Source organism: Pecten maximus, chromosome 11 (assembly GCF_902652985.1).
Source record: "Pecten maximus chromosome 11, xPecMax1.1, whole genome shotgun sequence".
NCBI classification, from domain to species: domain Eukaryota; kingdom Metazoa; phylum Mollusca; class Bivalvia; order Pectinida; family Pectinidae; genus Pecten; species Pecten maximus.
The window spans coordinates 43,796,806-43,940,984 of record NC_047025.1 but is presented as its reverse complement, the minus strand read 5'-3'; the positions used below and the strand labels follow the sequence as shown (position 1 = coordinate 43,940,984).

At 37.9% G+C, this 144,179-nt stretch overlaps 2 protein-coding genes and 1 long non-coding RNA gene across 5 annotated transcripts; all 3 read left to right on the top strand.

The window, feature by feature from the left end:
- Positions 1-23,172: 23,172 nt before the first annotated feature.
- LOC117338637 lies at positions 23,173-23,967 on the top strand. Its single transcript, XM_033899994.1, has one exon. The coding sequence runs from the start codon at positions 23,173-23,175 to the stop codon at positions 23,965-23,967; it is 795 nt and encodes a 264-aa protein (XP_033755885.1).
- A 27,915-nt stretch (positions 23,968-51,882) lies between these two features.
- LOC117337883 (septin-7-like) lies at positions 51,883-138,329 on the top strand. Of its 3 annotated transcripts, none has more exons than XM_033899028.1 (13): positions 51,883-51,968; positions 95,177-95,450; positions 117,252-117,358; positions 119,073-119,173; positions 121,257-121,391; positions 122,106-122,223; positions 122,394-122,486; positions 123,407-123,503; positions 123,716-123,767; positions 126,817-126,936; positions 132,017-132,152; positions 133,120-133,262; positions 134,605-138,329. In XM_033899028.1, exons 1-13 carry the CDS (start codon positions 51,966-51,968, stop codon positions 134,636-134,638), a joined length of 1,413 nt encoding a protein of 470 aa, XP_033754919.1. In that variant the 5' UTR covers positions 51,883-51,965; the 3' UTR covers positions 134,639-138,329. The 3 variants fall into 3 exon arrangements, with proteins under 3 accessions (XP_033754919.1, XP_033754918.1, XP_033754917.1); XM_033899027.1 differs by lacking the exon at positions 51,883-51,968 and adding an exon at positions 66,068-66,780; XM_033899026.1 differs by lacking the exon at positions 51,883-51,968 and adding an exon at positions 86,348-87,430.
- LOC117337884 lies at positions 57,071-59,694 on the top strand. The gene is made up of 3 exons (XR_004534909.1): positions 57,071-57,204; positions 57,321-57,870; positions 59,611-59,694. It is a non-coding gene; the product is annotated as an uncharacterized LOC117337884 (long non-coding RNA).
- Positions 138,330-144,179: the final 5,850 nt, after the last annotated feature.

Genomic DNA, 144,179 nt, shown 5'->3' with positions numbered 1-144,179 from the left:
ATATGTAACAGTAAACTGTGATAGTGTCAACACTGTGTTAATATGTAACAGTAAACTGTGATAGTGTCAACACTGTGTTAATATGTAACATTAAACTGTGATAGTGTCAACACTGTGTTAATCTGTAACAGTAAACTGTGATAGTGTCAACACTGTGTTAACATGTAACAGTAAACTGTGATAGTGTCAACACTGTGTTAATATGTTACAGTAAACTGTGACAGTGTCAACACTGGGTTAATATGTAACAGTAAACTGTGATAGTGTCAACACTGTTAATATGTAACAGTAAACTGTGATAGAGTCAACACTGTGCTTATATGTAACAGTAAACTGTGAAAGTGTCTACATTGTGTTAATATGTAACAGTAAACTGTGATAGAGTCAACACTGTGCTTATATGTAACAGTAAACTGTGAAAGTGTCTACATTGTGTTAATCTGTAACAGTAAACTGTGATAGTGTCAACACTGTGTTAATATGTAACAGTAAACTGTGATAGTGTCAACACTGTGTTAATATGTAACAGTTAACTGTGATAGTGTCAACACTGTGTTAATATGTAACATTAAACTGTGATAGTGTCAACACTGTGTTAATCTGTAACAGTAAACTGTGATAGTGTCAACACTGTGTTAATATGTAACAGTAAACTGTGATAGTGTCAACACTGTGCTAATATGTAACAGTAAACTGTGATAGTGTCAACACTGTGTTAATATGTAACAGTAAACTGTGATAGTGTCACGCTGTGTTAATCTATAACAGTAAACTGTGATAGTGTCAACACTGTGTTAATATGTAACAGTAAACTGTGATAGTGTCAACACTGTGTTAATCTGTAACAGTAAACTGTGATAGTGTCAACACTGTGTTAATCTGTAACAGTAAACTGTGATAGTGTCAACACTGTGTTAATCTGTAACAGTAAACTGTGATAGTGTCAACACTGTGTTAATATGTAACAGTAAACTGTGATAGTGTCAACACTGTGTTAATATCTAACAGTAAACTGTGATAGAGTCAACACTGTGTTAATCTGTAACAGTAAACTGTGATAGTGTCAACACTGTGTTAATCTGTAACAGTAAACTGTGATAGTGTCAACACTGTGTTAATCTGTAACAGTAAACTGTGATAGTGTCAACACTGTGTTAATATGTAACAGTAAACTGTGATAGTGTCAACACTGTGTTAATATGTAACAGTAAACTGTGAAAGTGTCAACACTGTGTTAACATGTAACAGTAAACTGTGATAGTGTCAACACTGTGTTAATATGTAACAGTAAACTGTGATAGTGTCAACACTGTGTTAATATGTAACAGTAAACTGTGATAGTGTCAACACTGTGTTAATCTGTAACAGTAAACTGTGATAGTGTCAACACTGTGTTAATATCTAACAGTAAACTGTGATAGAGTCAACACTGTGTTAATCTGTAACAGTAAACTGTGATAGTGTCAACACTGTGTTAATATGTAACAGTAAACTGTGATAGTGTCAACACTGTGTTAATCTGTAACAGTAAACTGTGATAGAGTCAACACTGTGTTAATCTGTAACAGTAAACTGTGATAGTGTCAACACTGTGTTAATCTGTAACAGTAAACTGTGATAGTGTCAACACTGTGTTAATCTGTAACAGTAAACTGTGATAGTGTCAACACTGTGTTAATCTGTACCAGTAAACTGTGATAGTGTCAACACTGTGTTAATATGTAACAGTAGACTGTGATAGTGTCAACACTGTGTTAATATGTAACAGTAAACTGTGATAGTGTCAACACTGTGTTAATATGTAACAGTAAACTGTGATAGTGTCAACACTGTGTTAATATGTAACAGTAAACTGTGATAGTGTCAACACTGTGTTAATATGTAACAGTAAACTGTGATAGTGTCAACACTGTGTTAATCTGTAACAGTAAACTGTGATAGTGTCAACACTGTGTTAATATGTAACAGTAAACTGTGATAGATGTCAACACTGTGTTAATATGTAACAGTAAACTGTGATAGTGTCAACACTGTGTTAATATGTAACAGTAAACTGTGATAGTGTCAACACTGTGTTAATATGTAACAGTAAACTGTGATAGTGTCAACACTGTGTTAATATGTAACAGTAAACTGTGATAGAGTCAACACTGTGTTAATCTGTAACAGTAAACTGTGATAGTGTCAACACTGTGTTAATCTGTAACAGTTAATTGTGATAATGTCAACACTGTGTTAATCTGTAACAGTAAACTGTGATAGTGTCAACACTGTGTTAATATGTAACAGTAAACTGTGATAGTGTCAACACTGTGTTAATATGTAACAGTAAACTGTGATAGTGTCAACACTGTGTTAATATGTAACAGTAAACTGTGACAGTGTCAACACTGTGTTAATCTGTAACAGTAAACTGTGATAGTGTCAACACTGTGTTAATATGTAACAGTAAACTGTGATAGTGTCAACACTGTGTTAATCTGTAACAGTAAACTGTGATAGTGTCAACACTGTGTTAATATGTAACAGTAAACTGTGATAGTGTCAACACTGTGTTAATATGTAACAGTAAACTGTGATAGTGTCAACACTGTGTGAATATGTAACAGTTAACTGTGATAGTTTTTATTTCATTAGACAATTACTCGAAACAATGCAATGTTAACAAAACACTGATTGATCGATCCGTTTAATGTCTACACATCATTTTACATCTGGATATATTGTAACCATATTTTATCCCAATTTGATTATTGTGACTAAATCTTGGCACTGCAAGTTATCTGACTGACAATACAGTTACTCGATAAAACATGTCGAAAATCAATCAAGACCATCGTATTCAATCAGTGTTTTAACAAGTTGTTATAAAGAAAATTCTAAAGTTTGATTAACGAAACTCTGACAATGTTCGCTCGCAAGTCATCCATCAGTCCAACCACATCACTACACAGAAGTCAACTATTGATGTATCGTGTCAAATTGATAAATCATGAGTTAATGTATCAGTTAGCATTATCCAACAAATTAACAAGGAAACGTTAATGAAATATAAAAATCATAGACTTCCATCTAAAATGTGTTAATCTCTCCCAATATGAAATCCTACTTATGTAAGATGAACGATGAGATATTTAAGGATTTTACATCATTTGTTTTTATATACGGTATTGTGAAGACGACTGGCTTACACACGTGTTCTATGCTTCATAGATAATTAGCGCGTCAAGACATACTACGATATGTAAAAATGGTGCCCAATTTTTCAGGGAAAAGACTCTCGGGTTGAACGAAGGAATATAGATATACCTAACAGTAAATTTACCTCGTGTCAGTGTCAGTATTCGATTTGACAGTTTTCTATCAACTGAAACTCGAGTATAATTAATTATACGAAGACAATATGACAGACGGCCAAGCGTAGATATGCATGAGATATCCACGTGTGTAATTTACATTAAAATGTGTTTTATACAAATAAGATCAGTGCTTGTCGTGAAAACGATGGATCAGCATTTATCATGACATGATTGTTCAGAAACATATGATTATCTGTTAAATTCTTCAACTGATAATTTTCCAATTAAAACTAAATCAATTGTCCTTTACTACCACACGAGAATTCACATTTTTTTGTAGTATTCAAGGTGAAATGAAGTTCCATATGTTTTTGCATTAAACATTATAGTAATATCAAACAAACGTGATAATGTTTGTGTATGAGGAATTTAAGCATTGAACTGTCTTAATATGGTATCAAGCAAACCCCTGACAAAGTTTGTGTATGAGGAATTTAAGCAATGAACTGACTTAATATGGTATCAAATGCAGACAAAACCATCGTGTTGTTCTGTTTGTCTACAGCACCCTCGTATTTAAACCGACCATATACCATGTCAAGATAGTTCTATAGTTTGATCTTTTTATAAATCAACAAATAAAATTCACGTTGTGGTTTAAAACCCCCGCCTTACTGAAAAAAACTGGAACTCCATGTATTCGATCGCGTCTTCACTAGATGTATTGATTTCCATGGGTAACGTGGCTCAGATTAATGAAAGCTATCGAAGCAAATTGGATTTGACAGGTTAGTATAGACAAGACAAATGTTAATGTAAATAGGCCTAGCGTCTTTTATTGTCTTATTAAAATGCAACTTCATAATAAATTAATTATACATGTATGTTTAAAGTATATTTAATATCCAGTTTTACAACCAAAAAGCTGTCACCGCAAAAGCTGATGCACGTGTGTTCTCAACGTGACAAATGTCGACCTTATCGAAACAGCGGGTGTTGTTCGAAGAAAGTTTGAAATTACAATCTTAGTTAACTTTTCACAGCAAATGACATTATTTTGTAATTAATCTAATTTCAATTATTGAACGTAAATGCCCCTTTGAGTCCTGATAAAGTTTGGTCAAAAGTGTCATGTTTGTGTTTTACCAGTGAATAACTAATGTCACCTAATGTTTACGTAATCGATGAAGACTCCTAGTGAATGTGATGTCGTCATTTTATATATCTCATAAAGGAAATTAAATAAGATATCTTATAGATTTTATATATCTCATAAAGAAAATCAAATAAGATATCTTATAGATTTTATATATCTCATAAAGAAATTAAATAAGATATCTTAAAGATTTTATATATGTCGTAAAGAAAATTAAATAAGATATCTTATAGATTTTATAAGATATCTTCTAAAGGAAATTATATATGATACATTATATAATTCGATTATAAGATATCTTATAAAGAACGAGATTTGAGATAATGTGTATGTTCCGCGTGCCTTTCAACAAAACGGAAGTTACCTTACGGAGGGAGCAGTCATTCTCTAACGTTCAGGTTTTGCCGGTCTCACGAGAATCTCGCTCTTTATTAAATTATATAAGATATCATATCTTTTATGAGATATCTTATATATTATATAAAATATCTTATAAACTTTATATTGATTATATTTATGTTAATATGTAACAGTAAACTGTGATAGTTTCAACACTGAGTTAATATGTAATAGTAAACTGTGATAGTGTCAACACTGTGTTAATATCTAACAGTAAACTGTGATAGAGTCAACACTGTGTTAATCTGTAACAGTAAACTGTGATAGTGTCAACACTGTGTTAATCTGTAACAGTAAACTGTGATAGTGTCAACACTGTGTTAATCTGTAACAGTAAACTGTGATAGTGTCAACACTGTGTTAATATGTAACAGTAAACTGTGATAGTGTCAACACTGTGTTAATATGTAACAGTAAACTGTGAAAGTGTCAACACTGTGTTAATATGTAACAGTAAACTGTGATAGTGTCAACACTGTGTTAATATGTAACAGTAAACTGTGAATAGTGTCAACATTGTTAATCTGTATCAGTAAACTGTGATAGTGTAACACTGTGTTAATATCTAACAGTAAACTGTGATAGTGTCAACACTGTGTTAACATGTAACAGTAAACTGTGATAGTGTAACACTGTGTTAATATCTAACAGTAAACTGTGGTAGTGTTAACACTGTGTTAACATGTAACAGTAAACTGTGATAGTGTCAACACTGTGTTAACATGTAACAGTAAACTGTGATAGTGTCAACACTTTGTTAATCTGTAACAGTAAACTGTGATAGTGTCAACACTGTGTTAATATGTAACAGTAAACTGTGATAGTGTCAACACTGTGTTAATATGTAACAGTAAACTGTGATAGTGTCAACACTGTGTTAACATGTAACAGTAAACTGTGATAGTGTCAACACTGTGTTAATATGTAACAGTAAACTGTGATAGTGTCAACACTGTGTTAATATGTAACAGTAAACTGTGATAGTGTCAACACTGTGTTAATATGTAACAGTAAACTGTGATAGTGTCAACACTGTGTTAATATGTAACAGTAAACTGTGATAGTGTCAACACTGTGTTAATATGTAACAGTAAACTGTGATAGTGTCAACACTGTGTTAATATGTAACAGTAAACTGTGATAGTGTCAACACTGTGTTAATATGTAACAGTAAACTGTGATAGTGTCAACACTGTGTTAACATGTAACAGTAAACTGTGATAGTGTCAACACTGTGTTAATATGTAAAAGTAAACTGTTATAGTGTCAACACTGTGTTAATATGTAACAATAAACTGTGATAGTGTCAACACTGTGTTAACATGTAACAGTTAACTGTGATAGTGTCAACACTGTGTTAATATGTAACAGTAAACTGTGATAGTGTCAACACTGTGTTAATATGTAACAGTAAACTGTGATAGTGTCAACACTGTGTTAACATGTAACAGTAAACTGTGACAGTGTCAACACTGTGTTAATATGTAACATTAAACTGTGATATTGTCAACACTGTGTTAATATGTAACAGTAAACTGTGACAGTGTCAACACTGTGTTAATATGTAACATTAAACTGTGATAGTGTCAACACTGTGTTAATATGTAACAGTAAACTGTGATAGTGTCAACACTGTATTAATCTGTAACAGTAAACTGTGATAGTGTCAACACTGTGTTAATATGTAACAGTAAACTGTGATAGTGTCAACACTGTGTTAACATGTAACAGTAAACTGTGATAGTGTCAACACTGTGTTAATATGTAACAGTAAACTGTGATAGTGTCAACACTGTGTTAATATGTAACAGTAAACTGTGATAGTGTCAACACTGTGTTAACATGTAACAGTAAACTGTGATAGAGTCAACACTGTTAATATGTACCAGTAAAATGTGATAGTGTCAACACTGTGTTAATATGTAACAGTAAACTGTGATAGTGTCAACACTGTGTTAATATGTAACAGTAAACTGTGATAGTGTCAACACTGTGTTAATATGTAACAGTAAACTGTGATAGTGTCAACACTGTGTTAACATGTAACAGTAAACTGTGATAGAGTCAACACTGTTAATATGTACCAGTAAAATGTGATAGTGTCAACACTGTGTTAATATGTAACAGTAAACTGTGATAGTGTCAACACTGTGTGAATATGTAACAGTAAAATGTGATAGTGTCAACACTGTATTAATATGTAACAGTAAACTGTGATAGTGTCAACACTGTGTTAATATGTAACAGTAAACTGTGATAGTGTCAACACTGTGTTAATATGTAACAGTTAACTGTGACAGTGTCAACACTGTGTTAATCTGTAACAGTAAACTCTGATAGTTTTTATTTCATTACACAATTACTCGAAACAATGCAATGTTAACAAAACACTGATTTATGGATGAGTTTAATGTCTACAGATCATTTTACATCCGGATATATTGTAACCATATTTTATCCCAATTTGATAGAGACATAGAGCCTTTATAGTGACGACATGATATATGATTTTGAAATCATTATAAAATAGTGATCATACATAAGTCAAATTCTGATTTCCCGAGGGGACTCAGACGAGACTGATGTAACCATAAGTAAGTTGATAAGTGTCGTGTTATCTGTTTGTGTTCCAACGTTATTGTGACTAAATCTTGGCACTGCAAGTTATCTGACTGACAATAGTTACTCGATAAAACATGTCGAAAATCAATCAAGACCTATCGTATTCAATCAGTGTTTTAACAAGTTGTTATAAAGAAAATTCTAAAGTTTGATTAATTAAACTCTGACAATGTTCGCCCGCAAGTCATCCATCAGTCCAACCACATCACTACACAGAAGTCAACTATTGATGTATCGTGTCAAATTGATAAATCATGAGTTAATGTATCAGTTAGCATTATCCAACAAATTAACAAGGAAACGTTAATGAAATATAAAAATCATAGACTTCTATCTAAAATGTGTTAATCTCTCCCAATATGCCTACCTACTTATGTAAGATGAACGATGAGATATTTAAGGATTTTACATCATTTTGTTTTTATATACGGTATTGTGAAGACGACTGGCTTAAACACGTGTTCTATGCTTCATAGATAATTAGCGCGTCAAGACATACTACGATATGTAAAAATGGTGCCCAATTTTTCAGGGAAAAGACTCTCGGGTTGAACGAAGGAATATAGATATACCTAACAGTAAATTTACCTCGTGTCAGTGTCAGTATTCGATTTGACAGTTTTCTATCAACTGAAACTCGAGTATAATTAATTATACGAAGACAATATGACAGACGGCCAAGCGTAGATATGCATGATATATCCACGTGTGTAATTTACATTAAAATGTGTTTTATACAAATAAGATCAGTGCTTGTCGTAAAACGATGGATCAGCATTTTAACATGACATGATTGTTCAGAAACATATGATTATCTGTTAAATTCTTCAACTGATAATTTTCCAATTAAAACTAAATGAATTCTCCTTTACTACCACACGAGAATTCACATTTTTTTGTAGTATTCAAGGTGAAATGAAGTTCCGTATGTTTTTGCATTAAACATTATAGTAATATCAAACAAACGTGATAATGTTTGTGTATGAGGAATTTAAGCATTGAACTGTCTTAATATGGTATCAAGCAAACCCCTGACAAAGTTTGTGTATGAGGAATTTAAGCATTGAACTGACTTAATATGGTATCAAACAAACCTGGCAATGCTTGTGTATGAGGAATTTAAGCATTGAACTGACTTAATATGGTATCAAATGCAGACAAAACCATCGTATTGTTCTGTTTGTCTGCAGCACCCTCGTATTTAAACCGACCATATACACCATGTCAAGATAGTTCTATAGTTTGATCTTTTTTTAAATCAATAAATAAAATTCACGTTGTGGTTTAAAACCCCCGCCTTACTGAAAAAAACTGGAACTCCATGTATTCGATCGCGTTTTCACTAGATGTATTGAGTCTTACTTGGAAACGATCTCATGATGCAAATTGGGCAAAGACGAGAATTTCCATGGGTAACGTGGCTCAGATTAATGAAAGCTATCGAAGCAAATTGGATTTGACAGGTTAGTATAGACAAGACAAATGTTAATGTAAATAGGCCTAGCGTTTTTTATTGTCTTATTAAAATGCAACTTCATAATAAGTAATGTGCGTATCTCACATGCCTGGAGATTAACTGGCGACCTACTGGCGACTCGAGTCTCCGCTAGTCGCGGCGTCGTCGCTGCGACGTCTCCTGGAGACTAACCGAGTCTCCGTGGAGTCGCGGGAGAATCGAACATGTTCGATTTTTTAGGAGACTTTTTTTAGTCTCCAGTAGGTCTCCAGCAAGTCTCGGCGACGTCTCCGAGACGTCCCTGCAACGTCGCCGCAACTGATGGAGATTAATTTTGTCCGCGACTAGAGAGACGTTTTTGCGACGTCTCCGAGACCTAATAAAGACTAATAAGACTGAGGAGACGTTGCGGCGACGTCTTCGCGACGTCTCCGCAACGTGTCCGCGACGCTGCTTGACGTATTTCAGAGACCACGTGACACACCCCAAGCTCACATCGCCGATTCTGCCGCGACTAAGGAGACGTCTCAGCGACGTTTCCGCGACATCCCGGCGACTTTTCGTGCAAATTGGTCGTCAACTTCTCGGAAGTCGCCTTGATGTCGTCTTGGTGAGAGTGCACGACATTTTTTTCTCCCGAGTCGCCGCACAGTCGCGGCGACTATCAGTCGCGGCAATCGCGGCGACGTCTCCGCCAGTGAGATACGCCCTTTAATTATACATGTATGTTTAAAGTATATTTAATATCCAGTTTTACAACCACAAAGCTGTGACCGCAAAAGCTGATGCACGTGTGTTCTCAACGTGACAAATGAGCGGCTTAAAACACAGGTGCCTGACTCGTTTTATAAAATAATAACATATAAGAGTACATATAAATGAGAAAGGTTCTGAACTCCCCCAGGCTTGAAATCTGTGGTATTTATTTCTAAGTACCGTAGCTTCGGTTGTATTGGGTGGATTTTTTCAAAGTAGGCCTTAAATTGAAGAGAAATGGCCAATCTTTAAAGTAAACTATAACATGTTGTCGATTTCTCGATATTAGTTTACGAAATCGGGCGTGAAACTTCAAAATCCCCTCGATTTTGTTTAGTCGGACAAGTTGACGTATCGGGGTCACCACACTTTGACTCTATTGGACATAGCTTTAAATACGAAGTCCACGGGTTAATCAAGAGGTACGCTTCATCAGATCACCGAATACAACTATTACATACACTTACTTTATGTATACGAGCACCCTATCGACGGCCCCGGGACTTTTTATGCATACTGATAGCAGATTTCCCCCTTGAGTAGCCATGTTGTGTTAGTCGCGGTAAATTTGAACAAGCATTCTGATTGGTTATAGAAATGTGTTTAACCAATCTGAATGCTTGTAAACTAATATCGAGAAATCGACAACATGTTATAGCTTATTTTAAAGATTGGCCATTTCTCTTCCATTTAAGGCCTACTTCGAAAAAATCCACCCAATACAACCGAAGCTACGGTACTTAGAAATAAATACATCAGATTTCAAGCCTGGGGGAGTTCAGAACCTTTCTCATTTATATGTACTCTTATATGTTATTATTTTATAAAACGAGTCAGGCACTCATTTATATGTACTCTTATATGTTATTATTTTATAAAACGAGTCAGGCACCTGTGCTTAAAACGAGGAATGGTTTCTCGACCTTATCGAAACAGCAGGTGTTGTTCGAAGAAAGTTTGAAATTACAATCTTAGTAAACTTTTCACAGCAAACGACATTATTTTGTAAATAATCTAATTTCAATTATTGAACGTAAATGCCCCTTTGAGTCCTGATAAAGTTTGGTCAAAAGTGTCATGTTTGTGTTTTACCAGTGAATAACTAATGTCACCTAATGCTTACGTAATCGATGAAGACTCCTAGTGAATGTGATGTCGTCATTTTATATATCTCATCAAGAAAATTAAATAAGATATCTTATAGATTTTATATATCTCATAAAGGAAAATTAAATAAGATATCTTATAGATTTTATAAGATATCTTCTAAAGGAAATTATATATGATAGATTATATAATTCGATTATAAGATATCTTATAAAGAACGAGATTTGAGATAATGTGTATGTTCCGCGTGCCTTTCAACAAAACGGAAGTTACCTTACGGAGGGAGCAGTCAATCTCTAACTTTCTGGTTTTGCCGGTCTCACGAGAATCTCGTTCTTTATAAGAGTATATAAGATATCATATCTTTTATGAGATATCTTATATATTATATAGGATATCTTATAAACTTTAAATAAGATATCTTAATAAGCATACAAGATATTTCATAAGCATATAAGATTTCTCATAAACATATAAGATATAAATATATAAGATATATTATAAACATATAAGATATCTTATATAATATATAAGATAATCATAAATCATTTGGTAAAATACGGGATCAGCATTGCTCCGCGAATAAATGACAACTTGGCTTGCCATACCTTCAATTAGTTAGAAAATATCTTAGGTAGTGTACCCAAATACATTAGATAAAAGGCAGTTAGTAAACCTTTGTTATTTGATGTTTTGGTTTGCGTGGTAAGGGAGGTAACTCTCAATCTTTCAATTGTCAGGCTTAAAACAATATGTTGATGCAGAATGTATAATTATTAGAGATAATTACATTTTTCTTACCGTTGTATTTCCACGTGTTATATACATTTAGACGGGAAATCAACCGACCTGACAGAGAGGGCGCTTTGTCAACAACGAAGTTTGGTCCTCTACCATGTAGTGTTTGTCCGGGGAATTAGCTCAATATTATCTTTTAAAAATCAAAAAAAAAAACACTAGTAACACGTGTTTCGTTTTCTCTCGACAATCGCCTTCTCTCTATTTATTTTCCTCTAAACACAAAAGAGTTCCACAAACCTCAAAACTGCAAGTTGGGAGTTATCGCCCTTACCACAGTTCCCAGACCAGTAATTACCATTATACATAACATCCCCGCCACTACAAAACTTGCACAGGGTGCAAACTGGTCTGGTAACTATGGAAGACGATAGCTTTACAAAACATTAGAAATGAATATATATACACTTAAATCACATCCCTTTTCCAAATCGTAATAACCACTTATATGCAACGAACAAGAAACCAAATATCATTACAATCAGCTACATGTATCATATGGTATGACACAGTGAATATATCAGCTGGTGACGTCATAAAAAGAGAAACATGCGGTAATGACTAAACACTGTAATATATAATGCTTCTGGTCAGAGGCTAAACGTGATCACAATGTCAATGTATCCGTATATAATCGGAGTACATTGTTCACATAAGCGTATATGCCATATCTAACGACTATAAAGCAAACCGAAATTTGAGCTCACAGCTATACATCATGTTAATTATGAAGGCACCGTAATTAACCCATCAAACAATAAACCGGATGAAATGCTATCTGCATTATTTCAAAACATCCCAATTAGTATTCTAAAATGTAAAAGTCATCAATATTGAATTACTTCGGTGATACAAAATAATGTATATTGACTGCATGAAAAACACGTTTGAAATGATACAAAATCATTACATGCATTATATTGTTCAGCATTAACTGAGAACCGATAAAACATAGAAAGTGTAGACTATATTAAATGTCATTCCTTTCATCATATGGATATGCTCTATGCAATGAATGATAAGCGCAATGATCAGCTGAAGATTGCAGACAACCATATAACTAGTCACAACTAAGACAATATGCACTACTACTACACACAGGAAATCCCGAACAAGGTAAGTATATATAGGAAATCATCACGATCATACATCATGTAATGTTACAACACTAAAGGTGGCGGATTAGCAATGAGCTTCCTTTTGGTTTTTGCATCCAAGTTTTGTAGAGGCATCCACCTGGCATTCTGGGCTGGTTCACCTTTAAAATGAAGCAAGCACTTGTCACCTGTACTAGTATGTTTCCTGGCAAGAACACGACGAACAAGACACGAATTAGATTCACTTGATGTAACGTCAGCTGGATCAACATGATCATTATCGCGATAACGCAAAGGTTTTTGTCGTGTACGACGGGGACGTGTCTCTTGTACTGTTGTCTTCATATGGGAGCTTGTTGGGTTGTCCGAACTTGAAGAGTTCTTTGAACTTTGGTCCGTAGGTATTATTGGTAACAGGCGTTTCCTACCTTTGGATGATTTCTGACGAGGAGGAGACGTTGGCGTAGACGGAAGAATTCTGCGTTGTCCATGGGATACCGGAGAAAAAGACGCCTTTAGTATAGCGGTGCTATTACTCTGTTCCGATGACACATTTTCTGAGGGCACGTCAAACGATACTTCAGCTGGAGTATCTATGTCTGTTGACACCATGTAGTAATGGTCCTTTGATGTAACCACTGTTGGTACAAGATACCCTGAAGGATCAGGAACACGCACATACGCTATCTTAAGTCTGTCGATATGAACAGGACGCATCGACTTTCCTGATGAAATATCCTGTAAGCGAACAAGATGAGGAGAACATAGCTCCTGTATTGCATATGGGCCTATATAACGAGGTTGGAACTTCTGTCCTTGACCAGTAGGATCTTTCAGCAGATAGACGTAGTCTCCAACATCGACCTTCAGTGGGTTGGTCTTCGAATTTGCTTTCCGAAGAAATGCCTCTTGTTTCGCGATTGCATGTTTCTTAACATCTTCCCGAATGGCAGTGAGACGTTCCGTGAGCATCTTTATATACGAGTGACAGTCTTTGGGAATAGAGGTTAAGTCTGTCGGAAGAATGTGATCCGAAAGAGGAAATCTGGGTCGACAACCGAAAACAATTTCGAATGGACTATAACCAAGAGTCGAATTTACAGTGTTGTTCATCGAGAATACAACTGACGGAAGAATTTCGTCCCATTGCTTTCCTTCTTGTATGAAGGGAGTTAACCGTTCCGCTAGAGTGCGATGACTGCGCTCAACTGCTCCAAGACAGTGATGGGAAAAACTGGGTGTAAACTCTTGCTTTATGTCCAGTAGGCGATGGATTTCTTTTGTACATCTGGAAATGAATTCCGTTCCCTGATCTGATACAATAGTTTTGCACACTCCAAAAGTGGTAAACATTGAGTACATAGCGTCTGACACTGTAATGGCATCTTTTGATGGAATTGGTATTGCATACACGTATTTGCTGAATAAGTCAATTGCAGTAAACACATAGGCATTTCCTTTCCTGGAAACTGGAACTGGTCCATACAAATCGACTTCCCACACATCAAATGGTTTGGCTGGAGTAGGGAAAGCTACAATACCACTCTTTGTATGTGTCTTAGTAGTTTTGCGAGCTTGGCATTGCGGGCACGATCTAACATAATCTGCGACTAAGGTTGCTAGTCGTGGAAAGAAATACGATGTTTTGAGTGAATCAATCGTATGCTGTATTCCTCCATGTCCACCCATGCTACTATCATGGTATTGAGCAATAACTGTTTTGACCATTGTATTTGGGACGACCAACTGATAGTTTTCCAGAGCTTTCGTTCTTGATGACTTGGCTACTCTTGTATGTAAAAGTAAACCGTCGACAAGCAAGTAGTCAGAGCATTCGAGCAAAATCCTCCTCGACTCTTTCTGAGATTCGGGCAATCGATTTTCCGAAAGGTAGTCAATGATTTTCCTTAAATCAATGTCCTGCATCTGCATAGTTCTTACAGTGTTTACATCAAATGCACCATTGGAAAACAAATCAAAAGTGTTGGTAACAAAGGAATCACCAGTGTCTGCAGGAATATCTACTGAGGATATTTGACTGTGGTCGTTGACACTAGAATGAGACACTGATTGGTCTGTCAGTACCTTAGAGTTCAACTCCTCAGCAGAAGTGGGAATTTGTATAGCGTCACTGGCTATTTGCTTATTATCGATATCGTAAGAGGTGGGTATTTGAGGAACATCGATACCACTAGAGGTGGGGCCGGTGGGCACGCCAACCTTTGTACGTTTAATCGAGCTACATTTCCCCCCCAGTAACTGGTTGTCGTATCCTAAACTTGGGAGAACCATGTCCTTTTGGTTTGTGGCTGACATCCGTAGAGCAGGACATGTTTTTCGCTTCAGTCTCTTTCGCAAACACGATAACTCTGCCTTATCATCAGTTTCCGCATCATAGGCAGATTCTTGATTACCGGTAACTGTCTTTAAAGGTAATTTGAAAGGTAGAGGTACATCAGGAATAAACAAATCAACGTTGTTCACTTCATTATGCGAGTCTGAGTCACGCGCAAGTAGACCTCTTAGGAAATGGTCTTCGGGAACCACAATGTCGGCTTTTGCTTCAGGTAAATATGGAAAATACGGATCGTCTTCTGAAGGACTGTGGAAATTTTCCACCTGTTGGGCATCCCTAGAAAGTGCATCGGCTACCTGCATCTGTGTTGCAGGCTTGTAGCGAATTTCTACATCAAACTGCTGCAGGATAGCTATCCAGCGTTCGTAGATCGCTCCTTTCATCTGCTTCTGAAATAGAGGTCGAAGGGCTTGGTGGTCACATTCCACAAAGAACTTCCGTCCTCTCAGATATGCAGCACAATCAAGAACAGCAGTAACCATTCCAAGAAGCTCAAGTTTGGTTGGACCATATGATCTTTGGTAGCGGTTCAGCGACTTTGATCCAAACCTGACAACATGGATATCACCTGTGGTAGAGTCAGAAGTAGATTGATATAACATATAACCTATTCCTTTTGAGCATGTATCTACACTAACATGGAAGGTTTTGTCAAAATTTGGAAATGCTAAGACTTCTGAATGTTCCAAGAGAGATTTTAGACGGTCTAAAGCATCTTGACATTCCTTTGTCCAATGAAATCGAATACCTTTCCGTGTAAGATTGATCAAAGGCTGTGCCTCAGCACTGTAATTGGGAATAAACTTTCGAAACCAGTTGAAAAGGCCGAGGATCCTTCGAAGAGATTTAACATCGGTTGGAGGACTGATTTTCTGCACAGCATCTATGCGATCAGGTGGAGGGGAAATTCCTTTGCTGGATATTTTGTGTCCTAAGAAAATGCACGAGTCTTGGGCAAAAGAACACTTTTTGGGTCCCAGTTTTAGTCCAGCAGACTCAAGTCTACAGAAAACCTCCTCTAAATCTATTAAATGTTGTGAAAATGTTGATGAGCTGATGAGGATGTCATCAAGATAACACAGACAAGACGTAAATGTCAGCCCTCTAAGTACTTTGTCCATTAACAGCTGGAATGTGCTAGGGGCGGAGCTTAATCCCATTGGTAACCTTTGGAACTGAAAGGTGCCATAACATGTATTAAATGCGGTCAGTCTTGCACTATTCGAATCAATAGGCATCTGAAAAAATCCAGACGAAAGATCAATTGATGTGAAATATTGAGGTGTGTTGTTGGAGAAAGATTCAGTTAATTCTTGAAGGTTGGGTATTTCATACTGAAAAGTTTGGGTCTGTGAGTTAAGGTATCTGAAGTCGACACAAAATCTAAACTGGGATAGACTGGAGTCTTTAGTAATTGGTTGAGATGGCTTGGTGTCCCTTCCTCGCTTAGAAACAAGGACCACTGGGCTAGTGATGATTATTTCCTCTAACTCGCTTATTGGGGCAATGATACCTTGGCTTAAAAGTTCATCCAGTTGATGCCGTAGTACCTCCTTTTTGTCTGGAGGAAGTCTATAGGGTCTCTGGTGTTTTGGTTTGGCATCTGGTTTTAAAAGTATCTTGTGGGTAACAACATCAGTATAGCCTAAGTCAGGTGAGTCTGGAGTCACAAACAATCCTTTATGCTTCAGCAAGAGTTCTTTTAGGCTATTCTGTTCTGATGGTGACATGTGATCAGGAATATTGAAATTGGCAAGATAGGCGTCCAATTCGCTGTTATTTCGAGTATCTCGTTCAACATTCTGAACAAAACAGTCAGATACATCGGTGCTTTCAAAATCTGCCGACGCGTAAGAAAAATGAGCGATAGTCTTACCTTCGAGAATTGTAATTGGACTTGTACCAGCGTTAAGGATTTTAATTGGCACTGAATGTTCATGAGAAACTGTTACTAAAGTTTTTGATATCAAAAGATGTTTGTGAACACTATATGAACTACTAGAGCAAACACCTTGTGAACCATATAATACATGGTTAGGAACAGATCCCCAGATAACCATTTCAGAATTTGCTTGTATGGTTGTACGGCGTGGACATTTTACACAGTTTTGGCCGAATGAATAAGTATTTTGTTTGAAATCTAAAATAACACCCTTGTCATGTAGAAAACTAGTCCCTAGAATCATTGGATGGGATGTGTGTGGCAGGATATGTACTGGTATGCTATGAACATTGCCTTGGATACGCATATTAACCATTGCTGTTCCTACAAGAGATATTGTCTGGTTGTTAGCAAGAATTATTTGATCACTTTGTGAATGTTCAAAACCAAACTTCCAGGTCGTAGGAATGCGCGAAAACAAATCATTGCTAACAATGTTGATCTTACTACCAGTATCCAACAGGGCTGCTATCTTGATAGAGTTAATGTCAACTGGAAGAAACAAAAACTGAGGTTTTGAGGTATGAACTGTTGGGTGTACCGATTCCTCCAATCTTGACCCCATAGCTGTATCAGTTAATGCTGAGACCCTGAGGAGTTGGGCCTGTCTCTCCTCAGGTTGTTGAAGTTTCCCTGGTGATGTGTAGATGGTCTGCTTTGTGATGATACACATAGTCTGCATTGGAAAGCTGGGTGGCCATACTGGGAACAGAGTTGGCATTGGATACCAATAGCAGATTCACCAACACCAGTCCAATTACACTGACGACTCATATGTCCCATACCATGACACGAGAAACATTCTATCTGTTGAGTGTCGCGACTCTGACCTTGACCTTGTCTGTATCCTTGGGTATAACCTTGACCTTGTCTTTGACCTTGGGTATAACTTTTACCTTGTCTGTGACCTTGTGTATAGGCTTGACCTTGAGTATGGCCTTGTCCATGGGTATAACCTTGACCCTGGGTATAATCTTGACCTTGGACATGACCCTGACTATGACGGAACGGTCTGTACTGTGGTTGCTGGTGGGAAGAGCCATGGCCGTGCACTGTTGTCAATGTGGCAACCATCTCTGTCAAGGACTTCACTTGAGTCTTAAGGTCGTCAAGTTCAGAAGAATTTGTTTTGTTCTGTGATACTGCACAAATAGTGTTGTCCAAGCGAATACCACAACTCTCTGCCATTTTTGCTTTTGAGAGTGCCTGGTCAAGGGTGGTAGGAGAACCTGCACCAACGTACAATGCTAAATCCTTTGGTAGACCTGTAATAAATTTTGCCATTAATTCATGTTCAGGTTTTTTCATTAATTGGCCCTTTTCCAGTACCAAGCAATAGAAATCTTCGATTGGCTGACCAGGAAGCAAGTGGAGAGACTGGAAGTTAGTAGTTTCTGTGAGCATCTGGGGACTGTGCCAGTCCAAGGCTAGAAACCGTCCATGAAAAGCACTAATTACAGTGTCCCAGCTCTCTTTTGTAGAAAAAGGTAGATTATTGAACCATGTCAAAGCTGGTCCCTGCAGGTGGAGATGGAATGCAGCGATTTTTCTAGCATCAGAGTCAATAACATTTATTAATGTGGCATAGGAACTAAATTCATTCAAAAATTTATCTGCATTCTCATGAGGATATCCTGTAAATTTTGTGCAAGTAATTGCTTTAGCCATGATGTTGAAATTTAGTTCATCTGCTGTCTCATATGTATCTAAATTTGGAAATGTAACTTCTAATAAGTTGTCAGTAATGTTCAGTTTATCATCAGTAATACTTGTAATAGAACATGAAGAACTGTCATTTTCAAATTTGAATGAGTCCTCAAAAAGTTGATTTGTTTTTAAAAAATTGTCATCAAGAATGTCCGAATCACTATCATATTCATTTTCCACATTGTAAATTAATGGAGGTGTAAGGCTATTCATGACATGTGACCAGTTATTTTACAAATTTCACCTCTGTTTTTCATCCTTGGAAGAATAGTTCACAGATGTTGGCCGGTAGGCTTTCAAGATTTAAAATAGTGAACACATTTATATAAAAAAAAAATTGAAAGTTTTCACTCTGCAGGTTAATTTCGAGTCAATAAATGCAATTAATAATATGCAGCCAATGAAACACACACATGTATGTCGGCCGGTGGGCTTTCAACAAAACATGTGACTTTTATAATATCTGTCATATATACACACACAAACTGTAGGCCTATACTATACAAATTCATGTATATCACAATTTTGTGTCGGCCGGTGGGCTTTCAACAACAAAACCATGTGACTAAGGTCAGTAAATATGCAAATGAAAAGACAAGTAGAGTTTGTACGTTAATATAGTCGGCCGGTGGGCTTTCGACTCAAAATCAGCAGTTTTTATTGGACAAGTTCATGATATACAAACAAAACTTTGCGCTGCCACACAGAAAGTAAACTTTGTCGTGGATGTAGGCCATCATGCAATTTAAAGTATGAAAACCTAGATATGCGGCCACGTGATCTATGGATCCGAAGGTCAGTGTACATGTGAAGGCCTAAATGTACTCCAGTGTGTGCGGTATTGAAATTTGATATGAAGTCATTCAGCCCCATTAAAAAGTCCTCAAAGTGTTGCTGATATCTTGGACATACTTCAGCAAGAGTCAAGCGTGATTTAGAGGGATATTTAGCAACTGTACGTCTGATATCTTTTGGTGGAACGGTGCCGAAAAGTATTAAAGCCGATGGATTTTTATTTAGAATGTGTTGTTCGATGTTCAAAATTGTAGAAACAAGACTTTCATATAGATTAGTTTTACATTGGTCAGAATAGTTAGCTATATCATCAGGGATGTCATTGATACCAACACAAAATATGTAGAGCTTATAATCGGTGTGGTCGAAGTTCCTAAGTAAACCTATGTGGTCTCGAAGTGTTGACCCCCTTGATACTCGCAATGTTAACTCGTCCAAATGAGCATCAGCAAATCGGGAATCGCTAAATAAAACACACTTACTCATAACAATCCGTCACATATCGCGCTAAAACTCACAAACCTTCTTCTCAATTCGGATTCTCCACCATGTAGTGTTTGTCCGGGGAATTAGCTCAATATTATCTTTTAAAAATCAAAAAAAAAAAAACACTAGTAACACGTGTTTCGTTTTCTCTCGACAATCGCCTTCTCTCTATTTATTTTCCTCTAAACACAAAAGAGTTCCACAAACCTCAAAACTGCAAGTTGGGAGTTATCGCCCTTACCACAGTTCCCAGACCAGTAATTACCATTATACATAACAACCATCTGCTATGACCCCATGGTTTACTAGATACGCACGTGTAACTACTGGGTCATTCGTGTTCACGTGAATGCGGGTGGAGATTCAAATACCTTCTGTTTTTAACAGTCGAAATCCACATTCTTATGTAGTATTCAAGATGAAATGAAGATTCATATATTTTACATTAAACATTATGTAGCGTGGAAATGTATTTCACGTTTATGTTTATTAAATTAGAAATGTAGGTTAATTGTATTATTGTTTAGGGTAATATAGTAGTGGGCTATGTATATGTATTACATAGGGTGTGTATAGGGTCTATATATGTATGTGTATATACGGGGCAGCAGGGAGCTAGTTTTCCTTATAAGGAGTTGTTTACGTTCTGTAGCATCGTGGAGCTGTGTATTAGGGCCCAACCTGATTGACAGGTTGCATAAGGCCCGTGTAAATTTAGTAACAGGTTCCTATTGATAACTAGTGTTTAACCAATCAGAGAGAGTGAAGAGCGAGCTGTAAGTAGGTCGGAGGAGCGAGAGGAGCAGGTCTTAACCAATCAGCGTGAGTGAGGAGCGACAGAGGAGCCAAATCTAGGCCGGAGGAGCAGATGTTAGCCAATGAAAATACAGTATGAACGTGGTATATAAGGGGTGAACGTGACGAAAACAAGGAGATAAAGTTTTACTTTGGGAAATACCCCACGCAACTTGTGATAAGATATTGATACTTGGATTTAACTTACACTTTTATGGGATTTACTAAGTGTGTTATTCTCACTATGGAATACATAATACTACTGGAAGTTATCACCCGTGGATATTATGTGAAACAGTGTATATTCGATGCGAAGTGTGTACATGTGTACGTCTGAATGGGATTTATGTGAACCTAATGTATGATATGTCGAACTTCATAGATGTGTAAATAAAATTATGTGAACTTTAGTCTGGTGTCATAGTTGTCCCTGCCGTAGTCAGCTTCCATCTCGAACTTTTATTAATAGCGTCTCGTGTATACCCGAGTGGAACGCTACAATTGGTGGCAGCGGTGGGGATGGAATGTTTTATGACTACGGTAGCTGGACTTGCACATTATAAAACTATTTGGATTTTACATCTGTGATGATTTTCGACAATGGATATTCCGGACACACTAAGGAGACCATCTCAGCGTGGGCGTACTTCACCGCGTGTGCGTCGAAATTTAAGTTTTGATTTCAATGAGAGTGAAGTCGGGAATAGCGATGGGTCAAGTAGCCCGTCTTGGACTTTAAGAAGTCCAGATGTGGATACACCGGATGTGAACGATATTCCGCATGTGGGGCAAAGGACTCCGGGGAGTAGTTATGGATGTGAGACTACTTCACAGGCGAGAACCACTCATTCATGCATAACGGGGAATCAATACAAAGGATTTATTTTGAAATGGATTCTTGTGTTGGTGTGTTTGGGAAGTTGAGTTGGTAATCTGTACCACAGATACCCCAACCACGTCATCATCTGTTTCACTAAGGAGTTTATAGTTTTGGGAACTCTTGTGATACTCACATGTTCGCTCATAGTGAAGTTGTTACGGAATCCCATGATGATGGACATGGTGCAAAATATGTCTCAGGGATTAGATGTATTGGAGACGTCGTGAATATGGAGAGCAGTCCACCCGGAACGATATCAGTTAAAGGGGTCAAGAAGTTCCGTTGAAGCGGACATTCAGTGGTACCGGTAAAGATATATGGAGTGAATATATCCGGTATTTCGAAAATGTAGCTGACCTGAATGGCTGGACACCTTCCCGGACTTTGCGTATATTTTCACTGTACTGCGTGGTCAAGCCGAGGTGTATGCTTACGGTCTGAATAATACCGTTAAGCAGGACTGGGATACATTAAAAAATAAAATGGACGACCGGTTTGAACACAGATCCATGAAAGAAAGTTATGTAGCGGAGGCTAAATTAAGGAAACGGAAAACAGACGAATCGTACAGAGATTTCGCAAAGACTATGGAAGACTTGTACAGACGAACATACCCCAACAACAGAGAATATGTGGAGGAGAGCAGTTTAAAAACTTTCCTTAATAACTGTCATTCTTCCGATAATTTCCGTTTAGCGGTTAAACGCATGTGCCCCAAGACATTACAGGAGGCGGTGACATTTGCCATGCAGGAGGAATGTATTATGTTGGGAGAAAAACGGAACGCTAAGGACCAGAAGCGCTCAGTGTACAATGTGCAAAATATGTCGTCAGCCAAGCAACCCGGAAACGGAAGTACCGGGAAACGACTGAAGTGCTTTGAGTGTGGTAGTGAAGAACATCTAAGAAATAAGTGCCCGGATGTTAAGAGAAATTCGACCTCCAATCAAACAAATGAACTGTCGTTAAACGAGCCCCGGCTGGAGCAGTAGGCCATGCGCCCGCCGAGCAGGAACAGAGGCCTAATACAGGAATGAAACAAAATTCAATTGTACCCAGTGGAACCTTGAGACAAAAAGAAATTGTTCTAAGTGACGCCGAAAACAGGGATACAGAAACAGAGTTTTGTAGTGCTATTTCTTCCGCGGGAAACTGAAGACAGGGAGAGATTAATAACTTACTCGAAGTGAGAGTAAAGTGCGATGCTGCTATGAAAGTGCGTGGTATGGTGGAAGTACGCCTTTAATCTGGAAAGTCGACACCGGAGCGAGACGGACTTTTATCACCGAAGATACCTACTATAGAATTTATGGAAAGGATCGTCCTATATTGGAGCCTGCTCGTTCCAAGTTCGAGACAGCCGATGGAAACGAGTTGTCGGTGTTAGGGACTACTATTATGTGTTTGACTTTTGGAGATATTAGTGTAAACTTTAGAGTTTTTGTGGCCAATATTAAAACAAATTTATTGGGCCAAGACTTCATAACTCAATTTAAATGTCAAAGGGACTATGACAACTGGATGTTTACCATCACGGACAGAAAACCTAAAGATGAATATGTCAACGAAAACGGATTTAAAAGCAGCAGAGTGGTCAGTATGGACACTGTAACTATACCTGCTAAACACGAGATGGTGGTGAGATCAAGACTGACCAGAACAACTAACTCACATGTTGGAGTTCTCGTACCTGAGAAAGTGTTTATTCATTCTCACGGATTAGCATTAGCGAATGTTCTCGTTGATACTTCACACAAATCGCTATATACGAGATTATTCAACACTGGTGACGAGCCAGTCACAGTGAAGAAAGAGACCAACATGGCTGTTTTTGAACCGGTGAAAGATATCGGCAGGACTATTTCAGACGTTGATAACATTGCCGAGCACGATGACATGTTACCGGAATATTTGGTGGAAATGTACGAACGTGGATGTACTAACCTTAATTCTGAGGAACGTGCGCAGTTCAGGCAGTTCTTGATAAAACATCAGACCACATTTGCGGATCCTAAGGGAAAGATGAGAAGAATTACGTTGGGCGAGCATACTATAAAATTAAAGGATCCCGTACCATTTAAGGAGGCACCACGGAGAGTGCCTATATACAAACGTAAAATCTTGGATGAAGAAATAGCCAAGTTAGAACAACAAGGATTGATAGAGCGATCGGAGAGTCCATGGAGTTCACAACTTGTTTTGGCCAAAAGCGGGACAATTCCTGGAGAGTGTGTGTGGATTACCGGCGACTTAATGAGAAAACTATTAAGGATGCCTACCCCATTAGTCGTATTGACGACAATCTGGACGCGTTGAGTGGAGCTAAATGGTTTTCATCTCTGGATCTCAATATGGCTTATCATCAGGTGCCTATGTGCGAGGACGACAAAAAGCTGACCGCCTTCGCTACGCCACGAGGTGGATTGTACCAATATAAAGTGATGGCGTTTGGTTTGACTAACGCCCCGGCGACTTTCTCCAGAATAATTGAGAAAGCGCTGAGTGGATTACAATGGAACATTGCAGTGCTTTATCTGGATGATATTATTGTGTACGGGAAGGATTTCGGACAACATTTGGACAACTTGACGGCAGTCTTGGAAAGGCTTGACGGGGCCAATTTAAAGTTGAAGGCCAAAAAGTGTCATTTTTTCTGCAGAGAAGTGACGTTCCTGGGGCTTGTGGTGTCACAGGATGGCGTCTGGAAAGCGCCAGAGACCGTTTCAGAGTTAAGAACTTTCCTAGGATTAGCGTCCTATTACAGCAAGTTTGTTAAAAACTTCGCATTAATAGCGAAGTGTCTACACGACCTTACCAAGAAAGGTAAATCATGGATGTGGACGGAAGAACACTCTGCAGCTTTTAATGAGCTGAAGGAACGGTTAACATCAACTCCTATTTTGAGCTATCCAGACGTAAACGGGGGTAAATTCATACTTGACACGGATGCCAGCAATTACGCTATAGGAGCAGTGTTGTCACAAGTCCAGGAAGGCCAGGAAGTGGTTATTGCGTACGCCAGTAGGTCTCTAAGTAAAGCTGAGCGTAATTATTGTTTGACCCGGAAAGAGATGTTGGCCGTTGTTTTCTTTGTGGAATACTTCCGGCATTATCTGATTGGACGTGAATTCTTGTTACGGACGGATCATGGATCGTTGACTTGGCTGTACAAATTCAAGGAACCAGATGGGCAGATTTGCAGGTGGATACAGCGACTGAGTCCATTTGATTTTAAGATACAACATAGGCCTGGGAAACGTCACTGCAACGCCGACGCCATGTCTAGATTAATTAATGATAAAGCCGCAACGTGTAAACAATGCGAAATGCCGTTGGATATTGAACAATCCCAGGCTATCGATACGAATATGTCGAAATTACAGGACATTCCGGAAGTAATAATAGACAAACCTGAAGCGGACGTAATCGATCAACCGGAAGTGGATAGTATTGAAAGCATAAAGATACTTTTCAAATCGGATATGAACTGTGGAACTCATTTAGCGTGCCTACCTGTACCATGCCAACAGAACAATGTTTTTCTGGTGATGTTATGCCGGAATGTCCGGACCGTAGTTGGCCGGCTGATCAACTACATGCAGATCTAGGGTACAGTGACGTCAGCGAAGAAAAGGTGGAGCTAAAGCAGACGGCAGAGCGAGCCCCAGCATACAGTGACGTCAGCGAGGGCGAGGTGGAACATGAGCCTATGACCGGAACCAGTAATGTGTTTGTGTACAATGTCAGTACCAAACCATCATGATATCCATGACTCGGACCACCACCACATCTATTGGTTACTCGGAAGGTGTGGACCCTGAGTTCGTCGACTTTCCGGGATTGGTACGGGAGACATTGGAGGAAATACCACAACATTTTGCCAATATGGGGACGCGCCAATACACAGCATTCGATGTCTGAATGGATTTATTAATGAGACTTTTAGATGCTGAAAAGACATTCTGTGACTTTTGAATAATGTGACATTCAATGGATTTGATTGTGTGACCATTTTAACGACCCTGGTACATGAATATTGAACTTTATTTGGATAACGGTACGTTCTCCGATATTTGGTCCGGATGATAAACACTATGTTAACGATTGACTTTTACCATAAAAGCAAACATTACGTTATCATCATGTGGAACATTTTTCTACTAGTTGTGATATTTTCTCACTGGATTTATATCGTGTTTTGTGTTCATAATGTTATGTTGGACGTTGTATTTTATTTGAATCATTTGTGATTGAAATATTATTGAGTACGAAAGCCGGTTGGGACCATTTTCGTAGAATTTTTTTTTTTTTTTTTTTCGCGTAATAACGCGAAACTATCGCGTTATATCGCGAAACTAACGCGTTATATCGCGAAACTTTCGCGTAATTACGCGAAACTATCGCGTTATTACGCGAAACTATCGCGTAATATCGCGAAACTTTCGCGTTATTACGCGAAACTAACGCGTTATTTCGCGAAACTAACGCGTTATTACGCGAAACTAACGCGTAATATCGCGAAACTTACGCGTTATTACGCGAAACTTACGCGTTATTACGCGAAACTATCGCGTAATATCGCGAAACTTTCGCGTTATTACGCGAAACTAACGCGTTATTTCGCGAAACTAACGCGTTATTACGCGAAACTAACGCGTAATATCGCGAAACTTACGCGTTATTACGCGAAACTAACGCGTTATTACGCGAAACTAACGCGTAATTACGCGAAATATTATTATATGACTGTGATTTCCCCCCTTTCCAGATTGGGCAATTCTAAACATTATCCCTTTGATCAAATATTATTATCAATCCCGAATCCGTGCCTCAGTGTAGGACAAAACACCCCCGTCCCTTACCCCCATCCCCCGGACAAAAGCCCCTTCTATATAAATTTAGTTGGTATACGTTATATACTATTAGTAAATCTGTATTTTTTAATAGTATTTTATCAATAATCATCGATTACATGGTGCCATCAGGTTCCTAAAACATCTCCTTTTTCAGTATCTGTGTCTCAAGTTATAATATAATGACTGCCTTACCAAACATGTTGCTCTGTCTTGTAATCATTTTAATTTTAGGAATGATTAAAATCAAAGAAATCATATAAAAAAACAAATTGATACCTGTGCAAATAAAGACATTTCACTGTTGATACACATGAAGACATTAATGATATATTTCTTTTCATAAGAATACTACATCAATGAAAATGTACATATATTGAAATTAATTTTTTTTTTATATAAAGGAGCTTTTGTCCACTTTTTGATTAGTATGAAGGGGCTTTTGTCCTAGGGGCTAATGTCTAGGGGGGTGGGGGGGGGGGGGGACTTTTGTCCGTACCCTCTCTCGCTACAGAGTGATACAACCACCCAATAACTCGAATACGCACCCAAATATAATAACAGAGACTCTCCCGCAATCCGTGACGTCAAATCCAGGGTGACATAACAATCCAACAACTCGATTACACACCCAAATATAGTAACAAGGGAATGTCCAACTATCCGTGTCGTCACAAATGTATACTTACATGTACGTGTAGGTATGTACTCCCGGACAGAGTTTAATAGACTGAATTTTTAGATGTTTTAGCATTTACATTTTGTTGAATTTTAAGCAATAATAAATAATGAAGTTTAAATTCATTGTTGACTTTGACTTTTTAAATGTCATTTTGAACCTTTCTCCAGTCGATCACTATTATTTTTTCAATCCTATGACAGGTAATGATAATCATTCTGTAATATGAAAATGTTGCAGTTTTGTCATATAATAAAGCAGTTATCAACCTGTTTTCAGGTGAATACGATGACCTTCGGCCTCGGGAAATATCATTTTCTCGAGTTGTTTATAAATCATCATATTTACCTGAAAACAGGTCGATAATTGTATAATATCACGAAACTTTTGCGTTATAATGCGCAGCAGGTTATATCAGACGATGAAATGGTTTCAGAGTATTAGATACTGACTGTAAAGATGGAGGGCGAGAACCAAGATTTTTTTTCTGTCCAGAATTTTGTAATTCTTTGAGAATGAATAATGCAACATCGTATATATCCGAGAACTAATTTCCTTATTGTTAAACACTATCGTTTCAAAGTTCGTTTACGTGTTGAATTGCTTAAAACAGCACTATCCACTATTGTTAAAAAAACTCAAAATTTCAGCTTGGGATAGGAGGCTAAGCTCAGAATAAAAACTCACTAAACTGTCGTGCCTCATGTCAATACTCTTCAAAAGTAGCCGATACTTCTTATAACTATCAATATATATTCGTGATATAACGCGTAAGTTTCTAGAAATAACGCGAAAGTTTCGCGTAATAACGCGTTAGTTTCGCGTAATAACGCGAAAGTTTCGCGTAATTACGCGAAAGTTTCGCGATATAACGCGTTAGTTTCGCGTAATAACGCGTTAGTTTCGCGTAATAACGCGTAAGTTTCGCGAAATAACGCGAAAGTTTCGCGATATAACGCGTTAGTTTCGCGTAATAACGCGAAAGTTTCGCGTAATTACGCGAAAGTTTCGCGATATAACGCGTTAGTTTCGCGTAATAACGCGTTAGTTTCGCGTAATAACGCGAAAGTTTCGCGATATAACGCGTTAGTTTCGCGTAATTACGCGAAAGTTTCGCGATATAACGCGTTAGTTTCGCGTAATAACGCGAATTTTTTTTTATTTTCTTCTACAAAAATGGTCCCAACCGGCTTTCGTACTAACCGGCTTTCGTAGGAACGCTACAATTATAGTAATATCAAACTAACCTGACAATGTGTATGAGAAATTTAAGCATTGAATTGTCTTACTATGGCATCAAACAAACCTGACAATGCTTGTGTATGAGGAAATTTAAGTATTGAATTGTCTTACTATGGCATCAAACAAACCTGACAATGCTTGTGTATGAGGAATTTAAGCATTGAATTGTCTTACTATGGCATCAAACAAACCTGACAATGCTTGTGTATGAGGAATTTAAGCATTGAATTGTCTTATTATGGCATCAAACAAACCTGGCAATGCTTGTGTATGAGGAATTTAATCATTGAATTGTCTTACTATGGCATCAAACAAACCTGACAATGCTTGTGTATGAGGAATTTAAGCATTGAATTGTCTTACTATGGCATCAAATGCAGACAAAACCATCGTGTTGCTCTAAGCGCCCCGGTATTTAAACCGACCTTATACCATGTTCTATACTGTAGGATGGTTTTTAATTCTCTTTTTCAAAATGACTAAATACAATTCACGTTGTGGTTTAAAATTCCCACCTTACCGAAATCACCGACATTTGGTTTCAAAAATAGGAACACCATGATAAAGGCTATTGAATTCTTATTTCAGTGCAAACAAACTATTCATTCGGAAATAATGAAATTGTTATTAGAAGAAAATAATGGGATGAACAGTTTGAATTTGTAGAACCAACATGGGAATGTATTTTTTACTTCCAAAATAACATTTTGTTTTCAAACTTTTACACTATATTCTGACAACAAATCCAATGACTTTTAAGGCAGACATTGTCACTAGTCCACTATATACGTTTTGTATATCAGAAACTATCACTCGTACTCTGTGGGAATGTGAAAAAGTCCTAAATTGTTGACAGAGTTTAGAAACACTTTTAGAAGCCCTCCTCATTCATTTTACTATTAACAAAGAATCTTTTTTCGGGGTGGAGTGGGATATTCTGACTTCTCAAACATATTGATAGTAAAATTGATAATAAAGTTAATATCATCATTAAGAAATATATCTATAAAACAAGATGTTCTAATAGTGATCTCAATATAAATCACTTAGTCATCAAAGATCATAACAATGTAAAGAAAGATATAGCAACAGCAAATGGACATTCTTTTCTTGACAATTTGGTTTTTGAATGACAGAAATGGAAAAAAATGCTATCTCTGTAAACTTTTTATTATGTCACCTTGTTTTTTTCTGTCTCCTATCCTCTGGACCATAACAGTTCCTTTAAAACAAAAGTGAACATATAATATATATTCCTGTTTCAATAGCATTAACTTATGTGTATACATTATACGTATATGTATTCAATACTAAAACTTAATTCTGGACCAAAAAAACAACAGTTTATAATATAGTTCCAATCTCTAATCTAAACAAATTATGAGTGACGATGTAGAGGACGATCGCGATCATGATTGTCATGAAAAGAGAGTGTCTGAACATGTTAAAGAGGGTATCTCAATATGTTAAAGAGGGTATCTCAACATGTTAAAGAGGGTATCTCAATATGTTAAAGAGGGTATCTCAATATGTTAAAGAGGGTATCTCAATATGTTAAAGAGGGTATCTCAATATGTTAAAGAGGGTATCCCAATATGTTAAAGAGGGTATCCCAATATGTTAAAGAGGGTATCTCAATATGTTAAAGAGGGTATCCCAATATGTTAAAGAGGGTATCCCAATATGTTAAAGAGGGTATCTCAATATGTTAAAGAGGGTATCTCAATATGTTAAAGAGGGTATCTCAATATGTTAAAGAGGGTATCCCAATATGTTAAAGAGGGTGTCTCAACATGTTAAAGAGGGTATCCCAATATGTTAAAGAGGGTATCTCAACATGTTAAAGAGGGTATCTCAATATGTTAAAGAGGTTATCTCAATATGTTAAAGAGGGTATCTCAATATGTTAAAGAGGGTGTCTGAACATGTTAAAGAGGGTATCTCAACATCTAAAAGAGGGTGTCTCAACATGTTAAAGAGGTTATCTCAATATGTTAAAGAGGGTATCTCAATATGTTAAAGAGGGTATCTCAATATGTTAAAGAGGGTATCCCAATATGTTAAAGAGGGTATCTCAACATGTTAAAGAGGGTATCTCAATATGTTAAAGAGGGCATCTCAATATGTTAAAGAGGGTATCTCAATATGTTAAAGAGGGTATCTCAATATGTTAAAGAGGGTATCCCAATATGTTAAAGAGGGTACCTCAATATGTTAAAGAGGGTATCTCAATATGTTAAAGACGGTATCTCAATATGTTAAAGAGGGTACCTCAACATGTTAAAGAGGGCATCTCAATGTGTTAAAGAGGGTATCTCAATATGTTAAAGAGGGTATCCCAATATGTTAAAGAGGGCATCTCAACATGTTAAAGAGGGTGTCTCAACATCTTAAAGAGGGTATCTCAACATGTTAAAGAGGGTATCTCAATATGTTAAAGAGGGTATCTCAACATGTTAAAGAGGGTATCCCAATATATTAAAGAAGGTATCCCAATATGTTAAAGAGGGCATCTCAACATCTTAAAGAGGGTATCCCAACATGTTAAAGAGGGTATCTCAACATGTTAAAGAGGGTATCCCAATATGTTAAAGAGGGTATCCCAACATCTAAAAGAGGGTGTCTCAACATGTTAAAGAGGGTATCTATATATGTTAAAGAGGGTATCTCAACATGTTAAAGAGGGTATCTCAATATGTTAAAGAGGGCATCTCAATATGTTAAAGAGGGTATCTCAATATGTTAAAGAGGGTATCTCAATATGTTAAAGAGGGTATCTCAATATGTTAAAGAGGGTATCTCAATATGTTAAAGAGGGTATCTCAATATGTTAAAGAGGGTATCCCAATATGTTAAAGAGGGCATCTCAACATGTTAAAGAGGGTGTCTCAACATCTTAAAGAGGGTAACTCAACATCTTAAAGAGGGTATCTCAACATGTTAAAGAGGGTATCTCAACATGTTAAAGAGGGTATCCCAATATGTTAAAGAGGGTACCTCAATATGTTAAAGAGGGTATCCCAATATGTTAAAGAGGGTATCTCAACATGTTAAAGAGGGTATCCCAATATATTAAAGAAGGTATCCCAATATGTTAAAGAGGGCATCTCAACATCTTAAAGAGGGTATCCCAACATGTTAAAGAGGGTATCTCAACATGTTAAAGAGGGTATCCCAATATGTTAAAGAGGGTATCCCAACATCTAAAAGAGGGTGTCTCAACATCTTAAAGAGGGCATCTCAATATGTTAAAGAGGGTATCCCAACATCTAAAAGAGGGTATCTCAATATCTAAAAGAGGGTATCCCAACATCTAAAAGAGGGTGTCTCAACATGTTAAAGAGGGTATCCCAACATCTAAAAGAGGGTATCTCAATATCTAAAAGAGGGTATCCCAACATCTAAAAGAGGGTATCCCAACATCTAAAAGAGGGTATCCCAACATCTAAAAGAGGGTGTCTCAACATGTTAAAGAGGGTATCCCAACATCTAAAAGAGGGTATCTCAATATCTAAAAGAGGGTATCTCAATATGTTAAAGAGGGTATCCCAACATCTAAAAGAGGGTGTCTCAACATCTTAAAGAGGGTATCTCAATATGTTAAAGAGGGTTTCTCAATATGTTAAAGAGGGCATCTCAATATGTTAAAGAGGGTATCTCAATATGTTAAAGAGGGTATCCCAACATCTTAAAGAGGGTGTCTCAATATGTTAAAGAGGGTATCTCAATATGTTAAAGAGGGTATCTCAATATGTTAAAGAGGGCATCTCAATATGTTAAAGAGGGTATCTCAACATGGTAAACAGGGTATCCCAATATGTTAAAGAGGGCATCTCAATATGTTAAAGAGGGCATCTCAACATGGTAAACAGGGTATCTCAACATGGTAAACAGGGTATCCCAATATGTTAAAGAGGGCATCTCAATATGTTAAAGAGGGCATCTCAATATGTTAAAGAGGGTATCTCAATATGTTAAAGAGGGCATCTGAACACGTTAAAGAGGGTGTCTCAATATGTTAAATAGGGTATCTCAACATCTTAAAGAGGGTATCTCAATATGTTAAAGAGGGTATCCCAATTTGTTAAAGAGGGTATCTCAACATGTTAAAAAGGGCATCTCAACATGTTAAAGAGGGTGTCTCAACATCTTAAAGAGGGTATCTCAATATGTTAAAGAGGGTATCCCAATATGTTAAAGAGGGTATCTCAATATGTTAAAGAGGGTATCCCAACATGTTAAAGAGGGCATCTCAACATATTAAAGAGGGTATCTCAACATGTTAAAGAGGGTGTCTCAATATGTTAAAGAGGGTATCTCAGTATGTTAAAGAGGGTATCTCAATATGTTAAAGAGGGTATCTCAACATGTTAAAGAGGGTATCTCAACATGTTAAAGAGGGTATCTCAATATGTTAAAGAGGGTATCTCAACATCTTAAAGAGGGTATCTCAACATCTTAAAGAGGGTATCTCAATATGTTAAAGAGGGTATCTCAACATGTTAAAGAGGGTATCTCAACATGTTAAAGAGGGTATCTCAACATGTTAAAGAGGGTATCTCAATATGTTAAAGAGGGTATCTCAACATGTTAAAGAGGGTACCTCAATATCTTAAAGAGGGTATCTCAATATGTTAAAGAGGGTATCCCAACATCTAAAAGAGGGCATCTCAATATGTTAAAGAGGGTATCTCAATATGTTAAAGAGGGTGTCTCAACATGTTAAAGAGGGTATCTCAATATGTTAAAGAGGGCATCTCAACATATTAAAGAGGGTATCCCAATATGTTAAAGAGGGTATCCCAATATGTTCAAGTAGATGAAACATCCAATATAGTCCACATAACGTATTGGTTCAAATACTGAGATTGGAATATGCACTTTCTGCTAAAGATGAAATTTAAAAGTTGGCACAAACAATTTATGTAAAAAATCTGCCACCCAACACTGGTATGTGTATCTTTGGGTGTTAACAATGTGATGGAGCGTACAAGGTTTGTGTATCACGACTTCATAGAGGTCTGGAGTCTTACTTAGTCCCGATCTGATGATGCAAAATGGGCAAAGACGAATTTACTTGGGTAACGAGTTCAAATTAATGAACATAGTGGTATAAACAAGACAAATGACGATTTAATTTCCATAGTGTGAAAGTCCTATACCCAAACCACCCACTCCTCTCACCAAGTTGATGTCCTATCCCCTAACTACCCACTCCTCTCCCTAAAGTTAATGTCCTATCCCCTAACTACCCACTCCACTCCCCAAATGTTGATGCCCTATCCTCTAACTACCCACTCCTCTACCCAAAGTTGATGCCCTATCCTCTAACTACCCACTCCTCTCACCAAAGTTGATGTCCTATCCCCTAACTACCCCACTCCTCTCCCCAAAGTTGATGTCCTATCCCCTAACTACCCACTCCACTCCCCAAAGTTGATGTCCTATCCCCTAACTACCCACTCCTCTCCCCAATGTTGATGTCCTATCCTCTAACTACCCACTCCTCTCCACAAAGTTGATGCCCTATCCTCTAACTACCCACTCCACTCCCCAAAGTTGATGTCCTATCCCCTAACTACCCACTCCTCTCCCCAAAGTTGATGTCCTATCCCCTAACTACCCCACTCCTCTCCACAAAGTTGATGCCCTATCCTCTAACTACCCACTCCTCTCCCCAAAATTGATGTCCTATCCCCTAACTACCCACTCCTCTCACCAAAGTTGATGTCCTATCCTCTAACTACCCACTCCACTCCCTAAAGTTGATGTCCTATCCCCTAACTACCCACTCCACTCCCCAAAGTTGATCTCCTATCCCCTAACTACCCACTCCACTCCCCAAAGTTGATGCCCTATCCCCTAACTACCCACTCCACTCCCCAAAGTTGATGTCCTATCCCCTAACTACCCACTCCTCTCACCAAAGTTGATGCCCTATCCCCTAACTACCCACTTCACTCCCCAAAGTTGATGTCCTATCCCCTAACTACCCACTCCACTCCCCAAAGTTGATGTCCTATCCCCTAACTCCCAATTCCACTCCCCAAAGTTGATGTCCTATCCCCTAACTACCCACTCCTCTCCCCAAAGTTGATGTCCTATCCCCTAACTACCCACTCCTGTCACCAAAGTTAATATCCTATCCCCTAACTACCCACTCCACTCCCCAAATGTTGATGCCCTATCCCCTAACTACCCACTCCACTCCCCAAAGTTGATGTCCTATCCCCTAACTACCCACTCCACTCCCCAAAGTTGATGTCCTATCCCCTTACTACCCACTCCTCTCCCCAAAGTTGATGCCCTATCCTCTAACTACCCACTCCACTCCCAAAAGTTGATGTCCTATCCCCTAACTACCCACTCCTCTCACCAAAGTTGATGTCCTATCCCCTAACTACCCACTCCACTCCCCAAAGTTGATGTCCTATCCTCTAACTACCCACTCCACTCCCCAAAGTTGATGTCCTTTCCCCTAACTACCCACTCCACTCCCCAAAAGTTGATGTCCTATCCCCTAACTACCCACTCCACTCCCCAAAGTTGATGTCCTATCCCCTAACTACCCACTCCACTCCCCAAAGTTGATGTCCTATCCCCTAACTCCCAATTCCACTCCCCAAAGTTGATGTCCTATCCCCTAACTACCCACTCCACTCCCCAAATGTTGATGCCCTATCCTCTAACTACCTACTCCTCTAACCAAAGTTGATGTCCTATCCCCTAACTATCCCCTCCTCTCCACAAAGTTAATGTCCTATCCCCTAACTACCCACTCCTCTCCACAAAGTTGATGTCCTATCCCCTAACTACCCGCTCCTCTCCCCAAAGTTGATGTCCTATCCCCTAGCTACCCACTCCTCTCACCAAAGTTAATGTCCTATCCCCTAACTACCCACTCCTCTCCCCAAAGTTGATGTCCTATCCCCTAACTACCCACTCCTCTCCCCAAAGTTGATGTCCTATCCCCTAACTACCCGCTCCTCTCCCCAAAGTTGATGTCCTATCCCCTAACTACCCACTCCACTCCCCAAAGTTGATGTCCTATCCCCTAACTACCCACTCATCTCCCTAAAGTTGATGTCCTTTCCCCTAACTACCCACTCCACTCCCCAAAGTTGATGTCCTATCCCCTAACTACCCACTCATCTCCCTAAAGTTGATGTCCTTTCCCCTAACTACCCACTCCACTCCCCAAAGTTGATGTCCTATCCCCTAACTACCCACTCCACTCCCCAAAGTTGATGTCCTATCCCCTAACTCCCAATTCCACTCCCCAAAGTTGATGTCCTATCCCCTAACTACACACTCCACTCCCGAAATGTTGATGCCCTATCCTCTAACTACCTACTCCTCTAACCAAAGTTGATGTCCTATCCCTAACTATCCCCTCCTCTCCACAAAGTTGATGTCCTATCCCCTAACTACCCACTCCTCTCCACAAAGTTGATGTCCTATCCCCTAACTACTTGCTCCACTCCCCAAAGTTGATGTCCTATCCCCTAACTACCCCACTCCTCTCACCAAGTTGATGTCCTATCCTCTAACTACCCACTCCTCTCCACAAAGTTGATGCCCTATCCTCTAACTACCCACTCCACTCCCCAAAGTTGATGTCCTATCCTCTAACTACCCACTCCACTCCCCAAAGTTAATGTCCTATCCCCTAACTACCCACTCCACTCCCCAAATGATGATGCCCTATCCTCTAACTACCCACTCCTCTACCCAAAGTTGATGTCCTATCCCCTAACTACCCACTCCTCTCACCAAAGTTGATGTCCTATCCTCTAACTACCCACTCCACTCCCTAAAGTTGATGTCCTATCCCCTAACTACCCACTCCACTCCCCAAAGTTGATGCCCTATCCCCTAACTACCCACTCCACTCCCCAAAGTTGATGTCCTATCCCCTAACTACCCCACTCCTCTCACCAAGTTGATGTCCTATCCTCTAACTACCCACTCCTCTCCACAAAGTTGTTGCCCTATCCTCTAACTACCCACTCCACTCCCCAAAGTTGATGTCCTGTCCTCTAACTACCCACTCCACTCCCCAAAGTTAATGTCCTATCCCCTAACTACCCACTCCACTCCCCAAAGTTGATGTCCTATCCCCTAACTACCCCACTCCTCTCACCAAGTTGATGTCCTATCCTCTAACTACCCACTCCTCTCCACAAAGTTGTTGCCCTATCCTCTAACTACCCACTCCACTCCCCAAAGTTGATGTCCTGTCCTCTAACTACCCACTCCACTCCCCAAAGTTAATGTCCTATCCCCTAACTACCCACTCCACTCCCCAAATGATGATGCCCAATCCTCTAACTACCCACTCCTCTACCCAAAGTTGATGTCCTATCCCCTAACTACCCACTCCTCTCACCAAAGTTGATGTCCTATCCCCTAACTACCCACTCCTCTTCCCAAAGTTGATGCCCTATCCCCTAACTACCCACTCCTCTCACCAAAGTTGATGTCCTATCCCCTAACTACCCACTCCACTCCCCAAAAATTGATGTCCTATCCCCTAACTACCCACTCCACTCCCCAAAGTTGATGTCCTATCCCCTAACTACCCACTCCACTCCCCAAAGTTGATGCCCTATCCCCTAACTACCCACTCCACTCCCCAAAGTTGATGCCCTATCCCCTAACTACCCACTCCACTCCCTAAAGTTGATGTCCTATCCCCTAACTACCCACTCCTCTCACCAAAGTTGATGCCCTATCCCCTAACTACCCACTCCACTCCCCAAAGTTGATGTCCTATCCCCTAACTACCCACTCCACTCCCCAAAGTTGATGTCCTATCCCCTAACTCCCAATTCCACTCCCCAAAGTTGATGTCCTATCCCCTAACTACCCACTCCTCTCCCCAAAGTTGATGTCCTATCCCCTAACTACCCACTCCTCTCACCAAAGTTAATGTCCTATCCCCTAACTACCCACTCCACTCCCCAAATGTTGATGCCCTATCCCCTAACTACCCACTCCACTCCCCAAAGTTGATGTCCTATCCCCTAACTACCCACTCCACTCCCCAAAGTTGATGTCCTATCCCCTAACTACCCACTCCTCTCCCCAAAGTTGATGCCCTATCCTCTAACTACCCACTCCACTCCCCAAAGTTGATGTCCTATCCCCTAACTACCCACTCCTCTCACCAAAGTTGATGTCCTATCCCCTAACTACCCACTCCACTCCCCAAAGTTGATGTCCTATCCCCTAACTACCCACTCCACTCCCCAAAGTTGATGTCCTTTCCCCTAACTACCCACTCCACTCCCCAAAAGTTGATGTCCTATCCCCTAACTACCCACTCCACTCCCCAAAGTTGATGTCCTATCCCCTAACTACCCACTCCACTCCCCAAAGTTGATGTCCTATCCCCTAACTACCCACTCCACTCCCCAAAGTTGATGTCCTGTCCTCTAACTACCCACTCCACTCCCCAAAAGTTGATGTCCTATCCCCTAACTACCCACTCCACTCCCCAAAGTTGATGTCCTATCCCCTAACTACCCACTCCACTCCCCAAAGTTGATGTCCTGTCCTCTAACTCCCAATTCCACTCCCCAAAGTTGATGTCCTATCCCCTAACTACCCACTCATCTCCCTAAAGTTGATGTCCTTTCCTCTAACTACCCACTCCACTCCCCAAAAGTTGATGTCCTATCCCCTAACTACCCACTCCGCAACCCAAAGTTGATGTCCTATCCCCTAACTACCCCACTCCTCTCACCAAGTTGATGTCCTATCCTCTAACTACCCACTCCTCTCCACAAAGTTGATGCCCTATCCTCTAACTACCCACTCCACTCCCCAAAGTTGATGTCCTGTCCTCTAACTACCCACTCCACTCCCCAAAGTTAATGTCCTATCCCCTAACTACCCACTCCACTCCCCAAATGATGATGCCCTATCCTCTAACTACCCAATCCTCTACCCAAAGTTGATGTCCTATCCCCTAACTACCCACTCCTCTCACCAAAGTTGATGTCCTATCCCCTAACTCCCAATTCCACTCCCCAAAGTTGATGTCCTATCCCCTAACTACACACTCCACTCCCGAAATGTTGATGCCCTATCCTCTAACTACCCACTCCACTCCCCAAAGATGATGCCCTATCCTCTAACTACCCACTCCTCTAACCAAAGTTGATGTCCTATCCCCTAACTATCCCCTCCTCTCCACAAAGTTGATGTCCTATCCCCTAACTACCCACTCCTCTCCCCAAAGTTGATGTCCTATCCCCTAACTACTTGCTCCACTCCCCAAAGTTGATGTCCTATCCCCTAACTACCCACTCCTCTCCACAAAGTTGATGTCCTATCCCCTAACTACTTGCTCCACTCCCCAAAGTTGATGTCCTATCCCCTAACTACCCCACTCCTCTCACCAAGTTGATGTCCTATCCTCTAACTACCCACTCCTCTCCACAAAGTTGATGCCCTATCCTCTAACTACCCACTCAACTCCCCAAAGTTGATGTCCTATCCTCTAACTACCCACTCCACTCCCTAAAGTTAATGTCCTATCCCCTAACTACCCACTCCACTCCCCAAATGATGATGCCCTATCCTCTAACTACCCACTCCTCTACCCAAAGTTGATGTCCTATCCCCTAACTACCCACTCCACTCCCTAAAGTTGATGTCCTATCCCCTAACTACCCACTCCACTCCCCAAAGTTGATGCCCTATCCCCTAACTACCCACTCCACTCCCCAAAGTTGATGTCCTATCCCCTAACTACCCCACTCCTCTCACCAAGTTGATGTCCTATCCTCTAACTACCCACTCCTCTCCACAAAGTTGATGCCCTATCCTCTAACTACCCACTCCACTCCCCAAAGTTGATGTCCTGTCCTCTAACTACCCACTCCACTCCCCAAAGTTAATGTCCTATCCCCTAACTACCCACTCCACTCCCCAAATGATGATGCCCTATCCTCTAACTACCCACTCCTCTACCCAAAGTTGATGTCCTATCCCCTAACTACCCACTCCTCTCACCAAAGTTGATGTCCTATCCCCTAACTACCCACTCCTCTTCCCAAAGTTGATGCCCTATCCCCTAACTACCCACTCCTCTCACCAAAGTTGATGTCCTATCCCCTAACTACCCACTCCACTCCCCAAAGTTGATGTCCTATCCCCTAACTACCCACTCCACTCCCCAAAGTTGATGTCCTATCCCCTAACTACCCACTCCACTCCCCAAAGTTGATGCCCTATCCCCTAACTACCCACTCCTCTCCCCAAAGTTGATGCCCTATCCCCTAACTACCCACTCCACTCCCCAAAGTTGATGTCCTATCCCCTAACTACCCACTCCACTCCCCAAAGTTGATGTCCTATCCTCTAACTACCCACTCCACTCCCCAAAGTTGATGTCCTATCCCCTAACTACCCACTCCTCTCACCAAAGTTGATGTCCTATCCCCTAACTACCCACTCCACTCCCTAAAGTTGATGTCCTATCCCCTAACTACCCACTCCACTCCCCAAAGTTGATGCCCTATCCTCTAACTACCCACTCCACTCCCCAAATGTTGATGCCCTATCCTCTAACTACCCACTCCTCTACCCAAAGTTGATGTCCTATCCCCTAACTACCCACTCCACTCCCCAAATGTTGATGCCCTATCCCCTAACTACCCCACTCCACTCCCCAAAGTTGATGTCCTATCCCCTAACTACCCACTCCTCTCCCCAAAGTTGATGCCCTATCCCCAAACTACCCACTCCACTCCCCAAATGTTGATGCCCTATCCTCTAACTACCCACTCCACTCCCCAAAGTTGATGTCCTATCCCCTAACTACCCACTCCTCTCACCAAAGTTGATGTCCTATCCCCTAACTACCCACTCCTCTCCCCAAAGTTGATGCCCTATCCCCTAACTACCCACTCCTCTCCCCAAAGTTGATGTCCTATCCCCTAACTACCCACTCCTCTCACCAAAGTTGATGTCCTATCCCCTTACTACCCACTCCACTCCCCAAAGTTGATGTCCTATCCTCTAACTACCCACTCCACTCCCCAAAGTTGATGTCCTATCCCCTAACTACCCACTCCTCTCACCAAAGTTGATGTCCTATCCCCTAACTACCCACTCCACTCCCCAAAGTTGATGTCCTATCCCCTAACTACCCACTCCTCTCACCAAAGTTGATGTCCTATCCCCTAACTACCCACTCCACTCCCTAAAGTTGATGTCCTATCCCCTAACTACCCACTCCACTCCCCAAAGTTGATGTCCTATCCCCTAACTACCCACTCCTCTCCCCAAAGTTAATGTCCTATCCCCTAACTACCCCACTCCCTCTCCCCAAAGTTAATTTGAAATTAATTAATAAACATATTCTAGATGTAAAAACACAATATGTTGTGCGTATTTATAATCTGAATAGTTTAGATGATATTCCAAACCAATATATTCAGTTTACAATAAACGATCAACTCTTTTTAGAAACTATTTTATTTCAAATTAGAGGGAAAACCATTTCATATGCGTCTTTTAAGAAAAAACAAAGAAATAATCAAGAGCAAGATCTCAGGGAAAAAATTATAAAAATAGAAGCTCAGGAGGAGGTAAATTTAGAAGAATTAGAGGCCTACCAAAAAGAATTAGAATCAACTACAAAGTATAAACTTAAAGGGAACATTTTGAGGTCTAAAGTAAAATGGGTTGAAGGTGAAAAACCTACCAGGTATTTTTTTCAATTTAGAAAATAGGAATTTTGTTACAAAAATTATACCAGTCATAGAAAAAGATGGTGGAGAAATAATCAGGAATCAAGATGAAATCTTAAATGAAGTGCAGCAATATTATGAAAGATTGTATTCAGAAGACAATAATTTCCAATTATTGCAAAATATAAATTTGAATGAATATCTTAATGTAAATAATATACCAAAATTAAATTTTATAGAAACAAACAGTTTAGAGGGTAACATTACTTTAAGTGAAGTATCTCAAACTCTAAAACATATGAAAAATACTAAAAGTCCAGGATCTGATGGCTTTACAGTAGAATTCTTTAAATGATTTTGGAAACAATTAGGTCATTTTGTAGTAAGATCAATTCAATATGGATTTGATATTAAAAATGTATCTGTTACACAAAAACAGGGAATCATAACATGTTTACCAAAGGGAGATAAGCCAAGACAATACTTGAAGAATTGGAGACCCATTTCACTTCTGAATACAATTTATAAAACTGCTTCAGGTTCAATTGCAAATAGAATAAGAAAAGTGTTAGATAAACTTATCAATACTGATCAGTCTGGTTTTATTTCAGGTAGGTATGTAGGTGAAAACACTAGAGTTATATATGATATTATGCACTATGCAGAAGAGAATGATATTCCTGGAATGTTACTCACAATAGATTTTGAAAAAGCCTTTGTTTGACTCGGTAAGTGGGGATTTTATTGATAAAGTGCTTGATTTTTTTTTAACTTTGGGGATGATATAAAGAACTGGGTTCATATTTTTCAAAATGGTTCAAATTCATCTGTAAATCAGGGGGGGGGGGGGGGGCAATTTATCTTCATTTTTTAATATTAAACGTGGATGTCGACAAGGTGACCCTATATCTCCATATTTATTCATTTATAGAGCCCCAGAATGTGAAAATACAAATAGGGACAAACGGATACCCAAACTGAACTCTCCATAAAAGGATTGGATATATTTCTAAATGAAAATTCCTATGTACAATGTACATGTACAACAACTTTTTCGAACTGCTTCACACATGTATGGATATATATATTCCACAAACCAAACAACAGAAGAAGAGAAACATTAGATATATTCCTCTAACTAAGGAAGTCAGACAGAAAATCAGCAAAAAACACAGGGCTTGGCAAAGATATATGGAAACAAGATGCAAGCTAAAATGTAAGGAATACTGTAAGCTGAGAAATCAAGTCAAGGGCTTATTAAGGAAATCTAGACGGGAAATGAAAAAAAATCATTGCAGGGAATATAACAGAAAACCTTAAGAAATTCTTGAAATACATCAACTCAAAAAGAAATGTTAAAGCTGGCATATCAGAACTAAAAGGCTTGAATGGTGACACCGCAAAAATGGCTGTAGGTGACAAGGACAAAGTTGATGTACTTCGCTACATTCTTATGTAGTGTATTCACGGACGAACCGCGAGGAAGATAAATACCAACCATGGAAACAAGGCCAACAGATAGTGTGTTTAAGGATCCAATATGTAGTGAGGAACTCGTCAGGAAAATTCTAGGAAAGTTGGACGAAAGCAAATCTCAGGGGCCTGACCAAATGCACCCAAAAGTATTGAAAGAATTTCAACAAGTCTTATGCAAACCTCTAAGTATTATTTTTAACAAATCACTGAAATCTGGTAAAGTACCATTAGCGTGGAAAGAAGCTAACATCACGGCAATATTTGAAAAGGGATCGTACAGAAGCTGGAAACTACCGACCTGTAAGTCCTCACAAGCATCGTAGGTAAAACAATGGAAAGGATAATACGCGATGCAATTATTAAGCATATGGATACAAATAATATGTTTAGTTATAGGCAAATTGGGTTCATGTCAAAACGGTCATCAGCGCTACATTTAATTATTCTGGAGGATTGGACTAAAATTTTAGATCAAGGAGGAGAGATTGATGTGATATACATGGCCCTCATGAAGACCTTCGATAAGGTCTCACATCAGCTGCACATGGACGACTAGTAGGAAAAGTTAGAAGCTACGGTATTAGCGAACGAGTCATATCGTGGATAGAAAGCTTTTTAAGTAATAGAAAACAACGGGTAGTGGTTAATGGAGCAGTATCAGATGAACACCAAGTAACCAGCGGAATACCACAAGGAAGTGTTTTAGGCCCAATATTGTTTGTTATTTATATAAATGGTTTACCAGAACACGCAACATCCACAACATTCTTATTTGCGGACGATACTAAGATATACATGATGTAATATCAAATATGAAAATGATGAGGAATTACTTCAAAAAGATCTAAATATACTAAAATCTTGGTCTGATATATGGCTCTTAAAGTTCCATCCACAAAAACGCAAAGTACTTTCAGTCAATGGCAAAAACACGAGGAGTTACTACATGGAAGGATCTGGTGAGGAGAAGATCGATCTGGAAAATATAACCAGGAAAAGACATCGGTGTGCTAGTATACGGAGATCTTACTTTCGCCGCTTACATTCAACAAGCAGTAAATAAAGAAAAGAGTATACTTGGGCTTATTCGTAGATCATTCGTGTACTTAGATCAGACAACATTTTAGCAGTTATCGAATACGGTGCTATTGTATTCCAACGTTGGCCTATCGGCGATTAAAAGGGGTCGTCATAAATATTTTCTAAATAGTTTTAACGTATACAATATATATTTAATTGTTGATATCTTTGAAAATTTATTTTTCATTCGTTATGTATAGAAACCAAGATATTAAATCAACTGTGTGTCCCTCTGTCTCCATATAAATCAAATATAGTTTTAATCAAAGTACTGAAAGTACTGAGGGAGGCGTTAGTCAGATGAAAAGGTGATATTTGAAATAAAGCAAGAAGAGAAATTAAACTGATATCAACATGATTGTTGGTAGATACATTCAGGAGTGAGGTTTTGAGTAGTTAAACATTTCTTCTCAAGAGTTTAAAGCCAATTAGATGAAATGGTTTTCAATCCTGATGGACACACAGTTTAATGGTTTAACTGTCTTGATGTACACAATGGTTTTAACCATATTTAAATTTCAAACAAACTTCTACTAAAGTATTTAAACATATCCACTTAAGTGTTTAAAGTCAACACTTTTAGTTAGGTTGTTTAACATTTCTACTTATTGTTTAAGCAAGCTTCCACTTAAAAAGTTAAACATTTCTACGTAAGTGTTTCAAACAAATTTCTGTTTTAGTAGTTAACATTCATACTTAAGTGTTTAAACCGTCCTGATGAACATAATGCTTTTAACCATCCTGATGACGGTCTTAACTGTCCAATTAAGTTTCAAACTTCCACTTGTCCAGTTCACAGAGACTAGTACTATTGAATTGCATTATCAAAGACTAATTATTATACTGATCATCTACAAACAACTGTCAATTACACTGTTGTGTATTAGAATAGTATTGTTATTCACATGGTTCTATTAATATTGTTTAACATGACAGGTTAAATTTTTATTCAACATTTACAATGTATTTTTACATTTAAGACGTAATCTGTGCACTTAAGTATACATGTAATTCAATTTGAAACAGAAATAACAAGAACGCATATAATTGTTGATATGTTGAATACATGACAGCACCTAGTCATAGTTACAACTTTTGAGTATGAATTAAATGAACAATGGAAATACCAAACACAAACAATGTTCTTTCAACGGAAAAATAGAGCTATACAATTATAATTATGATGATTTATATTGTGTTTTTTGTATTATGAGCCGCCTGTCAAAGGATCATATTTTGTTAATCCTGTACATATTGTATTATAATAACATTGTAAGCATAAATCTGTGTGTGTGTATATATATATATATATATATATATATATATATGGGGCAAAGAAGTAATTCAAACAGTGTAAACAATAAGGTTTGTTAAATTTTCGAGGCAATCCGCCCCTTTATCAAAACACAAAAAATCACAAATACAATCACATAATATATATAAGAAGTACTGGAAATACAATATAATACAATAAGAATAATGTTTTAGTAACTGGAGAAACCACAATGAACCCTTCGGCAAACGTGGGCCGAAGGCGGATACTAGCGTGACTGCATCATGTTCAAACACTAGAACGCTATGCGACCAACGGCAGAGATATTTTGAATTCCCCCGCACCTGAAAGTATTCCGAAGAGTTCAAAGACGATTCGTCCCTAAACACTGCTAGTGGACGACATTGCATTTATATAAAAAAAATGTTGCATTATCGTCTCTACAGTGATTGATTAAATATCGTGAAAAAGTCTGAAAAACTTTAGAAAAATATGTGTTAGATCATAAGAATTATAGAGAGTGGTGTGAAAAAACTGCTACAAATATTTATCAAGACTGAAAATATAAGAAATACGAATGCCGAAGTGTCCCTACAGGACGCTACTGGAAACAGACGATTCGGACCAACTCGGACCTAGATGCTGCTGCATGATGGCGGGAGGCGACTAAATGTGAGTCTCAAAGAGCAACAATGAATAGATGCCCCAAAAAGTACAGCAATTATGAAAAATTTAACAAATTGAATAATTAACTACATGAATTGTCAGATATAATGGTCAGATGGAGAGTATATCCAGAAGACGTCTTTAACGTTCGTTCATACCCCGAGGGTAGCAGGTTTGGAGATTGGTGATCCAGTATCTTCCTCTGGAACGACGTTTAGTTTCATTCCAGGTAGGACAGTGATCAATGGCGACCACCTGCATATCCTTCCAACTGATAAAGAGAGAAAGATACTGGATCACCAATCTCCAAACCTGCTACCCTCGGGGTATGAACGAACGTAAGTAGTTGGCTACAACAAATTACTTCTTTGCCCCATATAATCATTACAAGTAATTCGTATCCTCCATACATTTATGTGAGGATCCAGTGTTATCTGGATTATACTGTTCATATTACTTCTTTGACACTTATATATATATATATATATATATGTTTCATCTCTACAATGTAAGAAGTTTTACAGTTTTGAACAATAACTTTGACAGACACATTGTACGCTGTATGTCTGCATACGTTACAGGAGTTAGCTACCGACATAAATTCAAATGTTCTAAAACGTTTTCGAGAGTTGGCTAAAACATTTTTGTCCATTTATTAGCCCACCATCATCAAAAGTTAAATCAACTTAAAAAAATATATCATGAGTACATGGTAGTGTGAGAGTGAGTGAGAATGTGTTTTCTTTGTTTATATATATCAATTATTGACTTTCCCTACTTCATGTTCACTAAACTGGAAATTTATAGGAAAGGATTAATATAGGCTGAGCCTGTTGTCCAATCCCTTTTGCCAACACCAATTCTGTACGATATTCAATGTAAATTTATACTTGTTGTGTTGACAATAAAATATTTTGAAATGAAATGTTTCTCAAACAGATTAACAACTTGTAAGCAACTTGCCTTTAATTCGTGTTGATAACTACTCTAGTGACAAACATCACACTACAGAGTTTCGGATGAAGCCCGTATCCAAAAGGCGCCATTTTGACTGATTGATCATGTGATCAGACGTGAACAGACGGATCACGTGGTCGTTGATTTAATTACATATTTTGATACAAAAATATGAAATATGACATCTAAAGAGACAATTAAATCTTTTGTAAGTTATTGATTTCTGATTTCGACTTTTCAACACGCACAACAAAAATGAGACATACGGATACGAAACTACAAGTAAAGCCAGGATAGATGTTTTCATAGTTACAGTGGGATACTGTTAATGCTGATGGTTAACAGGTCATTTTATAGTGATTTCTGAAAACTACTGAATACAAAAAGACCTGATTGACTGAAATTCCATTGTTTTTACATTAAAGTATGTTTATGCAGGTATGCTTACATCGGGCACGCTTCTGAAAACATGCTTCATGGTTTCGCAACCATACCAAGTTTTATTAAAATTAAAATCACAGCCGAAATCACATATACCAAGCTTGCCCTCTCCTTTAATCTAGCCGTATAATTACGCCCCTAGGCGATATCAATACCACACCTGGGACCAATTAACACCTGGCCGGTGGATGGCCATTTAATTACTCCTCACTTCTCCGTTATATACACAATAGCCTAATTAACAGCACACGACCGACAAATCAGGCGTGTCGAACAGTCGCTACACGACCGACAAATCAGGCGTGTCGAACAGTCGCTACACGACCGACAAATCAGGCGTGTCGAACAGTCGCTACACGACCGACAAATCAGGCGTGTCGAACAGTCGCTACACGACCGACAAATCAGGCGTGTCGAACAGTCGCTACACGACCAACTTTCCGGACACATACGTACAATTTTAACACAAAACACAAAATTAAATTTTATTTTCAAATATTATAAGCCAGGCTGTTCTCTATCATATCAATGATTTAGTATCATTACATTATAAAGAAATGATATCTTATAAATATATCAGATATCTTACCTAAATAATTAAGGATTAACATCAATTATTTTTTCTGTTATACAGTCATAACAGAAAAAACTGGAGTGTACTCTAAATAAACCGCGAAGCGGTTTATGAAGAGAGTACACTCCAGTTTTTTATGTTATGACTGTATAACAGAAAAAATAATTAATGTTAATTCTTATAATTTAATTTCGTCTTATACACACCAAGATATTTCACTTTCTTTGGCGAACTCTTTTCTGTGATAAATTATTACGCAACGTCATCAGCCAATCAAAAATGACGTTACATTTCGCAACGTCAAACATTTTGTTATGGAGGTATAACAAAATTATTTGAGCCAATGAAAATGAGTGTTTCATACAAAATTAAATTATTATATGTTATAAATAATAAATGTATAGTCAAGTAATTATCAAAACCAAAGATACATTTGAATAATATATCATTTTGCCCTCTACTTCTCTTCTCGATATCCACAAAACCACTTTTGAATAGCCTGATCATTTAGCTTTTGTTTAACAATATACATGTATTTCAGTTTTTGCCGATCTTAACTTGTATTTTTTCAAAATACCATACATAACCACTTTAAATGAAATACATCCATTTTGTCATATAATTTACTTGATAATTCATCATCTGTAGTTAATTAATGCCAAAATAAAAAGTATATCTACTAATGAGAAACGTCCTGATTCCCCGTATACCATATCATTTGGGATACCTCTTCATGTATTAGTATGTTTTTTTTTTTTTTATAAACATGGAATGACTGTCTCTAGGCAAGTAATACTTTCAAATCCCCAGAAAAGGGGGTACGTGAATAACCATTAACACAAAATCGGGCCATATTACCGGGCGAGAGACCGCACCGCTGATGAGTCGGCGTCTCGTCACGGTGTCTTGTCACATGTGAACAGAACATTACCTGAATATTAATAAGAAACTAGCTGCAAATTACAATATCTATTTTATTTTAGTATGCAAAAGTTTTCATAAAGTACAGATATAGATATTATAGATATAGATATAGATTCTAGATACAGATATAGAATATAGATAGAGATCTATAGATATAGATATAGATATAGATATAGAGATACAGATACAGATATAGAATATAGATATCAGTGGCGTAGGAAGCGGGGGGGGGGGGGGGGGGGGCAGGGGGGGGGGGGGGGGCGGGCAAACATATCTTTTTGCCCCCCCACTTTTTGACATCCAAAATCTAAAAAAGGGGAAAAAACACAAATTTATATATTCATTTCGATAAATATCTGTATATATTAAGGCAACGATAAAAACCTTATCTTGTACATCCGGAACATTCCGACTTTTATACTAGTATATCAATCCTCAGACCTGTGTGTCGGTCGTCTGCACTAGCCTGGTAAGTCAATATTTATATCTTAATACGAAATTTTGGTTAACTTCATCACATAGATTCAATAAGTTGATGATAATTTGTGAAGTTAATTGAGTTCATAATGAGAACAAGACAGAAACACAACATGAATAAGAATGCGCGGTTTTAACGTGAATCGAGTGATAATAATTACCAACAGGTACGAGGAAATACAAAAATAATTCGGCTCGCGCCTACGGCGCTCGCTTTATCCCTAAATTACTGCCCCCCCCCCCCCCCCCTTTCGATTGCAGATACACAGGGGGGCTTCGCCACCCTGGGACCCGCTGGGCGGCCCCCAGACCTCTCGCAAAAAGGGGAAAAAATCGTCTCGCGCCTACGGCGCTCGCATGATCACTTAATTACTGGACCCCCCCTTTCGAAAACTCCTGGATCTGCGCCTGATTCCGAATTATTGGAAATGTGCTATATTTCATTTTCCGCGGAGGGCTTAGACCCCCTTGAACCCCCTATCAGGGCGCTGCCCTGGACCCGCTGGGCGGCCCCTCAGACCCCTCGTAAAAAAAAAAAATTTAAAAAAACAGGCTCGCGCCTACGGCGCTCGCATTATTACTAAATTACTGGACCCCCAGCCCTTTCGAAAATCCTGGCCGGGCCTGGTGATTCATGTTTTGCCATAAATAATATATTCTGATTTGCGTAAATAACATATTTTGTACTACATAAATTATCAAAATTATCATGGGATGTTGAAATGATAATTATTGGCTAATTTTGCGGAGATGGCATACGATTTGTTTAGTGCGTAAAATTTAAGGTTAAAAAAAATTTGCCCCCCCACTTTTTGACGACTTCCTACGCCACTGGATATAGATATAGAAGGTAGCAAGATATGTACATGTATTTGATACCAACAAAGTCAGAGTGCAATAGCATATAGACACGTCACAATGTCAATCTTCATTTATTGTTTTGTGATTTCTCAGTATGTCTGCACAATCAACGGACATGTATATACATATATTTCATTTCAAAATATTTTATTCAATAAATCATTTGAATTAATTTAAATACAATATTTCATAATAGAGATATTATTAATAATTTTAGTGGTATAGTTGTAAATATAATAATGTAGAGAAAAAGTAAAATGGAATGTTTATTATCAATTTATGGAAAAGAAAGATCATACCTGAGAGGAGAATTTTGCTTTATAATAGAGAATAATTTATTGAAGAGAATGTCTAACAAGAAGAGAAAAGATTAACAAAAAAATAAATATATAGACAGAGACCTATATACTAGTATATAGGTCTCTGATATAGATAAGTAGAAAAATGAAAAATATATATAACAGTAGTTAATGGAGATGAGTAAACAAGAAGAAAAAGAAAAGAAAAAGAAAACCATCACCTATCTTCATACATACATACATACATACATACATACATACATACGTACATACGTACGTACGTACGTACGTACGTACGTATGTATGTATGTATATAAATTTAAATGTATGTGTGTGTGAACGAGTATAGGGATATCGAGGACGTACGTACGTACGTACGTCCTCGATATCCCTATACTCGTTCACGTACGTACGTACAGGGTACGTACGTACGCTGGGATACGATACGATAGGGATATCGAGGACGTACGTACGTACGTACGTCCTCGATATCCCTATACTCGTTCACACACACATACATTTAAATTTATATACATATATGCTTCATCGAACAGCATATCCATGAGAAAACACATCAAATTCAAGCAATAGTAATAATTCAATCGTTAATAAGGTAAATGAAAAAAAAATGTCTGGAAGATAAATGTGCGTGAATCGACAAACTACGCTAGATAATTGTCTTGCCGGTTTTATTGTATGACTGTTTGTAAGAGTTATCTCCCTCGCCGTCAAAACCCTACTCGCCGATAAGTCAACAAAAGAAGGTATCAATAGCTGTATTTGATATCTTAACATATACATATCAATTTCTAATGATGTTTTCATACAATGTGTTGATGTTGTGAGATGTTTTAAGGTGTTTTGGGGTAGTTTCTGGGTGTTTTTGGGTAGTTTTGGGGTGTTTTGGGGTGTTTTGGGGTGTTTTGGGGTAAATCGGTCTGCCGTTTCATAGAAAATAGCGGTAAAGTTGCGACATCATTTTAATAAGTGATTGAAACAACTGAACAAAATAACTGTTTCGTCGAGTTTTTTACGTCATATTTTAATGTTTTTCTACTTGCAAATACCGGTATTTTGTCAAACAAATGTTGGTACGGTTCTTGTACCGAGTCAAAATTCGATTTCTGCCTAGGCAATAATCGAAGCAAAATTATTTTTGCCTATTCTAGGCAGAAATAATTTTGCCTAGGTGAAAATCGAATATTGTCTAGGCAGAAATATTTTTGCCTAAGCAATATTCGATTTTTGCCTAGTCAGAAATAATTTTGCCTAGACTAGGCAATATTTTATTTTTGCCTTGGCAAAAATATTTAATTATGACATCCTTCCCGCGCCATACACGTGTGTACCAAAAAAGGCTGTTCCTTTTAAAATGAGTATTTGCCGTATAATCGTGGGATAGTTTAATATATTTCATTTGTGATCATTTCCCATTTTGTCCACAGGCACTTGCTGTGGAAATGCCTTCCATGGGCCATCTTTTTTAGAGGTTTTTGTTGTCTGATGTCCCACTGAAAAGTAAGAGTTATTTCCCTTTATACATATTATGTTTACTCGAGTCGAACAATATTACTCTAATTTGGCTTCTCTTCTCTTGTTCATATAAAGAAAGACCTATGCCAGGTGCATTTTGTTGCATGACCGATCGCTCTAAAGCGCGTGTGCATATCAACCATCAAGACCGCAAGGTCTAACGTTAGCTAAGGGTCGATCAGGTTCGTTTAGCGGAAGTTGCTTAAATATTGATGTAAGCATGCGCAGGAACCACATTGGCGGTGAATGAAATCGAAGCGGACGAAACTCTCATAATGGGTAAGCTAAATATTATCGCATTGAGATTTCCTTATGTATGAAATGTTTAAGATATAGTTGGAGTTCCCAGATAATGGATTTCAGCGTATTCTTGTGTCGTTGTTCGAACGCGAAATGCTTTATAAAAATCACCCTACATGATCTCTACATTTAAAAAACACTGGATGGCTCACTTCCGCAAAACGAGTTATATTTTGATCATATGGGATTCTCCATCTTATCATTCAGGTCGATTACTCATAAACTGTCAAACAGACTATACCATTCTCGGCGCTAAATTCAATTTACAGAATTCCGACTCCCGTTTGTGATACTGACACTTGTTTATAAAATGTTCGCATCTGTGTAAGTCGCTGTGTATTGGGCCTACATCTAAATAATTATGTGCTGCCGGTGTTTTGTAGGTAATGACACAATGTACATTTCTCTCAATTCGGGCAAATATATCACCCATAAGTAGTAATCACGTTTCCAATATGTTCTGTCAGATTTACTAGTAATGACTGGAACAAAAGTGGCAGTGTAACCTCTGTCAGTTGACACGAGATACAAACACCAGACTTTAAGATCTGCTATAAATAAAACGATAAAACTGGAGAGGTAGGGGTTTCAGATAACTAAAATTCCTATGTAAGATACATGTGTAAATGATATCATACCATGCCCCAATAACATTATTGTTGTAGTCATTGACCCATTAAAATTACTGACCCATTAAATCAGTTGGAGTGGCCTACACATGGGCCTACACGACAACTGGTACTGTGGTATACACGGTAGTTTAACTGCCTATGTTGAGAACTGAATTATACTGATAGGCTTACATGTAGGTATATGTGGTGTAATTAATGGTTTATAAAGAATCTGCATTCCATTGGTTAGCGAAAGTAACACACAATGTTAAAAGTCAGAAGGGATATAAATTTCTGTATTATTCATTTTTATATTGCATAAGGAGTTCAAGGTTAACAAAGCTAGAAGAGTCGGGAAATGTATTCTCTAAATTAAAACAGATCTGTGCTTTCCGTAGTACACCAGGTTCAGTCATTGAATCAAAACCCCAGACAGACAGACAATCTAACATGCATGGACTGTATGACTTGACCAACTGATTCCTCAGCAGCATTTTGTCCTGTTTTTCGATATTGGGGAATTTATTGTAAAGGACAGTGTGGTTTCTTTTATAGCCGATGTGAAATCAATAGTCTCTGCAGTTGAGTATTGTGCATATGCTTCATAGCACAATGATGTGGACCAGCTAAAAAATCAATAGCTACTCCAAGTGTGTAATCACATCCAACAGATTATGACTACAAGTTATTAGTATCATTTAAAACCAGGGTGTATGTCCAATAATATTTTAGAATAAACACATACTGCAGGATGTACCCTATTGTAAATGTAGTCACTCTTTTACCCTACAGAGAAATTTGCTTCCAGACTCGGAAAGTGCCAAATAGATATTGGTGGTGTTATAGTGAAACTACACTGGCCATTAGAGCTGAAACGAATAGCAGATTTTGGCATCCGAATATTCATTTGGTTTATTCAAATAGTATTCGAATATTCGGGAGTGTACAGTCGGCACTTAAGAAAATGTAATTATTTCTGATTTACTAAGCTTGATAGATGACTGAAAAGCTTTAAATAAGTAACAGTGATATATACAACTGAAGAATGGCCAGAACTAAGTCGGAAGCTCACTTTAATAATCGTAAACAAAAATCACCAAATTTGTCTATTGACGACAATACGGCTGGCCTACCTGATTGACGAGCTTGTGTCTTGTCATATTGTCAATGTCAAGAGAAGGAATATTTGCGTTATAAGATATTTGATAGATAATAAAAAAAATCAACGTTCACTACATTGGGTCCGTATGTAAAATAACATGAAATAAAACGACCGCAAACTGTCCACATGGTAAATTTTCCTGTCGGTTGAGCGCTTGTAACGGGGAATGTTGCTATTGTTTCAAAGCATTTTATTGACACTGATGTAATGCATATATATGGTGCACCGCATGGTTGACAGTACTGTACACAGTACGGATATGAAAGATAGCAGCACTGTACCTTATTTACGATGTCATGTCAGAAAAATGTTTACATCTTTTCATTCATGCATTTTGGAACCTATTCATGTCAAAATAGTTGTATATACATGTATTTTTATGTTGAACTGAATGCTGGATTGGAACGGAAATCTGACGTTTGAACACGTTTTCAATGAGTTTGGCCTGGGAATTATTTGCTATGTTGGATGTAGAGTACCTTTGTACGTTAAAACCCCTAAGCATAGCTTACATTCTCAGGGTTTTCCCGGATGCAAAAAAATCACGAAGGACTCGCAAAAAAATGTATTTGCGTCCATGGGAAAACGTCTTATTAAACTACATAACCACATCGCTAAAAAAAAACAACTTTTTGTCGGTATTGTGCCGTGTTCATTTCTCGCTGGTATCAATCAATGTTTTTACAAATCTAGGCCTGGTAATAGCTATATATAGGTCATTTATGATCAGGATAAATCCGAGTCTTCCGCGAGTTTGAAATGGTAAAAGTCTTACGTTCGACTAATCGAAGCGTCTAAACAACTATGATGTAGACAAAGTTTGTAACCATGCAGCGAACGATCGGACGTTTCTTTGGTGGCTGTAACGTTAACAGTAAACATGACGATTTCACAAAGTTAAAAAATGGGACTTCTGAATTTCTGCTGGGACTCCCAATTTTAAAGTTGAGGAGTCCCTGGGACTCCCTAAAACAAAATGACAGGGAAAACCCTGGTGACATCACACTAACAGGGAAAACCCTGCATTCTGCTTAAGATTTATTGGAATTTAGCTGGAAATGCTCCCAAACTCAAATGGAACGTTTGTACATGTTAACGTTTCAGATCAAAGGACTAAAGGGAAGTAAATATCGTACCGAATATTCAAATACGATTCCACTATTCGAATATTCAGGGAATTGGTATTCATTCGTGAACATTCGAACATTCGTTTCAGCTCTACTGTCTATGTATATATATACGTATGTGGAAATTATAGTTATAGGAATGGGTTGAAATTTCCTGATCGATCATCAGTTTTGTTGATTGATTGTTTATAATTTTTCTTTGGTATTGAAACATATTACATTCCTTCAAAGTGCTTACTGCATTCTATTCATCAAGAAATTAGTATTTAAATATGATATAAGCTAGAATCACAATCAAGCAATGGATTGCAACAAGTTTTTCTTACATGGTATACCAATCAGCTAATAAAATTGTTTTTTAGTTTATCATGTCGGATATTTCTGACGAAACTCTATTGCAGATTTCTTATTCATTTAATTAGTCAAACATCTCCAACAAATGATGCTCGATGAACTCAACTAATCAGAACACACTATAGCTAGTGGAAGCTGCTTGGTGTGGAAGAAGACAAAAAATACTGTACTGCTACTGAGTACTACAATACAGTATGTACGGTCTGTTGATATGAAGTGGTCAACCCATGGGCCTCTTGTTTATAATGATGGTATATATTTGTGTACAAAACTGGCAATGATGACTGGGTAATTTGTACAACACAATCAATATTACTTGATAATTTTTACAACACTAGCAATATGACTTGATAATTTGTACAACACTAGCAATATGACTGGATAATTTGTACAACACTAGCAATATGACTGGATAATTTGTACAACACTAGCAATATGACTGGATAATTTGTACAACACTAGCAATATGACTGGATAATTTGTACAACACTAGCAATATGACTGGATAATTTGTACAACACAAGCAATATGACTGGATAATTTGTACAACACAAGCAATATGACTGGATAATTTGTACAACACTAGCAATATTACTTGATAATTTGTACAACACTAGCAATATGACTGGATAATTTGTACAACACTAGCAATATGACTGGATAATTTGTACAACACTAGCAATGCATGGTGACTAGAGATTTTAAATGTTTAAGTTGACTTGTTGATACTGTTTATTTTTTCTTAGAAAAGTAAATGATAAGAAGGTACAGTGAATTTACTGACAAGTAGTGATTATGTTGGCTGGTGTTTCGTCATAGATAAACAAGTATAGCAACTTTCCTCTAGTTATAATTAGCTGTATAATTAATGTAAGAATCTAGGTCCTCTTGAAGTAGCCCTTTGTAGTTCAGATCTATGTATACTCTATCCTACTTGTGATGTTCCCAATGTCTGTAAGCTTCTCATTTTAACCAGCAGCAAAGAGAAAGTGTACTAATGGTTTTTTAGTCACTAATTTCTTATGCAGATACATGTTTTCTATGGGTTATCTGTTAGAGTTTGGCCTGAAGGTATACATGTGAACACATAACTACTTCTATATACATTCTTGAGATAATGTATTCATAGAAGTTAGTAACAATGTAGAGATTTATGTTGTCAGTGATATTCATGCATAAATTAACAAAGTATGATGCTTTAAAAAATATTTGAGTACATAACATACCGATATGTTTGAAGGGATATTCATTAGATAGTGAATTTTGTCTTCTATTTTCATTATGTGTTTTGGGATATTTTCATGTTTTAGGGAAAAAAAGCAATAATGTGCAATTAATCTCCATGGAAAAAAGTAGTTTTTCTTCCATCCATATAACAAATATTACAGAAAAAATATGTGATATAAAGGGTATTTTTAAGACTTTTACATATGTAGTTATTGAAAAAAGCAAGGTGTGGATATATAGACAGGAGACAAGGTGTGGATATATAGACAGGAGACAAGGTGTGGATATATAGACAGGAGAAGACAAGGTGTGGATATATAGACAGGGGAAGACAAGGTGTGGATATATAGACAGGAGACAAGGTGTGGATATATAGACAGGAGACAAGGTGTGGATATATAGACAGTAGAAGGCAAGGTGTGGATATATAGACAGGAGAAGACAAGGTGTGGATATATAGACAGGAGAAGACAAGGTGTGGATATATAGACAGGAGAAGACAAGGTGTGGATATATAGACAGTAGAAGGCAAGGTGTGGATATATAGACAGTAGAAGGCAAGGTGTGGATATATAGACAGTAGAAGGCAAGGTGTGGATATATAGACAGGAGAAGGCAAGGTGTGGATATATAGACAGTAGAAGGCAAGGTGTGGATATATAGACAGGAGAAGGCAAGGTGTGGATATATAGACAGGAGACAAGGTGTGGATATATAGACAGGAGAAGACAAGGTGTGGATATATAGACAGTAGAAGGCAAGGTGTGGATATATAGACAGGAGAAGGCAAGGTGTGGATATATAGACAGTAGAAGGCAAGGTGTGGATATATAGACAGGAGAAGGCAAGGTGTGGATATATAGACAGGAGACAAGGTGTGGATATATAGACAGGAGACAAGGTGTGGATATATAGACAGGAGAAGACAAGGTGTGGATATATAGACAGGAGACAAGGTGTGGCTATATAGACAGGAGAAGACAAGGTGTGGATATATAGACAGGAGACAAGATTTGGATATATAGACAGGAGACAAGGTGTGGATATATAGACAGGAGACAAGGTGTGGATATATAGACAGGAGAAGACAAGGTGTGGATATATAGACAGGAGAAGGCAAGGTGTGGATATATAGACAGGAGAAGACAAGGTGTGGATATATAGACAGGAGACGAGGTGTGGATATATAGACAGGAGAAGACAAGGTGTGGATATATAGACAGGAGAAGACAAGGTGTGGATATATAGACAGGAGACAAGGTGTGGATATATAGACAGGAGACAAGGTGTGGATATATAGACAGGAGAAGACAAGGTGTGGATATATAGACAGGAGAAGGCAAGGTGTGGATATATAGACAGGAGAAGGCAAGGTGTGGATATATAGACAGGAGACAAGGTGTGGATTATTATATATATGACAGTGTTCCAGCTAGGATTTGAAAAGGGCAGGGCGCTGCCTAAAAAAAGGGCATTTTTGTGCGCGACATTTTTTTCAGGCCTATCTTTCTTCTACCTTATTATACAGGACAATTCAAGTACATCCATGCATTACATATGACCTGATTCATAGAGACAAATAGAAATCTGTTGATTTTTTTTTATTATTTCGTTTGTGTGTAAAAATATCTTCTTTCTTCTCTTTATTCTTCAAATATTGTTTTAAATTCTGATGGTAAAAGTAATGACCTAGAATAATTCAAAAATAAAATGATATTAGCATTATTTCAATTTAAGGGTGTATTGAGAGAATCCATATACGATAATTACGTCCAATCAAAAAGTTACTATCAGATTACAGTCAACAGAGCGATATTTTCAACCAGAAGTTGGTCTGTCCATATACCTACTAATTAATATAGGTCTCTGGTCTGTCCGTTGTGATTGCAAGACGACTAATTGTAAGTGAAGATATTATGGAGCAAAGGAGAAAATGTGGTCAAGCATATACGAGAAAAAATGATTAAAAGAAATTCCATTATTTAATATCTGAATAAACTTCGTCCAAATAACTACGATGCATCTTGTAAGCGGCGGTAAATTTCTACTTTCACTTTAGACTCTTTAGAAATAACGGTAAACTAAAATCAGGAAATTATAGCAAGTTAACATTTTCTTGAATTAATTATAAGAAATGGTAAACGAATTAGGGCCGGTTATGATTCGCAAGTTTCTGATCAAACATATGTTCCGTTGCTCTCGTAAACAAACGGTCCCCGCGTGTTGTTAGAAATGTAATCACTTGGCTATCACATGACCCGCAGTTAATGCAGAGTCGGCATTTCAGATACGAAAATAACGCAATATAAACTAAACTTTTGCAACCATTATTCACATGAGAAGATATTTTCATATGTCCTTTATTTATTTATGAAAAATAAACATTTTGTATAGAAATACGTCAATCCAACAAGGAATTTGCGACATCTGCATTTACAACGAACCATTTCCGGCGTCCCGCCAAACTTCATCAAATAAAATCAACCGAAAGCTAATTTTGATCACTGGAAAATCACTGGAAAGTGATCTCATGATCATTTACCTAAAAGTTGCTTGGTTAAAACCAGAAGGATTTCGTGTTGTCATGTGAAGAAAATTTCAAAGATATATAGATCGATCGCCAATGAACACGTGCTCATGGGATAACTTTACGACAAACGTGCGGCTCTTTTCGGTCTTGTCAAAAGTTGTTTACATAAGTAAATCAACATTTCCATCCATTATCATTACTTTGTCCATCTTCAAAAAGCCGTCGTGATTATGATTTAATTAGATTACCAACTGATCCTATCGTCAGTATCGACTCGTCACGGTTAAATGAATCTATTAAAACACCATCTCGATCCCCAGCTGACCGATCACTGCCTCGGGCAGCGTCCATCAGTACCGTGGATAAGGGTCTACAGGTAAGGGGACTAGTGTTACAGGTGGCCAATTAGTGACTGACTGTATATTGCATGGCTTCAGCAAATCGGATCTAGAGTATACGAGGCAAAATGAGCATCAATGACACTTAGAAAAAGGGCAGTACTACAGGAAAAGGGGCGGGGCGCATTTCTAACTTTGAATTAGGGGCAGGGCGCCGCGCCCTGCTAACCCGACCTAGCTGGAACACTGGGATATATAGACAGGAGACAAGGTGTGGATATATAGACAGGAGAAGACAAGGTGTGGATATATAGACGGGAGAAGACAAGGTGTGGATATATAGACAGGAGAAGGCAAGGTATGAGCAGAGGTGTAAAGTTATATTTAGACAGAAGAAGCTGCAGTGTCAAGATACAAGACTGTCTGAAGAAGCCACAGTATGAAGATATATTACGACAGTCTGAATTTACTAAGCCACAGTGAGATGATATATTAAGACAGTCTGAATTTACTAAGCCACAGTGAGATGATATATTTAGACAGTCTGAATTTACTAAGCCACAGTGAGATGATGTATTAAGACAGTCTGAATTTACTAAGCCACGGTGAGATGATATATTTAGACAGTCTGAATTTACTAAGCCACAGTGTGAAGATGTATTAAGACAGTCTGAATTAACTATAAGCCACGGTGAGATGATATATTTAGACAGTCTGAATTTACTAAGCCACAGTGAGATGATGTATTAAGACAGTCTGAATTTACTAAGCCACTGTGAAATGATATATTACGACAGTCTGAATTTACTAAGCCACAGTGAGATGATGTATTAAGACAGTCTGAATTTACTAAGACACAGTGAGATGATATATTAAGACAGTCTGAATTTACTAAGCCACAGTGAGATGATATATTACGACAGTCTGAATTTACTAAGCCACAGTGAGATGATATATTAAGACAGTCTGAATTTACTAAGCCACAGTGAGATGATATATTTAGACAGTCTGAATTTACTAAGCCACAGTGAGATGATATATTTAGACAGTCTGAATTTACTAAGCCACAGTGAGATGATATATTACGACAGTCTGAATTTACTAAGCCACAGTGAGATGATATATTAAGACAGTCTGAATTTACTAAGACACAGTGAGATGATATATTTAGACAGTCTGAATTTACTAAGCCACGGTGTGAAGATGTATTAAGACAGTCTGAATTTACTAAGCCACGGTGAGATGATATATTAAGACAGTCTGAATTTACTAAGCCACAGTGAGATGATATATTTAGACAGTCTGAATTTACTAAGCCACTGTGAAATGATGTATTAAGACAGTCTGAATTTACTAAGCCACGGTGAGATGATATATTAAGCTGAATTTACTAAGCCACAGTGAGATGATATATTTAGACAGTCTGAATTTACTAAGCCACAGTGAGATGATATATTTAGACAGTCTGAATTGACTAAGCCACAGTGAGATGATATATTTAGACAGTCTGAATTTACTAAGCCACAGTGAGATGATATAAGACAAAAGAAGCCAATGTGCAAAGAAAGTGTTGAGGAAGTTAATGCCAATATATTTAGTCAGGTCCTATTTATCTCCCCTTCATCATCGTTTGTATTACTGGCACACTTGTATATGTGTTGTGTCAGATGTAATTATAATCAGGTGCTGCATTAGGTGAAGCAATGATATTACTTATATGTAATGTCTATACACGTGTGTATTTTGTTAGATCATTAACACAATGAAAACAATCTACAAACATGGATATTAACAACAATCGGGGTGTATGAGGTAGGTACAAGTATGCTACAACTCATTAATATTCACATACAACTAAACATGCCACTTTGGAGATGGTCATAGGGGCACAATATTAATGTAATCAATTAAAAATGTATGCCCTGTTTTGAAATTTTCTGATAATTGTGAAATTTGTCTTTATAAGAAAGAAACTCAATATTAACTTTTGTGTTCTGGGTGTTGACTGTTGAAACCTCTAGGCAACTGTGGAGAGTTTCAGGGCTGCATGGTCTTCCTGCACTAAAAGGCCTGGTTACAGCTCTTCACAAAATCAATAGGTATTTCTGTATTATTTTGTTAAACAGCCTTCCCCTTGGGTAGTGTCTAGTCAGAGCCAGGGTCATGCCCTGGCTACCTTGGTCGTTAGCCCCAGGCTCCCTTTGGGTCATTGTTAGCAACTTAAAGTTGTTGATTTTGTCCTGTCTCTGTAATATAAGAACACTTCACTAATAAGTCATCTGTCTATATATGACCAGAATAGACACTCTCCAGGTATGTCGAAAATGTGACCGTGTCACAGAGGAATCAGTTGTACAGAGCTAGATGTCTGAACCATTAGTTACTTTGTCGTTTATATTTTAATTCGCAGCTGTTTAACACGACACCAGACATATTTCTCCATTTTACCAATTATATATGTCTTATTCAAAGGTGCAGCAACTATAATCAACAAGAGTTATTTCCCTTTTGATTTGATCATCATAGTATTACCTGGTATAGGTTTCAGTAAAATAACATCTATGGTATTACTAAAAGGTTTGTGTTACAACATCAACCAGTTTTGTAATATCTGTATGATATGATGTTATAATAAATAACCCCACAAAAATCACCACCTTATACGGTATATAACATATAACTAACTATAATATGACATTTACTAATGATAAATTCAAATGACCCCACAAATATCTATATCTACAATATAATGTAAGTATTAACCCTGACATAAATGTCTCTTTTCACTAACATTAAATTTTCTTTCTTTTTTTTTCATGTTCATCTTTGACTTGGATTGCTGATGATTGGGACACATCCTCTGCTGGCTCGACCTTGTGGTATCTATGACGACCTTGTGGTATCTATGTATGACATGTTTTCAGCAAGTATCATGAGTAATTGGGTGATGTAACTTGGTGTGACAGTTCTACTGTACATGTACAGTGTCATCAGTTGACTGTCATCACCAGATAATTGTGTTATTTTACAGGACATTGGTTACCAAAGTAACCATTGTAAGATTTATTCCTGTTGTACAGTTCTAATTTATTTATCAATATTTTATAAGTGTAAGGATCGGTAAAAAGCCCATGTATATTGAAGATGACTATATTTTACACATTCTGTGTAAGGATATGGACATATTTGACCCATTGATACTTTTCACAGTGAAGACATTCAAAACATTGAATGATAATTGTATTATTGCTACCTAACTGACTTATTCTCGCTTCAAGAGGTTCAGCTTCTTTTTTATTAGATCATCTGACCCAAAGGGGACAGAGGGGCAGGGCCCAAAAAGGGGAACTTTGGTGAAATTTTGCTGTAAAATCCTACTCTTTCTTAACCCTTGTTTGGATTACATCCAAATTTTGTTTGAAACATCATTGGGGAAGGGCAATCATGATTTATATAAGTGAGGCTGGTCGGACCCCTAGGGACTTTAGAGGGGTGAGGTCCAAAAATTGGAACTTTAAGGAATTTTTTATTTAAAACTCCTTCTTTACCTTTGGGTGGATTACAACCAAATTTAATGTGAAAAGTCATTAGGGGAGGGAACTTTGTTGTAATTTTGCTTCACAACACTTAATCTTTGAGTGGATCATGTGAAACATCATTGAGAGAGGCCTAGGGCAATCATACTTTATATAAATGAGACAGATCTGACCTCTGCAGAGTGGGGACAAGGTCATATCACATTGATACTTGTATTAGATCCTCTACATATAATGTTAAATTGTCAGATGACCATTAATGCCCTCTTGTTAAACATGCATGTAACAAGCTAGGTTTTCCATTCAGTTTGTATAACCCAGGGCAAATCTGGAGCTGTCAAATGTGTTAATCTCGAAACATGTAGTATAACATAGTAATCTCTGGTCTTTAGTCATAAGACTGGGTGCTATTAGCATGGCTAATGTCACTGTTAACAGGTGGGACTTTGGTAAGACTGGGGGCTATTAGCATGGCTAATGTCACTGTTAACAGGTGGGACTTTGGTAAGACTGGGGGCTATTAGCATGGCTAATGTCACTGTTAACAGGTGGGACTTTGGTAAGACTGGGGGCTATATTAGCATGGCTAATGTCACTGTTAACAGGTGGGACTTTGGTAAGACTGGGGGCTATTAGCATGGCTAATGTCACTGTTAACAGGCGGGACTTTGGTAAGACTGGGGGTTATTAGCATGGCTAATGTCACTGTTAACAGGTGGGACTTTGGTAAGACTGGGGGTTATTAGCATGGCTAATGTCACTGTTAACAAGTGGGACTTTGGTAAGACTGGGGGCTATTAGCATGGCTAATGTCACTGTTAACAGGTGGGACTTTGATCACTGATGAATTGGTCAATCATACCTGAGTTAATGTCTCCTAGCTCTGATACAGGGTGACAAAGTATTGAGGTAATTACACCCAAAAACTTAGTGTAAAATTTGTCAGGCTTATTGGAGCAATATAAAAAGTTGATTAAAGAGTATCCCTTTTTGTTATTATCATAATCAAAATATTTAGAAACGTTCTATAAAAAAATGAAATATTTCGATCCTGAACTTGTAGATTTTGACATTAGTGTACCTGGTGTTTCTGGTCCACTACACCTATCTTGTATACCATTGTCAGTAATAGCCGGCTACATTAACTTTATGGATAGTGAAGGTAATCTAACCCTGGTGAAATTACCTACAATTCGGGTGTAATTGATTGTGTGACGTTGATTTATTATAGTTTAGGGGGGTATTGGGTATGACACTTTTCATTACACTTTGTCTTCTGAACCATTGTTACTTACAGATCTGTAAAATGTCAGAATTTTTTTATATATAACCTTGGTCTTTTTCCTTACATTTTAGAGCATAACAACATCTATTTTCTTTTCTTTGAATTGTGTCTTTAATTCTAACTCCCGTCTTTTTGAGATACTTGTGTATGTTGCTATTCCTGACTTGAGTTCTTGCCCTTGATTAAAATTTCTTGATTTTCTAAATCGGGAAAATAAACATTATGAGTCAAATACTGTTCAAATTGTTGAAAATAACTGCAGCAGAGATCATTTAAAAGTATCAAAGACCTGAGGAATTTGATGATAGTTTAGGTATTGATGCATCATCCAAGGGAAGTAACTCTTTGCTAATAGTATATGATTATTTGTTTGGCTTCTATATATTAAATGTAACTCAAGTAGGTTTATAAGTGATATCCAACAGGCAGTTAAAACACTTTCTAAAGATCATGAATTAAGTTGATTTTATATTACAATGTTAATACAAACGTTTATGTATACCCATGCAAACACAGCTCTCAAAAGAAGTGTTGTCCATTCAAGTCCTCTGGTAGATCAGTAATTCCTAAATAAACCTGCATACTTTGTAGAACATCAAGTGTTTAAAAGTCTTATTGATTTAAGAGATCACAAGAAATACAGGTTATTTTAAAAGCTATGCAGGTGTGTGACATATTGTTACTGTGTAATATAAAGGCTACAAAGTTTTTTATATGTCAGTGCATGTAATATATTATGTAGTTCTCTGCTGCTAAGAAAGAGTAGGATTTAAAGCAAAATTTCACCAAAGTTCCCCTTTTTGGGCCCAGGCCCCTCTGTCCCCTTTGGGTCACATTAACTTGTTTTGTGCCTGTTGGATATCACTTATAAACCTACTTGAGTTACATTTAATATATAGAAGCCAAACAAATAATCATATATTATTAGCAAGGAGTTACTTCCCTTGGATGATGCATCAATACCTAAACTATCATCAAATTCCTCAGGTCTTTGATACTTTTAAATGATCTGACCTCATGACCTAAGCATTGATAAGAAATTTAGTACAAAGATATTTTTTACAATATGAATAATAAAGTATTGAAGAGATATATCTTTGTTAACTTAGAGATGGGAGTATCCTTGTTTACAGAGATAGCAGATGAGAGCACACTGGTCTATTTGTAGTATTATCATAAGCGCTGTATTATTCTAGTAACACTTAGGTAGTGTTGCTGTTTCTATATTCAGACATTTGATTTACAACTTGTCTATGTTATAATATGATGCAGACTTTGTGTAGAAGGTGCAGTCCACCCAGGGCAATGTGTGAAGCACTAGTAATTATCATTGTTAAATATTGAGACCTTATATGGAGTTTAAGTATAGTACATGTCACATATTTACGTTGGCTTTAGGAAATAGCCCAAATCCTAGTGGTATTGAAAATTACAGTGTAGTGTGGCAGTAACAATGGAATTCTTCATGGATGAGTGATAACAATGAGCCGGTGTTAATTTTCCAACATTTGTTTTTTGTTTACTATGATTTGGAGTTGTACTTTAAGATAAGTTATTATATTTCTTTATAAAGGGGCCCTTGAGTTAGTGGTGACCATATAGGCGTACAGGGGGATATCTCTTACTGCAGTTACACTGATACTGCTCAGCAGTAGTTACAGTAAATAAAACCTGTCAGCCGATTTAAAACACAACTCCATAGACCCTACCTGCCTTGCTGGAGTATATTATATGTACATTAAGCCATCATAAACAGTGTGACGGCTAGAAACTGTGTGAGGAGACATTCCAGGGATCAGTCAGAGGATGAAGTCTTAGGATTACCTGTACTGTTTTTACCTGTCCATTGTTAGTAGTTTCCCCAGGTCATCAGACACCTCAGCCTGGCGCTGTCATGCAATAGGATCTCATAAATGTGTAATGTGTTGGGTAATATTGAGGTGGAATCATTGGACCTTCTGACCTCCAGCTAATTTGGTGTTGATGTGATGATTAAGTTGGACAGTGGTGGGACATATAGCTGTTTAATTGTGATGATCACCTTGGATTAGTACATATAGCTGTTTAATTGTGATGATCACCTTGGATTAGTACTCCTCCATATTCATTCTTGTGGCATTAGTGATTATAAGTGAGAACAACCCATTTACGAAGGGTGTGTGATCATTATAGATGTATCTGATCGTTTAGCCTTGTTGGACCTATTGATGTTTATACTCAGGGATTTCCTTTCAGTGAAGAGTTTCCTGTCCAGTGTTATGTTAGGGGGACAGTACACCACCATATATTCCAAGTGTATATATAAGAGAAATATAGTGTAGGTTTCATCTCACACATGGCTGTTGTAAATGTAAACCTTCTTAAATTTACACTGAGAGCCTGCAAATTGTGAGAATTGCTAGGGCAAGTTTTGCGGAAGTACTCAGGTTAAAAAGTGTATGGATGTGTGTCGGTTTTAAACTTTTGACATTAAACGGTTTGGATTTATAGTACGTGCGCTGTGTCACAGCAAAAGAGCAAAAATATAAGAAGAATTGTTTTAGAGTTCAGTTTCCCACGAAATAGTAAGAAAATGTCGACACAGGCAGTAACAATGAACAGTGAGGCTTTTACAGAGGAGGTAAGTATGAAGTACTCATTGTATCCCTTTATTTTAACATGGAGTAAAATTTGTATGAAGCTGTGTGAGATTATCCTGTAGTGTATATATACATTAGTAATAGTAATGGAGACTTCATCCTGGAAACATATTCCATCTGTGTTCTATCACAGCTGGGGTCTGGATTTATAAAACACATGCTTTCATATCAGATAGAGATGGATAACAGAACTGAAGTTATACATTTCTTAGTGATGACTTTACACTGGCCGGCAAGTTGCAAAAGTCAATCTGCAATTAGAGAATTTATTCTGTTGGCTATGATGATGTCCCATTTTGATTACGTATCACAGAAAAATACACAAAGCAAAGCAAAAAATACTCAGTCACTAGGTATAAGTTGGTTTTAAAAATACATGATTTATGAAGAGGTAGTTTGTTGCATTAAAACAAATCATAACTATATCTAATATAATGAAGATGGCCATATCTGGCTTGTTGAGTGGAATTTGTCATTGAAAGGTCACCTGTACCACCTCGCCATGTGTCGCGGTCAGTGAGTGTCCATCCACGGTCAGTGAGTGTCCATCCACGGTCAGTGAGTGTCCATCCCCTATATTTAATGTTGTATTTGTCACCTTTTTGACATATGACATCAAGGTGACCAGTAGTGAGGTCATCCTATAGAGATAATGAACTCGGTACATGCCCACAGACCTCAATACATGCAGACATTCCCACAAACCTCAATACATATAGACATTCCCTCAGACCTCAATACATATAGACATTCCCTCAGACCTCAATACATATAGACATTCCCTCAGACCTCAATACATATAGACATTCCAACAGACCTCAATACATATAGACATTCCCTCAGACCTCAATACATAAAGACATTCCCTCAGACCTCAATACATATAGACATTCCCACATGTACAGACCTCAATACATACAGGCATTCCCTCAGACCTCAATACATACAGACATTCCCTCAGACCTCAATACATATAGACATTCCCTCAGACCTCAATACATACAGACATTCCCTCAGACCTCAATACATATAGACATTCCCTCAGACCTCAATACATACAGACATTCCCTCAGACCTCAATACATATAGACATTCCCTCAGACCTCAATACATATAGACATTCCCTCAGACCTCAATACATAGACATTCCCTCAGACCTCAATACATAGACATTCCCTCAGACCTCAATACATATAGACATTCTCTCAGACCTCAATACATATAGACATTCCCTCAGACCTCAATACATAAAGACATTCCCTCAGACCTCAATACATACAGACATTCCCTCAGACCTCAATACATACAGACATTCCCTCAGACCTCAATACATAGACATTCCTACAGACCTCAATACATAAAGACATTCTTACAGACCTCAATACATACAGACATTCCCTCAGACCTCAATACATACAGACATTCCCTCAGACCTCAATACATATAGACATTCCCACAGACCTCAATACATATAGGCATTCCCAGAGACCTCAATACATATAGGCATTCCCTCAGAGCTCAATATATACTATATATAGACATTCCTAAACAAACCTCAATATAATCATTATTTTATATAAACGATCTTACACAGCTTGATTCGAGCTCTTTACTGATGATATAGATATCAATTATCCAGTTATTTATTAGAGCTTCATGCATATGTATCTATGCATTTCTTTTGAACATACATTTATAGCAACACATGTACATGGCTAGTTCCTTTGATGTTTGCTTGTTTTCCCTGCCCTTATACAAATGGATAATTAACCCTCATAAACGGAGGGATTTTATAGCTTTTACTGATTTACCATAATGAACACCAAGTTATGGTCAGAGGTTTTATTTAGATATATTAACAGTCTACTAATCTGATCATGACCATCGTTTATCATCTTTTACTTTTTTTTTTGAGTGACAGTAAGAAGATTAGTCAGGATATCATATCAGTGACTCTGACATTCCAGTGTTATTGCTTACAATATGGTACATTCTCTCAAAACACTATTTTTATGTTAATTTCCAAAGAAAAAACTAAGTTGCAGAACCATGTAACAATTATTTTGTTAATATGGCAGAGATGAAAATGTTCAGCCGATTGGCTGATTTCAGCCTTTTTGAGAATATCAGTGTAACGTAAACTTGTAATTTTTCCCATTGAAAAGATTGAGTAATCTAATTTTCAGCCTTTTTGCCCTTAGTCCATTTTCATCTCTGATATGGGCATGTCATTGTTACACTACACATTAGTCATAGTTAGACGGGGTTGTACAAGTTGTAACTACTGGTACTTTACTAAAGCCCCAAGTTATATGCCTGTAGCCCAAGCTTTTGGGCCTAAATAAGATCATAAAGATTAAATGATGATTTTATCTATTTTAACATTGAGAAAAATATCCAAGATCCAATATCAAACCTGAAAATGACAGCATCATAATTTCTAAATTATCAAGAAAATTTGATATACTAATATAAATGACATGTAAATATATAATATAAGCTTCTGAATTTTGAAGGGTATTCTGTAAAATAAGCTGCATGTTACACCGAGTAGAAGTGACGGATGTTAAGTACATTCTGTATTATAAAAATAATTGCGTTTATACTTAACCAGGATTTGAGATTAATGCAACACAGAAAATACTCATCATTACCATGAAACTCCTTTCCATACATATTGAAATTTAATTTCATTTTCTATATCATTAATGTGTATTGTTATTAAAAAGTTGTCATTTTTTGACATCTATACATGACATGCTTCGGAAGTCACAGGTTAAGATTTTTTAATCTAGTTCACGAGGCTTTGATCACACCTGAGTTGATTTTGAGGAATTACAAATATTTCCTGTTTCCAGTGGTTGAAGATTTACTATGACAAGGTTTTCCTATATAAATCACTTTGTTATATTAAGTGATTTTTGCTTCATCATCTGATTTTGAATGTTGTACAAGTACTGGGTATAGAGTGTATTAATAAAAGGTAGATTTGTACCCCAGTGTTTACATGTGTTATAACAGGTCGATTTGTACCTCAGTGTTTACAGGTGTTATAACAGGTAGATTTGTACCTCAGTGTATACAGGTGTTATAACAGGTAGATTTGTACCTCAGTGTATACAGGTGTTATAACAGGTAGATTTGTACCTCAGTGTTTACAGGTGTTATATCAGGTAGATTTGTACCCCAGTGTTTACAGGTGTTATAACAGGTAGATTTGTACCTCAGTGTATACAGGTGTTATAACAGGTAGATTTGTACCTCAGTGTTTACAGGTGTTATATCAGGTAGATTTGTACCTCAGTGTATACAGGTGTTATAACAGGTAGATTTGTACCCCAGTGTATACAGGTGTTATGACAGGTAGATTTGTACCTCAGTGTTTACAGGTGTTATATCAGGTAGATTTGTACCTCAGTGTATACAGGTGTTATAACAGGTAGATTTGTACCCCAGTGTATACAGGTGTTATAACAGGTAGATTTGTACCCCAGTGTATACAGGTGTTATAACAGGTAGATTTGTACCCCAGTGTATACAGGTGTTATAAAAGGTAGATTTGTACCTCAGTGTTTACAGGTGTTATATCAGGTAGATTTGTACCCCAGTGTATACAGGTGATATGACAGGTAGATTTGTACCCCAGTGTTTACATGTGTTATAACAGGTAGATTTGTACCCCAGTGTTTACAGGTGTTATAACAGGTAGATTTGTACCTCAGTGTATACAGGTGTTATGACAGGTAGATTTGTACCCCAGTGTATACAGGTGTTATATCAGGTAGATTTGTACCCCAGTGTTTACAGGTGTTACAACAGGTAGATTTGTACCTCAGTGTTTACATGTGTTATAACAGGTAGATTTGTACCTCAGTGTTTACATGTGTTATAACAGGTAGATTTGTACCTCAGTGTATACAGGTGTTATAACAGGTAGATTTGTACCTCAGTGTATACAGGTGTTATAACAGGTAGATTTGTACCCCAGTGTTTACAGGTGTTATAACAGGTAGATTTGTACCCCAGTGTTTACAGGTGTTATAACAGGTAGATTTGTACCCCAGTGTATACAGGTGTTATATCAGGTAGATTTGTACCCCAGTGTTTACAGGTGTTATATCAGGTAGATTTGTACCTCAGTGTTTACAGGTGTTATAACAGGTAGATTTGTACCTCAGTGTTTACATGTGTTATAACAGGTAGATTTGTACCCCAGTGTTTACAGGTGTTATAACAGGTAGATTTGTACCTCAGTGTATACAGGTGTTATGACAGGTAGATTTGTACCCCAGTGTATACAGGTGTTATATCAGGTAGATTTGTACCCCAGTGTTTACAGGTGTTACAACAGGTAGATTTGTACCTCAGTGTTTACATGTGTTATAACAGGTAGATTTGTACCTCAGTGTTTACATGTGTTATAACAGGTAGATTTGTACCTCAGTGTATACAGGTGTTATAACAGGTAGATTTGTACCTCAGTGTATACAGGTGTTATAACAGGTAGATTTGTACCCCAGTGTTTACAGGTGTTATAACAGGTAGATTTGTACCCCAGTGTTTACAGGTGTTATAACAGGTAGATTTGTACCCCAGTGTATACAGGTGTTATATCAGGTAGATTTGTACCCCAGTGTTTACAGGTGTTATATCAGGTAGATTTGTACCTCAGTGTTTACAGGTGTTATAACAGGTAGATTTGTACCTCAGTGTTTACAGGTGTTATAACAGGTAGATTTGTACCCCAGTGTATACAGGTGTTATAACAGGTAGATTTGTACCCCAGTGTATACAGGTGTTATATCAGGTAGATTTGTACCCCAGTGTTTACAGGTGTTATATCAGGTAGATTTGTACCTCAGTGTTTACAGGTGTTATAACAGGTAGATTTGTACCTCAGTGTTTACATGTGTTATAACAGGTAGATTTGTACCCCAGTGTTTACATGTGTTATATCAGGTAGATTTGTACCTCAGTGTATACAGGTGTTATAACAGGTAGATTTGTACCTCAGTGTATACAGGTGTTATATCAGGTAGATTTGTACCTCAGTGTTTACAGGTGTTATATCAGGTAGATTAGTACCTCAGTGTTTACAGGTGTTATAACAGGTAGATTTGTACCTCAGTGTATACATGTGTTATAACAGGTAGATTTGTACCTCAGTGTATACAGGTGTTATGACAGGTAGATTTGTACCTCAGTGTTTATACATGTGTTATAACAGGTAGATTTGTACCCCAGTGTTTACATGTGTTATATCAGGTAGATTTGTACCCCAGTGTATACAGGTGTTATAACAGGTAGATTTGTACCCCAGTGTATACAGGTGTTATAACAGGTAGATTTGTACCCCAGTGTTTACATGTGTTATAACAGGTAGATTTGTACCCCAGTGTATACAGGTGTTATAACAGGTAGATTTGTACCTCAGTGTTTACAGGTGTTATATCAGGTAGATTTGTACCCCAGTGTTTACATGTGTTATAACAGGTAGATTTGTACCCCAGTGTTTACAGGTGTTATATCAGGTAGATTTGTACCCAAGTGTATACAGGTGTTATATCAGGTAGATTTGTACCTCAGTGTTTACAGGTGTTATAACAGGTAGATTTGTACCTCAGTGTATACAGGTGTTATGACAGGTAGATTTGTACCTCAGTGTATTACAGGTGTTATAACAGGTAGATTTGTACCTCAGTGTATACAGGTGTTATGACAGGTAGATTTGTACCTCAGTGTTTACATGTGTTATAACAGGTAGATTTGTACCCCAGTGTTTACATGTGTTATATCAGGTAGATTTGTACCCCAGTGTATACAGGTGTTATATCAGGTAGATTTGTACCTCAGTGTATACATGTGTTATATCAGGTAGATTTGTACCTCAGTGTATACAGGTGTTATATCAGGTAGATTTGTACCCCAGTGTTTACATGTGTTATATCAGGTAGATTTGTACCTCAGTGTATACAGGTGTTATATCAGGTAGATTTGTACCCCAGTGTTTACAGGTGTTATATCAGGTAGATTTGTACCTCAGTGTATACATGTGTTATAACAGGTAGATTTGAACCTCAGTGTTTACAGGTGTTATATCAGGTAGATTTGTACCCCAGTGTATACAGGTGTTATAACAGGTAGATTTGTACCTCAGTGTATACATGTGTTATAACAGGTAGATTTGTACCCCAGTGTTTACAGGTGTTATATCAGGTACATTTTTGTACCCCAGTGTATACAGGTGTTATATCAGGTAGATTTGTACCCCAGTGTTAACAGGTGTTATAACAGGTAGATTTGTACCTCAGTGTTTACATGTGTTATATCAGGTAGATTTGTACCCCAGTGTTTACATGTGTTATATCAGGTAGATTTGTTCCTCAGTGTATACAGGTGTTATATCAGGTAGATTTGTACCTCAGTGTTTACAGATGTTATAACAGGTAGATTTCTACCTCAGTATTTACAGGTGTTATATCAGGTACATTTTTGTACCCCAGTGTATACAGGTGTTATAACAGGTACATTTGTACCTCAGTGTTTACAGGTGTTATAACAGGTAGATTTGTACCTCAGTGTATACATATGTTATAACAGGTAGATTTGTACCTCAGTGTTTACATGTGTTATAACAGGTAGATTTGTACCTCAGTGTATACATATGTTATAACAGGTAGATTTGTACCCCAGTGTTTACAGGTGTTATAACAGGTAGATTTGTACCTCAGTGTATACATATGTTATAACAGGTAGATTTGTACCTCAGTGTATACATATGTTATAACAGGTAGATTTGTACCCCAGTGTATACAGGTGTTATATCAGGTAGATTTGTACCTCAGTGTTTACAGGTGTTATATCAGGTAGATTTGTACCTCAGTGTTTACAGGTGTTATATCAGGTAGATTTGTACCTCAGTGTTTACAGGTGTTATAACAGGTAGATTTGTACCCCAGTGTTTACATGTGTTATAACAGGTAGATTTGTACCTCAGTGTTTACAGGTGTTATATCAGGTAGATTTGTACCTCAGTATTTACAGGTGTTATAACAGGTAGATTTGTACCTCAGTGTTTACAGGTGTTATATCAGGTAGATTTGTACCCCAGTGTTTACAGGTGTTATAACAGGTAGATTTGTACCCAAGTGTATACAGGTGTTATGACAGGTAGATTTGTACCCCAGTGTACACAGGTGTTATGACAGGTAGATTTGTACACCACTGTAATCATGTGTTATATGAATAATTTACTTTCCTTAATAGTGCAGATTTGTGTTCAAAGTTTCTATTAAGTTTCTGATATATATTGGTAAATTCGATATATATGTTGTGTATATATACTTTCTGATTTGTATTTGTATTTTTTTCTTACATTTTATCCTACAAAATCTGCCATTGTCAGTTCTTTGACGATAACATCAGTACACTCCTCACTCAAACTCACTAAAGCAATAAATGAATAGATATTTCAAGTGTAGAACACCTAAGTGGGGTTTAAAGTTCATGCCATGACAATGCAAAGGGGATTGCAGGTCAAGTGATAGATAAAGCCTCAGCTACACCTGAGTACAGGTGTCTGGATTGACAGGTTTACATTGGGGGTGCGAACAGGTGTTGGTTGAAGTGAAAGTTACCGGCCTGGGTGTAACCTGATCAGTATATAGTGCTGTGAGGGGGAAGGAAGTGGCCATGGTATAACATGTACCAGGGAACTGTGGAGGAAATTGGGTAATCACTCTGTCATTGCCAGGTGTGGTATTCATTATACATCCGGCTAAATACCACAGTATACATACTGGGGACCTACTCAAGCATGTCATGGCACTTCTGTGCTGAGATGCTGGCAATGTCTGATACCACACTATGAGATATGGTACACTGCTGTAATCAGACAGTGTGTATGATATCACACTATGAGATATGGTACACTGCTGTAATCAGACAGTGTGTATGATATCACACTATGAGATATGGTACACTGCTGTAATCAGACAGTGTGTCTGATATCACACTATGAGATATGGTACACTGCTGTAATCAGACAGTGTGTATGATACCACACTATGAGATATGGTACACTGCTGTAATCAGACAGTGTGTATGATATCACACTATGAGATATGGTACACGCTGTAATCAGACAGTGTGTATGATATCACACTATGAGATATGGTACACTGCTGTAATCAGACAGTGTGTATGATATCACACTATGAGATATGGTACACGCTGTAATCAGACAGTGTGTATGATATCACACTATGAGATATGGTACACTGCTGTAATCAGACAGTGTGTATGATATCACACTATGAGATATGGTACACTGCTGTAATCAGACAGTGTGTATGATACCACACTATGAGATATGGTACACTGCTGTAATCAGACAGTGTGTATGATATCACACTATGAGATATGGTACACTGCTGTAATCAGACAGTGTATGATATCACACTATGAGATATGGTACACTGCTGTAATCAGACAGTATGTATGATATCACACTATGAGATATGGTACACTGCTGTAATCAGACAGTATATATATACCACACTATGAGATATGGTACACTGCTGTAATCAGACAGTATATATATACCACACTATGAGATATGGTACACTGCTGTAATCAGACAGTATATATATACCACACTATGAGATATGGTACACTGCTGTAATCAGACAGTATATATATACCACACTATGAGATATGGTACACTGCTGTAATCAGACAGTGTATGATATCACACTATGAGATATGGTACACTGCTGTAATCAGACAGTGTATGATATCACACTATGAGATATGGTACACTGCTGTAATCAGACAGTGTGTATGATATCACACTATGAGATATGGTACACTGCTGTAATCAGACAGTGTGTATGATATCACACTATGAGATATGGTACACTGCTGTAATCAGACAGTGTGTATGATATCACACTATGAGATATGGTACACTGCTGTAATCAGACAGTGTGTATGATATCACACTATGAGATATGGTACACTGCTGTAATCAGACAGTGTGTATGATATCACACTATGAGATATGGTACACTGCTGTAATCAGACAGTGTGTATGATATCACACTATGAGATATGGTACACTGCTGTAATCAGACAGTGTGTATGATATCACACTATGAGATATGGTACACTGCTGTAATCAGACAGTGTGTATGATATCACACTATGAGATATGGTACACTGCTGTAATCAGACAGTGTGTATGATATCACACTATGAGATATAGTACACTGCTGTAATCAGACAGTGTATGATATCACACTATGAGATATGGTACACTGCTGTAATCAGACAGTATGTATGATATCACACTATGAGATATGGTACACTGCTGTAATCAGACAGTGTGTATGATATCACACTATGAGATATGGTACACTGCTGTAATCAGACAGTGTGTATGATATCACACTATGAGATATGGTACACTGCTGTAATCAGACAGTGTGTATGATATCACACTATGAGATATGGTACACTGCTGTAATCAGACAGTGTGTATGATATCACACTATGAGATATGGTACACTGCTGTAATCAGACAGTGTGTATGATATCACACTATGAGATATGGTACACTGCTGTAATCAGACAGTGTATGATATCACACTATGAGATATGGTACACTGCTGTAATCAGACAGTGTGTATGATATCACACTATGAGATATGGTACACTGCTGTAATCAGACAGTGTGTATGATATCACACTATGAGATATGGTACACTGCTGTAATCAGACAGTGTGTATGATACCACACTATGAGATATGGTACACTGCTGTAATCAGACAGTGTGTATGATATCACACTATGAGATATGGTACACTGCTGTAATCAGACAGTGTGTATGATATCACACTATGAGATATGGTACACTGCTGTAATCAGACAGTGTGTATGATATCACACTATGAGATATGGTACACTGCTGTAATCAGACAGTGTATGATATCACACTATGAGATATGGTACACTGCTGTAATCAGACAGTATGTATGATATCACACTATGAGATATGGTACACTGCTGTAATCAGACAGTATATATATACCACACTATGAGATATGGTACACTGCTGTAATCAGACAGTGTGTATGATACCACACTATGAGATATGGTACACTGCTGTAATCAGACAATGTGTATGATATCACACTATGAGATATGGTACACTGCTGTAATCAGACAGTGTGTATGATATCACACTATGAGATATGGTACACTGCTGTAATCAGACAGTGTGTATGATATCACACTATGAGATATGGTACACTGCTGTAATCAGACAGTGTGTATGATAGCACACTATGAGATATGGTACACTGCTGTAATCAGACAATGTGTATGATATCACACTATGAGATATGGTACACTGCTGTAATCAGACAGTGTGTATGATATCACACTATGAGATATGGTACACTGCTGTAATCAGACAGTGTGTATGATATCACACTATGAGATATGGTACACTGCTGTAATCAGACAGTGTGTATGATAGCACACTATGAGATATGGTACACTGCTGTAATCAGACAGTGTGTATGATACCACACTATGAGATATGGTACACTGCTGTAATCAGACAGTGTATGATATCACACTATGAGATATGGTACACTGCTGTAATCAGACAGTGTGTATGATACCACACTATGAGATATGGTACACTGCTGTAATCAGACAGTGTGTATGATATCACACTATGAGATATGGTACACTGCTGTAATCAGACAGTGTGTATGATATCACACTATGAGATATGGTACACTGCTGTAATCAGACAGTGTGTATGATATCACACTATGATATATGGTACACTGCTGTAATCAGACAGTGTGTATGATAGCACACTATGAGATATGGTACACTGCTGTAATCAGACAGTGTGTATGATATCACACTATGAGATATGGTACACTGCTGTAATCAGACAGTGTGTATGATATCACACTATGAGATATGGTACACTGCTGTAATCAGACAGTATGTATGATATCACACTATGAGATATGGTACACTGCTGTAATCAGACAGTGTGTATGATACCACACTATGAGATATGGTACACTGCTGTAATCAGACAGTATATATATACCACACTATGAGATATGGTACACTGCTGTAATCAGACAGTGTGTATGATACCACACTATGAGATATGGTACACTGCTGTAATCAGACAGTATACCACACTATGAGATATGGTACACTGCTGTAATCAGACAGTGTGTATGATATCACACTATGAGATATGGTACACTGCTGTAATCAGACAGTGTGTATGATATCACACTATGAGATATAGTACACTGCTGTAATCAGACAGTGTATGATATCACACTATGAGATATGGTACACTGCTGTAATCAGACAGTGTATGATATCACACTATGAGATATAGTACACTGCTGTAATCAGACAGTGTGTATGATACCACACTATGAGATATGGTACACTGCTGTAATCAGACAGTGTGTATGATATCACACTATGAGATATGGTACACTGCTGTAATCAGACAGTGTGTATGATATCACACTATGAGATATAGTACACTGCTGTAATAAGACAGTGTATGATATCACACTATGAGATATGGTACACTGCTGTAATCAGACAGTGTATGATATCACACTATGAGATATAGTACACTGCTGTAATCAGACAGTGTGTATGATACCACACTATGAGATATGGTACACTGCTGTAATCAGACAGTGTGTATGATATCACACTATGAGATATGGTACACTGCTGTAATCAGACAGTGTGTATGATATCACACTATGAGATATGGTACACTGCTGTAATCAGACAGTGTGTATGATACCACACTATGAGATATGGTACACTGCTGTAATCAGACAGTGTGTATGATATCACACTATGATATATGGTACACTGCTGTAATCAGACAGTGTATGATATCACACTATGAGATATAGTACACTGCTGTAATCAGACATTGTGTATGATATCACACTATGAGATATGGTACACTGCTGTAATCAGACAGTGTGTCTGTGACATTGTGAGTTATCTCCCTTGTATCAAAGATGACTGTAGCAATATAGTGAAACACTTCCTGGAAATATGATAAGTATTCACTTCCTTTATGACAATATACATCATCAGGTTTGCTATCTACATATAAGTTCTGTTCCGATACATCAGGAAGTGTTTGACCTGTACCAGTACTGTCGGCTTATTTCTTGATAATAACACTGTACTGTGTATAATGTCGTTATTTGGTATCAGTAAAATACCTCTGTACAATAGTATATCAGGACTCTGTGGTGTGTTATCGTTATGGGGTAAAATACCTCTGTACAATAGTATATCAGGACTCTGTGTCATGTTATTGTTATGGGGTAAAATACCTCTGTACAATAGCATATCAGGACTCTGTGTCATGTTATTGTTATGGGGTAAAATACCTCTGTACAATAGTATATCAGGACTCTGTGGTGTGTTATCGTTATGGGGTAAAATACCTCTGTACAATAGTATATCAGGGCTCTGTGTCATGTTATTGTTATGGGGTAAAATACCTCTGTACAATAGTATATCAGGACTCTGTGGTGTGTTATCGTTATGGGGTAAAATACCTCTGTACAATAGTATATCAGGGCTCTGTGTCATGTTATTGTTATGGGGTAAAATACCTCTGTACAATATAATATATCAGGACTCTGTGTTGTGTTATCGTTATGGGGTAAAATACATCTGTACAATAGTATATCAGGACTATGTGTCATGTTATCGTTATGGGGTAAAATACCTCTGTACAATAGTATATCAGGACTCTGTGTCATGTTATTGTTATGGGGTAAAATACCTCTGTACAATAGTATATCAGGACTCTGTGGTGTGTTATTGTTATGGGGTAAAATACCTCTGTACAATAGTATATCAGGACTCTGTGGTGTGTTATTGTTATGGGGTAAAATACCTGCTCATCAATAGTAAATCATGGCTCTGGTGTGTGGTGTATTATCGTAATGGGTTAAAATAAATAAAGAGTATCTGTAGACCACCTGGCCTCGGTATCAAGTCCTTATACAAAGCTGATGACTGGGAATTAAAAAAAAATCCTAATCCAGCCTTTATGCTTCAAATTAGGTTTGTTTTTATCATTGATTTGTATCAATTTTCAAATCAAATATTTGAACATAGTTCCAATCAAAAGCCAAAAATTAGTCAAGGTAAATGTGTGAATGATTTTAACAAAGTCACACATGTACTCACAAACATGAATGATAAACTTCACACATACAAGGTTCACTATACCTCCGCTACACCTGTTTACATCCTAGTTACACGTATTACCTTTAATTTACCTATAACAGAGAGCTGTGAATGTCCTATATATGATAGAATGTCGGTTCATGGTTCATGTCCGAGCTATGTAGCTTACTCATGTCCTGTGTGTATATAAGGCTAATTTGTATGATGGATTATTGGTGACTGAGACAGATGGTTACAGGTAAATATAGCCTGTCCGTTGAGGGTTTTTATCGGGTATAACAGAAAATCAAATGAAACAAAGCAAAAAATCCAAATTACTTCCTTCTCAGGACACAGGAATTAAAAATGAAAATGTAAGCTGTACATCATTTTAGATTGCACAGTTGTGTATCATCTATGTTAATGAACGAAAATTTCTTCCACTTGGATAGCTGGGGTCTGTATCCCCTGTACAAATGGTCTTTATTTCATCCCAAGAGTAAAGACACCTCTATATGAATATATTTAACAGATACTGTGAACACAGAAATTTACACGAGCAGGAAAATCACACGGATTCCTTTCGATCTGGAAAATTTCCCCCACACCTATTATTTTGATATCAATTCGCATAATCTCCTGTTACTTCATGTTACTTCTCCATTACTTCTTCACATAAACTTAAAGGCCTAGAACCAAGTTCTTATGAAATGGTGAACTGCAGAAATGATGAACTGCAAGCTTAAGGCAGAGAATCATCAAAGTAGAGAAAACCATGTGAGCAATGCAAGCCCATTGGACCTCTTGCTAAACTTTTGATTTAACAGCATATGCATATAATAGTCAAGTATAAGGATCCCTCAAACAAGTTCATGTTTCAGTGTTCCAAAGTCAAAGATAAAGGTCACTGTTACTCTTTTGAGAAAATTATTGTCAATGCTCTAATTACCACTTCATTTTCAGCTCAACTGGTCCAAAGGACTGGTGAGCTTATGCCATGACACAACATCCACTGACTGTTTTTTTTTTTTAATTACTATTAGTCATGAACAAGTAAATGGATTTTGGTCAAAAACATCTTTGTGTGGAGAGGATCAAGATTTGCATAAATGGTGACACTTTGGGCCAGAGGGGTAGGCCAAATATATATATAATAGGTTATTAGAGGCAATGAGTCCTTTAAATCACTACTAGTCATAAATAAATATAACTGAAAGGATTTTGACTAAATTTTGTCAGAAGCAATCCTTGGGGAAGAGGAACAAATTTAGCATAATTGGTTACTCGATCTAATCATCCTGGTGCAGAAGTACAAGTTCTAGTTTAGGTTGCACATACCAAATACAGGTCAAGGACAAGCCATCTGTTCTATTTATATATGGATAATAACACGATATTTCAGTGGCCTGGGTATACTTTGTCTGAGAAGGAATTTGTATGAATTGGGATACCTTTTTGTATATCGTAATCAATCTAGTAGTATAAAGATGCCACAAATGGCCCTGGACAACACAATCTATAAGCATGCCTCCCTTTGATTTGTCTGTCACATCTGTCCTCTGAACAGTCTATACAGAAAAAAAACTATCCCCCACTCAAACAGTGATAACGTTAAAAAGGAAGATACAATATTTTGCCTTAAGGCAGAATGGGGTTTCTAGAATTGTCATTGATATGTTTTATCTTTTCAATTACATTAATTGTATTTCTTGTGAATCCACAAATAAAAAAAAATACTCTTATGCCTGTGCTGAGATTACGTTTCTGCTGAAAGAGCTGGATATTCTTGGTTTTTCTGACAAACATCAGTATTCATTATAATAGTCACAGTACAGAGGGGCGGGGTTTCTGAGCAGGTGATGCAGTGTGGTGACCGACCATCTGTCTGGCAGAGGAGTGATTCAGACCCATGAATTTAACGGGGAAAACGTAAATAAAGCCAATGTGTAGGCTTCCAATGGTCAGAAATACGATCAATATTTACCGGGTGATTCAAGCTTTGATGGGAGCGATTGATTCTATCAGTGTAAAATTTCTGTGATCTGCCCAACGTATGGTAGAATGGTAGTAACAATGCCGTACAATAGGGACAAAAAGGTTCTATACAGCTAAGGGGCCCTGGATTTCATTTCACAACCAATTTCTAAAATAACAGAAGGACTGTATGTCTACAAATAGCTCAGTTCATCGGAGAGTAAGGCTGTGATATGGCTTCAAGCGTGACATAATATCAATTGGTATTTCATGGATCAGAGGTCATTGAGAATGTTTAGTTAGACAATTAGCCTTGTAGTGTTAAGAGGCTTCCACAAGGACAAGAATCAAATTAATATCAGACATAAATACAAAATTGGTATATAGTTGAAAGCTGAATGATGGCTACAGGACAGTCGTGGAGGAGTGGGACAACAAATTATTGTGACTTATCTGCAGGACAGTCGTAGAGGAGAGGGACGACAAATTATTGTGACTACACTACAGGACAGTCGTGGAGGAGTGGGACGACAGTCGTAGAGGAGTGGGACCACAAATTATTGTGACTACACTACAGGTCAGTTGTGGAGGAGTGGGACGAGTCGTAGAGGAGTGGGATGACAAATTATTGTGACTTATTTACAGGACAGTCGTAGAGGAGTGGGATGAGGAGTAGAACAATGTAAATCAACAGATCTGGAGAGGTACGGTGATAATATTGGTAAAACACAGAGATGGACCCTAGTGTTGTGGTTGGGACAACATAACAGGATACTCTCCATCACGTACTGAATCACATACTGACTGGTTGATCTGGTAATGAGGAGAACAGTCTGGAGTCCTGACTACAACAGTATGCACAACATGCATTAACATGGATACCCCCACTCCACATATCTAGTCACTTATACAAATATTTCATGAGTTGATTTTCTGCCAACAAAATAATTTGATCATTTACATAAACAAGAGAAAGGAACTCATTGGTGAGACAGGAATTTCACTAGAAACCTATCTGGTATAAAGGACCAGTGGGCTACATGTATCATATATGTCCATGGATTATTTGTCTGATGTCATGCTACAATAGGAGAAAGCTTGACTGCTCGGCTGCCTACTAATTCATGTTTTGAATGACTATACAAATCATTAATGGAATGTAAGGAAACGATCATACCATATTTGTGCTGAAAGTAAGACATTTGTTTTTCATTTTTTGTGAGTATCTATTTGTGACAAAGGCAGAGTACCAGAGGATGATAGTCAATGTAAGTTTTTAGCCCACCATCATCAGATGGTGGGCTGTTCAAATCGCCCTGCGTCCGTGGTCCGTCGTCCGTCCGTCCCTCCGTCCGTCCGTCCGTCCGTCCCTCCGTCCGTCCGTCCGTCCGTCCCTCCGTCCGTAAACAATTCTTGTTATCGCTATTTCTCAGAAAGTACTGAAGGGATCTTTCTCAAATTTCATATGTAGGTTCCCCTTGGTGCCTAGTTATGCATATTGCGTTTTGAGACCAATCGGAAAACAACATGGCCGACAGGCAGCCATCTTGGATTTTGACAATTGAAGTTTGTTATCGCTATTTCTGAGAAAGTACTGAAGGGATCTTTCTCAAATTTCATATGTAGGTTCCCCTTGGTGCCTTGTTATGCATATTGCGTTTTGAGACCAATCGGAAAACAACATGGCCGACAGGCAGCCATCTTGGATTTTGACAATTGAAGTTTGTTATCGCTATTTCTGAGAAAGTGCTGAAGGGATCTTTCTCAAATTTCATATGTAGTTTCCCCTTGGTGCCTAGTTATGCATATTGCGTTTTGAGACCAATCGGAAAACAACATGGCCGACAGGCAGCCATCTTGGATTTTGACGATTGAAGTTTGTTATCGCTATTTCTGAGAAAGTACTGAAGGGATCTTTCTCAAATTTCATATGTAGGTTCCCCTTGGTGCCTTGTTATGCATATTGCGTTTTGAGACCAATCGGAAAACAACATGGCCGACAGGCAGCCATCTTGGATTTTGACAATTGAAGTTTGTTATCGCTATTTCTGAGAAAGTGCTGAAGGGATCTTTCTCAAATTTCATATGTAGTTTCCCCTTGGTGCCTAGTTATGCATATTGCGTTTTGAGACCAATCGGAAAACAACATGGCCGACAGGCAGCCATCTTGGATTTTGACGATTGAAGTTTGTTATCGCTATTTCTGAGAATGTACTGAAGGGATCTTTCTCAAATTTCATATGAAGGTTCCCCTTGGTGCCTAGTTATGCATATTGCGTTTTGAGACCAATCGGATAACAACATGGCCGACAGGCAGCCATCTTGGATTTTGACGATTGAAGTTTGTTATCGCTATTTCTGAGAATGTACTGAAGGGATCTTTCTCAAATTTCATATGAAGGTTCCCCTTGGTGCCTAGTTATGCATATTGCGTTTTGAGACCAATCGGATAACAACATGGCCGACAGGCAGCCGTCTTGGATTTTGACAATTGAAGTTTGTTATCGCTATTTCTGAGAAAGTACTGAAGGGATCTTTCTCAAATTTCATATGAAGGTTCCCCTTGGTGCTAGTTTTGCATATTGTAGTTTGAGACCAATCAGAAAACAACATGGCCGACAGGCAGCCATCTTGAATTTTGACAATTGAAGTTTGTTATCACTATTTCAGAGAAAGTACTGAATGGATCTTTCTGAAATTTCATATGTAAGTTTCCCTTGGTGCCTAGTTATGCATATTGCGTTTTGAGACCAATCTGAAAACAACATGGCCGACAGGCAGCCATCTTGGATTTTGACAATTGAAGTTTGTTATCACTATTTCTGAGAAAGTACTGAAGGGATCTTTCTCAAATTTCATATGTAAGTTTCCCTTGGTGCCTAGTTATGCATATTGCATTTTGAGACCAATCTGAAAATAACATGGCCGACAGTCAGCCATCTTGGATTTTGACAATTGAAGTTTGTTATCGCTATTTCTGAGAAAGTACTGAAGGGATCTTTCTCAAATTTCATATGGAGGTTCCCCTTGGTGCCTCTTTATGCTTATTGCATTTTGAGACCAATCTGAAAATAACATGGCCGACAGGCAGCCATCTTGGATTTTGACAATTGAAGTTTGTTATCGCTATTTCTGAGAAAGCACTGAAGAGATCTTTCTCAAATTTCATATGGAGGTTCCCCTTGGTGCCTCTTTATGCTTATTGCATTTTGAGATCAATTGGAAAACAATATGGCCGACAGACCGCCATCTTGGATTTTGACAATTGAAGTTTGTTATCTCTATTTCTCAAAGTACTGAATGGATCTTTCTCAAATTTCATAAGTAGGTTCCCCTTGGTCCCTTGTATTGCATTTTTGGACCAGTCTGTCCTGAAAACAACCTGGCAAACAAACAGCCATTATCGTTAAATCTCAAATTTCTTATATAGCTAGGATTCCCTTGTTTGAAAAGTACTGGTGGGATGTCTCAATTTGCACAGATTAGTAAAATGAAGGGAAAAGTAGAGAAAAGATCAATCTGACATGGAACTTACGAAGATCATTCAATGGTGGGCGCCAAGATCCCTCTGGGATCTCTTGTTATAGTAAACAAGGAATGGAAATGTGCATCTCAAAATCTATGTGTGTACATATTGAAGTGCTTCAATAGTTGTGATTAAACGGTGTACTGGAGGAATATACCGCATTGCTAGAATAACTGACCTGGCATGTTATAAGATTGGAGGTTTTTATACTCTGAGGTACAAACTTTGGATCTACATTGCCGTGGATTAACTGAGGATTTACAGTAGGCTGGTGTACCGTATTTGTAGTATAAGATCAGAGAAACTTCCTAAGGGTGTAGAACAGCTGGTATATTCCCTGATCAAGTGTTTGATAAAAGTTCAGGAGTAATATAAAAGGAATGATGAACAACTGATGAGAAAATGTCGGATGAGTGATATAACAGCTGATATATATTTGGTACATGCTGAAATACAGCCAGTCTTTAAAGGAGGGCTTGTACTTGACAACTTAAGGGCCATTGTTGGCTAATTGAGACATTTCTAAAGTGTCGACTGAATATTATAACATAAACTGGCAGCGATGACATTGGGCTAAATCTTATAAAAACAAGATTGGATGTAAAAACCATAAGGGATATGAACCGAGTAGTGTACAGTGTTACCTAATTAATATCATATTGTTTTGTGAATTCAGTACTGGTGTATAGGGATACACATGTGGTGTCAGCCAGGGGATGAGGTCATGGTTTAATATTAAGGTCATTACTCCCTAAAACCAAGACCGGCTTTCTCAATATTTGTACATCCGGCCTGTAATACTGGGCCCTGTGTATATACTGTCAGGAACAGATTAACCTCATACATACTGCTATAATTCTAATGTACACCAGTCAAAGTGGATTTTCTTGCTGCAGCATAAACAACGAAAGGAAATATTTTTTCTACCTAAGGAACAGGCCGTCCATTCAGTGAGTTTTGTAGTGCCTAAAATTGCCCTGAGCTGCCTCCCCAGGGTCCCAGAGCTGTATGGACTGCTACAGATAGGGAAAGTGATGGCAGACTGAGAAAGTTGCACTGTGTGTGGAGGAGATTAAATTTCACCCCTAGGCTTGGCTAAAGAATTTGGCACTTGCATTACTGAGTACATTCTGTGTAAGTTTCCTCCTCCATGTTAGTTGGAGAGGAAGTTTTTGTGTAAGTTAACAGATGTGGAAGGGATACATTTTGTGATGGCGATGATGAGTTTAGTCTACAGAGGAGTATTACTGAGTTCTCGGGATTAATTGTGTTGTGTATTTTGTTGTGTGATCTGTGTTGTGGCTCAGACTCCAGTGGGCCTTTTTTTTTGCCTTCTGTCTGCCAGCAAAATACCCCACTTCCTGTGATTCGAATTGGAATTTATCAGTACTAAAACATCTGTGTGCAATATTTCGACTGGAGGTTGTGGAAATATATATCAATTAAGTGTTGTTAAAAGTTGCATCAAGTCTTCATTGGACAACCTGATTTAACCCACATGGCATCTACAACAGCAACAAACCCCGCCCCTGCACCTGCTTCTACTGGCACAAGGGGCCCCGCCCCACCTCTCCCTGAAAAACCTCCCTCTGTCGCAGAACGAACACGCCTTCTACGATCAAGTTTCCGAAAGGAAGAAGCAGAAAAACCAAAGGTGGTAGACAATCGAGCGAGTCCCTTATCTGAACGAAGCACCACACTACCACCATCTAATAGTAACGGCACCACAAACGGTGACAAATCTGAGTCACCATCTCCTGCAAGCAGCGTGAGCTCCATGACCGGGGTGGGTCGATACACCAGCGACAAACCTACACCCGCCCCTGTTCAGATGGAAAACAAGGAGATTCACCCTCCAGTTGTAAGTCCCCATCCCATAATAATCTGGAAAAGGAACACTGAAGTTTTCAAACTGTAGAAAACATCTGCAAAACAAAACTTTGCATGAAAAACATGGGGGGGGGGGGGGGGGGTGTTCAATAACTGGTAAAAAGTCATACCCATCGAGGTAAGAAGATTTTTGTTCAGGGTAGGGGTATTGTACAATAAACTAGTTCTACCCTTCAAGGTTAGTAGGTTTACAGTCAGAGGTAGGGTATTGTACAATAAACTAGCTCTACCCTTCAAGGTTAGCAGGTTTACAGTCAGAGGTAGGGTATTGTACAATAAACTAGTTCTACCCTTCAAGGTTAGCAGGTTCACAGTCAGGGGCAGGGGTACTGTACAATAAACTAGCTCTACCCTTCAAGGTTAGTAGGTTTACAGTCAGAGGTAGGGTATTGTACAATAAACTAGTTCTACCCTTCAAGGTTAGCAGGTTTACAGTCAGAGGTAGGGTATTGTACAATAAACTAGTTCTACCCTTCAAGGTTAGTAGGTTTACAGTCAGAGGTAGGGTATTGTATACAATAAACTAGTTCTTCCCTTCAAGGTTAGTAGGTTTACAGTCAGAGGTAGGGTATTGTACAATAAACTAGTTCTACCCTTCAAGGTTAGTAGGTTTACAGTCAGAGGTAGGGTATTGTATACAATAAACTAGTTCTACCCTTCAAGGTTAGTAGGTTTACAGTCACTGTGTTTCTCTATTCTTGTAGCTCTATTCTTGTAGCTCTATTCTTGATAGTCTTAAAAAGTATCTCACAACTAATTTGAAGGTAACATAACTTAATGAAGGAAAATTATTGTGTTTTCCCCTGGTAACAACAGCCCAGGTAGATATCCTGTCATCTAGACCTCTCTTTACACCACAGGTGACATCAAATGTAAGTTTCCTTGGTAACAGCCCAGGTAGATATCCTGTCATCTAGACCTCTCTTTACACCACAGGTGACAATCCTGTCATCTAGACCTCTCTTTACACCGCAGGTGACATCAAATGTAAGTTTCCCCTGGTAACAACAGCCCAGGTAGATATCCTGTCATCTAGACCTCTCTTTACACCACAGGTGACATCAAATGTAAGTTTCCCATGGTAACAGCCCAGGTAGATATCCTGTCATCTAGACCTCTCTTTACACCGCAGGTGACATCAAATGTAAGTTTCCCCTGGTAACAACAGCCCAGGTAGATATCCTGTCATCTAGACCTCTCTTTACACCACAGGTGACATCAAATGTAAGTTTCCCTTGGTAACAACCCAGGTAGATATCCTGTCATCTAGACCTCTCTTTACACCACAGGTGACATCAAATGTAAGTTTCCCATGGTAACAGCCTAGGTAGATATCCTGTCATCTAGACCTCTCTTTACACCGCAGGTGACATCAAATGTAAGTTTCCCTTGGTAACAGCCCAGGTAGATATCCTGTCATCTAGACCTCTCTTTACACCGCAGGTGACATCAAATGTAAGTTTCCCCTGGTAACAACAGCCCAGGTAGATATCCTGTCATCTAGACCTCTCTTTACACCACAGGTGACATCAAATGTAAGTTTCCCATGGTAACAGCCCAGGTAGATATCCTGTCATCTAGACCTCTCTTTACACCGCAGGTGACATCAAATGTAAGTTTCCCCTGGTAACAACAGCCCAGGTAGATATCCTGTCATCTAGACCTCTCTTTACACCACAGGTGACATCAAATGTAAGTTTCCCTTGGTAACAACCCAGGTAGATATCCTGTCATCTAGACCTCTCTTTACACCGCAGGTGACATCAAATGTAAGTTTCCCATGGTAACAGCCTAGGTAGATATCCTGTCATCTAGACCTCTCTTTACACCGCAGGTGACATCAAATGTAAGTTTCCCTTGGTAACAACCCAGGTAGATATCCTGTCATCTAGACCTCTCTTTACACCACAGGTGACATCAAATGTAAGTTTCCCATGGTAACAGCCTAGGTAGATATCCTGTCATCTAGACCTCTCTTTACACCGCAGGTGACAATCCTGTCATCTAGACCTTTCTTTACACCACAGGTGACATCAAATGTAAGTTTCCCATGGTAACAGCCTAGGTAGATATCCTGTCATCTAGACCTTTCTTTACACCACAGGTGACATCAAATGTAAATTTCCCTTGGTAACAGCCTAGGTAGATATCCTGTCATCTAGACCTTTCTTTACACCACAGGTGACATCAAATGTAAGTTTCCCATGGTAACAGCCTAGGTAGATATCCTGTCATCTAGACCTCTCTTTACACCACAGGTGACATCAAATGTAAGTTTCCTATGGTAACAGCCCAGGTAGATATCCTGTCATCTAGACCTCTCTTTACACCACAGGTGACATCAAATGTAAGTTTCCCATGGTAACAGCCCAGGTAGATATCCTGTCATCTATCGAAATATCTTTACACTATAGATGCGAAGATGGACAAAATGGTCATTGGTGGAATATTTCTAAAAAAAAACAATGCTGTAATGATATCATCAGTTTGGATATATAAATATACCAGGTTTATCTTGACACAAACAGTATACTTAACAATAAGAGTGTTGTTACAATGTTTAAAGATAACTGGGCTCTTTGTCTGATATCTTTAAGATTCATCAGTCAGAGCTTGTCAAAGAGACCAGCCGGTCTTCAAATGTTGCAATGACTCTTGTACACAGATAAACCTGATGTATTTATTGTTGTTATTACTTTATGGATGTTAATAAAAATCATTATTTACCTTGAGAACTGAAAAAACTTAAGATGTGTACACAAATTCAAGTTCAATTAACAATATCTATAGTCGAAATTCTAATGTTAACAAAGAACCTCACATTAGCATAAGGTCAAGACCACTCAATATGGAGTGTCTGTCCACTGACACAAGCTGAGAGATGAAGTTATAATATCTTCAGGTTTCAGTGTCAGCTGGCTCTAACATCAAGTGTCAACTTTAGCTGTCTTCAAAGGTCTAATAAGATCTATCAGCCTGATGCTGACACCTTTTATTTCTGGGCTTTGATATAAGTGAAGTAATTGTGGTGATAACCTGCTATGATAATTAAGGGCACACCATGTTCCCCAGCTAGCACCCAGAGATTCCCAGACCTTCTGGTTTTCATCAACATTTGTCTTGATATCTTATCCGTAGTGATAATGTTAACACAGAGAGCTTACTTCTACAATGTACTAATACACAGGCATTCCCTCATATACTGAACTAATATGCAATCCCAGTATCTCCTAACCTTACGTTGTCCCTATCTAGCTTGGGAACTGATGCTGAAGTGACCTTTAGTCCGAGATTATCTTACCCAAATTTTATCCCTTTCTAGCTTGGGAACTGATGCCGAAGTGATCTTGAGTCCCAGATTCTCCTACTCTAACATTGTGACAAATCTACAAATTATAATGCATTTTACCTTTGTAATTTGTTCTGAAGAAAGGTATACAGCATGGTCATATATTCAATTTTTGTTCTGAGAAAATTATTTCCTGGTATCTCTTCATTCCCTTCTATCTTTGGAGGAAGGTCAAAGGTGGAGTACCCTATCTTTCCCCAGGAACACCCCAGCCAAGAGATGGCACTCATTAGATACACTTTGGGGATATAGAGTTATCAGGAATCCCTAGGGGGTCATTATCAGAGTATCACTGGTACCACAGGTTCACACCAGCCTAGCCATGGAGATGTTCTGATGGAGGCTGATAAAAACTTAGTTATATTTCTTATCGTTTTATGGAGTATATGTTGTATAAGTATAAAGAAGTGGGCTATGGTGATAAATTAATCCCGGGGTTCTTCTGTAATGTATTAAAAACTAAGGATCGAGTTAGAGGGATTGGGTGTTTTAAGAACAACATTGTAATATGATACCATTATGCTTGTGAAATTAATTTTCAGATGGTAAAACCTCTGCATACTATTATTTCATTATTTATTATCCAGATGAATTTCTGAGGAAGATATTTCCATCATCCAGATATATGTAGTACATACAACATATTCAAACATTGTATGCATACAACATATTCAAACATTGTACACATACAACATATTCAAACATTGTACACATACAACGTATTCAAACATTGTACACATACAACATATTCAAACATTGTACACATACAACATATTCAAACATTGTACACATACAACGTATTCAAACATTGTACACATACAACGTATTTAAACATTGTACACATACAATGTATTCAAACATTGTACACATACAACATATTCAAACATTGTACGCATATAACATATTCAAACATTGTACACATACAACGTATTCAAACATTGTACACATACAACATATTCAAACATTGTACACATACAACGTAATCAAACATTGTACACATACAACATATTCAAACATTGTACACATACAACGTATTCAAACATTGTACACATATAACATACATATACCCTAAAGAGAGCTGCCTTGCAAAAACCAGTTAACCATGGCCACACTGCTATAGGATTAGTCATCACATCCAGGATATTTAACCTTTTAATTGCAAATTCTTACCAAATAGATGTTGATACTCACAATAGTTTAAATGGGATTGATTTGTGCCCCAAACTGGATATTGACCTGTACATTTATGTGGTTTATGTTGATCGATCATGAGTTGACCGACAGCAGAAGGGCAAGGTCATGATCACATTGAGAGGGAAGTGGATTTCCTGTGTGAAAGCCTTCCTGTTCAGCAAGTTATTTCTGGAATGTGTAGTCGAACACCATTATAGTGAAAATAAACAGATTAAGGGTCATCTATATAGCAGAATAATGTTGAATTTCAAACACGAATAAATATATTAAAATTTGCACAAAAATAGTCATATAATTATAATATACCAAAATGTTTGATTGGACATGTAGTGTCTTAAAATCACAAATAATTTGATGTAGATGATAACAATTTCTTCTATAGAGTTACTTTTTGGTACGTTGTAGCATGGAATAATTCTGAGTCACAAAAATAACCAAAAATGAAAAATAGCCCAGCTGTCATGCTCACATGTATCTATAGCACAAGGTAGGAGCATTTGTTTGCCCGGATTTGACTTTATGTAGGTATAAACACATATTTTGTTTTGACCTTGAAATGCAAATGGCGGCTGTGGATGATATTACACAAATATGGCATAAAGGGGGCCATTTCAACCATTAAAAATGCTCCTATATCATACTTTTTAGACATCTGATTATAGTAAGAATGACCTTTTTAAGACAAATTGTCAAACTGGTGAGTTTTGGGCCTTTTTCAGAAATATATATCTTTTACCCTAAACTGAACGGAGGAACAATTTTTCCTAAAAACAGTCTTCCTGCCATGTCTAGAGTTCTTTATAGTATCTAATAAGAGCATATTTGACGTTTGAAATACCTTCTTATATGCCATAATTGTGTGATATTATTCACAACCGCCATTTGCATTTCAAGGTCAAAATAAAATCAGTGTTAATACATATCATAAAGCCAAATCTAGTCAAACCAATGCTCCTACTTTGTGCTTTAGACTCTTGTGAGCAAAACGACATGACTGTTTTGCACAATAAATGCGATACAAATGAGTTAATTATGTCCCCCAGAAACATATATTTTTCCCATGTTTTGTTGAAATTTACAAACAACTGAACAAATTAGATATCAACAACAAGGCCCACAGTTTGACATGATACATATCAAAATTTTATCAAGTTACTTCTATTAAATTGCACACTAGTAGGGATTTATAGCCTTGTAAAATATCAACTGTTTTGGCTGGATTTGTTGTTTAGATGCCCCTTAAGGCAAATAGAAAAATTAGGCATCCTGTGATGATATGGTATTAATTCAGTATTGTTACTGGGACGTATCAATTCAGTATCGTTACTGGGAGGTATCAATTCAGTATCGTTACAGGGACGTATCAGTTCAGTATCGTTACTGGGACGTATTAATTCAGTATTGTTACTGGGACGTATCAATTCAGTATCGTTACTGGGAGGTATCAATTCAGTATCGTTACAGGGACGTATCAATTCAGTATCGTTATAGGGACGTATCAATTCAGTATCGTTACAGGGATGTATCAATTCAGTATCGTTACTGTGACGTATCAATTCAGTATTGTTACTGGGACGTATCAATTCAGTATCGTTACTGTGACGTATCAATTCAGTATCGTTACAGGGACGTATTAATTCAGTATCGGTACTGTGACGTATTAATTCAGTATCGTTACAGGGACGTATCAATTCAGTATCGTTACTGGGACGTATCAATTCAGTATTGTTACAGGGACGTATCAATTCAGTATCGTTACAGGGACGTATCAATTCAGTATCGTTATTGTGACGTATCAATTCAGTATCGTTACTGTGACATATCAATTTAGTATCGTTACTGGGACGTATCAATTCGGTATCATTACTGGGACGTATCAATTCAGTATCGTTATTGTGAGGTATCAATTCAGTATTGTTACTGGGACGTATCAATTCAGTATTGTTACTGGGACGTATCAATTCAGTATTGTTACTGGGACGTATCAATTCAGTATCGTTACTGTGACGTATCAATTCAGTATCGTTACTGGGATGTATCAATTCAGTATTGTTACAGGGACGTATCAATTCAGTATCGTTACAGGGACGTATCAATTCAGTATCGTTATTGTGACGTATCAATTCAGTATCGTTACTGTGACGTATCAATTTAGTATCGTTACTGGGACGTATCAATTCAGTATCATTACTGGGACGTATCAATTCAGTATCGTTATTGTGAGGTATCAATTCAGTATTGTTACTGGGACGTATCAATTCAGTATTGTTACTGGGAGGTATCAATTCAGTATTGTTACTGGGACGTATCAATTCAGTATTGTTACTGGGACGTATCAATTCAGTATCGTTACTGGGACGTATCAATTCAGTATCGTTACTGGGACGTATCAATTCAGTATCGTTACTGGGACGTATCAATTCAGTATTGTTACAGGGACGTATCAATTCAGTATCGTTACTGTGACGTATCAATTCAGTATCGTTACTGGGATGTATCAATTCAGTATTGTTACAGGGACGTATCAATTCAGTATCGTTACAGGGACGTATCAATTCAGTATCGTTATTGTGACGTATCAATTCAGTATCGTTACTGTGACATATCAATTTAGTATCGTTACTGGGACGTATCAATTCGGTATCATTACTGGGACGTATCAATTCAGTATCGTTATTGTGAGGTATCAATTCAGTATTGTTACTGGGACGTATCAATTCAGTATTGTTACTGGGACGTATCAATTCAGTATTGTTACTGGGACGTATCAATTCAGTATTGTTACTGTGACGTATCAATTCAGTATCGTTACTGGGATGTATCAATTCAGTATTGTTACAGGGACGTATCAATTCAGTATCGTTACAGGGACGTATCAATTCAGTATCGTTACTGGGAGGTATCAATTCAGTATCGTTACTGGGACGTATCAATTCAGTATCGTTATTGTGAGGTATCAATTCAGTATTGTTACTGGGACGTATCAATTCAGTATTGTTACTGGGAGGTATCAATTCAGTATCATTACTGGGACGTATTAATTCAGTATTGTTACTGGGAGGTATCAATTCAGTATCGTTACTGGGACGTATTAATTCAGTATCGTTACTGGGATGTATCAATTCAGTATTATTACTAGTGTGTTTTCATATAAATGTTGTTGTTTTTTTCCAGATTAATGCTGCCAAGCGAGAAGCCTTCTTTAAAGGTGGTGATAACTCAGCACAACTGCCAAAGTTTGATCCCAGTTCTCGTTTTGGAGTAGATCGTGAAAGAATCCAAGAACCTCCACGCAAGGAAATAGACCACGGCAAAGACAAGGAAAAGGATAAAAAGTATGGGGATGGTACGAAAGAGTTGGATGGTTACGTTGGATTCGCCAGTTTACCAAACCAGGTGTACAGGAAGTCTGTCAAGAAGGGGTTTGAGTTCACCTTGATGGTTGTGGGTAAGTAGATGCTATGTGTTTATTACAGAAACATTATCGTAAAATTTCAAATCTGCCCCATTAAGAATGATATTTAGTACTTGCCTGCAGTTCTGCCATGTGTATTGGATAACATTGCACAAGTTCAGTAGCACAGGACTAAGCTGAACAATGATGTCCAGATAGCTATATCTTAATAGGTTAGACTGGCAGTGTAAAGAATGAAGGTCATAGCTTCAGTGTAAAGATTGGGGGTCATGGCTTCAGTGTAAAGTTTGGAGGTCATGGCTTCAGTGTAAAGTTTGGGGGTCATGGCTTCAGTGTAAAGTTTGGGGGTCATGGCTTCAGTGTAAAGTTTGGAGGTCATGGCTTCAGTGTAAAGTTTGAAGGTCATGGCTTCAGTGTAAAGTTTGAAGGTCATGGCTTCAGTATAAAGTTTGGGGGTCATGGCTTCAGTGTAAAGTTTGGAGGTCATTGCTTCTTTGTAAAGTTAATTTGGAGGTCATGGCTTAAGTGTATTTTTAAGTTTGGAGGTCATGGCTTCAGTGTAAAGTTTGAAGGTCATGGCTTCAGTGTAAATTTTGGGGGTCATGGCTTCAGTGTAACGTTTGGAGGTCATGGCTTCAGTGTAAAGATTGAAGGTCATAGCTTCAGTATAAAGATTGAAGGTCATGGCGTCAAGACTTTCTGTTACATACTGGGGCCCTAATGGCCCTAATCATAACCTGAACAGTACATGTCTGTTACACGCTGGGGTATGTAACCTGTACAGTACATGTCTGTTACACACTGGGGTATGTAACCTGTACAGTCCATGTCTGTTACACACTGGGGCCCTAATTATAACCTGTACGGTACATGTCTGTTACACACTGGGGCCCTAATTATAACCTGTACAGTACATGTCTGTTACACGCTGGGGCCCTAATCATAACCTGTACGGTACATGTCTGTTACACACTGGGGTATGTAACCTGTACAGTACATGTCTGTTACACACTGGGGTATGTAACCTGTACGGTACATGTCTGTTACACACTGGGGCCCTAATCATAACCTGTACGGTACATGTCTGTTACACACTGGGGCCCTAATCATAACCTGTACGGTACATGTCTGTTACACACTGGGGCCCTAATTATAACCTGTACGGTACATGTCTGTTACAAACTGGGGCCCTAATCATAACCTGTACGGTACATGTCTGTTACACACTGGGGCCCTAATCATAACCTGTACGGTACATGTCTGTTACACACTGGGGCCCTAATTATAACCTGTACGGTACATGTCTGTTACACACTGGGGCCCTAATTATAACCTGTACAGTACATGTCTGTTACACACTGGGACCCTAATTATAACCTGTACGGTACATGTCTGTTACACACTAGTACTGGGGCCCTAATTATAACCTGTACGGTACATGTCTGTTACACACTGGGGCCCTAATTATAACCTGTACGGTACATGTCTGTTACACACTAGTACTGGGGCCCTAATTATAACCTGTACGGTACATGTCTGTTACACACTGGGGCCCTAATCATAACCTGTACGGTACATGTCTGTTACACGCTGGGGCCCTAATTATAACCTGTACGGTACATGTCTATTACACACTTGGGCCCTAATAATAACCTGTACGGTACATGTCTGTCACACACTGGGGTATGTAACCTGTACAGTACATGTCTGTTACACACTGGGGTATGTAACCTGTACGGTACATGTCTGTTACACACTGGGGCCCTAATTATAACCTGTACGGTACATGTCTGTCACACACTGGGGCCCTAATTATAACCTGTACGGTACATGTCTGTCACACACTGGGGTATGTAACCTGTACAGTACATGTCTGTTACACACTGGGGTATGTAACCTGTACGGTACATGTCTGTTACACACTGGGGCCCTAATAATAACCTGTACGGTACATGTCTATTACACACTGGGGCCCTAATAATAACCTGTACGGTACATGTCTGTTACACACTGGGGCCCTAATAATAACCTGTACGGTACATGTCTATTACACACTGGGGCCCTAATAATAACCTGTACGGTACATGTCTGTCCCACACTGGGGTATGTAACCTGTACGGTACATGTCTGTTACACACTGGGGCCCTAATTATAACCTGTACGGTACATGTCTGTTACACACTGGGGCCCTAATTATAACCTGTACGGTACATGTCTGTTACATACTGGGGTATGTAACCTGTACAGTACATGTCTGTTACACACTGGGGCCCTAATTATAACCTGTACGGTACATGTCTGTTACATACTGGGGTATGTAACCTGTACAGTACATGTCTGTTACACACTGGGGCCCTAATTATAACCTGTACGGTACATGTCTGTTACACACTGGGGTATGTAACCTGTACGGTACATGTCTGTTACACACTGGGGCCCTAATGGCCCTAATTATAACCTGTACGGTGCATGTCTGTTACACACTGGGGCCCTAATTATAACCTGTACGGTACATGTCTGTTACACACTGGGGTATGTAACCTGTACGGTACATGTCTGTCACACACTGGGGCCCTAATTATAACCTGTACGGTACATGTCTGTCACACACTGGGGTATGTAACCTGTACAGTACATGTCTGTTACACACTGGGGTATGTAACCTGTACGGTACATGTCTGTTACACACTGGGGCCCTAATAATAACCTGTACGGTACATGTCTATTACACACTGGGGCCCTAATAATAACCTGTACGGTACATGTCTATTACACACTGGGGCCCTAATAATAACCTGTACGGTACATGTCTGTCACACACTGGGGTAATGTAACCTGTACGGTACATGTCTGTTACACACTGGGGCCCTAATTATAACCTGTACGGTACATGTCTGTTACACACTGGGGCCCTAATTATAACCTGTACGGTACATGTCTGTTACATACTGGGGTATGTAACCTGTACAGTACATGTCTGTTACACACTGGGGCCCTAATTATAACCTGTACGGTACATGTCTGTTACATACTGGGGTATGTAACCTGTACAGTACATGTCTGTTACACACTGGGGCCCTAATTATAACCTGTACGGTACATGTCTGTTACACACTGGGGTATGTAACCTGTACGGTACATGTCTGTTACACACTGGGGCCCTAATGGCCCTAATTATAACCTGTACGGTGCATGTCTGTTACACACTGGGGCCCTAATTATAACCTGTACGGTACATGTCTGTTACACACTGGGGTATGTAACCTGTACGGTACATGTCTGTCACACACTGGGGCCCTAATTATAACCTGTACGGTACATGTCTGTCACACACTGGGGTATGTAACCTGTACAGTACATGTCTGTTACACACTGGGGTATGTAACCTGTACAGTACATGTCTGTTACACACTGGGGCCCTAATAATAACCTGTACGGTACATGTCTATTACACACTGGGGCCCTAATAATAACCTGTACGGTACATGTCTGTTACACACTGGGGCCCTAATAATAACCTGTACGGTACATGTCTATTACACACTGGGGCCCTAATAATAACCTGTACGGTACATGTCTGTCACACACTGGGGTATGTAACCTGTACGGTACATGTCTGTTACACACTGGGGCCCTAATTATAACCTGTACGGTACATGTCTGTTACACACTGGGGCCCTAATTATAACCTGTACGGTACATGTCTGTTACATACTGGGGTATGTAACCTGTACAGTACATGTCTGTTACACACGTGCACTGGGACCCTAATTATAACCTGTACGGTACAAGTCTGTTACACACTGGGGTATGTAACCTGTACGGTACATGTCTGTTACACACTGGGGCCCTAATTATAACCTGTACGGTACAAGTCTGTTACACACTGGGGTATGTAACCTGTACGGTACATGTCTGTCACACACTGGGGCCCTAATTATAACCTGTACGGTACATGTCTGATACACACTGGGGTGTTTAATGTAACCTGTACGGTACATGTCTGTTACACACTGGGGCCCTATTTATAACCTGTACGGTACATGTCTGTTACACACTGGGGTATGTAACCTGTACAGTATACACTATAGCCCAGACAAATTTGTGTTTATCATTAGCTCTATGGTATTTGTCTGCCAGCAGAAGTGGTGTGTGGTTTAGATGCCTGCCAGATAAACAGTCTTTGCTGAAATCCAGTATAGCCTGTATTGGTCCATTAGAAGCACACAGCCAGATGTTACCGTTTTAATCATAGAGTGACATATGGTTTAATTACATCTTAGGAATGTTATACTTTGAAATAATAAACTTTAACACTGTTAAATATACACTAAACCCCAACATAACACACAAGATTTGAACAGAGCTGAAATTGCCTTAATTAAATGTTAATAATTATATAATATATAATATATCTCCCCTTCATTGTTATGATTGAGTTTGTCCTGAGCATCATTTCAAATTGTGTTACTAAGAAAGGAAGAAATCATAAATTTCTAGTTTAACGAGACATCAGTAAGTCACAAACTGTTACTAAGAGGAGAAGGAATGATACATTTCTAGTTTAACGAGACATCAGTAAGTCACAAACTGTTACTAAGAGGAGAAGGAATGATACATTTCTAGTTTAACGAGACATCAGTAAGTCACAAACTGTTACTAAGAGGAGAAGGAATGATACATTTCTAGTTTAACGAGACATCAGTAAGTCACAAACTGTTACTAAGAGGAGAAGGAATGATACATTTCTAGTTTAACGAGACATCAGTAAGTCAAACTGTTACTAAGAGGAGAAGGAATGATACATTTCTAGTTTAACGAGACATCAGAAGTTGTGGATTAAAAAAAGAAATGTGAACAATCTACTGAAATCTACATATAACTTTGCATTAACGAGGTCTGTATTAAATCAAAGGAGGTCTGTATTAACGAGGTCTGTCCATTTGTTTCTGAGAAATATAAGCATAGTATACAGATATCAAATAAGATAATATCAATGTTATGTGTTGATGTTGAGTTCCTAAAGTCAATGTCACTGTTTGTCCAGTTTGTATTTGATGAGTTTGCTAATTTGACCTATAAACACATGCGTTTGAGTGATTGTGGTATTATATATATACAGTAATAATTACTTATCCAACAAAAAACATACGTTTTTATATTGTGTGTGTTGTAATGAATTTGTGGCATGTTAAACCAGAAGTCTGGCTGAGATGAAGATAAGTATCCTTATACTCTGCTGCCCAGACATATATGTAAGGGTGTGTTGTCTCCATCTCCAGCTTGTCAAACATCTCTGTATCCCTCCCCCATCCTCACTGCCCCCTCCACCCACCACCACCACCACCACCACTAATCTCTTGTAACCTCCCCCCCCCCCCCCCCCCCCTTACTCTCTTCTATAGTCCCTTCCTCTTTCCTTGCTACATGTATATCCCCACCCCCTACAGCTGTCAGTGGGACAGAAAAAGGTTATCTATTATTTGGGGTTATCTACACATGTAATGCATGGTCTCTTCAAGATTTTCTGTTGAGGATTCAAAGATAAAAACTTAAAATCATAAAAAATGAGATTCAGCAAATTTGAAATAGACCATACAGCATACCAGTGGGATGACTGTGTACAGATAGTTTATAGTCGTGAAGGGATGGGTGTAGATATTGTATAGGAACTGGTTTATAGTCATGTTGTGAAGGGATGGGTGTAGATATTGTATAGGAACTGGTTTATAGTCATGTTGTGAAGGGATGGGTGTAGATATTGTATAGGAACTGGTTTATAGTCATGTTGTGAAGGGATGGGTGTAGATATTGTATAGGAACTGGTTTATAGTCATGTTGTGAAGGGATGGGTGTAGATATTGTATAGGAACTGGTTTATAGTCATGTTGTGAAGGGATGGGTGTAGATATTGTATAGGAACTGGTTTATAGTCATGTTGTGAAGGGATGGGTGTAGATATTGTATAGGAACTGGTTTATAGTCATGTTGTGAAGGGATGGGTGTAGATATTGTATAGGAACTGGTTTATAGTCATGTTGTGAAGGGATGGGTGTAGATATTGTATAGGAACTGGTTTATAGTCATGTTGTGAAGGGATGGGTGTAGATATTGTATAGGAACTGGTTTATAGTCATGTTGTGAAGGGATGGGTGTAGATATTGTATAGGAACTGGTTTATAGTCATGTTGTGAAGGGATGGGTGTAGATATTGTATAGGAACTCCAGTTATAGCCAGTGACATCACAGAGAGAAGAGTAAAGGTCCAGATCTGGTGACAACAGAGATAGTATACACTGCCCTATGTGGCATCATCAGTACACAGTATGTTATCCTGTAGTACATCTTTTCCACAGTTTTTACAGACATAAGAGATATATGGACAGATGGCTGCTGAATGAATGTTGGGATAGTTATAGTACTATTGATCATATTAGGCGCAGCCAGGGACAAAATGGGCACAACATGCAAGTGCTTTCTGGTGAATGAGTCATTTATACCTAAACATCAATGAGTTCAGTCCTAGAATAAGTGTTATACTGCTTCTCAAGGCATTCTGTTGTATAGAAAGTCTACAGGCAGGACAGCTGTATATATATATATATAGAATATCACCATGCATGCAGCTACATGTCTCATCTAGTTAGTAACATAATGAGAATGCTGTGCTACACAAAATAGCAATTAGCATTAATGGCTATTACACAGTACTAGAGACAAATTAGCAAATAGCATTGAGGACTATATACACAGTACTAAACAAAATAGCAATTAACATTGAGGGCCTTTACCATACTAGATATAATAGCAGTTAACACTGACAGAAATTACTATATTAGGCAAAATAGCAATTAGCATTGAGGACCATTACCATACTAGACATAATAGCAATTAGCATTGAGGACCATTACTGTACTAGACATAATAGCAATTAGCATTGAGGACCATAACTGTACTAAACAAAAATAGCTATTAACATTGAGGACCATTATGTACTAGACAAAATAACAATTAGCATTTAGGGCTATTACAGTACTAGACTTTATAGTAATCAGCACTGACAGAATTGATTTTGTTAGGCAAAATAGCAATTAGCATCAAGGGCCATTACTGTTACACTCGGGCACTCTATTGGTAGATTTCATCAGGTTAGCAAGTAGATTTTATACCATTTTGATTTTAATTTATTGATGTAAATGTTTAAAGCTTGAAACTTGTTCAATCTTTTGTGACATGATTATGTATTTGGTGGAAAAATGATTGTAAAAACTTGGATCCTGTGTTGTTAGTGGCAGCCATGGAGTTGTCTCAGGAAAATAGGAGCCAATTGAGTTGCCAGTAGTAGTCATAACAATGACAAAGGTATAGCCATATGCATGGTATAGCTGTGGTGTTGTCAGTGGTAGCCATATGGTATAGCTGTTGTGTGTCAGTGGTAGCCATATGGTATAGCTGTGGTGTTGTCAGTGGTAGCCATATGGTTTAGCTGTTGTGTTGTCAGTGGTAGCCATACGGTATATATAGCTGTGTTGTAATTAGTAGCAATATGGTATAGCTGTGGTGTTGTCAGTACAGTGTAGCTGTGGTGTTGTCAGTGGTAGTCATATGGTATAGCTGTGGTGTTGTCAGTGGTAGCCATATGGTATAGCTGTGGTGTTTTCAGTGGTAGCCATACGGTATAGCTGTGGTGTTGTCAGTGGTAGCCATACGGTATAGCTGTGGTGTTGTCAGTGGTAGCCATATGGTATAGCTGTGGTGTTGTCAGTGGTAGCCATATGGTATAGCTGTGTTGTTGTCAGTAGTTGCCATATGGTATAGCTGTGGTGTTGTCAGTGCCATACGGTGAAGCTGTGGTGTTGTCATTGGTAGCCATATGGTATAGCTGTGTTGTTGTCAGTAGTTGCCATATGGTATAGCTGTGTCGTTGTCAGTAGTAGCCATATGGTATAGCAGTGTTGTTGTCAGTAGTAACCATATGGTAAAGCTGTGTTGTTGTCAGTAGTTGCCATATGGTATAGCTGTGTTGTTGTCAGTAGTAGCCATATGGTATAGCTGTGTTGTCAGTAGTAGCCATATGGTATAGCTGTGGTGTTGTCAGTAGTAGCAATACTGTATAGCTGTGATGTTGTCATTGGTAGCCATATGGTATAGCTGTGGTGTTGTCAGTGGGAGCCATATGGTATAGCTGTGTTGTTGTCAGTAGTAGCCATATGGTATAGCTGTGTTGTCAGTAGTAGAAATATGGTATAGCTGTCATGTTGCCAGTGGTAGCCATATGGTATAGCTGTGTTGTTGTCAGTAATAGCCATATGGTATAGCTGTGGTGTTGTCAGTAGTAGCAATAATGTATAGCTGTGGTGTTGTCAGTAGTAGCCATATGGTATAGCTGTGTTATTGTCAGTGGTAGCCATATGGTATAGCTGTGTTGTTGTCAGTGGTAGCCATATGGTATAGCTGTGTTGTTGTCAGTGGTAGTCATATGGTATAGCTGTGGTGTTGTCAGTGGTAGTCATATGGTATAGCTGTGGTGTTGTCAGTGGTAGCCATATGGTATAGCTGTGGTGTTGTCAGTATGGTATAGCTGTGGTGTTGTCAGTACAGTATAGCTGTGGTGTTGTCAGTGGTAGCCATATGGTATAGCTGTGGTGTTGTCAGTGGTAGCCATATGGTATAGCTGTGGTGTTGTCAGTAGTAGCAATACGGTATAGCTGTGGTGTTGTCAGTAGTAGCAATACGGTATAGCTGTGGTGTTGTCAGTGGTAGTCATATGGTATAGCTGTGGTGTTGTCAGTGGTAGCCATATGGTATAGCTGTGGTGTTGTCAGTATGGTATAGCTGTGGTGTTGTCAGTACAGTATAGCTGTGGTGTTGTCAGTGGTAGCCATATGGTATAGCTGTGGTGTTGTCAGTGGTAGTCATATGGTATAGCTGTGGTGTTGTCAGTATGGTATAGCTGATGTTGTCAGTGGTAGCCATATGGTATAGCTGTGGTGTTGTCAGTGGTAGCCATACGGTATAGCTGTGGTGTTGTCAGTAGTAGCCATATGGTATAGCTGTGGTGTTGTCAGTAGTAGCCATACGGTATAGCTGTGGTGTTGTCAGTGGTAGCCATACAGTATAGCTGTGGTGTTGTCAGTGGTAGCCATATGGTAAAGCTGTGGTGTTGTCAGTGGTAGCCATAAGGTATAGCTGTGATGTTGTCAGTGCACGTGGTAGCCATAAGGTATAGCTGTGGTGTTGTCAGTGGTAGCCATATGGTATAGCTGTTGTGTTGTCAGTATGGTATAGCTGTGGTGTTGTCAGTGGTAGCCATATGGTATAGCTGTGGTGTTGTCAGTGGTAGCCATATGGTATAGGATTCCCCAAACATAGCCCTGATTACACAACAGTTATTATCATTGCCAGGAATTCAGTAAAACAAGTGATCATTCTACGGGCTTTGGATGGTGTAACATTTCTGTGTTGGGCGTATCTCTTGAAAGTCTTCCTGTGTTTATGTAAAAGATCATGCCATGCTCCTACATTATTGGAGGGGGAGAAAAACACAAATATCTTAATAAAAAAGTGAGTATGAAATGTTACCACAGAAATGGTAACAATGCAATATTGTTCTAACATCTGTAAATTGACATGTGATTACTTTAAACTCCAAAATCTTTATTTGTGAGATTTGTGTGTCTGGTTTAAAGTCTTACAAGAAAATACTTATTGTACATGTTGTTGTGTCCAGGGATGGGAATGGGAAGTTTATTTCCTCTGCCATAATTTGATTATAAGTGCATAGAGTAAAATATGTTATATTTCATGCAAGCAGAATTTCTGTATCACTAGCGACATTTTATAAACTACTTTCTTCTGATTTGTCACATGTTGTTTAGAAATCTATGGAATGCTGCTGCTTCACAAACACTTGTTTTCTGTATAATGCTTGATTATTACAAATGTTAAAGTCCACAGCACATGTACTGTTTTTGTAGACATTGGCCTCGCTATCATCAGCATCGTCATCACTGTTGGCTGATTACATGTCTCAGCAGACTTAATTCATACCAGACATAATTGGATGTCATTATCATTTCTGTCACAGTGCCAGACTTATAACCATGCACGACTAATCACACATTCTCAATCATCAGTGACATCTTAATGTAGATTATCTGTACACCATGGAAATTAGAATATTGATTCATTTCTAATAATTACATATGGTAATCATTATTTGGTACTTTAAGTTGTCCTGTCATTATGAAACATTATAGTTCACCAAACACTCTTGATTCAGTCTGATCTGAAGTCCATATTACTTCTGGTTATTTAATGTAAGGATACTTGAATGCCTTAGGGGCAGTTCTGGTTATTTAACGTAAGGATACTTGAATGTCTTAGGGGCAGTTTATCTAATCCTCAACATGATAGCCTTTCTATTAAATTAATAACTTAAAATTTCTGTTAAATATTCAGGAAATATTAAAAGTAATTTTGAAGTAGACATGGAATATACAGGTAGTTTGGAATGGTTCAGATGGATACCTTACAATATCACATATACAGGTAGTGTGGAATGGTTCAGATGGATACCTTACAATATCAAATATACAGGTAGTGTGGAATGGTTCAGATGGATACCTTACAATATCAAATATACAGGTTAGTGTGGAATGGTTCAGATGGATACCTTACAATATCACATATACAGTTAGTGTGGAATGGTTCAGATGGATACCTTACAATATCAAATATACAGGTAGTTTGGAATGGTTCAGATGGATACCTTACAATATCACATATACAGGTAGTGTGGAATGGTTCAGATGGATACCTTACACTATCACATATACAGGTAGTGTGGAATGGTTCAGATGGATACCTTACAATATCACATATACAGGTAGTGTGGAATGGTTCAGATGGATACCTTACAATATCACATATACAGGTAGTGTGGAATGGTTCAGATGGATACCTTACAATATCAAATATACATGTAGCTTGGAATGGTTCAGATGGATACCTTACAATATCAAATATACAGGTAGTGTGGAATGGTTCAGATGGATACCTTACAATATCACATATACAGGTAGTGTGGAATGGTTCAGATGGATACCTTACAATATCAAATATACAGGTAGTGTACATGTGGAATGGTTCAGATGGATACCTTACAATATCAAATATACAGGTAGTGTACATGTGGAATGGTTCAGATGGATACCTTACAATATCACATATACAGGTAGTGTGGAATGGTTCAGATGGATACCTTACAATATCAAATATACAGGTAGTTTGGAATGGTTCAGATGGATACCTTACAATATCACATATACAGGTAGTGTGGAATGGTTCAGATGGATACCTTACAATATCACATATACAGGTAGTGTGGAATGGTTCAGATGGATACCTTACAATATCAAATATACAGGTAGTTTGTATGGTTCAGATGGATACCTTACAATATCAAATATACAGGTAGTGTGGAATGGTTCAGATGGATACCTTACAATATCAAATATACAGGTAGTTTGGAATGGTTCAGATGGATACCTTACACTATCAAATATACAGGTAGTGTGGAATGGTTCAGATGGATACCTTACAATATCACATATACAGGTAGTGTGGAATGGTTCAGATGGATACCTTACAATATCACATATACAGGTAGTGTGGAATGGTTCAGATGGATACCTTACAATATCAAATATACAGGTAGTTTGGAATGGTTCAGATGGATACCTTACAATATCAAATATACAGGTAGTGTACATGTGGAATGGTTCAGATGGATACCTTACAATATCAAATATACAGGTAGTTTGGAATGGTTCAGATGGATACCTTACAATATCAAATATACAGGTAGTGTGGAATGGTTCAGATGGATACCTTACAATATCACATATACAGGTAGTGTGGAATGGTTCAGATGGATACCTTACAATATCAAATATACAGGTAGTGTGGAATGGTTCAGATGGATACCTTACAATATCAAATATACAGGTAGTGTGGAATGGTTCAGATGGATACCTTACAATATCACATATACAGGTAGTGTGGAATGGTTCAGATGGATACCTTACAATATCAAATATACAGGTAGTGTGGAATGGTTCAGATGGATACCTTACAATATCACATATACAGGTAGTGTGGAATGGTTCAGATGGATACCTTACAATATCACATATACAGGTAGTGTGGAATGGTTCAGATGGATACCTTACAATATCAAATATACAGGTAGTGTGGAATGGTTCAGATGGATACCTTACAATATCAAATATACAGGTAGTGTGGAATGGTTCAGATGGATACCTTACAATATCACATATACAGGTAGTGTGGAATGGTTCAGATGGATACCTTACAATATCAAATATACAGGTAGTTTGGAATGGTTCAGATGGATACCTTACAATATCAAATATACAGGTAGTTTGGAATGGTTCAGATGGATACCTTACAATATCAAATATACAGGTAGTGTGGAATGGTTCAGATGGATACCTTACAATATCACATATACAGGTAGTGTGGAATGGTTCAGATGGATACCTTACAATATCACATATACAGGTAGTGTGGAATGGTTCAGATGGATACCTTACAATATCACATATACAGGTAGTGTGGAATGGTTCAGATGGATACCTTACAATATCAAATATACAGGTAGTGTGGAATGGTTCAGATGGATACCTTACAATATCAAATATACAGGTAGTGTGGAATGGTTCAGATGGATACCTTACAATATCAAATATACAGGTAGTGTGGAATGGTTCAGATGGATACCTTACAATATCAAATATACAGGTAGTGTGGAATGGTTCAGATGGATACCTTACACTATCACATATACAGGTAGTGTGGAATGGTTCAGATGGATACCTTACAATATCACATATACAGGTAGTTTGGAATGGTTCAGATGGATACCTTACAATATCACATATACAGGTAGTGTGGAATGGTTCAGATGGATACCTTACAATATCAAATATACAGTTAGTGTGGAATGGTTCAGATGGATACCTTACAATATCAAATATACAGGTAGTTTGGAATGGTTCAGATGGATACCTTACAATATCACATATACAGGTAGTGTGGAATGGTTCAGATGGATACCTTACAATATCAAATATACAGGTAGTGTGGAATGGTTCAGATGGATACCTTACAATATCAAATATACAGGTAGTGTGGAATGGTTCAGATGGATACCTTACACTATCACATATACAGGTAGTGTGGAATGGTTCAGATGGATACCTTACAATATCACATATACAGGTAGTTTGGAATGGTTCAGATGGATACCTTACAATATCACATATACAGGTAGTGTGGAATGGTTCAGATGGATACCTTACAATATCAAATATACAGTTAGTGTGGAATGGTTCAGATGGATACCTTACAATATCAAATATACAGGTAGTTTGGAATGGTTCAGATGGATACCTTACAATATCACATATACAGGTAGTTTGGAATGGTTCAGATGGATACCTTACAATATCACATATACAGGTAGTGTGGAATGGTTCAGATGGATACCTTACAATATCAAATATACAGTTAGTGTGGAATGGTTCAGATGGATACCTTACAATATCAAATATACATGTAGTGTGGAATGGTTCAGATGGATACCTTACAATATCAAATATACAGGTAGTGTGGAATGGTTCAGATGGATACCTTACAATATCGAATATACAGGTAGTTTGGAATGGTTCAGATGGATACCTTACAATATCAAATATACAGGTAGCTTGGAATGGTTCAGATGGATACCTTACAATATCAAATATACAGTTAGTGTGGAATGGTTCAGATGGATACCTTACAATATCAAATATACAGGTAGTGTGGAATGGTTCAGATGGATACCTTACAATATCACATATACAGGTAGTGTGGAATGGTTCAGATGGATACCTTACAATATCACATATACAGGTAGTGTGGAATGGTTCAGATGGATACCTTACAATATCACATATACAGGTAGTTTGGAATGGTTCAGATGGATACCTTACAATATCAAATATACAGGTAGTGTGGAATGGTTCAGATGGATACCTTACAATATCAAATATACAGGTAGTGTGGAATGGTTCAGATGGATACCTTACAATATCACATATACAGGTAGTGTGGAATGGTTCAGATGGATACCTTACAATATCAAATATACAGGTAGTGTGGAATGGTTCAGATGGATACCTTACAATATCACATATACAGGTAGTGTGGAATGGTTCAGATGGATACCTTACAATATCACATATACAGGTAGTTTGGAATGGATGGATACCTTACAAGAACACACTCAAAAACTTTTGTGCTGCAAGCTTCAAAACACATATCTAGCTACTGGAAGGAAATTAGTTTCATTAAGGTGGATGAACTGGAAAATTACTTTTCAGTAAAGCTAACTGGCAGAGAAAAATTCATGTTTTATGATTAAATGATGAAAGGTGTGTACTTTAACTTTGTTGTCAGGAAATCTCCAGAAACTTGAATAATTCATGATACAGTTTTTTTCAGCTCCATATATCTGAAACTTGATGTAGGTTTCCCTTGGTCCCTTGTGCCCATATAATAATGAGTCTGATCAGGGCCCAGTTGTTCATAAGGTGATTAGCTTAATCACTTGTTTAGTGAAAATTTCATTTCTCATTTGTTGCAAAACCCTTGAGTATATCATCTTTAAACTATGCCAGCTAGTTGAATTACAGAATTTCATAAAGTTTTGTCAAGCTAGTTCAACAAGAAATTATTTTATCAGGATTTGAAAAAATGTTGTTAAAATGTGATTAGCCTAATCACCTTTTGAACAACTGGGTCCAGGAAAACAAAATGGCCAACAGTCAGCCATCTTGGATTTTGTCAGTTGAATTTTGTTATTTCTCTTTCGCAAACAGTAATTGAAGGATGTATTTCTTTAACTAGATATGTTGGTTTCTCTAGTTCCTTGTTGTGTGTTTGTAATTCTGAAAAAGATTTGTTGGGAATCAACAAAATGACCGACATGCAGATTAATTTTGTTATCATTTTTTATCAGTAGGTTGATGGATCTTTCTCAGATTTTGATATTGTAGGTTAAAACCTTTGATCCATACTTGGGTTTACTCAATTTTGAGATTGATCAAGAAAACAATGACCAAAATGCAGCCATCTTGGATTTTAGCAGTTGAAATTTGTTTTTGCCAAGGCATTCTTCAGAGATCGTCCTCAGATTTCATATACATGTATGTTCTCCATATTATTATCAAGAAAAAAAAAGAGGAAAGAAGGAAAAGTAGAGAGAAGATCAGTCTTACATGTATAGAACCAATATTAAAAGATCTTTTAGTGGTTGGTGCCAAGATCCTTCTGGAATCTTTTGTTAAAGTGGTATGAAATCATCAGGTCTGATCAGGCTTCATTTGTTGTTCATTTTGGTGCATTAGTATATGTATATATCATGAGTAATAGAGCAGCAAGCTGTATTTGGCTCCTACTCAAAACAGCCTGTTTTCATCACAATCATTTGGTTACTCTCAGCATAAAACCTGCATTTTAAACATTGACAATTATCTATAAAAGAATTTTAAGAGGTTTGTAGATTTATTGAGTAGGCCTCAAAATTAAAAACTAAAATTAGTTCTGAAATTTAAAAATCAAAATTTTGTTGAAAATGTAAATCAGAAGACATTGAACTTCAATAATTGACCATAAAGAGTGTTCAGAAAACCAGGTTGAGATCAGTCGACTGGTGGTCAGTTTTGATATTGACTGTAAACTAAGAGACCTGCTGGCATCTTCCTTATCCATGGTGGTGTAAAGGTTCAGATTTGTTGGTAATTTTGAACTAGTGCTGTTCAGCATGGCATTCCCTGTTTACAAACTACATCTGAAACCTTGGACATGAAATATATCAGATGATCAGCCCAACACCAGCTATAAATGTGTATGTGTTGAAAATGGCATAAAAACTAATGGCCTGGTACAAAGTGTAATTGATCATCACAAGTCCAGTGTAGCAGGTGCTTGTTGATGGAGCTGAGTTATGATTTCCTGTTATCTGTTACATGTACAGAAATAGCTGGCCACTTCCTGTGTGGGGAAGGAAACCAGTAGGTTGCTTTGTAATAACCAGAAGTATCCTCAACCCTACATTTATAAAAGTGTCCAGTAAATAGATTTGCCCTCTGCCCCACACTAAGATGTACACCTGGTGTTCGATTTATCTGTAGACATTGGTATCAATCAGTACATGTATTTTGACTTCTGTCTTGTCAAGGTCACATGTATTACTATAAAATAGCAGTAAACAGATCTGTCATCCATAACTACTCCAGTGATGGAGGTGGGGACTACTGACAGATGTCAGACCGGGAGATACACCATACATCCAAATAGATTGATAAAGTCAGATACAGATGCTTAAACCTAAGAACAATATTCCGCAGTCTGTTAACATTGTAGACTACCAAGTCCCCCTAACATTACTGGATAACATCTACATTGCGTACTACCAAATCTGACTCCCTAACATTACTGGATAACACCTACATTGTAGACTACCAAGTCTGACCCCCTAACATTACTGGATAACACATACATTGTGTACTACCAAGTCTGACCCCCTAACATTACTGGATAACACCTACATTGTGTACTACCAAGTCTGACCCCCTAACATTACTGGATAACACCTACATTGTGTACTACCAAGTCTGACCCCCTAACATTACTGGATAACACCTACATTGTGTACTACCAAGTCTGACCCCCTAACATTACTGGATAACACCTACATTGTGTACTACCAAGTCTGACCCCCTAACATTACTGGATAACACCTACATTGTAGACTACCAAGTCTGACCCCCTAACATTACTGGATAACACCTACATTGTGTACTACCAAGTCTGACCCCCTAACATTACTGGATAACACCTACATTGTGTACTACCAAGTCTGACTCCCTAACATTACTGGATAACACCTACATTGTGTACTACCAAGTCTGACCCCCTAACATTACTGGATAACACCTACATTGTAGACTACCAAGTCTGACCCCCTAACATTACTGGATAACACCTACATTGTAGACTACCAAGTCTGACTCCCTAACATTACTGGATAACACCTACATTGTGTACTACCAAGTCTGACCCCCTAACATTACTGGATAACACCTACATTGTAGACTACCAAGTCTGACCCCCTAACATTACTGGATAACACCTACATTGTGTACTACCAAGTCTGACCCCCTAACATTACTGGATAACACCTACATTGTGTACTACCAAGTCTGACCCCCTAACATTACTGGATAACACCTACATTGTAGACTACCAAGTCTGACCCCCTAACATTACTGGATAACACCTACATTGTGTACTACCAAGTCTGACCCCCTAACATTACTGGATAACATCTACATTGTAGACTACCAAGTCTGACCCCCTAACATTACTGGATAACACCTACATTGTGTACTACCAAGTCTGACCCCCTAACATTACTGGATAACACCTACATTGTAGACTACCAAGTCTGACCCCCTAACATTACTGGATAACACCTACATTGTAGACTACCAAGTCTGACTCCCTAACATTACTGGATAACACCTACATTGTGTACTACCAAGTCTGACCCCCTAACATTACTGGATAACACCTACATTGTAGACTACCAAATCTGACCCCCTAACATTACTGGATAACACCTACATTGTAGACTACCAAGTCTGACCCCCTAACATTACTGGATAACACCTACATTGTGTATTACCAAGTCTGACCCCCTAACATTACTGGATAGCATCTACATTGTGTACTACCAAGTCTGACTCCCTAACATTACTGGATAACACCTACATTGTGTACTACCAAGTCTGACTCCCTAACATTACTGGATAACATCTACATTGTGTACTACCAAGTCTGACTCCCTAACATTACTGGATAACACCTACATTGTGTACTACCAAGTCTGACCCCCTAACATTACTGGATAACATCTACATTGTAGACTACCAAGTCTGACTCCCTAACATTACTGGATAACATCTACATTGTGTACTACCAAGTCTGACTCCCTAACATTACTGGATAACATCTACATTGTAGACTACCAAGTCTGACCCCCTAACATTACTGGATAACACCTACATTGTAGACTACCAAGTCTGACTCCCTAACATTACTGGATAACACCTACATTGTGTACTACCAAGTCTGACCCCCTAACATTACTGGATAACATCTACATTGTGTACTACCAAGTCTGACTCCCTAACATTACTGGATAACATCTACATTGTGTACTACCAAGTCCCCCTAACATTACTGGATAACATCTACATTGTGTACTACCAAGTCTGACCCCCTAACATTACTGGATAACACCTACATTGTGTACTACCAAGTCTGACCCCCTAACATTACTGGATAACACCTACATTGTAGACTACCAAGTCTGACCCCCTAACATAACTGGATAACACCTACATTGTGTATTACCAAGTCTGACCCCCTAACATTACTGGATAACATCTACATTGTGTACTACCAAGTCTGACCCCCTAACATTACTGGATAACATCTACATTGTGTACTACCAAGTCTGACCCCCTAACATTACTGGATAACACCTACATTGTAGACTACCAAGTCTGACCCCCTAACATTACTGGATAACACCTACATTGTAGACTACCAAGTCTGACCCCCTAACATTACTGGATAACACCTACATTGTGTGTGGGTGTGGGTGTGGGTGTGGGGGGGGGGGGGGGTATGGGTGACACTGCACTACTTGCAAAAACACCTCGAAGAGGTCCTGCGCAGTCAACGACAATCAAATCATTGGGAACTTTTAAAAGAATCAACTGTTTCTGATTTCTATGATGAATCCTGATGCCAATAATTTTTTCACAAAAAAACAAAACACTGTCTCCTTCTGTAAAGCATTTGTTTGTAGTAATTGCATATGATTCATGATATGATATATGGCTTGAGACACCTGTGTTTGATATATGATTTTTTTTAAAAAGATTTAAATCATAGACAATTAATCATAGACAATTACCTGCTTTATCATTTAGTATTCCGAATTATTTTCTGTATGAATTATTAAGCTTATGACTGACTTACTGCCTAGTTTGTGCAAAGGGGGCGGGGGGGGGGGGGGGGGGGGGGGGGACTAGTACAGGTAACCGTACATACTCTGGTTGATGATTTTTTTTATTGCGACATTATAAGGTCACCTCACTGGTCGATAAAAATGGCCTTCTCCCATCAAATACTGTTTATATTTGATACTCGAAATGAAAGTGGAATACTGGTTGATTCTGGCATCATTTCCAAGAAAATACAAAAATGGCTGTGCTGGTTGAAGTGATTTTGAGGTGAAACATTGCTCGTTAGTCGTTTCTGTAACAAAGATTCCGATAGCATTAAAGAGGTGACATGATTTGAAGCAGTCATTATTGAAATGCTATATAACATGAATGTATGATCACTGACATTGACAAGGAAGGGCCCATTCATTGGTTACAAACAATTTAATAGTAATGGGAATGTCGCAGGGAAATAATTGCGAAAGATGAACCGTCAGAAGAACACTGGAAACATATATGTTTATAGATATGAAGAAGTTTACCATCATGCACAGCACATATGAGTGACCTATAGGCACTTTGATTTTATTTGAAAATGTTTGCAGATGGTGTAACAGGATTTGGTATATTAGGGAAATCTGTTCACAACAAAAATTTGGTACAATGGAGGGGGTGTCGATATACAACGGTGTCAATATTCACTGGTTGTCGATATATAATGGTTGTCAATATACAATGGTTGTCAATATACAATGGTTGTCAATATACAATGGTTGTTGATATAATGGTTGTCAATATACAATGGTTGTTGATATAATGGTTGTCAATATACAATGGTTGTTGATATAATGGTTGTCAATATACAATGGTTGTTGATATAATGGTTGTCGATATACAATGGTTGTCGATATACAATTGTTGCCATGGTGCCACTGCCCTGCAGGTAGGGCGTAAGAATTGTACCTGCTGCCCCCATTGCATGATCGTAAGAGACGACTAAACTTGGGATCTTATCTTTTCTCTTCTTTCTTAACAACTTTCTTCTTCCTAATGTCTCCCTTGACAATGCCTCACTTTTGGCCTTTAGTTGAGCGTTCGCCGCTGTGAGGAAGGTTTTGGGTTCTGTCCCCGAGACATACCAGAGTCTTTAAAAATGGTAGCTTAGCGCTCAGCATATTTGGAGTGGGACGACTGGTTCGCCCATTGTCAGTATAATGTGACTGGGTGGGGTGTGCTGCTGGGTGGATTCTGCAGTATGCTTCAGTGAGGTAGCACTATAAATCGGCAAAAGTTCCGGCCTATCACAAGGAGACTTAACACGAACATACCACAGCCTCCCAAAACACACATTAGCTCTCACCACACGCATGCATGTCGCATACACGGGAGGCCGTCCTTAAATGACCTTGGCTGTTAATAGGACGTTAAACAAAATAAACTAAACCAAACCAAACCATGGTGCCATATACAAGGGGAACTACGGTATAGCATCATACCTTTTTGGTTTCAAGAAGTACTACATCTATACCACTCAGGATAATGTATGTTATATAAGATTAGTATTCATGACCATTAACCAGAACCTTAGAGGATCTCCTTGGGGCTTCAGTAAATGCGCCCCCTTTCACTGCATCTGAGGGACACTTTGCCCCACACACACCATGTCATCAATCACCAATGTCCATGGTTACCAGTCTCCCATAAACACGTGATTCTTCTGCCAGTCAGTTACAATTTCACACACAGTATTCTTCTGGAAATTTGCCAGACCTGTTTGTGCATGAAGACATTTCTCTGATAAAAATAATGATTATATCAGGACTGTTGTTTTGTGTATCAGGGATTCTGTGAATGTGTGATTATGTGTGATTCTCTTTACATATTCTACACTAGTAACTGTCTTTAGGGTGTTAGGACTTCCATGTTGTAATGTAACCTATCACATATCTACAGACGTCAATGATCAGTGTTAAAGATTGTGCCACAGCAATCGAAGATGATATAAATTATTATGTATTGGACATGTCTTAGATTATGAGGAGAATATAGGCTGTTACACAAACTTTTAACACATGTAGAGTTTTAGGTGAGGATTTAGCTGTAGACAGACTAAAGGGAAGTAACCCACCCTGTAGAAATGAATCGGTGGTGGGCAGGATATAGTGTAGATTACTAATACCTTATGTAATCTCTCCAAGTATGAATCATGTTATCAAGTATCACAATAATTTATACTAAGGGTGAAACCTGATGTCCTTCATCATGTAGATAAATGTCAGAACAAAAGTAGGAAATCAAGTGAGCTATCTATCATTATGAAACATAATTTCTCCAGCTCAAATTACCCAGTATTTTCTCTGCCTGTTATAGAATTACTCAGTATTTTCTCTGCCTGTTATAGAATTACTCGGTATTTTCTCTGCCTGTTATAGAATTACTCAGTATTTTCTCTGCTTGTTATAGAATTACTCAATATTTTCTCTGCCTGTTATAGAATTACTCAGTATTTTCTCTGCCTGTTATAGAATTACTCTGTATTTTCTCTGCCTGTTATAGAATTACTCGGTATTTTCTCTGCCTGTTATAGAATTACTCAGTATTTTCTCTGCCTGTTATAGAATTACTCGGTATTTTCTAGCTCTTACAATCTCACTGTGCATATATTTAATTCTATCATATTTTCTTTCAGGTGAATCTGGATTAGGAAAATCGACCCTGATCAACTCCTTGTTCCTTTCTGACCTTTACAGTGGGGATTATCCTGGCCCATCCCATCGGATACAGAAAACAGTGAAGGTACTGTTGTCAGTATTCAGTAATCATAGAACTCGGGGTACTGTTGTCAGTATTCAGTAATCATAGAACTCGGGGTACTGTTGTCAGTATTCAGTAATCATAGAACTCAGGGTACTGTTGTCAGTATTCAGTAATCATATAACTCAGGGTACTGTTGTCAGTATTCAGTAATCATAGAACTCGGGGTACTGTTGTCAGTATTCAGTAATCATAGAACTCGGGGTACTGTTGTCAGTATTCAGTAATCATAGAACTCAGGCTACTGTTGTCAGTATTCAGTAATCATATAACTCAGGCTACTGTTGTCAGTATTCAGTAATCATAACTCGGGGTACTGTTGTCAGTATTCAGTAATCATAGAACTCAGGCTACTGTTGTCAGTATTCAGTAATCATAGAACTCGGGGTACTGTTGTCAGTATTCAGTAATCATATAACTCGGGGTACTGTTGTCAGTATTCAGTAATCATAGAACTCGGGGTACTGTTGTCAGTATTCAGTAATCATAGAACTCAGGCTACTGTTGTCAGTATTCAGTAATCATAGAACTCAGGCTACTGTTGTCAGTATTCAGTAATCATAGAACTCATGGTACTGTTGTCAGTATTCAGTAATCATAGAACTCGGGGTACTGTTGTCAGTATTCAGTAATCATAGAACTCATGGTACTGTTGTCAGTATTCAGTAATCATAGAACTCAGGGTACTGTTGTCAGTATTCAGTAATCATAGAACTCATGGTACTGTTGTCAGTATTCAGTAATCATAACTCGGGGTACTGTTGTCAGTATTCAGTAATCATAGAACTCAGGCTACTGTTGTCAGTATTCAGTAATCATAACTCGGGGTACTGTTGTCAGTATTCAGTAATCATAGAACTCATGGTACTGTTGTCAGTATTCAGTAATCATAACTCGGGGTACTGTTGTCAGTATTCAGTAATCATAGAACTCAAGGTACTGTTGTCAGTATTCAGTAATCATAGAACTCAGGGTACTGTTGTCAGTATTCAGTAATCATATAACTCAGGGTACTGTTGTCAGTATTCAGTAATCATATAACTCAGGGTACTGTTGTCAGTATTCAGTAATCATATAACTCAAGGTACTGTTGTCAGTATTCAGTAATCATAGAACTCGGGGTACTGTTGTCAGTATTCAGTAATCATAGAACAGTGTAAGGTTTTTCCGTATCTACCGTATCTACCTCAATACAACTATGACTATAGTGGAACCTCTGTAAACCAAACATGTATGGGATGCAAAACAATGATCTTGACCTACATTCAAGGTCACAGGGGTCAACTATGCTGAAATCTGTGAAGGACTTGATCAATGACCAAGAGGCCAAGAAACCTGGTATTTGTCCATTTAGCATGCAGGGAGTAGGATGAAGGACTATCAAGTTGTTTGAATGACCTTGTTCTTCATTCAAGATCACAGGGGCCAAATATGCTGAAATCAAATACCAAAATTGTTTAAATGAATTCTATAAACCTTCTCTTGTATTTAAATGAAAAAGTATTCAACTTAGCATCCACATCACTGACATAGATCACCATAAAGTTGCATTAGAAGAAGGCGAGCAATACAGGCTCATTGGGCCTCTTGCTGGAGTCTTCCCAAGTTTATTGGAGTCTTCTTGAGGTTATTGATTTACAATGTAATCTCACGAAAAAAAAGGTCCCTGTCTCAAAGATTTGTATATATTTTACAGGTTGAGACAACAAAAACAGTTCTGAAGGAAAATGGGGTACAATTACAACTGACGGTTGTGGACACACCAGGATTTGGGGATGCAGTAGACAATAGTAACTGGTAAGTGTATGTCGGAATAAGTTAAGCTACAACAATTGGACACACTAGTGAATGTAGACAGAGGTGGAATAGGATTATTACACTACATTACCACTAAGGTTCAGACATGATAAAATTTTCTTCTTCCTCTTCGATCAGTTTAGAGATCCCTTCGTGTGTACAAATATTACATGCAGTTACAGAAAAATTTACTATGGGGAAAATAATTACAAACCCTTACCACCAAGCTTATTGACTAGTCAGTTACTGTGTAATGTTGGAACCTCTGATGACAGGAAGAAAGACTTATGTACTGTCCAGGTCAATGACCCCTTCACACAAACACCTCATTAGATGGAAGTCAGCCCTATCCTATATCAGACTGGTAGATAAGTACCACTATTTCTCTGACACCCGGGCCTGGTAACTCAACTTTATACAGTCTAGTATTACGTGTAATGATGGAGTTTTTGTGATAGCTACTACAGCAGTAGAGAGACTTGTGTTCTATGTGTCATCCTGACAGTCACTGTATCAGAATACTGGTATCTGTTGTATCCCTTGATAAAATTAGATATTAGAAGGAAAGACATTAATAAAAGTGTGGAAACTAAAGTTATCAGTTATGGCCGGAGGATAGAAATATGTCACCTTTTCGAGTGTGTTTGACCTTGTAAGTAGGGTCAGTGTGTTTATCAGCCTCTCCTCAAGAGGCTACAATGTATAAAGTAAATACCTCCAAAACTAAACAAACCACCATGTTTATAAGATGTGATACTACTTGTGGCCCCGCCTCTGTCAGCTTTATTGCTGGGTTCACAGTGGCAGTTCTGTAGTATCATATTACAGGCAAGTAGAGATTTGGGGTCACTGCAGGTGAAGGGCTATAAAACTTGACCCCACTTCAGCCACCCTTACTGTGTGATCAGTGGCTGATAATACCTCTGGTCAAACAGAGGTCTTGTTGCCCACTTTGACCATTACAGCTTACTGATAATACCTCTGGTCAAACAGAGGTCTTGTTACCTACTTTGACCATTACAGCTTACTGATAATACCTCTGGTCAAACAGAGGTCTTGTTACCCAGTTTGACCATTACAACTTACTGATAATACCTCTGGTCAAACAGAGGTCTTGTTGCCCACTTTGACCATTACAGCTTACTGATAATACCTCTGGTCAAACAGAGGTCTTGTTACCCACTTTGACCATTACAGCTTACTGATAATACCTCTGGTCAAACAGAGGTCCTGTTACCCACTTTGACCATTACAACTTACTGATAATACCTCTGGTCAAACAGAGGTCTTGTTACCCACTTTGACCATTACAGCTTACTGATAATACGTCTGGTCAAACAGAGGTCTTGTTACCCACTTTGACCATTACAGCTTACTGATAATACCTCTGGTCAAACAGAGGTCTTGTTACCCACTTTGACCATTACAGCTTACTGATAATACGTCTGGTCAAACAGAGGTCTTGTTACCCACTTTGACCATTACAGATTACTGATAATACCTCTGGTCAAACAGAGGTCTTGTTGCCCAGTTTGACCATTACAGCTTACTGATAATACCTCTGGTCAAACAGAGGTCTTGTTACCCAGTTTGACCATTACAGATTACTGATAATACCTCTGGTCAAACAGAGGTCTTGTTGCCCAGTTTGACCATTACAGCTTACTGATAATACCTCTGGTCAAACAGAGGTCTTGTTACCCACTTTGACCATTACAGCTTACCTTACTGTTTATTTGACAAAGGCTGTTGGAGTTATCTCCCCTTGAAGTTAACCAACACCCTGAATCTAAATTTTTAAGTCCTCAAATTTATAACAAAGTCTCAGTGTTAATCTACAGTAGATTCTATTTCAGCAAGACGATTCCTTGTTAGTTATACAGGGTTTGTTGGGCGTGAGTTGTTAGTTATACAGGGTTTGTTGGGCGTGAGATGACCTGGTACAATGTATAGACATCAGCTTGGATATTTTGTTCTTTTTGGAGTTTCTCTGTGGCAGTTCATTTTTTTCTTTTTCAACCTGATAGTAAAGATACATCAATTGTTATCCTTATTGTACTGATAAAACATTTTGCTTTTACAGTTGGCAACCAGTTATTGACTTCATTGACAGCAAATATGATGATTACCTCAATTCCGAGTCGCGAGTTAGCCGGATCACAATGCCAGATTACAGAGTTCACACGTGTCTGTACTTCATCGCCCCGACAGGGCATGGGTAAGTCTCTCATCATCGCCCCGACAGGGCATGGGTAAGTCTCTCATCATCGCCCCGACAGGGCATGGGTAAGTCTCTCATCATCACCCCGACAGGGCATGGGTAGGTCTCTCAGACTCCTGAGACAAGTTAAATTATCGATCACAGACAGGACAAGTTAAATTATAGATCAGAGACGGGACAAGTTAAATTATAGATCAGAGACAGGACAAGTTAAATTATAGATCAGAGACGGGACAAGTTAAATTATAGATCACAGACAGGACAAGTTAAATTATAGATCAGAGACAGGACAAGTTAAATTATAGATCAGAGACGGGACAAGTTAAATTATAGATCAGAGACAGGACAAGTTAAATTATAGATCAGAGACGGGACAAGTTAAATTATAGATCAGATAGTTATTTTAATGGAAATATATGTGATAAGTTTTCTTTCGCCTCAACTTTCATGCCATATGAATGGGAAGATAGGTGATTTTTGTGTGTTATTCAATACATCAAATATAATTTACACCTGCCAGTCCTGTGTCATATACAGGATCTGTTTGATAGAAAGTACAGATACCGGAGTGACTCTATTTTACAAGTTGTACCATCAGTACATTTGTGTCTTAGTATATATATTCAGCTGGCTTTCTCAAACTACATTAAAACATGGATATGTCAAAGGGACCAAGTAAAATACTTAAATCTCATTTTCTGTTTTTTACAGGTTAAAACCGTTAGATGTAGAATTTATGAAAAGACTTCATGACAAAGTGAACATCATCCCTTTAATCGCCAAGGCTGATACACTCACACCAGACGAATGCAGGGAGTTCAAGAAGACTGTAAGTCACCTAGAATTTCTTTTTCTTTCTCCGAGTGAATAAAATTGAACTGCACTGTTATTATATATTATCATAAGTAACTGTTTGATACAGAAACATACATTTAAATATGATCATTCTAAATGAAATCACCTGCCATCCATTGTAAAATTCTCAATTTCTGTTGACAGATTTTAAATGAAATTGCTCGTCATAAGATCCGTATATATGAGTTTCCAGAATGTGATGAAGATGAGGACAGTAAAATACAGAAAAAATTAAGGGTGAGTAAAGTGATGAGCTGGGAGGTCAACATTCAGTAGTTATGAGTGTAATAGGTACATACATATATGGATTATGATAATCTATTCCCAGGGCCTTTTACTGATCTATTACAAAAAACTCAGACCTTACACTGTCCTACTAATAGAACTCATTAAATACATTATAGTTACATTGTTTATATGGTGATGGACCAACATACACTAACACATGTGTAAAGGTGATGGACCAACATACACTAACACATGTGTAAAGGTGATGGACCAACATACACTAACACATGTGTATAGGTGATGGATCAACATACACTAGTACATGTGTAAAGGTGATGGACCAACATACACTAACACATGTGTAAAGGTGATGGACCAACATACACTGACACATGTGTAAAGGTGATGGACCAACATACACTGACACATGTGTAAAGGTGATGGACCAACATACACTAACACATGTGTAAAGGTGATGGACCAACATACACTGATACATGTGTAAAGGTGATGGACCAACATACACTAACACATGTGTAAAGGTGATGGACCAACATACACTAACACATGTGTAAAGGTGATGGACCAACATACACTAACACATGTGTAAAGGTGATGGACCAACATACACTAACACATGTGTAAAGGTGATGGACCAACCTACACTCACACATGTGTAAAGATTAATCTGATACATAGCAGTGAATCACAGAATATACAACAGATCTATGGGTATTTCATCACTAAGGGAGACGGCACCAATTCTCTGAAGAATTTGTTAGAAAAAATGTGATCAGACATTTGTGGACTAGATAAGACATTTGTGGACAGACAAAACATTCAACAAGACATATTGCCTCCTTTAATAATCTATGTTTCATTATATTTTAGAAGTACTGTTTTTATATTGTAACTTTCTGTACAATCAGGATCGTGTGCCGTTTGCAGTGGTGGGAAGCAACAGAGTAATAGAAGCTGGAGGGAAGAGGGTACGAGGCCGACAGTACCCCTGGGGTCTCGTCGAGGGTGAGGAGGTTTTCACAGTTTTCATCAACAGTAAACACATCGAATATATATTTCTTCAGTGAAGTTTTGACAAGTCGGATACACTAGTGATCTATGCTAAATTATATCAACTCTACAAATTTTTGATAATCAGATGTTTTGTAAATTTTTTATAAATTAAGTCACTTATCACAAGCAAATTATGTGAACAAATAATTATCTTCTGTTTTCAGTCGAAAATTTGGAACACAACGATTTCATTGCCCTGAGGAATATGCTCATCAGGTAATAAGATTTAAACTCTTTCCAGCACTACTGTTTGTGTGATACATTACTCTACACATATCAAAATTGTTTGATCCATATATTAACAATACATTTAAAACTGTACTCTTTATCATCAAATCAGTATGTATCCTTTGAGAAAGTCATAGCTAAGTACAGCATTACCTGGAGTAGGTTTGGCTTTGCATTGTTTAACATCCTATCAAACAGGAAGTAGGTTTGGTTTTGTGTTGTTTAACATCCTATCAAACAGGGAGTAGGTTTGGTTTTGTGTTGTTTAACGTCCTATCAAACAGGGAGTAGGTTTGGTTTTGTGTTGTTTAACATCCTATCAAACAGGGAGTAGGTTTGGTTTTGTGTTGTTTAACATCCTATCAAACAGGGAGTAGGTTTGGTTTTGCGTTGTTTAACATCCTATTAAACAGGGAGTAGGTTTGGTTTTGTGTTGTTTAACATCCTATCAAACAGGGAGTAGGTTTGGTTTTGCGTTGTTTAACATCCTATCAAACAGGGAGTAGGTTTGGTTTTGTGTTGTTTAACATCCTATCAAACAGGGAGTAGGTTTGGTTTTGTGTTGTTTAACATCCTATCAAACAGAGAGTAGGTTTGGTTTTGTGTTGTTTAACATCCTATCAAACAGGGAGTAGGTTTGGTTTTGCGTTGTTTAACATCCTATCAAACAGGGAGTAGGTTTGGTTTTGTGTTGTTTAACATCCTATCTAACAGGGAGTAGGTTTGGTTTTGCGTACGTTGTTTAACATCCTATCAAACAGGGAGTAGGTTTGGTTTTGCGTTGTTTAACATCCTATCAAACAGGGAGTAGGTTTGGTTTTGCGTTGTTTAACATCCTATCAAACAGAGAGTAGGTTTGGTTTTGTGTTGTTTAACATCCTATCAAACAGAGAGTAGGTTTGGTTTTGTGTTGTTTAACATTCTATCAAACAGGGAGTAGGTTTGGTTTTGTGTTGTTTAACATCCTATCAAACAGGGAGTAGGTTTGGTTTTGTGTTGTTTAACATCCTATCAAACAGGGAGTAGGTTTGGTTTTGTGTTGTTTATCATCCTATCAAACAGGGAGTAGGTTTGGTTTTGCGTTGTTTAACATCCTATCAAACAGAGAGTAGGTTTGGTTTTGTGTTGTTTAACATTCTATCAAACAGGGAGTAGGTTTGGTTTTGTGTTGTTTAACATTCTATCAAACAGGGAGTAGGTTTGGTTTTGTGTTGTTTAACATCCTATCAAACAGGGAGTAGGTTTGGTTTTGTGTTGTTTAACATCCTATCAAACAGGGAGTAGGTTTGGTTTTGCGTTGTTTAACATCCTATCAAACAGAGAGTAGGTTTGGTTTTGTGTTGTTTAACATCCTATCAAACAGGGAGTAGGTTTGGTTTTATGTTGTTTAACATCCTATCAAACAGGGAGTAGGTTTGGTTTTGCGTTGTTTATCATCCTATCAAACAGAGAGTAGGTTTGGTTTTGCGTTGTTTAACATTCTATCAAACAGGGAGTAGGTTTGGTTTTGTGTTGTTTAACATCCTATCAAACAGGGAGTAGGTTTGGTTTTGTGTTGTTTAACATCCTATCAAACAGGGAGTAGGTTTGGTTTTGTGTTGTTTAACATATCTCAAACAGGGAGTAGGTTTGGTTTTGCGTTGTTTAACATCCTATCAAACAGGGAGTAGGTTTGGTTTTGTGTTGTTTAACATCCTATCAAACAGGGAGTAGGTTTGGTTTTGCGTTGTTTAACATCCTATCAAACAGAGAGTAGGTTTGGTTTTGTGTTGTTTAACATCCTATCAAACAGGGAGTAGGTTTGGTTTTGTGTTGTTTAACATCCTATCAAACAGAGAGTAGGTTGGTTTTGTGTTGTTTAACATCCTATCAAACAGGGAGTAGGTTTGGTTTTGCATTGTTTAACATCCTATCAAACAGAGAGTAGGTTTGGTTTTGTGTTGTTTAACATCCTATCAAACAGGGAGTAGGTTTGGTTTTGTGTTGTTTAACATCCTATCAAACAGGGAGTAGGTTTGGTTTTGTGTTGTTTAACATCCTATCAAACAGAGAGTAGGTTTGGTTTTGTGTTGTTTAACATCCTATCAAACAGGGAGTAGGTTTGGTTTTGTGTTGTTTAACATCCTATCAAACAGGGAGTAGGTTTGGTTTTGTGTTGTTTAACGTCCTATCAAACAGGGAGTAGGTTTGGTTTTGCGTTGTTTAACATCCTATCAAACAGGGAGTAGGTTTGGTTTTGTGTTGTTTAACATCCTATCAAACAGGGAGTAGGTTTGGTTTTGCGTACGTTGTTTAACATCCTATCAAACAGGGAGTAGGTTTGGTTTTGTGTTGTTTAACATCCTATCAAACAGGGAGTAGGTTTGGTTTTGCGTTGTTTAACATCCTATCAAACAGGGAGTAGGTTTGGTTTTGCGTTGTTTAACATCCTATCAAACAAGGAGTAGGTTTGGTTTTGCGTTGTTTAACATCCTATCAAACAGAGAGTAGGTTGGTTTTGTGTTGTTTAACATCCTATCAAACAGGGAGTAGGTTTGGTTTTGTGTTGTTTAACATCCTATCAAACAGGGAGTTCATCCTATCAAACAGGGAGTAGGTTTGGTTTTGTGTTGTTTAACATCCTATCAAACAGGGAGTAGGTTTGGTTTTGTGTTGTTTAACATCCTATCAAACAGGGAGTAGGTTTGGTTTTGCGTTGTTTAACATCCTATCAAACAGGGAGTAGGTTTGGTTTTGTGTTGTTTAACATCCTATCAAACAGAGAGTCGGTTTGGTTTTGTGTTGTTTAACATCCTATCAAACAGCTATGGTCATTAAAGAATAGGTGGAGTAGGACGTTCTAATAACAGGTACAAAGTTATCTAATCTTACAAAAAATTAAGTATCTTTGATGATGAAAGTGAATATGTGTAGTGGATATGTGTAGAGATATGTAGATGTTTTAAACATTGCCTTTTGTCTGGTTATCAATTTTAACATGCATCAAATGTCATAATTGCCTAAATGGTTATAGTGAAATAAACAAATTATTTTTCAGAACACACATGCAAGACCTGAAGGATGTCACAAATAACGTGCATTATGAGAACTATCGCTACAGCAAACTAGCCCCCTCAACTGGAGACAGCAAGCAAATCAAGCCAGGCTCAATGTCAAAGTGAGTAATTCTATCAACCCAAGCTCAATGTCAAAGTGAGTAATTCTATCAACCCAAGCTCAATGTCAAAGTGAGTAATTCTATCAACCCAAGCTCGTTGTCAAAATTAGTAATTCTTTCAAGCCATTTATTCTATCAAGTCAGGCTCATTGTCAAAATTAGTAATTCTGTCATTCTGTCAGTTACTTGGTATTTAGTTCACGTGATACCTTGGCATATCGATATACATATAATTGGATTATAAGAGTTGTCTGCCATATCTATAGTCAGCTATACTGCAAGCAGCTGTCATGCTATAACTGTGGCATTGACTATGTGTACAGACGAGGTTACATACACCTGACCCCTGAACATTACTCCTCATTCCTTAATTTATATTATATATACTTATAACATAATCACATATTAATATCACCTGACCCCTGAACATTACTCCTCGCCTCATTCCTTAATTTATATTATATATATACTTATAACATAATCACAGATTAATATCACCTCACCACTGAACACCACGCCTCATTCCTTAATTTATATTATATATATACTTATAACATAATCACAGATTAATATCACCTCACCACTGAACACCACACCTCATTCCTTAATTTATATTATATATACTTATAACATAATCACAGTTTATACACAACACACCAAAACAGTATGAAAGTCAAAAATTTATTGAATGGAACCAATAACTTGTTCAGGCTCATATTAAATATTACCTAAAGGTTTTGGCATTCTTAGGGGCTGCTCATTCTTACAACTAAATAACATCAACTAACAATATTACATAATAAATTTTTACTCGCTACTAAAAAGATACACCTAAACAATTAAGATACTAATTATACTATAGGGGCATGCAACCCCCAAGCTAGAGCGATCATAGCTTAGCTAGCTATGACTAATAGAGAGGAGAGAAACCTAGCTTGAGCGACCTCAAGCCACAGAGTAAGCAGTTGGTAGCTAAAAAGCAGGCAGTTCTGCTAAGACTGTTTCAGATGGGGCGACCCCCGAGCTTGGGCGATCCCAAGCATATCATCTACATAAGAAATAAATACACAAAATATGATATAATGAATTGGGGGCAAGAAATTCCCCGAATTTAAAAGGCCAAATCGAAGAGGTTACAATAAAGTAACCGAATGAGAGCCCCCAAGAAAGAAATTATGTGCAAGAAGGATATGACAATGTAATATTTTTAAGAGTGTAGATAAAGTGAATTGATGATGAACTAGAAAATTATTGATTATTTGCCTATAGAAATTAATGCACCGTATATTACATATATACACACATAATTATCATATGCTCTAAAATGAGACATTAAGAAGTTAAATGTGGTCAGTGGCACAGTAACTGGTATAAAGCTTGCAGATAAACCAAGTAATGACAAGAGTTCAAATGATTGAAAGGTTATATCACGTATGGAATAAAGCTGAAAAAGAGAGGAAAAACATACCTAATACTATAAAGTGAGATAGTATTTAAAGGAGCACTAGATTCTGCGTCTGTGAATGAGACAGATGCAAGAACTACATCCTTCTGATGGAGGTCTAATTAAGGAAACAGTGCCAATGATAAAGTGTTAAGGATGATAATTAGGTACTGGGAACGCACCCTGAAGATGTAAGAGGATAACAAGCTCCGTATGTCAACTATATCTACTAATAATAGACAAAGAAAGGGTTGCAGATGTCCTAAGAAAGTCAACAAACTGGTTACCAAGACTAAGGAACTTACATACACAGAACAGGTAGTTATAATGAACCTGCCAACACTCAAACTGATTACGATGCATAAAAGGAGATACGATTAAAGTTATAAGTACTTAATGCAATAAGGATACTGAATGTAGTACAGGGCTTATACAGCTAACTTAAATAAACAAGATGTGAGTATTCCGAGAAACACCCAGAGAAGAGACTTGACTCTGTCGGACTCCAGAGAAGCAGCTTGACTCCAGGTATTTCACAGTGAAGAAAGAAATTGAGTACTCAAAACTAAAGAAGGGGCTTGACTCTACTGAACAGCAGAAATACAATAAGGATACTGAATGGTGTACAGGGCTTAAACAGCTAACTTAAATTAACAAGACTTGAGTATTTGGAGAAACACCCAGAGAAGAAACTTGGCTCTGATGAACTCCAGAGAAGCAACTTGACTCCAGGTATTTCACGGTGAAGAAAGAAAATGGAGTACTCAAAACTTATAGAAGGAGCTTGACTCTACTGAACCGCAGAGAAGCAACTTGACTCTAAAATGCCTGACTTAGAGAAGAAGCTTGACTCTACTTGACAGCAGAGAAGCAACTTGACTCTAAAATGCTTGACTTAGAGAAGAAGCTTGACTCTACTTGACAGCAGAGAAGCAACTTGACTCTAAATCATTCATACTGAAAGGTCCTACTAGAGAAGAAGCTTGACCCTACTGAGCCATAGAGAAGCGACTTGACTCTAGTACCCCTGTAGTGACAAACTTGACTCCTATGTGCTACTGAGAATACCCTTGGCTCAGAGTCGCAGTGACTCATGAGAAGAGACTTGACTCGCAGACACAGCTGAGAAGACCCTTGACTCTTGAGTTGTGATTACTCATGAGAAGAGTTTTGACTCATGATTGGAGAAGCGATGACATGACTGCATAAACTAACGAATCAAAACACAGCGAAGTAGTAGCTGGTGGCATGACAAACTTGACTCCTAAGTGCTACTGAGAAGACCCTTGGCTCTGAGTCTCAGTGACTCGTGAGAAGAAACTTGACTCGCAGACACAGCTGAGAAGACCCTTGACTTCGAGTTATGACAACTCAAGAGAAGAGTGACTTGATTGTGGTTGAAGACATGACCTGATTACCCACAAAATAAACAAATAAAACATGGCATAGGTTGGTGGCTATTGTAAGGAAAAACTTCACTTCTTATGGCTGCTGAGAAGATCCTAGACTTTAAGTTGTGATTACTCATGAGATGAGTGACTTGACTCGTAATAGAAGAGGCTTGATCTGACTGATAACTAATTAAACCTAGTACATGATAATAACAATCTAGTAACAGACTAAATAAAGTGAGGAAGAAACATCATCTCTATATATATCTATGACAAAGCTCTCCTTAACAGTTGCATAATATATTCCGCACAATGTATAAACAAGAATCTGTGACAAGTACAAGGAAAACAATAATGCTAGATACAGATAAAAGGTGTGACAGCTATGCCGTAAACCAATTATTTAGAAATATCTGTGACAAGTACATAGAAAAGAGTAACGCTAGATACAGATAGAAGGTGTGAACGCGAAGATATAAATGTTTACTAGAGTAACAAGTATCGAGAATGCTCCTCTGATATCCACGCTGTAACCAAAGTCTGGTCAGGTACAACAAGTCAAAATAGACAGATTGATGAGTAATCTCACCGCTGAAAAGTCCAAGACAACTGAGTTGGAAGCATAGTAAGCTGGTGCTACGATTTCCACTTTATCTGCATGTCGCTATCATCGGGAGATGGAAACGCATAATGTAGTTCGGTGAGTTTCCGAGTCGTCTGTATGTAGTTATCAAAGTTGTTCGTTGATTATCCGAGGAGTCTGCATGTCGTAATCGTCGGGAGATTGAAATTCCGACTAGTTAAGTTGTTCGGTTAGTTCCGAGTACACTGCATGTCGTAATATCGCGAGATGGAAATCTAGACTAATAATGTTGTACGTGTAGTTCCTTAATTATCTTTCCTTAAATCAGATAATTACCCCTACAAAATTAACCGTAAACGCCAAAGAAGACGATGCAATGCCCTACAGTGTTCGACAAGACATGGGCGCTGCCATCTTGAATCCCGCACGGAATCCTGGGATCGCGCACCAAGCTGCTGGTAGTGACGCGTTCCTGACCTGCTTGGCCGCCATGTTAGATGACCCGAGAAGGTTTACAAACTGATGTCTTTCGATTTCCACTAGCACGAATAAGTCACACACAAAGTTAGATCCCGATAGCAAAGAAAACACATTGTGGTTGCATAAAGACTGTTAGGATCCAAATAGGAAATACACAACTCGATGACGAATGACATTCGTCAATGTAAACTAAAGGAAATGTCCTCGACACACGTCGATAAAAATGTAAACAAACACAACACACGTGTAAATACCGTTATTGGTGTGTACTTCACTGTCGTAGGAGACGACAACTCCAGGCAAAACACTCGTAAGTTCAAAAGTCAATAGGAGTTGTTGCGACGAAAGTAAACAATAGGAGAAAATAATGATGAATAAAACACTGCTGCTACAAATAATCACGCTGCTTGAAAATGAATGCAGGTGGCGCTATCCCCTGACGTATTTCCATTGGTCAAGAACATCACGTGATCAAAGGCGCGAGGTTAGAAATAGATATTTACTAACATGAAGACTGTGACGGGGTTTTTAAATGTTGTGTACAAACAACTATTTAGTAAACAAAATATCATATTATTATCACCTGACCCCTGAACATTACTCCACACCTCATTCCTTAATTTATACTATATATACTTATAACATAATCACAGATTAATATCACCTAACCACTGAACACCACACCTCATTCCTTAATTTATATTATATATACTTATAACATAATCACAGATTAATATCACCTAACCACTAAACATTACTCCACACCTCATTCCTTAATTTATACTATATATACTTATAACATAATCACAGATTAATATCACCTAACCACTGAATCACAGGTTAAGGCCCCTGGGCCTCTTGTTTATATTATATATACTTATAACATAATCACAGATTAATATCACCTCACCACTGAACATTACTCCACACCTCATTCCTTAATTTATACTATATATACTTATAACATAATCACAGATTAATAATTTCATCATCAACCTTTTACGCTCTAGGCACTTTGGTATAGAAGTCTGATGTTGTGTGAGTAAACAAAGCTAAATACAATGATCAATTGATAAATATTGAGGTGGATTCATCCTGAAGGAGAGTTGATTAATAAAACTTTATATTCCAGTACAAAGAGTACACACATGCCTGTCTTATATTCATCATGTTTTGTTGCAGAGACCCATTATCACAGATGGCAGAGGAGAAGCGTGAACATGACAACAAGATGAAGAAGATGGAGGCAGAAATGGAGCAGGTATTTGAAATGAAAGTCAAGGAGAAGAAACAGAAACTCAAAGACTCCGAAGCAGACGTGAGTACATGATCAGTATAACATGTAGTTGTGCATCCCACATTTTTTTTTTTTCGAAAAAACATTTTTCAAAATGGCCGTCGCCTTCTCATTGGTTGAGGCTTGTCCGGACAACTCCTCCTAAACTGCTACTCCGATTTTAATGAAACTTGGTATACATGATCAGTATAACATGTAGTTGTGAATCCCACATTATTTTTTTCAAAAAAACATTTTTCAAAATGGCTGCCGGCTTCTCATTGGTTGAGGCTTGTCCGGACAACTCCTCCTAAATTCCTACTCCGATTTCAACAAAACTTGGTATACATAATCAGTATATTATGTAGTTGTGCATCCCACATTTTTTTTTTTTCAAAATGGCCACCGGCTTCTCATTAGTTGAGGCTTGTCCGGACAACTCCTCCTAAAGTTCTACGATTTTAACGAAATTTGGTATACATGTTCAGTATAACATGTAGTTATAAAAATGCGAAATAAATAGGTGCAGTCCTAGCTCAGGCAGGGGACTTTGTATTGCTGTTGCAATACTACCCATCCTTGTTGAATTTGTTCAAATGAATGACCTTGATCAACTTTCAAGGTCAAAGGGGATCAAATCGTTAAATGTCTTTTCAATAACCAAGAGATCTAGGGTCATGACATTAGTCAGTTAAAATTCTAGGATGAATGGTTGCAAAATTTGTTCAAATGAACAAAACTTGATCTATTTTCAAGTTCACAGGTGTGAGATGTGTTAAATCAAAACGTCATCTATAAATATATTTCAGATGTCAGGTGACCAATAACATGTATTGGTATACTTCAGGAATTCAGGTGACCAGTAAGACCCTTTTATATTGTTTATGTTAAACATTGTCTCTTATATTTTTGCCTGTTGATCAAATTGTTTTATTTACATGTCAAATATTGGGGTTAACGACATCAACTGAGAATGAATATGGTAACAATGTAGACATTTCTGTCTTAGTTACAAAGACGGGCAGAGCAGATGAAGAAGTCCCTAGAACAACAGCAGAAGGAACTGGATGAGAGATGGAAGCAATTTGAAAAGGAAAAAACCACTTGGGAGGATTCTGTGGGCCTAACTGGGAAGGGATCCTCTGAGAATATGTAAGTAGTAGAGTCCTCAGAGAATATGTAAGTAGTGAGGTCCTCAGAGAATATGTAAGTAGTGGGGTCCTCAGAGAATATGTAAGTAGTGGAGTCCTCAGAGAATATGTAAGTAGTGGAGTCCTCAGAGAATATGTAAGGAGTGAGGTCCTCAGAGAATATGTAAGTAGTGTAGTCCTTGGAGAATATGTAAGTAGTGGAGTCCTCAGAGAATATGTAAGTAGTGGAGTCCTCAGAGAATATGTCAGTAGTGGAGTCCTCAGAGAATATGTAAGGAGTGGGGTCCTCAGAGAATATGTAAGTAGTGAGGTCCTCAGAGAATATGTAAGTAGTGGAGTCCTCAGAGAATATGTAAGTAGTGAGGTCCTCAGAGAATATGTAAGGAGTGGAGTCCTCAGAGAATATGTAAGTAGTGAGGTCCTCAGAGAATATGTAAGTAGTGGAGTCCTCAGAGAATATGTAAGTAGTGAGGTCCTCAGAGAATATGTAAGTAGTGTAGTCCTCAGAGAATATGTAAGTAGTGGAGTCCTCAGAGAATATGTAAGTAGTGGAGTCCTCAGAGAATATGTAAGTAGCGGGGTCCTCAGAGAATATGTAAGTAGTGGGGTCCTCAGAGAACATGTAAGTAGTGAGGTCCTCAGAGAATATGTAAGTAGTGGAGTCCTCAGAGAATATGTAAGTAGTGAGGTCCTCAGAGAATATGTAAGTAGTGAGGTCCTCAGAGAATATGTAAGTAGTGGAGTCCTCAGAGAATATGTAAGTAGTGGAGTCCTCAGAGAATATGTAAGGAGTGGAGTCCTCAGAGAATATGTAAGGAGTGGAGTCCTCAGAGAATATGTAAGTAGTGGAGTCCTCAGAGAATATGTAAGTAGTGGAGTCCTCAGAGAATATGTAAGTAGTGAGGTCCTCAGAGAACATGTAAGTAGTGAGGTCCTCAGAGAACATGTAAGTAGTGGAGTCCTCAGAGAATATGTAAGTAGTGGGGTCCTCAGAGAATATGTAAGTAGTGGGGTCCTCAGAGAATATGTAAGTAGTGGAGTCCTCAGAGAATATGTAAGTAGTGGAGTCCTCAGAGAATATGTAAGTAGTGGGGTCCTCAGAGAATATGTAAGTAGTGGAGTCCTGAGACGGGGCGTTATACCAGTGATAGAAAGGGGAAGGGGTTTATTGCCAGTTAAGTATGGTATATACATGCAGTTCATGACATATCAACTAAAGATTTCACTTTCACAGTTTAAATTTTACGACGACTTTCAATTCTGAGTACTACTTGTATTTATTTTCAAATGACAAAGATGTTTATAATGTTCAGAATGTTAATGAAGTGTTATTTCCTTTTCAGATCAGTGAAAAAAGACAAGAAAAGGTTATTCTAAGTGAAGAAACAGCATTGAAGATACCTTTACTCTGATGGTACAGTTTGGACCAATACCATCTGACTTATATGAAGGCTAGAAAGATTAAATACTGCACAGGTTTCAGGATTCCAGTGTCCAGTACGTGTACAGACAATAAATAGGTTAGCTGTTTGAGAAAAAATGGACTTCAAGAATATTGGCCAACACCAATCTGACAATAGGCTGACAGTGAAGTGTGAAAAATTTGCTCACAGTACAGTACCAGGTCACAACAGGACATGTATATACGTCCTGATAGTCCACACGTCAGAAGGTCACAACAGGACATGTATAAACGTCCCGATAGTCCACACGTCAAGAAGATTTCGGTTTTGTTTGAAACTTCTCATTGGTTGCCTGGCAGCTTCATGCCCCAAGGGTTAATTGACCTTTGACCTATACAAGTGGACTTGAGTGTTATTTAGCCGTACATTAATGGACTCATTGTTTATGTATTGTGTAAAACAATTTGTCAACTTTTATATGATAGATTGTCAGATCTGTTTTGACTGTTTTAATCTTCAGAACTGCTGTCATAAGAAAGAAAACTGCCATAATACCACCAGACACCCTGGGAGACCATGTATTTGAACATGTGATATGTGTAACAATTGTTACGGCCCTCAAATCTGGGCACTGAAGGTAGTGAGACATGAGCAATAAACAGCATATACTTGCCCTGGGGACCAGACAAATAAGGCGTCTATGCTTGCCCTAGGGACCAGACAAATAAGGCGTCTATACTTGCCCTAGGGACCAGACAACTAAGGCATCTATACTTGCCCTAGGGACCAGACAACTAAGGCGTCTATACTTGCCCTAGGGACCAGACAACTAAGGCGTCTATGCTTGCCCTAGGGACCAGACAACTAAGGCGTCTATGCTTGCCCTAGGGACCAGACAACTAAGGCGTCTATGCTTGCCCTAGGGACCAGACAACTAAGGCGTCTATGCTTGCCCTAGGGACCAGACAACTAAGGCGTCTATGCTTACTCTAGGGACCAGTCAACTAAGGCGTCTATGCTTACTCTAGAGACTTAGTGTTGTGTGTGGTGTCCGTGCTGGCCCGGGGATCAATTCAACACTTAGAACAAAGATAATTGTGGTGCTCTACCTACTACAACCTGTACTTGTTGATGTCACAAGTCAGAACATTGTTTAAATATCATTATTCAAGTCTGTATGTTCCCTAGATGCACTATTTTGTGGTATTTTCTCCTTTAGACTGGGATGTATAGTGGTGTTCTATGTCGATGACCCCTAGGGTAAATGTCTTTTTCTATGCAGTTTTTGTGACCTAACCAGCAAACTATTCAGTAAAACTGCTTCCAAGATTCTGTAATGTAAAATCACTGTTTTGCCAAAATAGCTTCTTTAAACACCTTTGTGTACCTTTTTAGACAATGTACATATGTTGCAGTCCTTCACAGTTTTAATAACCGAAAGTTTTTCATAGAAAATAAACCTGTCGGCTGATAAACACTTGTTATTTTATACAAAAGAGTGTCATAGATTAGCTGTAAGTTGTTGTAATGCTTTATAGATATATTCTTGCCAATGATCCTATAACCATTATCTTATGAATATGGATCGTCATCCCCAGGGTGTTGCTGCAGTTAACATTTTAACATGCTACAATCATCATGACAAAATGATTAGGTGCATGGCATTTACCTATGTTGAGCAGAATTTAATCTTGTTCTCTTTCTTACTGGCTGTTGTGTTTCCCCCAAAACTACTTTATTTTAATGAATAAGATAAATCACGTTCAAACTCTATATATCAGTAGTTTTAATGAATAAGATAAATCACGTTCAAACTCTATATATCAGTAGTTTTAATGAATAAGATAAATCACGTTCAAACTCTATATATCAGTAGTTTTAATGAATAAGATAAATCACGTTCAAACTCTATATATCAGTAGTTTTAATGAATAAGATCAATCACTTTCAAACTCTATATATCAGTAGTTTTAATGAATAAGATAAACCACGCTCAAACTCTATATATCAGTAGTTTTAATGAATAAGATAAATCATGTTCAAACACTATATATCAGTAGTTTTAATGAATAAGATCAATCATGTTCAAACACTATATATCAGTACATACATAAAGGAGAGACAGGTTCCACATGTTTTTAAAAAAATGAAGATTTGATGTTTAATGTTAAGTGTGACTTTTTTTTATTGGAGGTAAACATGACAAACAACAGTCACAAGTTGTTAACCTCTTCTGACTTTTTCAAATCAACGTCATTGTTATAGAAACAATAAATAAACATCAATTACATACAAACAAAATTTGGGGGAGATTTCTACATCGGGAATAAAGGAGCCCCACAGGACCAGTGGGTGTAGATCTTCAGTGTTTGTAATTGTTAGGATTGTTGGATGTATTTTAACTGTTTAAACAACACTAATATTTAACATCAGACAGTTATGATAACAGAATATTTATAGGATGAGAAACAGCTTTAATCATCAACAACCATGGGGGAAACATAATGTAAAAATCTCACTTCAAACTTTACAGAGAAGGCTACATTAATCAATCTGATAAACTCTTTCTTTTTAATATTTGTTAGATATATTTAAAAGTCATACTGCATATTAAATATTTTTATGCCAGAACTCTTTAATATATATATATATATATGTATTACCTTAAAGCATAATCAGCCAGACAACTATATATTACAAAGATATAGGGTCCAATAGTGTCGTCACATTCAACCATTTGAATTGTCATGGATCACTATATATTGGCATAGGCGTACATGTACACCATTTTTATTTATGATTGTAATATTAATTTGTAAAAGTATTATTAGTAGTAAGTGTCCTCTGTAAACAATGTATGTGTGTAGGCCTTATTGTTATTTTTGTCTTTGTTTGATGGTTGTTTCTGTGGTAATGTAGTCCGATTTTATACGCAGTTTTTAACAATTAACACATTTGTTTCTCATGCCATCGTCAATATAAACATGTATTAATGCATTTATTTTTGTTTTCATAAACTTTCTTGCAATAATTTTCATGTGATCTAATGCAATTCCTCTGATTTCTTCAGTGATTTAAATCTTCCAATCAGGGACTTTTGTAATTTAAAGGAATTCATATTGTTTTGTGAAATAAAAGACATTGTTACCAGTTACACATAATGCATCAAATGCGATAGTTGAGTGGGTAAGAAGTCCATGTAGACAAATCAAAAGTTCATACCACATCTAGTCAAAAATCATTGTCATTTTAAATCAAACATTCAAATTTTAGCACTTTTCATTCCGTGAGCTAGGTGACTGTGTTTGGGTGGTAATTCTGTTAAAATATAGACTATTCCTATACATATTGGCTTTATTTTTTTCTGTGTTAATAGTTTAACATATAAAAGTAGTAAACTTAATTCAAAAAGTAAATAGCTGATAGAACATGGTCTCATTACTTCTGTCAGGGTCAGTATGAACCCTTAAAAGTGCCTGAGAGAGTAAAGGGATCTGTTCTCATTGGGGATAAATGTCCACATTGACTTTCTGTTGGGGTTGAGGACGTAGCTCTGCTTATAGACATTCTACTAAGTCACTCGTATATTGTTATCCATGTATTTCTCTTAAAATTGCATTGGTATTCACTGGCATGGAGACAAAATAAATATAAATGCTACTATATACTTGTGTTTGTGTTTGATATCATGTACAGACCTGAGAGTCTAAAAATGTCATACAAATTACAAAAAGTCAATCTCGCATTTATAAATGAATTTAAGAATGGACAATTTATATACATTTGGTATGCAAATGATTAATATTACCTGCATCATATAGCAGTTTCATCATTCAAGAAGTTGATAAATAAAAGATATCCCCATAATCACATAGGTAAATCTTAGGCAATAGTGAAAAAGGGTAAATTTTACTCAATAGAGAAAAAAAACATGTATAAAGCATTGAACGATGCCAAGTAAAGGACCAAGGTGAGCTTATGCCGTACCGTGACGTTCGGCATCCATCCGTCTGAAAACAATACCTTGTGAACGGGATAACTTGAGAAAGGAAACTTTGTATGCAGTCAGATATCGCAAAGATCCCGGACGTGTTCAAAAATGGGAATTATTCGACAGTGACTAACGGAGTTATTGCCCTTTGTGATAATATTATTATTGGACAATGCGAACACCATAACTTGAGTAAATATCATCCATGTTTGATGCAACTTTGTATGCAGTCAGATATTGCAAAATATCGGACGTGTTCAAAAATGGGAAATATTCGACGGTGACTAACGGAGTTATTGCCCTTTGTGATAATATTATTATTGGACAATGCGAACACCATAACTGGAGTAAATATCAACCAAGTTTGATGAAAATTGTATAGATCCATATCTGTATTCTTTAATTTCCACCTTCATAGAAGAACCTCTAATATCTGGAGTAATAACTTATTTACAGTCCCTGCACAAATTAAGTGCGCTGGTTAAAATCGCAGCACAAATGAAGGATACGAGAGTTCAAGCTCCATGGATTACCTAGGTATATCCACTAAAATTACATTCACTTGTGCAAAGCAACGAGGATATGTGACGTGTTAAACTGTCCTTTAGTTAGTCACACACCCCAGCTAGTGATTGCGTCTGTGTTTTAACTGACCGAGCGAGCTAAATTTCTTTACATACAGCGAGTATCATGGCCTCTTCGCATTAAAGTTCACAAGGTGGCGAACCCCATCATCAGATTTCTCTTCGTATAAACAGCTGCTGTCTATAATGTTCCGAGTGATATCCAGTGCGTCAGGATGAAGTCGGACGTCTTATCAATTGAATTGCGTTGGTAGGCTCCCAGAATAACGGTTCCTAACATCTTATAGTGACACACACCTCAGCAGGAAATGGTCCTTGGTTTAACCACCCTTTTCACTTAATATAATAGACAGGTCACTTACACTTTGTTCTGATTGATGGCACTCCGATTTGCCTGGAGAACATGTACTCGTGGCCAATAGTAGACGCAATTTGCCTGGAGAACATGTACTTGTGACCAATAGTAGACGCAATTTGCCTGGAGAACATATGTACTCGTGACCAATAGTAGACGCGATTTGCCTGGAGAACATATGTACTCGTGACCAATAGTAGACACGATTTGCCTGGAGAACATATGTACTCGTGGCTAATAGTAGACACGATTTGCCTGGAGGACATATGTACTCGTGGCCAATAGTAGACACGATTTGCCTGGAGGACATATGTACTCGTGGCCAATAGTAGACACGATTTGCCTGGAGGACATATGCATACTTGCCAACTTTTTAAAATTCTCATGGGGGAGAAAGTGCGTGAGCGACATTTTTGACCGGAAATCACATTTCACGCGCGACACATTTAGCAAACAAAAACTAAGGGGAGATAATTTGCTATTGGAAAATAAATTCCTTGCATGAACACTTAAGCTTCCTTCCCTCACTGAAAAAATGGGGAAAAAACTTATTTCAAGCTTGGCCAATGATCTTTTTTATTCAAGTTTGGAAAGATAATTATATAAGCAACAAGTTACAAAAAAATAGCTGCAAAATTACATCATTTTTAATTATTTCTGGAAATGATTTAACTCACTGTTCACTCTAAATAAAAGTATTTACTTAGATATGTTATGAAAATTATGTTGTAAGATAGATGTCAGTCAATTAAATGTAAATTATCACAATGATATCACTTTCTATCAAGCTTTCTCTCCAGCAGTAAACTTGAAAAGAAAATACCTAAAATGTCACGATAAATATCTAGAGTACAATATAATATCTGAATGAAATTTCAAATGTTTCCTTTGGATTACAACAAAGACAATAATACAAAAAAAAATATAAAAGGGCTGTACCAGCAGTTGTAATCACTATAGGCTTTCAAAGTTATAACATGACAGTATTTAGTTTAAGAAAGTTAGTATTTGTGGACATGTTTTTGTCTTTCAAAATGTGAATTGGGAAAGTTTCTGCCAAAATAAGTCTCTGCTAATTGACACTATATAAGTATGCTGATGCTACGGTGATTGAAACGACGTTACCTACCGGCAACCAGGCCTTCGGTCTAAATGGTCGTTATTGTGAATTTATTTCCTTGAGCTAATTATCTGAAGATCAGCCCATGTTTAAATGTAGTTAACATTCCAATAAGTAATCTGTCACATTCGATACTCCGTTGATAACATTGCCAGTGTTGTTTTCACTTTTACTGTCCGAGATATACTGTCAAGTAGAGGTCGTTTATGCGCTTGACATCAAAGGCAGTATAGGAAGCCATTTACAAGCGTTTAATAAACCATGACTGACCTGCTACAAAACCATCACCACGCGTCCTCAGCTTAATTGGTTTTAATTAATTGTTTATTTATCGGGGTATTGTCACCCTTGCAGTCAGTGAAGTGTCAGAATTTCGTTACGGTCTGTGAGCAGGTCAGTTAACTGACCAATGCCCCACACATATGTCTTTCACCAGCCAGCAAGCGTTACCTGTCATAGGCCTTAGTGAATCTAACAAGATGAATAGGGGCTCCATACGGGGTTATCAAGACATATTCTCCAAAATCGGGAGAATACACTATGTTTTATCTATACGATCGGGAGACGGGGCAGGGAGTCTGAAATCGGGAAATTCCCGACTAAATCGGGAAAGTTGGCAAGTATGCATATGTACTCGTGGCCAATAGTAGACGCGATTTGCCCTGGAGGACATATGTACTCGTGGCCAATAGTAGACGTGATTTGCCTGGAGGACATATGTACTCGTGGCAAATAGTAGACACGATTTGCCTGGAGAACATGTACTCGTGGCCAATAGTAGACACGATTTGCCTGGAGGACATATGTACTCGTGGCCAATAGTAGACGCGATTTGCCTGGAGAACATGTGTACTCGTGGCCAATAGTAGACACGATTTGCCTGGAGGACATATGTACTCGTGGCCAATAGTAGACGCGATTTGCCCTGGAGGACATATGTACTCGTGGCCAATAGTAGACGCGATTTGCCTGGAGGACATATGTACTCGTGGCTAATAGTAGATGCGATTTGCCTGGAGAACATATGTACTCGTGGCCAGTTTATAGTTAAAATGAAGGCTGCTTTAGCTGAACCCTCTGTATGTGGATAAGAATAGGAGGTGATAGGAATATGGAGGGGTGATGAGTGCGGAAGCCGGTGATGTAAATGCAGAAGATACCACATGTCGGAGATGGGCCATGACAATGGGACACGTGGAAATGGTGGACATTGATTGATGAACATATGTCATATCTGACCTTGGATATAGATGAGCAGGAATAGTTTCTGTACTCGCTTTCATTGGCTTCTGGGTGTCTTTGTTGATGACTAGTGGGGCGTAGGTGAATGTATACTCTGTGATGAGGCTGGGTTTCTCGTATTCTGGACAGAAAATGGTTCTTCATTCTGGAAATAATTCCTCACATGGCATGCTGTCCGGCATTGCTGGTAGTATTTTGAGTAGTAGGTACATCCTGAGAGTATAGCTGGGCATCAGCAAGTTCACCTAAACGGTTCGATCTCACTTGTTTCCTGACCGACATTTGGCAGAAGCTTTGACCTGCTGTCTTGTCCTTTCCCTGTGAAATGCTGACTATTGTCATTATCACGAAGAATTCTGAAGCTTCTCGACCATTGATTCCAATTCGTGTTTGTATAATTTCCTTTTCTGCATTCTGTAAGTCCTTTCTTTTCTTCTTTTAATTTCAAAACTTTTCTTCTTCGTTGCTTAGGCTTGCTTACCGCGTGTTGCGCCTCAGTTTGTAAGTTCGTCTGTGGGATTAGCTTGATCTATCTATGACTGTGTCCTTTATGACTCGTCATCAGATAGTATACCTTGGACTGACCTATCTAAGATTGGTGCATCTTCATTGTGATCATTGTTTGCTTTAAAGTCAGAAATATTGCTATACTATTATCTTCTGAACTGTCTCAACATGCTGAGTGACAGTACTAGTACTGCCAACACAACTCACAGACATCAAGCCTCTTCTTCCAGATTACTGTCAGAGATATGTCACAGTTGTACTAGATGACTCAATTGCGCTCAGAACCTCTGCTGGGTTACATTGCTTACAGGTATATATATACATGTATGCGTTGTTTGTCCCCAAAAATCGTAAATTTTCATCTGAAATCTTGTCACAGTTGTAGTGTATCCAATACTCACCCTTCTTACAAAACCAGCTCTTGATTTACATTTTTTTTTATTACACAAGCATGTACTGGAACTTTGTGGGTTGCACCTTGCTGTCTTTTTTCCCTGGTTACAGGATTCTGGAGTACACGTATACCGTCAGTGGAGGATAGTTGTATCATTGAATTATCCAACAAAGTTTTCATTTGGTCTCGGAGATGTTTCATTATCTGCCCTCTTGGGAGTTTATTTCCAAGTTCAGTCAACAAATGTTGATTGGAGTCATTTTCAATGAACGGTACTGTGGCCTTATCATTGACCATCATACTGGTATAGATAAGCGAGATTTAGCGTGTAGGAGTTGTCATATGTCAATTAAGATTTTACACAAACTTCTACCAAAGTCTAACAATAATTTATAGATTTCACAACACCTTATACCGTAGTTGTGTAGATTTTACACAAACTTCCACCTATGTCTGACAATAGTTGTATAGATTTTACTCAACCTTCTAATATAATCTGGCAATAGTTGTATAGATTACTAGTATACACGACCTTCCACCCAAGTCTGGCAATAGTTGTATAGATTGTATATGACTTTCCACCCAAGTCTGGCAATAGTTGTATAGATTTTACTCAACCTTCCACCCAAGTCTGGCAATAGTTGTATAGATTGTATATGACTTTCCACCCAAGTCTGGCAATAGTTGTATAGATTTTACTCAACCTTCCACCCAAGTCTGGCAATAGTTTATAGATTTTACTCAACCTTCCACCCAAGTCTGGTTATAGTTTATAGATTTTACTCAACCTTCCACCCAAGTCTGGCAATAGTTGTATAGATTGTATATGACTTTCCACCCAAGTCTGGCAATAGTTGTATAGATTTTACTCAACCTTCCACCCAAGTCTGGCAATAGTTTATAGATTTTACTCAACCTTCCACCCAAGTCTGGTTATAGTTTATAGATTTTACTCAACCTTCCACCCAAGTCTGGCAATAGTTTATAGATTTTACTCAACCTTCCACCCAAGTCTGTTTATAGTTTATAGATTATACACGACCTTCCACCCAAGTCTGGCAATAGTTGTATAGATTTTACTCAACCTTCCACCCAAGTCTGGCAATAATTGTATAGATTTTACTCAACCTTCCACCCAAGTCTGGCAATAATTGTATATATTCTATTCAATCTTCTAATAAAGTCTGGCAACAGTTTATAGATTTTACACGACAATAGTTGTATAGATTTTAAATGACCTTCCACCGAAGTCTTAGAGATTTTACACGACAATAGTTGTGTAGATTTTTACACGACAATAGTTGTATAGATTTTAAATGACC

What these genes read in the sequence shown, in the direction of transcription:
- LOC117338637 (XM_033899994.1), top strand. Translation starts at nt 23,173, where the DNA reads ATGTTTACCATCACGGACAGAAAACCTAAAGATGAATATGTCAACGAA.
- LOC117337883 (XM_033899026.1), top strand. Translation starts at nt 87,068, where the DNA reads ATGGCATCTACAACAGCAACAAACCCCGCCCCTGCACCTGCTTCTACT. An exon ending in ATCGCCCCGACAGGGCATGG is followed by an intron (nt 121,392 to 122,105) that starts GTAAGTCTCTCA and finishes TGTTTTTTACAG; the next exon opens with GTTAAAACCGTTAGATGTAG. An exon ending in TCAAAGACTCCGAAGCAGAC is followed by an intron (nt 132,153 to 133,119) that starts GTGAGTACATGA and finishes TTTCTGTCTTAG; the next exon opens with TTACAAAGACGGGCAGAGCA.